General features: G+C 45.7%; 1 pseudogene; it reads right to left on the bottom strand.

Annotated features, from left to right (window-relative positions):
- Positions 1-9,667: 9,667 nt before the first annotated feature.
- Positions 9,668-85,992, bottom strand: LOC120844306 (annotated as a pseudogene).
- Between the last annotated feature and the right edge of the window lie 58,187 nt (positions 85,993-144,179).

Consider the following 144,179-nt stretch of genomic DNA (forward strand, 5'->3'; position numbering starts at 1 on the left):
TGAACTCCACCGCCGGCAATCGCTGTCCGTGTCCCGCCGCTTCGAGGCGGCCAAAAGGTATGTGACGGTGCTCCGCTTGGACGTCTTCGTTATTTGTGACATGGGCGCCGTGGTGCGTATAATTTCGCCCGTCCTGTGTCGTGTGTTATTTCTGCAGCTAAGCAGTGGCACTTGTCACTGGTTATCGGAAAGATCAATCGGCTGAGGCGTTGGTGGGCTTGTCAAGTTCCAGCAGCGTCATTTTGAACGGCGGTGGGGACGGGTGCGGGGGAGGCAGGGTGGCCAGATGCGGCCGAGCGAATAAGCAAATAGTCGTCCCCAACCAAGCCCAAAAAAAGCGTCGTGACCTTCGTGAAGAAACCCAAAACAAGCGGAAGTTCAATAAATGCACATATTCTTGAAAATAGTTTATTAATAATAAAATGAAAAAGCGAACTGCCTCAAATTCGAAGTCAGCGAGCCATGCCACTATCCGCCGTGGCATGGCACGCTGAGTAACGTGCTATTTAGCCTCCCTATAACATGCTAGCTTGAGCTCCAGTTCTGGTTCCGTTCTTGGAGGCGACGACTTGGTGAAGCCCGTGGTAGTCAAACGTGCACTGGAAAGTGGCCGAGAGTTCCTCACGTGTTTTTCTGTTGCCATGTGCTGAACGAGGTCGGCATGATGAGCGCCAATCTCGCACTTGCACGCTGCTTTTTTTATCGTCTCCGGTGACTGGTCGCAGCCAGTTCTTAAAGGGGCGATGCAACAATTTTTGTACTTTGCGCAAATACCACTTAGAACGGATCCCTGACGTTAATGACCTATGGAGCACGCGTTCGTTTTTCACCCCACGCAATAGGAGTCCCAGAAAAAAAAAAAAAAGGAAAACAAGCATCGTTTACCCCCTCAGCTCGCAGCCAGAACAAGCGGCCACGTGATTTGGAGCCGATTATATGCCGCCAGTGTTGATCATAGCCGCGCGCTGGGGTTGGCAAAGCACAGGATAGGCGCTGAGTTCCAGACATCGTTATGGCTCGGTTATTGTCGTCGTTTCAGCGATTGGACACCGGCCACTATCCGAGTGCTTCTCGAGCTAGTAATTATCACGAGCCCAAATTGAGTGCCCACGCAATGCTTGGGTCGAATCTATGAACCGCATTCAAATATCGTCCTTGGGGTGTACTTCAATCCCCACTTTACGTCATCCAATTTTGCAAAGGAGAGATTGAATAAAAATGATCGCTTTTGTCCTTAAAATTACACCGCAACAGAGGAGTTTCTTGGCCAGTGGCGCTGCGTGCGAGTATCCTTGAGTCCCACTTGTGCCAGGAAGCTCGTGTAAAGTGAAAAACATTCCAATTGGATATCGTTGCACCGCCCCCTTTAAGCTGTGTTTCCTTTTCCCACTCTTTACAATATTTTTTTACATACTTCGAACACTTCGAAGCCATTTTGCGCAAAATACAATAGCAAGACCGCGACTGCCGACTCGCAAGATGGGCAAGGCGCCAAAACATTTGTGAATGAATAGTAATTGTTTTGTACTTTGTGACGGATTGTAGCTTGCGCTGCCTAACCGCGGCGCCAAACGGTCATGCTGTTTTTCGCGGTTTTGGCGACAAACGCGCTGTCAATGAGCCCATGACCAGCAATAAAATAGCAATATTTGAGGGGAAAACGCGAATAAGCCCAAAAAATGCGACAAGCGACTGGAAGAATCTACCAGCAACTCGGTGAAACAAGAAGCCCAAATCCGCTTATAATAAGCGGAACTGGCCACCCTGGGGGGAGGTCGCTCCGAAAATGCGAGTTTATCTTCCCCTCGTCAATTCGGAGCGGGTCCCACGGAGTGAAATTTCGCCTCCCTCGCGGATTTTGGAAAGCGCTCCGGATCTACGAGTGGAATTCACCATATGTTAAAGACTGAACTTGTTCGCCATCGTTTTATCATTGTTCACAATTTTTACTTTGAGAATGCGTCAGCATTGGCTTTTGAAGAAAGGTGACGGCCTAGAAAATACTTATAAACGTGGTGCATCAAGCCTTATTCATCGCCCGGCATCTCCAGCCGCGTAGTTTGTTTTATCTTGTTAGCGAAACCACCTATTTGCCAACCAGAGCTATTTGGCCTCATATTTGGAATGCCATAAACCAGAAGTCGTGAACCTTTTGCAGCTGCGCGCGGCGTCGCCACGAATCGACATGGAGGGGCCGGACGGCAATCCGCGAAGTGTGTGTGTGTGTAGGAATATTCGGGAGCAGACGAAGAGAAGGCTTAAAGGAAGTGAAGACGTTCTCTGCCCAATATAGGATGCCGGAAAATTCCAATTGGAAGTGCTCCTTGTTGACGCTTTCCCCAATTTCAGGTCGAAACTGCCGTCTTGTCCTTGGGTCAGTGTGGGGAAGCTGCAGGGGGTAAGAGAAATAAATGTTCTTAATATGCAGACAGACTTTTTTCAACGCGAATAAACTATTGTTTGTGATCGGCAAATGCAATAACGCGAGCAGAGTTGGAATTACTCAGTTGCAAAGACAAAATTTATCCAATCCCGCTGAGCGCAGAAGATTGAGAAAATGCCAATGTAATCTTGAGTATTTCGGGATATCGGCATTTACCGCGAAAATATATTTCGTTGACCCGTTTATTGCAGCAAGAGCTGAGAGCAGGGACACGTTCCAATGCACCTTTCCCTGCGTGTAAATACAGTTTGGTACGCAAATACTGCCTTGATAGAGCTTGTGCCGTCGTTTTGAGCATCGACTGAACACCGGTCCGCAAGGCTCGCAATCCTTAGCGTATGCTCTACTAAAACTTTCTAGTATCTTAAACGAAGTGCATTTGCAGTCGCGCCATCACTCGAGTTAGGCAAGTAAAAGACACTTCAACAGGTGCAAGCCCAGGACTGTATGGTGATATTTTTATTACTGGTCGTTTTGCCAATCCAGCAGCTTGGCTTACTTTGTAGACATTTTATAAACATCGAATACTACCTGCAACTGTGCACACGCGCACTGAGGAATATGCGACGTTTGCTATTTACGGGCCTCGTGTTTTTAACTTAGGTGCCTTGCCAGCGTGTTCCTCATCTGTCCCATTTATTGAAGAGTCACTCTTTGATCCTTACTATGTTTTGATATATTGTTTTGACGTTCTCACGCGCAAGGTACGTCATTGAGTTCACTTGCACAGCCTATAACATTGCAGCACATCCACAAGCCTATCTTACTGCGCAAATTACAAATGAGAACAGAGGAGATCCTTCAGCAAAGCCTTCAAATGACAACAGCGGTGTTTGAATTCTCAATAACTGGTATTTTATTATAATCGCAAAACGAATCACATACAAAGATGAAGAGAAAATAATTATTGCTACAAGGCTATTGTCCGTTTGTGACCATCTCGACTAGTCACCTTTTCAAGAAACACACCATTTCAACTACAAATAAATCCGTAACAAGATGGCTACTGCACGTTTCACACCATATATAGCCACCTAAAAAAAAATCCGAAGCGCAGCAAAAGAACCCGGTTTGTCAAGGATATCGTCATATATCATGCTGTTTTGCTGTGACTGAGCATCCCAAGCAACCTTCCTTTTTAGACTACACAAATATATAAAAATGCGGGACAAAAAACAAAAAAAATAGCCCTGAAATAGAACATTCATTACACACTTGTGACTCTCATCGCAGTGTTCCTGCTATTCGATTTCCTCGACGCGATTCACTTCAGTTCTGCTTCGACATTGTGTTCCTTCAGAAGCATGTGCATCTTTGTTCGTTCAAACAATGCCACAACCTTTTTGTGTACTTCATGGTATGCCGAAAGGCAATGGCAGTAAACAATGAACTCGATATTTCTTGCTTTAATGCTGGGAGGCTTACTTTGTTGCTCAGGAGGTCACAATATTTTTCCTCAAATACATGTCTGCGAGTTCTGCAACTTGCAACACTGCTGCTGAGGGATTGACCAGACCCATTTTCTCCTTGTTGTAGCTTTTAAGCTGCATCGGTCTTGAAGCATCACCTTTGTGAGTCATTGCTGTGTGACTGTATTGGCACGCTAACCCGTTGGTAATGCATCGAACAATATACCCAGCAACGTATATTAATTATTCCTCCTCTAGCACCTCAAGATCAAGCATGTCATCAGCAGCGAGGACAGAATCCACCTGGCAATGTTGGCGCTTGCCATGGGTCATCCCACAAAGCTTGAAGGCATCAGCATCAGAGTAACTGTCATGCTTGCTTGGTCGTAAACGCATTCACAAGGTGGCAGATTTCAAAGTGATGCTGCGATCCAGTTTCCCGGGAATATCATTTTTTGAACTCAAGGTTGGGAATAAGTTCTCGAGAGTATCCGTGCAGAACCGGCTAAAATAAGAGAAGAAAAATTCAACTCCTCCGGAAACACCTTCTGCACTTCATACATTATTTTTGTCGCAGTAACAATCCTCGTCGTCTGAAATGGCTTCCAATTGTACTTTGCATAACTTTAAATAGAAATTTCCTCAAAAAGGTCAATGAAGTGACTGTAGACCATGGCATGCTGACGAACAAGAAGTGCTTCATTCCTGAGCGCAGCGTTTTTATCACAGACATGACGTCACGAGCCGGGCGGCGTTTCTGCGATGACTCACTCGCGATAACTCAATCAGCACGCTACAACATTTCCTAAAGTCCTCGGGTTTAAAACGATCAGGCGGCTTGCATCCGCGAGAAGTTCGTCGAAGGGGTTGCTTCTCCGCTGTCGTAGACGGAACCGGCGTTTCTGCAGTAGGTGTCGCCGGTCCTTCCCGGGTGGGGTCTGCGGGTGGCGCCGGTGCTGTTGCGTCAGGCGTCGGCGTCCTACCAGCCGCGTCTGGAGGTGGCGCCGCTAGCGTCGGTGCCTTCGCACTGGGTGGTGCTGACGGCACCTGGGCTGGAAAGCTCGTGGGTGGCGGTATCGATCGATCGTCATCCACTGTCGTACGGCCCGGTCTCACGATGGGTTCCGCATGTCGCGGACGCAGGTGGTCAGCGTGCGTGAAGCGAAGCTGGTTGAGCACTTTCACAACGTAGGTCGCAGCACTGACAACCTGACACACGATTCCTTCTTCCCAGGAGACACACTCACCGCGCACTATTTTCACAAAAACACGGTCGCCCACGTTGAACACACGTTCAGCACCTCGCGACACATTGCGTTGTTCTTTCACGTGCTCTTGCTTGCGTTGCATGGCGCCGGCAAAGTCGGGTTTAAGCAGGGAAAGTTTTGTGCGTGGCGGGCGCCTTAGGAATAGTTCAGCGGGCGTTTTCCCAGTCACGCTGTTTGGCGTGTTGCGATAACAGATCAGAAAACTGTCAATATTTTCCTGAAGAGAACACTGCCTACCGGTTACTTCGCCTTCGAGCACCTGCTTGAGCAATGCTCGTTTCACAGTTTGAACCGTGCGTTCTGCGGCACCGTTAGGGGGTGCGTGGTAAGGCGGAGTGCGAATGTGTTTCACGCCGTTGGCGTTCATGAAGTCAGCAAACTCGTGCTGACGTGAACTGCGGACCGTTGTCGCTCACTAGTACCTCGGGCAAACCGTAAGCAGAAAAGGCTCCTCGAAGTTTTTCCAGTGTTTTAGTGGTGGATGTAGAAGACATCACCCAAACCTTGATCCATTTCGAAAATGAATCGATGAGCACCAGAAACACATGGGCACCCTTTGAAGCGAAATCCACGTGCACACGGGACCAGCACCGGGCAGGGTAGCTCCAGGGATGCAGTGGTACCGGACGGGCGGCGGGCTGAACTGCTTGGCAGATTTGGCATTTCTGTACGTGATAATCGATAGCCGCGTCAATTCCAGGCCACCATACAAAACTTCGTGCCAGCATCTTCATGCGGCTGGCGCCTGGATGCTCCTCATACGGCAAGTTCAGCACGCGGTCCCTTAGCTGTTCCGGGATCACTACACGGACACCCCGTGCTACACAACCTTGTTCAAGCGAAAGCTCGTCGCGGCGCACGTAATAAGGCCCAAGTTCTTGCGCGTGCGGTCTTGGCCAACCACTCAGGGTAAACTCAGCAACACGGGACAATGTAAGGCTTCGTTTTGAAAACTTTGCAATCTCCTCTACGTTCAATGGGAGGCACTGAAACACTGAGAGGCACTCAACAGGTTCTTCCTCAGCGGGCACCGCCTGAGGCAATCTAGACAGAGCATCAGCAACTTCCATGTTCTTCCCTCGGCGATACTTCAGCCGATATTTATAAGCTGCCAGCACCATGGCCCAACGCTGCATTCGTGCGGCGGCCAGTGTCGGTGCAGGCCTTTCCTGGCCTAAAATGCCTAGTAGCGGCTGATGATCAGTGTAGATTGTGAACTCTCTGCCAAAAAGATAGCGATGAAACTCTTTGAGACCAAAGATTAACGCCAAAGCTTCGCACTCGCACTGAGCATACTTTTTCTCGGCTGGCGTTAACGTTCTCGAGGCAAACGCGATAGGCCTCTCTTCGCAGTCAGCAGTCTCGTGAAAGATAACTGCCCCTACGCCATACGAGCACGCGTCACAGAGCATTCCGATCGGCTTATCGACGTCATAGAATGTCAGCACCTGGCTGCTAGTCAGCAACTTTGTCGTATTAGCAAACGCCTCACTGCATTCCTGTCCATGACCATTTCTGATCCTTCTTCAAAAGCCGATAAAGCGGCTCTGCGACTGTTGAACCATTCTTTAAAAACTTCGAATAGAAGTTCAACATGCCCAGATATGCCTTTAATTCTGTGACGGTGGTGGGCTCAGGTGCTGCCAGGATCGCTCTTTTCTTGGCCTCTGTGGGGTAAATCCCGTCTGCGATCACCGTGTAACCCAGATACGCCACGGATTCTCGGTAGAAACGCCACTTGTCCGCGTTGAGCGTGATGTTGTACTCACGCAACCTTCCCAAGACATGTTCGAGAGTCTTTTGGCAGTCTGCCGTGTCAGATCCTGCCACGATTACATCGTCAATGTAGCATCCGACGTGCGGAATGCCTTTTAGCACCTCATTCATTATAGACTGAGATATTGCGGGTGCACTATCCACGCCGTAGGGAAGGCGTTGGAATTCAAAAAGACCCAAGCTAGTGTTAACTGTTAAAAATGGTTTGGACTCTGTAGTGAGTGGCACCTGCTGATACACCGCAGAGAGGTCAAGTACGCAAAAAACCTTGCCTTCTGCGAGGACAGAATACAGGTCCTCCGGCCTGGGCAGCGGATAGTGATCGGTTTTCAAAACGGGGTTTATCGTTACCTTGTAGTCTCCACAGAGTCTGAGACTACCATCTTTTTTTGGGACAACGACAAGCGGTGTTGCTCAGTCACTGCGCGCTACTTGTCGAAGCATGTCCGTTTCTACCATGCTGCGCAGCTGGGTTTCTACCTGCTCTCGCAAAGCAAAGGGAACGGGTCTAGCACGGCTAAACACAGGGACCGATTCAGACTTCAGCAAGATTGTCGCTTCGAACTTCTGTATGGTGCCCAGTGTTTTTGAGAACACGGAAGGGTATTTTTTTTGCAGTGCTTGAGCCCTACCTTCCGTTATGACTTGGCCAATCTCATGCCAGTCCAGCCTTAAACGCTGGAGCCAGTTCCGTCCAAGCAGCACTGGAAGCCCCCTTTGATTGTCTTTGAAAATTACTACGGGCAACGTCATACTTTGACCCTTGTACACAACAGCGACATCACACTGTCCTTTGAGCTGCAGATGGTCTCCAGTCTACGTGCGAAGTGACATCTTAGCCAGACCACATTTTACATCTGGAAGAACAGAGTCGTGCACGCTCTCAAAAACAATTGTGACTGCCGCCCCTGTGACAATTTGCATGATTAAGGTTTTTCCTTCAACTTGCACACTCACTTCGTAACACGATTGAGTCGTATTTATAAAATGGTACACGTCATGCTCAGTGTCTTCGTCAGAACATTCCAGAGCATTCGTGTTCTTCGGCACCTTTGCGCTTGGACACATTTTTTACAAATGTCCTACTCTCGAGCACTTGCGGCAGACAAAGCTCTTGTACCAACAAACATTCGATGCATGACTCCTACCACATCTTTCACACCTTTCCTTTTTAGGCCCTTGAATATCTTTAGGTTTCGAGCCCTTTGGTCGTCCCTTTGGTCGACTCTTTATAGCGTTTAACGATGCCTCTTTATCTCTCGATTGCATGAGTGCAGTGTCTCGAGCCACCAGTTCTCGATCGAGCGCAATCTTGCAAGCGCCTTCAAACGTTAAGTTTTCCTCGGCAAACAAGGCACGCTGGCTCTCTTCATTACGTATGCCTGCAACTAGTCTGCCCCGAAGGGCGTCTTGCAAGAAGTTGCCAAAGTCGCATTTCATAGCCAAGTGTTTCAGTTCAACTATGAAGTCTTCTACGCTTTCATGTTCGTCCTGAACACGTCTGTTGAACTTACAGCGCTCCGCTATAACGGAACTCTTAGGGCTGTAATGTTCTATTAAGAACCGTTTAACAACTGCATACGACTTCTCGCCAGGGGACGCCGGCACGACCAGACTCTTTAGCACTTCATAAGCCTCAGGGCCTATCACTGTCAGAAATACGGGAAGCACTTTCTCGTCCTTTATGTCGTTTGCCACTACAAAATGTTCAAGTCGTTCCAAATACGATTCTATGTTCTGTGTCTTAGGGTCAAACTCCGATATTCTTCCCAAGAGTGACATTTCGGAACCCCAAAAGAAACACAGTACTCATCCGCTCGACGTTCCCCTGCGTAGCAGGTTGTCCCCGTTGCTGTTCAAGTCGAGTTCCCGAGGCGAAATTAGGGGGTGTTGCTCGTTGCCCTTTGTCGGTACACGAAGGCGGTGGCCGGCGTGCTGCTTGCGATGTCATACTCCGGGAATATGTAGTGTCGCTGGCAGGCTTCAACGCATCAAAAGCTGCGCTTGCTCTTCCCTGACCGTGCGTTCCTTCGCGTCGCTCGCCTCGCTGTCGCTTTCAGTTGCCTACGAGGGCACGTAGACAGCCTCGTCGCCAAATGAAGTGACTGTAGACCATGGCATGCTGACGAACAAGAAGTGCTTTATTCCTGAGCGCAGCGTTTTTATCACAGACATGACGTCACGAGCCGGGCGGCGCTTCCGCGATAACTCACTCGCGATAACTCAATCAGCACGCTACAACAGTCAATGACACTACTGAGAAAGGAGACGGTCTCTTTGTATTGATTCTCATTGAAGTGACTAATGGCAAGTTTTGTTGTGCCAGATGACATTAGCTTAATCAACCTAAAGATGGATTCTACAAACCGTGCCATAGTCAAGACATTGTAGACAACTTTGTTGAGTTCAACAAGCCTCCGCAGCGCAACAGCAGTGTCGGTGTTGGACAAGCCGAAGGCATACCTCACTTTCATCTTCTCATTGTCTCCTGGCAGCGCACATCTTGGCTTTAAGCGGGGTGCCAGTTTGAGCTCCGAATGGGCATCAATCTCTACCAGCTGGTCAATTGGTTAATAGACACGTGCGCTCCAAGAGGTCGAGTTCCATCACAAGATGTGCCGCCAACTTTATCAGCTACACTCGTGTCAGATGGTTATAGAGATATGTGAACAAGTGAGGCGCATCCGGCATAAACAAAATCTTCGGCTCGGTTCACATGGGTGAACACGCCAAGTCTTTGGAGTGCTATGCTTTTTAACAAGAAGTGCAAATTACTTCCAAAGAGCTTTATTACCTCCCTTCATGTCTGTTGCAACAGCATGCACACTGATGACATATGCTTCGCATTCCTTAAGAATGTCTTCAACTATCCGCTTCACTTCCTGCATAAAAAAGTATTCCCGGTCAGGTGACACGCCACAACCTGCATCCAGCGGGTGCGAACCCCGCCAAGCATGAACACAAATGCATGTGTTGCATCGTACCCGACAGGCAGTGTCCCGTCAGCTAGAGAGATTGCCAAGGCTCTAAATACCTACCATTGGATGCATCTCGTAAAACACCAGCTGTGAACTGAACTTCATCGAGCATCAAAATCGCATGTAGTTCTTTTAATTCAATCGCTCCTGCCTACAAAAAAAAAAAAAGAGCACAGCCCAGGCAGCACACCAATGTCGGTCCGACATTGGCCTAACACTGGCGAAGACCGGCCTCAATATTGGAAGCGCTACCCTTTCCAACGTTGACCCAATGATTGGTGCCAATGTTGGGCCACTGTTCAGCCATCGTTCCAACCAATGTCGGCCCCATCATTGGTGCCAATGTTGGGCCATTGCTAAACCATGGTTCCAGCCAAGGTGGTCCCACATTGGCAAAGGCCGGCGTAATATTGGACAACACTGGAAGCGCGACCCGATGCAATGTTAGCCGTCATGCTGATTTTTGGCCATCGTTGCACTCGCCCAGCTCTTTGCAAGTGCATTCGCCAAGTTGTTTGCAAAAAGGAAGGTAAACAGACACAAGGGATTGTTTTAAAATCTCCTAAAAGTTTATTACACACAGCTTATTCTGTAGACAAGCACAAACTCAGCAATTTGTAATAGGTGAAGAGGTACTATTCAACTGTGATAAAACTAAGAATATTGCAAAGCAAACAACAACCGGGGTAATTCTTGGGTAGTGTCCAGTCTCCCGGCAGCTGAAAGAGTTTTTTCCCCAAAATACTACCGCTAGTCGCCCCTCATAAGGGGTGTCCAAACAGGACACTACAAAACGCACGACTCCGACAAATCGTGAAAATCGAAGCGGACGCTCCTAAAGAAGCGCCCGCTTCAATTTTCACGATTTGTCGGAGTCGCGCGTTTTGTAGTGTCCTGTTTGGACACCCCTATAGGCGGTGCAATTAGTTCATCGAACGACATTTCATAGACAGATCGTTTCATCAACACGCGATGTTTTATAAAAAAAACTCAAAATACGTTTTTTCCCCTCTTTTTTTTTTTTGCAATGAACCGCATCAGACTTAGCATGAAGCGGCGTGAAAGGGTGGGCTGGTTCGATGAGCACGCGCCTCAGGAATACACGTGCGTTAAAATGCCCCTACAGCGTGCAATTCGCGTAACGCATGTCGAGGAAACGTTGCGCCTCAGGAATACACGCGCGACGAAATGCCCCTACAGACCGCAATTCGCGTAAAGCATGTCGATGAAACGTAAATGTCGACGAAAAGGTGGCCACGAAACGTGTTTTTGCGAAACGCAGGGAGAATAAAAAATCGGTATTCTACCTGCAGCTGTGACATTATTTCAGACAGATAATGGCAGGCGACTGTCGGTAAGATTGCGGGAAAATTATTCTCCCGGCTGCCAGGAGATAGGCCCTGCCCAATTCTAGAGGTTATCCGGAAGATTACCCATACAACAACGGACAATGATCACCAAGTAGGTTGCAGCGCACTTACTTTGAAAATACCGGACTTGAAAGATGTAATCCGACATATATGTCAACAAGGGCACTGCAGAAAAACCACTCAAACACAAAAACCAGAAGGAAGTGATCCGTGAAGATTCAACTAGATGTAGCACACGCTGCCATTTGCCGAACCAACACTAAACGATTCACAAGAATGTCTTTTGCTTCTTTGAAGAAATCGACACGGGTAGGACTTTTCGAACGAGATACTATTTACCACAGAAGCGAAATCCACAGCGGGCCCGCACTTTGCAGGCCGCATCACACGCGTCCGGTCTTTGCGACGCAGGCATTCAGAGTTTGTCAACGGCTAATGCGTCACCCGTCAAACCACGTGACCACGCTTCTGCCGTTACCCCCGCACAGAGAGCGGATTCAAGCGATAAAACGTGTACGATTCATTGGTCCGGCGAGTACGCAACGGAGGCTATGGCAACGTCTACCGCGCCTTCAGCTTAGGGAGAGAGAGAAAAAAGAGTGAAGGAGTACAAAGCAAGCAGACCAGAACGGGGGTGGGGTGCGCTTACAAAGGCTAATCTTCAGGGGCATCTCAACAATGAACGCAGCGAGAGAATTTGTCACTTCTACCCAAGGTTGATAGTGCAGTAGATGTTATGCGTGACCTTGGGCTTAAGGCAGGTTCCGTGCTCTGCCTTATCACCAGCTTCGAGACTGTGGTCACGTGACCCTAACCGGAGACACGATTGGTCTTCAACACGCGTAACGTCTACCCTGCTGTCAATACAGATTTAACAGAACAGCTCTTTGAAGGTCAGCTTTTGAACCTCTAAAGAAGCTCTCCAGCCCAAAAGTGGTTCTAACGGGGCAGGTTTGAAGACAGCATGTTTTACGTCGTATGACCCACATTATAATTTAGAATAAAGATCTAAGCGCGACCATTTTTTTTCGCACGATGTACACAAATATATCTATAAATGCATAAATATATTTTTATCAATAAATTTAAACCTGTTTGTACACTGTTAGGTTCGCGTTTTTAAACTGAAAATTTTTTTACGAAAGAGTTACACATAAAAGACACCCCGAACAGCACATCGTCAGAATTGCAACGCAGGATGAATTGCCGACGCTCGCCGATAGAAGGTTGCGATGCTGCGCGAACGGTTTCTGAAAGATGCTGGGTAGGGTACTCCGAGCACAACGGCTTCGCGATTGTTCGAAGGGCAAATGATTCCCGACAACAAAGTAGCGTCTAGCAGCTTCAGTAAGCTAACGGGGCTCGAGAGTCCCACGCTCACATTTCCGCAGAGCGAGCGCGGCCGGCCAGATCGAGGCGCAGTGTGCTCTCGCGTCGCGATTGCTACGTCGTTGCTCTGCTACACTGATGACATGTGCACTGGCAGTCGAAGCAACCCTCTCGAGACTTCACTCGAGTTTAATATATGACTTTATAGCGCGATATACTCTCATAAAACTGAGAGTCACTTCGGTTGCGGCGTAAGCGGCGGCTTTATGTTTGTTGACACCTGCGTCGACAATGACTAAATATGCAGAGAAACATTAAATATAAAAAAACAGAGCACGCAGAAAGAAATACAAACATGGCAGGGGCACGGACAAAGAGAAGACGTTAACGCTACGTATACATACAAAATACATTGGGAAAGACAAAAATACTTTAATCTAAAAAAACGGAATTAAGTTGTCAACGCCGAGGTGAGGCAAGGCGAATGGAGAGCAGCCGGCAAAAGACTGCAATAGTCCTATAGGCAGCTAAGGACGTATTTGTGATCGCGGTTATAAAGCGCCGGCGACGTACGCCCCATGAATTGTTGACTAAATAAAATTCTCGCCCGTTCTAGCTCATAAATGACTCTTTTCCAATTTCCTACCTCTGCAATAAAAAAGAGGGTCGCGGGTCTACAGCCTAGGCGACACAAATATCGATAAGCCATTGGCTATGGCAGTACAATATTGACCAGCCTATACCAAGACATCACCAATATTGGAAAACTCTTGGCTTTGACAGTTTAATATTAACCAGCTTAAGCCAACGTATATTCAATATCGGAAAACCATTGGCTCTGACAGTCCAATATTGTACAGGTTATGCCGGCGTATATCCAATATAGGAAAGCTATTGGGTTTGACAGTCCAATATTGGACAGCTTATGCCGGCGTATAGCCAATATCAGAAAGCCAGTGGCTCCGACAGTCCAATATTGGACAACTTATGCCGGCATATATCCAATATTGGAAAGCTATTAGCTTTGACAGTCCAATGTTGAACAGCCTATGCCAACGTATCACCAATATTGGAAAACCATTGGCTTTGATAGTCCATTATTGTCCAGTGTGTTTCCAATATTGGGAAACATATGGCTCAGTTGGGCCATTGTTGGGCCATTCTTTGCCACATCAAATCCAATGTTGGCCCAATACTGTGTGCTGCCTGGGAGGTGTTACGGCTTTTAACCTAAAGCCTACTTTCCCCGTCACGCAAACAAAACCGATGACTGGGTTTTAGTGGTGTCAAATATAATACCTTTAAAGTAAAGGCTACCATCAAATCGTGAAGGATACTCGGGAGGAACTTTTAGCTCTGCAGATTATGCTGCAAAGACCGTCCTGTTGCGAGAAGGTGTTCAATCTCCCTAGTTAGGCTGTTGCATTGGGTTTCACATTCAAACCTCAGACGCAGGCCTTTCTTCAAGGTCTCTTCACTCTATGGCGTGCCTCGCATCGAGCTCTTTTTGAGGTTTTCTATATGGTTCGTGTTCAGAAACATATTCAATCTAGATGTTGAGTTCTCCATTTGAAGGGATGCCTAATTTTTGTTCTCGGTGTGCTTGTGCAAACTATTGTTCTTTGTCCTGAAGTTGCAGCTTAAACTCCAATATTCGCCTCCTGAGTACTGCCCTCACAGGTAATGCAAGTGGCGCTTCTGCCTGCTGAATTGTCTTGGTCCTCTGTCCTGGCTTGTCCAAGGAACCAGCTGTAAGCATTACGTGTGAGATTGCGAAGTCTAAAACCACAAACATGTCTCGTCACAACGACGGAAGCTTACCAAAAGTGCCACGGAACGATTCAGGTTCTCGTGGTGTCCCCGCTGTGTATCCTGGCTTGTCCGAGGTAGCTGCGTCAAGCACATAGAGATTAGGGAGTCCAAAAGAACAAACACGTCTTGCCACAGCGACAAGTAACCAAAAGGGACGCAGAACGATGCAAGTTCTTGTGGTGTCCCCGCTGCACGTCCTGGCATGTCCGATGCATCTGCTGCAAGCACCAACTGTGAGATTACGAAGTCTAGCAGCACAAGCACATCTCGTCACAGCGACAGAAACGAAAAGTGCCGCAGAACAATCCAGGTTCTTGTGGCGTAGCCGCTGCGTGTCGTGCTTGCTCGAGTCAGCCACTGCTAGCACCAAGTCTGATATTCGGGTGTGTAAGTGCAAAAACACGTCTCGTCACAGACGGAGCAATTTACCTAAAGGGTCGCAGAACGAAAGATGTCCCTGTAATGTCCCCGCTGCGTGTTCTGTCTTGTTCGAGTCAGCTGCTGAAAGCACAAAGTATGAGATTAGGAAGTCTAAAAGCACAAGCACGTCTTGTCAAAACAAACGCAACACAACAGCTCATGATAAATCAAAGAAAGATTTGAGAGTTTTTTTTTTTTTTTGTCCTGTATATATATAGAATCATTTACATTTTTTTGTTGAGGAGGAAGGGGGGGGGCGGTGTTTTTGTCCTTCGGAAGATGTCGGTGTGTAAACATTTAAGGAGCTCCAGATGGCTTAATTTTCTCGAGGTCAGTCTTTGCCAGGATCACTGGCTCGAAATGAGCGTTTGTGAAGTCATCCTGAAAAATAAATGCAGCATCGCATATTTTAGTTGATATTTTCGAAGCACCGATCGCGGAAATATGTTGCACAATAGAAGCGCGAGCTGCTCGATCGTTGGTGACTCTCCTTTCACTAGCGCAATGTGCTCGCCGTAACACTGCAACCTTCTATATTTTAGTGTGACCCCAGTCTCTCATGAATCGTTCTCAACTGGGTCAGCTTAATGCAAGTGAACTAAGAGCGAGCGAGTCAGTTTCCATTACCTAATACGCTCGAAAAGATGTATTAAAGTTCTTCATGAAAGTCATTTAGTTCCGTGTTGATCTTGCCTTTCACGGAATTGTGTTTCACAACAAAAGCGCGAGCTGCTCGATTGTTAGTGACTCTCCTTTCACGGATGGAATATGCCGCGGTAACACTACAATGATCTTTATTTTAGTGGCACCCGAATGTCTGACGAATCGTCCTCAGCTAGGCCGACTCAATGCAAGCGAACTAAGAGCGAGCGAGTCCGTTTCAACTATCACATACGCGCAAAAAGACGTGTCAAAGTTCTTCGGGTCGGTAATTTAGTTTTGTGTTTGTCTCGTCTCACGATCGTATTAGGCGATCTTCATCGGCGAGACCGGAAGAGACAGGTAATACGATTCAGTGTTTTACACTGAGTTACCCAGTGTTGGACAAAATACTAGATAAAACTATTTAAGTTAATTTACTAAACACCGGCTTCATAAAGCATTCAAAATACTACTAAAATTACTTTCACTGTAAAGTATCTTGAGTAGAGTACAAATACTTGAAACGTAGTTCAATTACTTTTGAAGATATTTCCGCATTGTGTAATTTGTATCGGCGTCAGTGACAAACATCATTATACAGTTGCGCAAATCTAGCTTCCCAGGATGATTTATTAGCACGCAACAGCTAAAAACGGGAATAGTGCAACCAGCCTCTGCTGCGACGCGCGATGACAGCGCAGCAGAGGCTGGATGCACTATTTCTCCACGGGGCGCAGTGTCGTCGGGGCCGAGATGCGCTCCGATTGCAAACCGAAACTTAAAAACTCGTAGAATATCTGCGGTTTTTCAGAAAGCCGTAAAATGCTGCGCGCGAATTCTATCGTTCTGAAATTTGTTGATTTAGTGTTTTTCAATGATACTGAGCAATTTTCTAGTTGAAACCGTACCCTTAAAAACAATATGAAAAACGTTAAGTACGCAAAAATATTTAAGAACTTAATTATCCCAAACTTTAATACTTTCCCTAAATGTGCACATGTCCCAGTACCAAAACTACACAAACCTTTTTTTGTGGCGACACGTAGTTTTCACATAATCGAATTTGTCCACTTTTTTGTGAAACACCCTGCATATACATACCCTATTGAAGATCCGACTTTCCAGGATTTCTAAATTTTTTTCTGGCGTTCTTTTCGCTGTTTGAAAACGTGTCCACCTAGGTGATGTCAGCATGGAAGGGGCCAAAATGCCTATCAGGGGTGTACCACGAGACTTATCAGCAATAAAGAATTGAAAGAATTTATCCATGTTTGGACGTTCGTGAGACAGGGTTGTCCTATATCGCAATTATTTTTCAACATATATTAAGAGCTTTTTTGTTTATACATCCTGAAGAGCAAGGAATTTCGGCTCGTCCGTTTGGAAAATAAAGAGGCTAAAGGTGTTAGTTTCGCGGGTGACGTTGCAGGATTTTTTACCGAGAAGAAATACGTCAGTGCCACTCTGTGCCTTGCACGTAATTCGGCGTGCCACTCAACTCTTATAGAGAAAACAAAATCAATTCGTCGGGTGTCGCAACTGACCTGGATAGGCGCGCTTTTCTCTGGAAGAGGCGTGACCTGTCTATTTTTGCCAGAGCCACGGTTTGTAATGTTTCCTGTATCGAAGCTTGTGGGAGACGAGATTGAAAGACTGCGGGCGGTGGCACGTGACAGGCGGTCGGCCGAAGTCAGACGAGCTGGCGCCAGAGAGAGCGTGCTGCGCGAGGTTGGGGCCGGGCAGGAAGGATGGAACCATTCTGGCTCGTCTGGACTATGGTGATCCCGGAGCAGTCCACCAGCGAGTCTTTGACCAGAACCGGAGGGAACGGTGAGCCTTGGCCATACGGGCCGGTCCATGAATACCCTGGAGCGGTTCCGCAGCGAGACTCGGGCTATGATACCCCGGTACAGCTAGCCTACGCAGAGCTGGCGGGGGAAGGACGATCCGCAGGCCTGGACACGGACTCCGACGGCGAGCTGTAAACGACGGGCAACAAGCAGGGACGGTGGCCCGGGAGTGCCGCCTCCTTCGAGGACGGGCAACCGGGAAGTACAGAAAAAGAAGTTTCTGTTTTCTCGGCGTGTTGTGCCACTCCCTGGAAAACGAGCGAGGCACATACCGATAGGGTGGCAATTAATAATAAAGCGAGATTACCACAAAATAATACCATAAGCTCTGGTATGTTTTGCACGCGATGCACTGCGCCCGCATGAAAATACATGTCTCACCAAGTTTTTGCCACTTTTATCTGGAGATCAAGTGTTGAGTCGATGAGACGAGGTAATCTTTTTCACCGAGTATGCGGTGGAGTATTGGGGCATTTGTTTGTGCGGCAGCTGGTGTCACGTTTCATGTTTCTGCGCGATCAAGAGCACCCATTCATTCTCGCGTTCCTTAAAAAAAAACTGCCAACCCATTTGCCGTATTTTTTTGTATCGTCTTTGTCTACCCCTTTTCCTTTTGAGCACCTGTAAGCCCGAAGAACCTTGCTTGCGATTTGTTTATAAGTCTTTTCCCAGCGCCGCTCTAACGGATTGTCCTTTGCCAAAATGACGAAGATGTGGTGAATCGCGTTAAACATATGTGTGTTCCACCCTCTGTAAATACATTCGTTTTTTTTTTTTTTTTTTTTTAAATTACATACCGATACTTTGCCCGTGAAAGCGTGGCTTAAAGAAAAAAGACGGAGATGTGCCATGGTCGACTGACTCTCCTTTAAGCAAACAAACAGAGACTATCGAACATGTATTCATTTTTTGCTGGGACGCGGTTTCGTTTTTGGCACGTGCTCCAGCGCACTTTGATAAATCAAATGAACATTTCTCTTTCAGGTATCTGTTTCTTGAACGTGACCAACAATAACCGTGTCCCAACGATAAGTTTTTTTTTTTTTTTTTGTGACTTCGAAGCATATGGCGACCACGCCGGGCAGTCAGGAATGTCGGAGTCAATGCGACAGAAGTGCGTTTTTATTTTTTTTTTCACCATAATTGCGAAAGTGGAAAGCGCGTTTTCTACCCGCGAATCGAAGCCCGAGTGAATCTGTATCTGTAAGGTGCTTCATAAAATGCGCGCTTTTTAATACGCCCAGTAAAAGTCTTGCAGTCCCCTTTTTAATGTTGTGTAACTTTTTCTACTTACCAATGCAATAAAAAAATAATTCTGTGTGGCCTTGTCGGTAGCGTGTCTGGCTCGCGACTGAAAGGTTAAGGGTTCGAACTCGCTCCGCCTATGATGCTTCGAATTTCTTCTTTGACGCAAATGCACTACGTGTGGAACGATCAGAAGCATCCGGTCTCTCCGAAGCTGACGGCAGCATCCTGCGACGAGAGATACTTAAAGCTATCGCTTTAATATTACGGGACACGGAAACAATACACCGCAAAAGGTTTGTTTTTTGGTACAATTTACCAACAGTGAAGAAATATGAGTCAAAATCAAGTACAAGAAAAAGAAGACCTTCAGTTTGCAACTAGTTCTGATAGTGCCGTGTGGTCAGTGCATCCGAAGTTCGCTATATGGGTTCCGCGAGTGTTCGATTTTCAATTATCCTTTGATGTTGAATATTAGGTGATACGAAAATTCTAAACACGTCCATAAGGTGAAATACATCGGCAGGTGAGGTGTGACATTGCAGCCGCTAAGCTGTCATTTCAGAGCAAAAAAACTGAATGGACAGTACAGTTGCGATCGTGCACTTTTGAGTCCGCAAAGTCTTTTCGTACTAAACCGAGTTCCACCGGACGAAAATTATATAGTCTTTTGGAATTAATGAGAGTGTATTACGTAGAGAGCCTTTCAGCCGTCTGCGTAGAGGGGAGAGTGTTTTTGTATTTCACTCCGGTCCAAATAGTCACAGGTGTTCAGTGAAGAGCGCTGAATTAAACGGGACAAGGAAGTGGAAGAGGCGAAGTGCATTCGAATTAAGGTTTATTAAAACAAACACAAACTCTTAATACCATCTCTCTGGTTATTCGCTTAGAAAATAAAACTTTGTATTTGTCAGGTGCATTGACGGGGCACTAACTCACTTGCATTCCCCTTGCTTTTTCACACAGAATGCATCGTTAAGTTATATGTAAAATTATAAAATTATGGATCAGCGTATCTCCCAAGAATTGTTGTTCGTGCTAATTCTGGTTCTCACGGGTGCCTACCCTAGTGCACTGCCAGATTCAACCGCGGGGAGTGTTTTACTGACCATGCATGTTACCTTGCTTGCTTGCTCGCTTGCGGCCCGTTTATGTTTCGGTGGAGTGCCGTAAAGACCCGCGCCAATATGGAGCGCGGTCGATATGGCGAAACTGCTAAATGTCCCACTAACAGCGACCGTTGTAAAACATGACTTGTTTCATCTTAAATAATGTGCGCTTCTAATCAAGACGCATTTAAACGATCTTGGCAGGGATTGCCTCACTTTAATCATTCCCGCTTATTCATCAGTCCATGCGTTGATATTATGAACACTCGCTTCGTCTTCGAAGTCGTCCTTCCTTGTCTTTTTTAATAGAAATGTTGAACACACTTTTATCTACTCAAAGTATAACTCGTGAAAAAGCAACAGAATAAAACGTGTTTGTAAACACAATATATATGCATTATCCTCCCTCTCTGACCAGTCCTATTTTGTCTAATCAAACTTTCACAGGCATAATCCGCCAACTCTTCAAAACCCCTATACACAGATAATTATTTCGTACTCATTATGAGCTGCAAACTTAGTATGCCCCGAGCTTCATTGCGCCGACCGCTCTGGTCGCCATGGCCAGTGATGGGGATCGGTTTTGATGCAGATATAAACGCAGTAACATCAGTTTTTGATCCTGGCACACTCTGAAGATTATATTTATATACGGGTGAAGTTCAGGGAACTCTTCTAGTCTTCCTATTGGCACTCAACCCGCAATCCCCATCAAAGGTGATGTTCAAGTTTCGCGTTTCATAAAGTGCTTCCACGTTGAATTTAATGGTGTAAAAAAAAATGCAACATTTCCGGAAACGAACCAAGGTTTTTTGTGCGTTTTGTTTCTTTTGAAATACTATTATGAAAAGTAGTAGCGTGGTATGGTGCGAGACGCTCGTTCGGTGAACCAACGTAGGCGTTCAATTTGGGTGCGCACTTTTAAGACAAGGAAAAACATCGCTGTCTTGCTTGAGCGACCATTTTCATGTAGTGCGCATTTCAGTTAGATATGTAAATATATTCACACATGAATTTATAATTCTTATGTTCATTTTTGCAAATAATAGAGCAAATGCACTCATGCATTAGGGTTACATAGCAACAAAACGTTCTAAAATTTATAAGGTTGCATAAATAAAGCAAAGGTCACGATACGAATAATTGTTCGGTCTAAGATCTTTCCTCGATATCCTTTTACGCTTAGAGCTAAAAACCAATGGTCCACCGTATGAATTCAGTGAAGACGCACCTACGATCGATGAGAGACAATCTTAATGTTTACGTACATTTAGAACAGGTTCCCGGTTTCCGCCAAATAATGTAAAAGAAGCGACTCGACATAAGGCATCCATTAAGGAGAACGACCCATTTCCCCAACCCCTGCCCGAGAATAGATCAAGTACCAGGTTACGCAAGTTGAATTTTTTTTTTTATTCGAAAAGACAGTTACGGCTTGAAAACGAAGCAGTGCTTAATCGATCGGGTACGGGAATAAAATATAACAATTGAAAAATGGTGGGCTACAAAACAAAGCAGGAGAGCAAGGGAGTTTCTTCTAAGCGTTAGTGGTCACGGTCATTAAGGGTATCGAATAACGCTCTATTGACCCCTGCCTATAATGGTACTCTAATGAATCGCTCGTTTCGTAATATAACCTACATCAAAGACATTGTTAAGAAAAATTCTCGTCTTAATGGATGAGCTGGGGCAGACTCTGCTTGCAGGATCTTATGAACGACACAACGATTGTTCATTACCTTGCTCGAGTTTGTTGCTTTATTGCATGTCCTTACGAGGCATCTTCGACCAAGAATGTATTATTTTATTGAAAACGTACTCCCTCTTTCGAAGGAGATTCCCTACAAATTATACCCTATTTTAACCTGTGCCTGTTTTTCAGCTGGGTTCTGCAGCCTACTGAGCCATTTATTTATGTTTAAGCAATAATAACTTCTATAACTTTTAAATTTTAGTACATGAGCGGCATGATTTTCACTAGATCAGAAATTTTAACCAAGCTACGTCGTACCTATTTCATGAAAGGTACGCTAAATGAAAATTGAAATGATTAAGTTATAATTTTTGCAATCTTCCAACCTGCTGACTGCACATGGATAAAGGTAAGTACTCGTTGGTCCATGAGAAACGGCCAACGGACCAGTTATTTTGAAATCCTAATTCCACGTGATTTTTAACATCAGTAATTTATCTTTCCGTGTTCTCGCTAACTTCATGAAGAAGCGTTCACTCCGTGTAAAAGGAAATGTCCAATATCTCGTGCTCAGTCAGACATATCTCGTAAGCTAATACATCTTGTTTCAAGAACTTTGCGGGGTCATAAAGTCATAGTGCTTGCTTTATTACGTTATATGCAGTGTACGAAATATTTTATAATCTATAAACAGCTTTAAAACACCAAGTGAACGTGAAAGTAGCGAACATTAAAACAACATTATATGAAAAAGGCTCGAGGTACACCTAAGCACTTCTTATGAGTTGTGAATGCGAATGCACGCACACCGCTTTTCGCTCCCTTCGTTAATATGTGGTTTATAAACCTTGGGCGTGGAACGGTGGAGCCGCTGCCTCGCAGACACGCAGCGCCATCGGGTGAGCAATCGTTCAAACTGCCGTGTGCCTTGCGGCGCGAGGAAGGAACAGACAGCAACGTAGTTCCCAGCAGAACGAACCCCATGGTTTATTTCATGCGCCATATATATTGCCACGCGCCGTGCAACCGATGACAGGCGAACGAACGCTGTGATCAATGCTAACATAACGGTGTGATAACACAGTCAGGATGACACCATATAAACTGAAGCGCAGCGGCCACTGGCAGCCTCGTCGATGCGCGCCAGCCAATGGGACCGAAGTTTAAAAGGGGGAGGGTTGGCTAGTTTTGCGCGTGGTTTCATTAATGCGCCGTTTGGTGCGTTTTCAAAGCTGATGACGTCGGCTCGCTCCATGAGAGAGTTAATGCTTTCGCATTAAAATATTTGGTTTGTCTACCCGTTAGCGAATAGTGGAACCCCGATGGAAGGCATTTGGTTCGAACACATGAGGTGAGGGGTTTCATGTCGACATTCCCGCCCGCAGGGCCGAGAAAGCAACGTTCGGTCACACACTTCTGAAGATTCGCGTTTATTTTTCGGCGGACGTGGCTTTCATCATTTGTTCCTGTTTTCTTGTTCTCGAAAGTGCCAGTTCATTGTCGCTCCAAGCGCGCGACGTTCGAACCTTCTTTGCCGAATATTCTCGATAGTGACGCACAGTATATAAGAAGCCGCCCGTCACCTTGTCGAGTCGCTCTCGCTCTCGATCGTTGTTACGCCGAATCGCTACCCGCTTTTCTGCCGCCTCGACGCTCTTTCTTTATTTTTTGTTTGTCACAAGCCCGCCGATTCAACCTATATTTTCATTTAAGTGTGCGTCTTCTCGTCACCTTCATTCGTGGCATTTCTGGACAAGGTGCTGGGTACCGCATCCCATGAAGCGTACAGCTCTGAGGCCTCGCAGCGCAAGCCCAGTCCCCGGTTCAAGAAGACCGTCCGTGCAAACGACCGAGACACGAAGAAATCGCCGTGTCCAAGGTTTGCCTCCGGAATTCGGTCCACAGCCGAAGAAGGAACACCAGTCGACGAAGCCGACGATGAGCAGCCAATCGTCGCAGACTCCCGCCGCTGCCTTCCCCGTCATACACTTGCCTGTAGCCCCTCGATTGCCGACGCCCTTCAATGGCGAACTTTATGAAGACGTCGAGGACTTCATGTCATGCCGGGAATTCCAACGACGCAACAAACCACCGACTAAGCCGGTGGGTCTCCTGCAGCCGATCGCGCCCCCGACTGCACCGTTCACGCAGGTTGGAATCGATCTCCTTGAACCTTTCCCGCCGTCGACGCAGGGAAACCGTTCGATAATCGTGGCAACTGACTATCTCACCAGGTATGCGGAGACAAAACCACTCCCATAATGAACTGGAGTGGAAGTAGCCAAGTTATTCGTTGAGTCTATGGTCCTCCGATACGGCGCTCCCCATGTCTTGATTACGGACCGAGGCTCTTCGTTCATGGCGCAGCTAACACAAGAGATACTCTGCTTAGTCACACCGACCACCATCGAATCAAAACATACCAACCGCAGACCTACGGGCTGACAGAGCGACTAAACAAGTCCATTGCCGACATGATCTCGATGTACTACGTGAACGTGGAACACAAGACGTGGGATGAGGTGTGTCCCTACGTCACGTTTGTGTTCAACACAGCGGTTCAAGAAACCATTAGATTACACCTTTTCAGCCGGTGCACGCAGAAAGGTTACGACGATGCTAGACGCCATGCTGACCCACGATCCAACGAACAACGGCACTGACGACGCCCAGCTATCACCCAACGGGCCGAACGGGTCCGCCAGCTAGTCCGCTTTCGGATGAAGGACCAACAACGTGTCGACGCTAGCCGGTGCAACCTTCGTCGCCGCGACGTGGAGTTACAGCCCGGAGACAGGGTGTGCGTGTGGACGCCCATTCGCCGCCACGGCCTCAGTGAGGGACACTTGAAATGCTAATTTGGACCGTACAAGGTCATTCGCCGCCTTGGGTACTTGTAGGTGCTTCCCGACGGAACCCGACCAGCAGGTCGCCACCAGCCCCCGACCCGAAGTGGTCCACGTAGTTCGACTGAAGCCGTTCTACGCGCGTTGGGATCGTGACACTACATGTTTATTTCGGCTCACTGTATTTTTGTGTGTGTGTTTAGCCATTTTTTGTTTTTCTTTCGCGTTGCATTTGGACGATGCGCTTTTAAAGGGGGGCGGGGGAGGGGGGGATGATGCCGCCCGGAGAACCGAAAAAGCGACGCCCAGTCACGCACTTGTTGGAGATTGGCGTTTATGATTGCGCCGGGCGTGGCATTTATAGTTTATTCCTGCTTTCTTTTTCTAGAAAGTGCGAGTTCATTCTCGCTCCGAGCGTGCGACGCTCGAACCTTTTTTGCCGAATATTCCACATAATGAGCACAGTAGATAAGAAGCCGCCCGCAACCTTGTCTAAATGACTGCTGCTGTTACGCCGAATTCGCTGCCCGCTTGTCTGCTGCCTCGACGCTCATTCTTTATTTTTCGTTTGGTACAATTTCACCGATTAAGAGTTTATTTTCAGTTCGCTGTTCGTCTTCTCGTCACCTTCCTCCGTGACAATATAAATATAGCTTGTAATTTCTTGAGAAATGTGGTCACGAATGACAAATGATGAGGCGAAGAATAACGGAAGAAACTAAACGTTTATTGAGGCGAACATGTGCCGAAAACAAAATATAAGTAAGTTAGCGTCACAGGCATCGATGTCGGTGAAACGGCAGGATCGATGGGCTGGAGCGAGACTGAATCCGGATCGGCACGTGGAGCCCCTTATGTACTATCGCGGAAAAATCAAACGCGAATAGAGGAGCGCGTGGCTCGCGGTACAAGCTGCGCCGCCTGAAAGTGAACCTAGGGGCGAGGGTGCGTGGCCTACTTCGATGTGCTCACGCCCCTCGATTGGCGCTCCCCCAGCTTCGGCAGTGCGCCTCTCAGTGTGCTGAAAGCTGTCACCACTATCTTTGCCTGCTCGGCGAGTGCGGCGAGCTTCTTTGCACCGCACACGTTGAGCCAGCAAAGATAGCGGTGATAGCTTTCAGCGCACTAAGAGGCGCACTGCTGAAGCTTGGGGAGCGCAGAGGGAGGGGCGTGAACACGTCGGAGTAGGCCACGCACCCTCGCTCCTAGGCTCACTTCCAGGCGGCGCAGCCTGTACCGCGAGCCACGCGCTCCTTTGTTCGCATTTCATTTTTCCCCGATAGTACACTCGTGGGCTTCTGGAAGAATCGGTGTAGAAAGTTTGGCGCGTAGAACATTTGGACCTCGAACAAGCAACAGGATTCTCGAATTTACCAGAACACTAAACTGCAAGAACTAAAAAAAGACTCGTTACTCCCAGGAATCGACCCTGGCTCTTCGCGTGAGGGGCAAGCACGATAACCGCTAGGCCACGGCCGCGCTGCCTAGTTGGCCAGCTGCGCGCGCGGCAATATTTTCGCAATGCCAAGGATGTTCTTTGCAAATAAGCCTCTCGTTTATGCTAAAAGGAGAGACGAGGGACATGGCGGATGTCACAATGTCAAAGACTGAACTTTTTCGCCATTGTTGTACCTGGTTTCACAATTTTTATATTGAGAATGAGTCAACTCTGGCTTGTGAACAAAGGTGATGGCCTAGAGAATACTTAAAATTCTGGTGCATCAAAACTTATTTATTTGCATGCATCTGCAGCCGCGGCCGCCTTCCCGAGGTGTACAAGCAGATTTTAAATAACACTTCGAGTTGTCCTCTCTTGTTAGCAAAATCGAAAACTTGCTAACCAGAGCGATTTCGTCTCATATAGGTAATGTCATAAAACAGAGGCCGTGAACCTTTTGCAGTGGCGGGGGTGTCGTCTCAAAGTCGACATAGAGGGGGCCGGACGGCACTTCGCCGTGCGTGTGCGTGTACGTGTATCTGTACGTGTACGTGTACGTGTACGTGTACGTGTGCGTGTGCGTGAGCGCGCTCGCGTGTGTGTGCGTGTGTGTGTGTGTGCGCGTGCGTCTGTGCACGTGTGCGTGCGCGCGCGTGCGCTTGGATGTGCGTGCGTCTGTGTGCGTGCGTGTGTCTCTGCGTGCGTGCGTGCGTGTGCGTGTATGTGTGTGTGTTGTTGTTGGAAAAAGGGGGTAGACAAAGGAAAGTCAAGACGGAAGTGAAGACTTTCTATGACCAAGTTTGGGATGCGGGAAAATTCCAATAGGACGCAATTCCGATTCCGATTCCGGTCGTACCCAATTTAAGGTAAAAAATGCCTTGTTCCTGGGTGTTTGTGAAGAAGCTCCAGGGAGAGGAGGGGGAGGGGAGGGAGGGTTCTTTTTTGGGGTCATGCCGGGTGCCGCTTGAAACTGCCTTGCGGGCCGCAGCTCGCCTACCTATGTAATAACATTTTAGTCTTTCAGATATGCACCATGAAACACCCATCGTGCTTTTGTCCTATACATATATATATACACATATAAAGGGTGTCCTAAATAACTTGCACATAGCTTTAAAAAAAAGAAAAACTAGCTTTAAGCGAGAGTGGAACCCATTGTATTAGATTATGAAGCGTTTTGGGAAAGTTTGCAATATATATATATATATATGTATATTTACTTTGCGCCTAGCAAATAATTAATTCATACTAATTCGCTAACTTATTATAAGTTGTTTAGGGGCCGAGGTGTCAATTAAAAATCTGTAGTCCGCTTTGAGAGACACAAAATTAAGGTGCTTGTCACCTGATACTCTTTGTGCGCTACTTTTAGTTGCCTGAAAAGAAAGCCCGCGAAACATAAAAAAGTACCCCATTACAATGTGTCCGCCCGTCTAAGGTCCGCATATACTTAAAGGTAGTGCAATTACCCCTCTCCCTGCGTTTCGCTCGTTTCCATTGAGGGAAATCTTCTTTGCCCTCCTTCCGCGCCACGCTCCCAGCCATCATGTTTTTGCAAAACCCACAAGGCTCGCGTGGGCGCGCGCCTACATGCAAAGCCGTATTTCTTTGCTATTGCATACCGGGTACTAGAAGGTGTTTTTTTAATAGGAAGCCATTTTAATGGTAATGAACTATTTTCTGTGCACCTCTATTGGGGTTCTAAAGTTCGGGAGCACGTCTCGATGCCCAAAAGCAATAACACGAGCAGAGTTCGAATCGCTCAGGTGCGCAGACAAGCTTTCTTTAATTCAGCTAAAGCGCAGACGATGTAGGAAAAAAAAAAAAAAAACACTAGTAGTTTTGAGTAATTTGGGACACCGGCATGCGCTGCAAAATATATTGCGCTAACCCGTTTATTACAGCAAGGGCTGAGAGCAAGGACACGTTAGAATGCACCACTCCCGGCGTGTATCTAAAATTTCGCCCACGAAGACTGGGTTGCTAGTGGGAGCTCGTGCCGTGACTTAGAGCATGGATATGAGCACACGCCCGCAAGGCTCGCAATGCTTAGCGTATGCTCTACTAAACCTTTCTAGTATCTTGAGCAAAGTGTATTTGCAGACTCGGCATGACTCGAGTTTGGCAAATAAAGGACACCATAACGCGAGCAAAACCAGAACATTGCGGAAATTTGTTTACTTTGCCGGTCGATTTGCCAAACCAGCAGCTTGGTTTACTTCGTACACATTTTATAAGCGTCGTATACTACCCGCAACTGTGCACACACGCACGGAAGCGTATGCGACGTCTGCTGCTTACACGCTTAGTGTTTTAACTTGGTTGCCTTGCCAGTGAGTTCCTCATTTATCCCATTTATAAGCGAGTCCCTCTTTCATACTTACTGTGTTTCGATATATTGTTTTGACGTTCTTTCGCGCAAGGTACGTCCCTGAGTTCATTTGCACAGCCTATAACCCTGCCGCACATCCGCAAGCCTATCTTACTGCGCGAGTTACAAATAAGGAATGAGAGATCACTCAGCAAAGCATTCAAAAGACAAGAGCAATGTTATTTTTGTCAATAAATTATATTTTCGTATTCACTCAGGACAAATCACATTGAAGGACTAAGACAGCAAAATATTTTGCTACGTGGCAAAATATTGCACATGTGACACCATCTAGACTAGTCGCCTTTTCAATAAACACTCCTGTTCAACTACAGAGGTATCCGTAACTAAATAGCTATTGGACATTTCTCACCATATACAACCTCTTACACACACAAAAAAAATACAAATCACAACAAAACAACCCGTTCTGTCCAAGATATTGTCAAACAGCATACTGTTTGTATGTGGCTGAGGATTCGTTGTTGCCAGTGTGGACCGGCACCGCCAGCTGGAGACGCAGCTCCGGCTCACGGGAATGCCGCACGGTGAGTCGCTGTGTGACCGCATCACGCAAGGCTGCGTCCTTTAGTAACAATTCGGCTTGTGCACCCGCCGATCCTGCTTCGTGATTCACGCCCTTGCTTCGGGCTCCTCGCCATCTTTCATCTCGAACCGTAGTTTGGGAGAAATGGCGGAAAAAAGCAAAAACGCCAAGCAGACAAAAAAAAGAAAAAAAAATACGTGTGCGGCAACAAACGGTACCTTGACTCGAGAAAAACAAGTTCCCAAAGAGTCACACGCGTGACTAAGCAATTCTTTGAGGCTTCAATTCAACCTGCAATCGCGCTGTCGTGAATACACGCAACGTCGACACGGTGCACTACTGCGAAAGGAAACACTGTGGTTGAAAAAAGCTGTCCGAGAGAAGGAACCTAGACCCATGGTGCTCCGTCGAAAGGGCAGCAAAAGTACGTTGGGCGCATGAGGTAGCGTTGCCTTGCTGCATGCCCCTCTCGGAGGAACAACACAAAACCGGGATTTCCAAAACAATAAACAGCATTTATTAGTAAAACCGGAGTGGTTTGTAAGTAGTCATTCACAAAGATGCCATGGGGTCGACCTACACGTCTCTGAGATCTCGGTCCGTCTCCCTCGTTCCGTGGGCAAGTCCTTCTTTTATAGACACTCGCCCCTATTCTTCATGCGCTGTTTTGTGCTTCGAGCTTTGTGTCAAGTTTGGGCGGTATGTAGCGGCCCCTGGGCGCAATGGCGAACTCTCGCCCCTTGGAGATTGACAATAAGTTTTCTCCTAATATTCAAGAAGCACGCAAGTAGGAAATTCGGTAAATCTCATCGACAAGCTCCGAAAGAGTACAACTTGGTTTGGATAAGCTGTTTATTGTCGATAAAGCATTTCTTATGATCCCCACCTTAACAAAGTCATTGAATTATAGAACACACTTTTAGTGTGCCTTTAGGTGTAGATGAGCGTGATAGACAGCCGTAAATGTATGGTCAGCACTTAAAGTTCTTGGTTGCCAATTTCCGGAATCTGTTATCCCAGCAAAATGAGCTTAATAATGTTTTTGAAGTATACTGCCCTCGTATCGAAAGCCAACACGACAGGCATTTCCCGTAGCATCGCTAAGCAACACCGTAGTGAAGGAACTGCAAGGTGGTTGTCACCTAAAGAAGGTGAACGTGTTCAGCTACGAAGATGATGTAATGCCCCCTAGACTTTACTAAGCTCCCCAGCTAAAAGAAGATTGCTGCAAGCTACAACTTTTTTTTTAGAGCGCAGCTCTTAGGGGCCCGTTTCCGGCTGGAGCGGCGTCGGCGTCGCCGTCGCCGTCGCCGTCGGCGTAACCGCGAGGTCACGTCCCTCCCCCGAGGTCACGTGACCCACCCAGGTCACGTGACCCACCCAGGTCACGTGACCCACCCAGGTCACGTGACCCTCCGAGGTCACGTGATCCCCCGAGGTGGTCACGTGACCCGCCTCAGATCACGTGACCCCCTGAGGCGACATGACCCCACTGAGGCCATGTGACCCCCTTGGGGACACGTGACCCTCCGAGTTGTGACCCCTTGAAGTCACGCGACCCCCCATGTCACGTGACCCCCCTGACGTCATGCGAGCCCCCTTAGGTCACGTGACCTCAAGGAGTCACCTACCCCTCACTACGCCTCCATCTTCCTCCTCAAGAGCTGCGCTCTAACCGGCATTACAGGGAATTGTAAACGGCTTTCATTTTTTTACACAAAGCAAGGTGACAGAGAGTCCGACAAGTTTTCATAACGAACGTGTGTCAACTGGCCCAGGGCTGCAATTTCATCGTAACCCTCCACCTGGTGACACGAGACCGCACTGTTTGTGGGTTTTGTGACGGTGGGAAATGCAAAGATATGTTGATAAACTAGATATTCAGGTTTGAACAGGACTTCGCCGTGAATTGCGAGAAGAATGCAAAAAGCTGATGACATACGCGAAAGCAGGAAGCCAGCGTGGAAGATGGGTCTCACTTTTTTTCACTCAGGCCGCCACCCGAGAAAGGAGCACCGCCCTGGGACAAGATCGGGGACACCCGAGAACTCCGCCGAAGGCGCGGTAGTGATATGGGCCAGTCCCAAAACCGCATGCACTGCCGCTCTATTTGTTTCATGTATGGAAACCACGAACATATTGCGAGGTCTAATCGGAAGATCAAGAAGGCTCCTTGCCACAGCCCGAAAATCGACGCAATACACGAGGACCAAGCTTCCAGCTCGGGCGACTCAAACATCCAACTTACTTTTTCAACATGCTAGTGAGCCAGCAGTACAGTGAGCTCAATCGAGAGAACCAGAACGTGGAAAAAGTAGCCTCTGACGATGCAAATTTGCACGTCGTTCCCAGTTTGGGTTATACAGTGAGATACACCCAAGCAAAAGACGAAGTGGCTGCGTCTAAAAAAATGTAAGTTTTCAACGACATCCCAAACGGAAGACGCGACATTCGCGTCTCCCTTTTGGGTTGCCAAACTCGCCGTCGAGTTTCCGACGGCTCATGGACATCGTGCTGGGTGATGCGAAATTTAACTTCGCTATGGCCTACATGAACGACGTTGTGGTATTCTTCAAGCCGTTAAAAGAGCACCTAACTCATCTCGAGAAAGTCTTCAGTCGAATGAGTGAGGACGGTCTACCAATTAACCTAAAAAAATGTGCAGCTGGGAGCCTCAAGTGTAAATCTTTTAGGTCTGTCGTGGACAACGTTACCTTGAACCCGAACGATAATAAATTGAGGGCCATTATCGGTTATCCACCACCGCACGATGTAAAGACGCTTCAAAGGTTATTGGGGATGGTTGGCTTTAACTGGCAGTTCATCCCAATATGCGCGGAGCTGGCGCGGCCATTGAATTTGCTGCTCCAGAAAGGCTCGAAATGGGTCTGGGGTCCAGAGAAAGCGATTGCCTTCTCTTCTCTCGCGAGGGCAATAGCAAACACCGCTAGCCTTCGCTTACAAGATTTTAGTCGGCATTTTGTTGTGCAGACGGATGCGAGCGACTACGGTGTCGGAGCAGTATTGCTACAGGAGCATGATGTTCAGTTACGCCCTGTGGCACTCGCTAGTCGAACGCTCACACCGTCGGAACGCAGCTACAGCGTGACGGAAAAGGAGGGGTTGGCCGTCATGTCTGCTCTGAAAAAGTTCGACCTCTATTTAGACGATACGACTTTCGTTATTCAGACTGATGACGCAGCACTTACCTTGATTCAGCGGCTAAAAGAGCCAGCGGGAAGGCTGGCTGGTTGGGTACTAACCTTGCATCGCTACTCGTACACGGTTGAGTACCGAAAGGGATCGACCAACAAGGTCGCGGACGCGCTCACTTGGGTTCCCCAGGATGGCGGTTGGGAGGAGGTGACTCAGCCAGAGAGTAACGAGGAGCGCGGGAAGAACAGGAGAATGGCTCCGGATGCAGGGGTGAGGGCCCTCACGGACGGTTGGGAGGAGGCGAAGCAACCGGCACTCGCAGCAGCCTTAGCGGGCGGCACGAAAAAGCAAAGGATCGTCGCTTGAGGTGAAGTGATCAGCAAGAAAGGGCTTGTCGAGGCCCAGAAAGCAGATTGTTTTTTGTCAGCACGTGTTGGGTAAACTGGAGGAAATTGCGGTTGAAACCGGGAAGGCTGGCGGACGAGTTAATGAACAATTTGAGTTATATTTGCTGGGCGAAGACGGCTTATTGATTTGCTACATTCCAGCGATCGATAGAGCGAGGGTAATGAGTCTCCCTTCAGGGTGCTGATTCCCAGGAAGCTACGGAAGAGATTTATCGGGTACTTCCACGACTCGGCTCTGGCAGGTCATGGCAGTGGCAGCAAGACTTTTTATAAGTTATGCCCCGCCGCGACCTGGCCGGGGATGAGACAAGACACGCTCCGATACACCCACAGCTGTCCAGCCTGCCAGAAAGCGAAGCCCAGAGGGGGGAAGCCTCCGGGGTTGATGCAGTCGGTGGAGGGTCACTACCCGTGGGAGATCGTCACTTGCGACATCATTGGCCCACTGCCAAAACGTCCGCGGGGAAACCAGTACCTCTCGGTCACTACCGATCATTTCTCGAAGTGAACAGAGCTGTACCCACTGAGGAAGCTCAGATCTAGAGGAACCAGCTCAGATCTGGGAAAGGTTACTAGATACTTTCCTGCGCTTCGGCACAGCTAGGTGTATTATTAGTGATAACGCTAGTTATTTTACTAGTAAAGTGGTCGTGGACTCCTGCTTGGTGCTGAACATAAAGCACAAGAGGACAACACCGTACCATCCCCAAGTCAATATCACTGAGCAAGAAAATCGGAATGTCAAGTGCACGCTGATCGCGCAAACGGAGAGACACCGAGGCTGGGATGAGCAATTCGCCGAGATGGGTTTTGCCATTCGGAATACCGTGGAAAGATAGACTGGTTTTACGCCAGCATTTCTGAACCTGGGTCAAGAAATACCGTCTCCGCTGGAGAACGAGTTACGAAGCAACCAAGGAACACCAGGACGCCCAATGTCTAGGTACGCGGAACAGCTAACGAACCGCTTGTTTGGCGGGCTGCACGACGCTAGAAAGAATCTCGATGCCCAAGGATCGAGCAAGCGGCGCAGTATGATAACAGCCATAGGCACTTGTAAATCAATGTTGGTGACTTGGTCCTCAGAAGAGCGCAGCCTCTGAGTAGCGCAACTAGCGGTTTCGCCGCATCGCTTGCTCATAGGTGGGAAGGGCCCTATGAGGTAAAGACGCGAATGTCGCGGCTTACTTTTAAACTCGCTCGGTGTCATACAAATGAGGAGCCCGTGTCCAGGCCTGCGGACAGTCTTTCTCACGCCAGCGCTGCGTAGGCTAGGTGCCCAGGACTATCACAGCCCGAGTCTCGGTGCGGAACCACCCCGGGATCGTCAAAGCCAGGGTAGGTATGACCAGGGCTTGCCGTTTCCAACGGTCCGTCTCTAAACCTCGCTGGTGGACCGCTCCGGAGTACGCCATGGGCCAGACCAGGCAGGCCGGCTCCATCGTTCCTGCCCAGCTCCAGCCTCGCTCAGTACGCATTGTCGGGCGCCAGCTCTTGACTTCTTTGCCGATCGCCTGTTGCGTGCCCACTGCCTCGTCTTTCACCCTCGGCTCCCGCACTGTCCCCCCCTCAAGGCCCGGACTTTGGGAGACCTCCGATACACGGGATTTAAGGGCCTCAGGGAGGAGCTTTTCCATGTTGAGGCACGGGGGAATAGGTGGACACTCTGGTCGGCGCCGTGTGAGGCGTCGAAGAGGCGGCCGCTGTTGTTGTTGCCGGAGTGGCCACGTTACAGCGTCCGAAAGCGGCGTAGGTGGTGATGGGACCCTCGGCGTCGGTCTTTCTTGGTGCTGGCATCAGCTGGCTCATCTATCGAAGTCGGCAGACAATGCCGACCTGTCTGTCGCTCGCTGTCCCACTCACCGCGTTGCAGCTGGGGGCCTGCTGTAAGCTGATCCCCCCGACGCGCACGGACCTGCCAGGTTCCGTTTAGAGGTCTCAGCGGGCTTCAAACTGCCCGCCTGAACCGTTCGTCAGGCCGAACAAGTGTCAGCCACTCTGAGCACTTGGAAAAAATCTCCCGGTGTGCCTCCTGGGTTACGCCGTCCATGGATGTCTTTCCAAGAAGCCATTCTGCGCAGAACAAAGTGTTAAAACAACACACACCAAGAAAATACTCTGCCGCAGATTGTAGCAGTGGCCATAGCCTCCACCGCCAAATTGCTTGCCGACGGATTCGTGTACCATGCGGCTAACTCGGGGAGTCCGCACTCCAGAGCTCGCTCCTGGGTCGCCAGGAATAGGGGATTTCTTATGTCCTACCGCAACCTCATGTTAATCGTCTTCTTCATCGCGACGACGGTAGTATCCTTTCAAGTGAGCGATGTGAACCGGGCAAGACTCCTCGTTTGCATCTCGCCGAGGAAGCGTAGAAGCAAGACATGATGCTCGCTTCTTTACCTCTTAGGGCCCTCTCACCTTGGAGTAAGCGATGCGTCCAAACGACAAGCTCCGTTCCTCAGAGAGTGTGTGTCCCTCAGGACTAAATAACAATGATGTATACCTAGTCCATTTTTTGCGCAAGCGAAAGGATCCAATGCCAGTGGTGGGATGGCCGTATATCATACCGCGTTGCGCAACGCCTACGTATACCATGTGCTGCTTGATGTAAGCGTCAGCGTCCCGTTCCGTCCGCGTGCATACGAGCTCTAGGGACTGATCAATCCTCGGTGGGGGCGGCAGCTCAGCGAGCAAGCCCGTTTGGACCGTTCACGCCGCAAGGAAAGCTGGACAGCTACAAGCCACCTAAATGTCGACCGCCTTATCCCCGGCCAGGTCGTTACGCGACATAACTTATTAAACGTTTTTCTGTCACTGCCACGACCGGCCAGAGTGAAGTCGCAAAAGCATCCTTTAAGTCGGCTCTAAAGTTTTCTATAGGGACGACCTCCCTGAAGGAAGAGCCGTTGCTCTGCCCTTCGTCGTCGATTGTTGTAATGACGCGAAGCAACTAGCCGTCTTGGCCCAGCAGTAACGAATCATGGTGCTCATTAACTCGCCTGCCAGCCCGTTCCCGGTTTCAACTATCCCCTCAATTTATCTCACACCCGCTGACAGCAACCCATCTGCACCCCGGGCTTCGACAGGCGCTTACTTGCCTACCCCATCACCATAAGCCTAAATTCTAAACCTGGAATGAGTCCTGGCTGTTTCCCCTCCTGCCAGTCGTTATCCTGCCTTCCAGCGAACACGCCGTGCCTCTCCTCTGCCTCTGAAGACGATTTTCTTACATCTTAATCGCGCTCCTCGTCTTGCCCCCCGGTTGCATCACCTCCTGGCAATCACTACTCTGGGGTACCCGAAAAAGAGCAATCCGCAACCTCGTTCTTCGAGCCCTTTATTTACTCGATTCGAGGAGACACCTGCTGAGCTCGGCTGTGAGGCAAGTCGCTAAAGTTCCAACATACTTTGTCTCAACGGGCACCCTTAGCGTTAGTAAACAACCATCTCTACGAATCCGTGGGACTCTCTGTGGACGACTAGAAGCAGAGGCATACCGAACGGGCCCCACGTTGGATGCACCATTTTAATGCGTAGTTCTCTAGGGAGGTCGCTCGACTAAAAATCGCCGCCCGATCGGTATGCGTTTCGCTCGTCACCCAGGGAGTGGCATAACACAACGAGAAGACAGCGAATGCGTTTACTGTACATCCCGGTTGCCCTTCGTTCAGAGCTCGCAGTCGGAGTCCGTGTCCAGGCCTGCGGGCCGTCCTTCCTACGCCAGCGCTGCGTAGGCTAGCTGTCTAGGGCAATCACAACCCGAGTCTCACTGCGAAACTACCCCGGGATCGTCATAGGCCAAGTAGGTATGGCCACGGCTTGCCGTTTCCACCGGTCCGTCTCCAAACCTCGCTGGTGGACCGCTCCGAGGTTCGCCATGGGCCAGACCAGGCAGGCCGGCTCCGTCGTTCCTGCCCAGCTCCAGCCTCGCTCAGCATGCCTTGTGTCGCGCCAGCTCGTGACTTCTCCGCCGACCGCCTGTCACGTTCCTTCTGCCTCGTCTTTCACCCTCGGATCCCAGAGACTATACTACTTATGCTTCTCAGAGGAGGAGGAATCGTATTCTATAACCGGGAAATTTTTAACTCTTAAAATTCACAGGACAGCTTGAGCTTTACGTTTTCCAGTGACTACGTCTAGGCGTTTGGTGGGTTTAAATTATCAACATATAATAAAGCTGCACTAGTTCGCATGTTTTGTCGTGGGGCAAATAGTATTTCAAATGGCAAGTGCTCTAACGCCAAATTCAGAAAAAAGATTTTGAATGATTGGTAATATAGCAAAAGTAATCTGTGATAAGCCCCGAGTTTATGGAGAAAAACACAATCTGAGAAAGAGTCTCCGTATTTCTCGAAAAAGAAATTACGAAAACGTACACCCTGGTAATAACCTAATATAGTGGGGTCATCAAGTGGTGTTTTCATAACATTCATTTAGGTGTGTCAGTCATGAATAGATTGGAATACACCGTCTTCTGGTACCCAAGAGTCGGCCAAGTAATATAAGACTACATAACAAGGCGTAAGATATGTGCCCAGTCCTGTCCGATACCTCCGGTTTAGGATCGCGCAATCCGGCTTGACACCAAGCAACGATGAAGACGGCTTTGCCTGGATTATGCCTTACCGCTGAAGGGTTGCATGATACTGATCGTGGTCCACTCAGACACAAAATGGATAGAAGCATCGACGGAGATCATAATGGAATTACAGTCCCATATCTTTGGTCAATTGAGACAGCCAATGACACTTCTGTTCCACAGCAGAACCCAGTTTAGCAGTACTGTGTTCAAGCTGCTTTTACAACAGTCTTGTACAGTGCCCCACAACCACTTTTTATCACCGGCATTCCGACACGTTAGTGGAGCAATCGATATGTAGAGTCAAGGAGGGCATTTGCAAGATTCCGTCTCTCAGCTTTAGAACCAAGCTTGCAGGTACTTCCCCTCTGTTGTTGAAGTTACGCTCCTGCAGAACCTCAGCAAAATATAGGTCATAGGCGCAATTTCTGCCTATGACCCTGGTAGATTCATGGAGTTGTCTTCTGAAGGGATGGTGCACAAATGAAAACAATAGACACCCGAGAGGATAGCAGTAATAGCATGCATGCAGATCGGCTCTGTATGCGGCTTTCCCACAAGGGGAGAGAACTGACACTCGCTACTGAATTGGAGAGCTCAAGTGTTACGTAAAACCGGGAGACCACCACAACGACGGGGCACCCAAGAAAGGCAACAAGATAATGCTTACGTATTGAACGCATATACTGCTATGAGAGAAATGTGGTAGTTTCGTTAGCTAATTATAATAATTATTAAAAAAAGACTCGCCAAAAGACTTGTGCTGTTCCACAAGAAAATCATTTTTAAATAGCTATCATATTCTATAAAACATTCGTTTGCTATCATGCCGCGTTGTCTGTCATATTCTCTAATGACAGGTCAAAAATCCAATAAGATATTGTCATGAACTTCCGAGTGAGCTAGCTGTCATCAATACTGAGCGTTTCACAGAGGCGACTTGCTCAAGCCTTGTACCCGCTCTTGGTCATTCCATCAAAGTTTAACAATTCAAAAAGTTGCATTCAAATTAAGTATATTGAAAGTCTCTGCAGTTACTGATTTGTATAAATTCAGTATATTAGCACAGCCATGGTCGGGCCGTGGGACGGTGACAACAGTGGTGCATAGCAGAAATTTTCCTATCTTTTTTTTCAAGGTCATTAGTAAGATAATTTTATAGTTGTACTACATTAACTGTTTTTCGTTTTGCGCCTAGTTCGAATATCCGTATGTTTAGGCCTAACAAATGCGTTTCAACCCATTAAGGCCCATGAAATATCTAGCCATCCAATTCAATTGAAATTTTGTACACATATGTACGTAAATACAGGAATAACATCTGAAAATTTTCATGAAAATTCATTTAATTTTTACAAACTTATGGCACCGTACTTTATATAGTACAATGGGCCCTTATAGTGTCAATTCCAGTGGGAGTCACTTCCGCGCATGGAACTTCTTGAAGCAACCATGCTTCTGGCACAGAGTAAAATCGCACTTCTGGCAAGCTCACATCGACCTCTGGTGGCGAGACTGACAACGTAATTGCTTTAGGAGCCTATATGGGAAGTGTCCATTTTTTCCAGCACAACATCCAAGGCAACCGACGCCGGAGCCCTTCGCACTCTGAGGTTCTCCAGACCTAGACGCAGATAGTAGCAAGCAATAATCGTGGTTAATGCCAGAAGATCTAGCCTTGAGCCTCCTGTGATATGGTAAATTCTCCATGCATTTACCACCGCTATATTGAGCACTTGTGTGCTCAACACCCAACGCCAGTTTCCTCCCCGGATACCAATCCGGTAGTTCGCAGCTTCTTCTTAAAGGTCTACGCCTTCTATCCCACTCTTGTAGCTGCTGAACAGCTTTTGTTGCAGCACGCTCACTTTTCTCTGCTCTGCAGGAGGCCACTGTTTTATAGAGCATATTGGCTCAATATTGTCGTAGTTCATTGCCATGGTGACTACACTGTTATATTTTCATTTTATAAAAAGTGCTTCAGAATCTAGGTCGAAACATGAACGGAATCGGCCTCTCTGATTACATTCCCTATCAGTTTTGGAGGCGGGGGACAATTCTTTTGGCGATTTTCACGGATTGTTTCACTAGCACGAAATTCCTGTTGCTGCAGCGTAACTAGGAGGTCGTGACTAGTGAAAAATTTCTCGAAGAACGCAAAATCGTCTGTGGGAGTTGCGGCGGCCTCAAGTAGTGAAAGTACAACACGGGTTCCTAGAGGCCTCGTGTCTGTTGTGGGGTACTTTCCGCAGTAAGTGTCAAATGTGTAGCAGTAGCCTTCCGCACTGCACAGAATCCAGTTCTTGTATCCAAAAGGAATTGGCTTCCCCCTAATGAACTGCTTAGAAGGGTGGTGACATAAGCACTTAACCATGGGCTCATCAACAAAGAGTGCCTCATGAAAATGCCATGTTCCCGGCATTTTTTTGCATAGCAAGTTCATGAATTGACGCACCTTATATTAAATCATCCAAGCTAAGAACAAAGCCGTGCTCATTTATTTGCTTGGCGTACGTGCCAGTTTGTATGACGATGTGACTCAAGAATTTTCATCTAGAGTTGTGCTGAATATTTCGTTTGGAGTCATGCCTAAGAAGTCAGACGTCAGAGTCTCTTCTCGCTGCTCAGTCCCGTTCGTTGAAGATGACCATATGTACTCCGGGCTGCTGCTCTCCGATCTTGAGTTTGTGAGCTTTGCCCGCTTCGCACGCCGAGGTTGGTTGTCAGCGTCCTTCCTTCTCATTCGCTTGGCAGTGCACTTTTGGTGTACCTAAAAGAATCATACATGCATTCAGTTTTTATGTCGAATGTCTACAAGACCGGCTCAATATTTATAAATGTCGAGTCTCTTGCCTGAGACATCATTCCCTTGAACAGTTCTGGTGGCGTCATCATCTCCCACTTCTTCGTCTGCGTCAAGTGACGGGTCAGGAGGTGTAATGATGACATCGACGTCTTCTTCGGCATCTGGGACAACTTCTAGAACTGCTTCTAAAGCGTCGCTCAACCGGCAAAATATTTTTTTCCGAGGAAAACGTCGGAATTCATAACCGCTGCAGACTGTAAAAAAACATGGACGAAAGCCCACTGTACTATACGAAGTACACCTATTTTTTATCAGTCATATAAAAATACAACACGAAACATGAAAACCAAAGTATGCAATGTTCTATCGCTCTATACTAAAACAATTTCTTCAAAAACCGAAACGAAATCTGTTCTAATACGGGAAGAATAAAATGTAAACGGTTGGCTTACCGAAGCGCCTTCACGGTCAACGTGTTTACCAACTTTCTATGGTGGACAGAGTGGTAATACTGGAACGCAGGGGCCGACTACTTATTTAGATGTATAGACCCGACACCTGGGGTAAAAAAATGAAACTAACGGAAACAAAATGTTGCATCTCAAATGCTAAAAATATTAAAACGCGCATGTACTTGTTTAAAGTACAATGGGTGCTAATGGGTTAAAGCAAAATGCAACTGGTCAGTTTAGGTAATATATCCAGAAACTATGTGCAGGGCACGACACCGTTAACGCGAACACAGCTTCGGCGCTTTTACGAATTTTACATCGAAAGGGCACTGGCGGGCGTCACAATGTTTCACTTCGGTTAGTTCCTAACTAATGTCTGTCAATCAATACTGGAAAAAAAATTAAAGCCGTTCACAACTCCTTGTAATGCCGAATTAGAGCGCAGCTCTTGAGGAGGGGGAGAAAGGGTACTGAGGGTCACGTGTTCTCGGAGGGGGGTCACGTGACCCCCCAGAGAAATTTTTCTGTTAGATTTAGCGGGGAAATATTTCCATTAGATCTGGCGTGGAAATTTTTCCGCTAGATTTAGCGGGGAAACTGTTCCGCTAGATTTAGCGGGGAAATTTTTCCACTAGATTTAGTGGGGAAATTTTTCCGCTAGATTTAGCGGGGAAGTCTTTCCGGTAGACTAGCGGGGAAATTTTTCCGCTAAATTTAGTGGGGAAATTTACCCATAATGCACCGTGCAGTTACGCCGACGGCGACGCCGCTCAAGCCGGAAACGGGCGCCTAAGAGCTGCGCTCTAAAAATGAAAGCCGTTTACAACTCCCTGTAATGCCGGATTGGAGCGTAGCTCTTGAGGAGGAGGAGGAGGGGAAGGGTACTGAGGGGAAGGTATATCCTTCCTCCCTTTTCCTCACCTCCTCATCCTGTGTGCTACTCCTCTCTCCGAGCGGCGTCGCCGTCGACTCACGAGGGTCACGTGACCTCACGGGTGTCACGTGACCCCTATGAGGTCACGTGACGATGATGATGACGTCATCAGTGACGTCACTGATGACGTCATCAGTGACGATGATGATGCCGATGACGTCATCAATGACGTCATCAGGGACGATGACGATGACAATGCGGATGCCGATGACGTAATCAGTGACGTCACTGATTACGTTATCAGGGACGATGACGATGCGGATGCCGATGACGTCATCATTAACAATGACGATGACGTCACTGATGACGTAACTGATGACGTCATCAGTGACGTCACACGTCCCATAATGCACCGAGCGGTTACGCCGACTGCGACGGCGACGCCGCTCAAGCCGGAAACGGGCGCCTAAAAGCTGCGCTCTAAAACGGCGAGAGCTTCTTTGCGCTAACCGTGTCCCGGTATGTACATAAGCTAAGAGACCTGTGCATGTGTGCATTTATAATGCTTCCAAAATTTCGTCGCGCAGAACAGAGAGTTCTGTAACGCGATGCAGAATGAACATCGATGGAAGAGACATGTATTTTTCATCTTCAGAGAGCCAGCCAGGCCGTTGACGCAGACCACACTCTAAGAAAAAGGGGAGTGCGACTTAGTCCCCGAAGGGAGCAAGTGCGTTGCCACAACCTTTAGTCCCCTTGGGGACTAACGGGAAGGGGAGTAACAGTTGCGCCCCTCCCATTAGTCTTTCGCACTAGCACCGTTAGGACTAACTGTTACACCGTTTCAATTGCACCTCGAGGACCAACTGTTAGGCCCTTGCACTGGGTCACCTGGTACCAACTGTTACACCGTTTCAATTGAACCCCGAGGACGAACTGTTAGGCCCTTGCACTTAGACCCCTAGGACTAACTGTTACACCGTTTCAAATGAACCCCGAGGACCAACTGTTAGGCCCTTGCACTTGAACCCCTGGGTCTAAACGTTGCGCCGTTGGATGTAGACCCCTGGTACTAAAGGTTTATCCTTTGCATTTGGTCCCGAGCCACAAATCTCCAAAACGAAATCGTGCAGTTCAAGTTAAACGTAGCGTTATTGCCTCGTAAATACACATCGCATTCAAGGATGACTGAAGTCAAAGTTTCTGGGCGGTAGACTCCACGATAAGGCCAGATTCCAAAGAGTGCACTTGCATCGACGATGGCTTGAACACTGGGACGGCTGTCCAAACCGGTCGTAGTCCAAGCACCGTTTATTGGGGCGCCTGCAGCTTCTTGCCTATTTGCGAGGAATTTGGATTATTAGCAATACGGGCAGCGTGAAATACCCGATCGCTTCGCAAAACTATGAGATATAACACACACACATTAAAATAACAAATAGGCTACAAAAGTGCTACATGGTTCAATTCTAACATGCGATCTGTTGACAGGAGACCAGCGGAATATTATATTTTTAGTACACCGTTCGCTGCGAATTACAGACCCAGCGTGTGCGTGCTCAAACTATGCTTCAAAGTGACGGAACGAGCTCCCGCCATCAACGCGAAAGTCTGCACAATCGAATGAATGTCTCCATTAGAGCCGGTTCTCACACGCAGCGAAGCGCTGAAGTAGCGCTGCTCACGTGTCGTGAGCTGCTTTTCGTGTGCCATGAGCAACAGTTTTGACGGTGCGATACACATCTGGTGAAAGCTGCCGTCTGCACGCGCTTAGCGCTAAATCAGCGCTATGCTTGTAGCTCTCCGCTGCATGTGTGAACAGGCCTTTATGGTAAAGCGATCCTGCCAGGGTCTGCAAAACACAAAAAATAAGCGATCGGTAGAACTGGCGTTTTGCTCGATACGATTGAATATCAGGTCTCTGTGCTGCGTAACAAAATAAGCAACCATGGTGCCAAAAAAAACAGAGCATGGCGCGTGCTTTGGAAGCTAGAGAACGCGCTCAAAATAAAACACTTTCTGACGCCGCAGTTAATGAATATACCATAAACAGAAGTACTTTGACATACCTTAATCGAGTTCTTTTGTCTTGTGACTTCAGAACAGACCAAGTGCAGTGTTGCAGCACCGCGAATTCAAACCGGATCCCGCAATGATCGGAGACGACAAGGTTCTAAGTCCTGACGAAGGCTATACTAAAAACAGGGTCTTTTCAAACAAAGACCCCTTCCAATTTTCCCGGCGGACCCTCTCTGGCGCATCTGCCCTACCCCCCGCGTGAGTAGGGGGTTGCTGGGAGGGGGAAGGGAAATCTCTTTTCCCCGAAAATCTCTTTTCCCCCTTTCACTACACACGACACACGGGCACACCAATGCCCGAAGGACGGGAGAAGGTCGAAGGTCGCCATCTTCAACACGCAGGTTAAGGGACATACAAGCAAACACGTTTTTTTCTTCTTTTTTTTTTTGTTTTCTCTCTCTCTCTCTCTCTCTCTCCCTTTTCAGTTTTCTCGGGGGTCTTTTTTTTAGTTCGCATTTGCCGTGTATTAGCAGGGTGTTGCCATGAATGACGTCCGGGCGCGGTTCGTTCTCCGTTGTTGATCTGGAATGTTATCTCAAACATCGACGACGATGACATGATAGCGTCTGGATACTGCCCCTGAATGTGCTTTTTGAGTGGAACGTGCCGTTCATCAAGAGTGTCAGTGCGGATTTTGAGTTCGACATTGGACTACCAAGAAAGGTTTGTTACGGGGAGACGCAGAGACGAGGCTCGACCTGTTCTCAGTAACTCAGTTTTAGCGAGTGAAGTGACCATTTATTTTGACTGCAAGACTCCGGTGTTGAAAGCGCGTCTTCTACAAACTCTTAAGTTTCATTTAAGAACAAAAAGTGTTAGTATTTGGAGGTGTTGCGTTTGGATTGATGTTCATTTTCTAAGCGAAGACAAATTACGTGAATGGGACTTGTGAAATGTCAACAGATCATTTTTGAAGAGATAGTTGGGTGAAGTAAAGTCAACACTTCCGTTAACTCGCATTCGAACAACGCGCGAAGCTCTCCCATGTAATGTCTGAACGTTCGTGGCACATTAAACAAATTCGCCAGTTTCGTCCGAGTTTTGTCAACACTTTCAGCCGTGCTGGGCCGAGTCTCACCGATCCCCAACACGAGCGAAATATCATCCGTCCTCCTGGCGAACATTCCGTTTGCCTTCGGGGACTAAATCCTACAGATGTACCCTGTCTGAGGGGGACTAATGGCTGCTTTTGCTCGCGCACGCCTATCGGTTAGTCCCAGTCGAGCGCAGTTAGTCCCCAGCTTTTGCGCGCGGTACCTAGCTTGAACCAGATGGTCCTTACGGGGAGCAACTGAAAGTTCAGAGAACCAAATGCTGCCGTTAGTCCCTTGAGGCCAACTTTTTTCTTAGAGTGCATGTCTGCGATCGACAAGGTGCTCAGGCTACTTGGTTTCAAGTTTGCCTGCAAGCTGGGAGACATTAGGGCCCCGTCCAGCCAGCACCGGCGTCAACCGCAGGAGCCCCGCCACGCGTGTGCTGGACTCGCTGCGTCGCGGGAAATTAGGCCGACTCGTCTGTCAGCCCGGCACGCAGGAACCCACGTCAGGTGCTCAAGACCGGTCTTTTAGAATTCAGCAGCCCATGGCGGCCCCGCAAAAACCACCGTCGCGAAGACGGCCGCTATGCCTAGCGCACTTGTAAATATCCTATCATAATCACCATCAGTTTTATCGTGTGTATTATATCATCACGTAATGCTTATCACAAGACGAGGCACCGCGGGCCGTCTTGGTACGGGTGGCCTGCGATGCCGCGGACCGGCCGTGGCACCGCGGCACCCGCTGCAGCTTTTTACCGCTGCGCGGCCCTCCTAAGCCAATAAAAAAAAAATAATAATATTATTATTTATTCCACTTTCATGTTTGTTTTCGATATTTTCGGGCCCGTCAAAGCCAAAGTAGGCTTGTGGGACATGGCCCGGAGGAGGTAGTAAGCGATTATATACATCTAGTTAACAAACACCGAGAAACAGTCATAGTTGTCCGGGGTGGGGGAGGGGAGGCGGTGGGTAGTCAGTCACTTTGTACATGGCACGGATAGAGATAGTAAATCACAGTAGACCGGTAGAAACATTATAGACATATGTACAGGTACATATAGAGACACACACAAAGCACACATATAGATATATACATGCCACTGACAGAGATAGTCAGTCACAGTGAACCGGTAGAAACAATATAAAAATATATACAGGCAAAATAAAAAGGTTCCGACAAAGTTGTCAAAAAAAAAGAGAAAAAGGTAAGCAAACATTAACGAGTACTTAAGGTAGAATCCAATCAATTAGGAATTTTTTTAGTTGTTTTTTTTGATGTAAGCGTAAATATGCCATCCGGAAGCGAATTAAATATTTTCGGGACATAAATATCACGAGTAGCTTGTCCGTAGCGAGTATAAGAACGAGGTACAACATAGCGAGGACTATCTCTTAGAACTCGGGAGGACATGTAAGTTTTTTTGAAATCATCCATCCAAAAGTGGCGCAAAATTACTGAATCCACAAACAACTTTTGGAAGGAAGGTAAACCAGGATACTCAAAGATGCTTCCGCATTTTGTCAAATCACAGTCATACGCCACGCTCTCCAGTAAGTTCCGCAGAATATTATCGATGCGTATTTGCCATCTTATGGAGCAAATGGAAAGAATGGTGATTCCATATCTTAAAACGCCGTAAGCAAGACTGCTGGCAATAGCTCTGCGCACACCGATTGGAGCAAGATGTCTAACGGTGTACAAAAGCCAGGCAGTACTTCTGAGTTTGCTACAAATATAGGACAGGTGGCTGTTCCTAGCAAGGTCGCTGTCAAAATAAACTCCCAGGTATTTAACTGAATTGACATAAGAAACTGCCGTACAGAAACAAGAAGCACAATCGGAGGAATAAATGAAGAGAGGATGTTTGTCACAGTTTGTTTTAAGGGATTTCTAAAGCATACTAAACTAAGAAAGGGTAAAAGCACAGGCGAGCTGGTGAAGAACTTCCATCGTAAACCGGAGACACGGAAAAATAAAAAAAACGGACAAAACAACAACAAGTCTCAACGTTGTTGTTTTGTCCGTTTTTTTATTTTTCCGTGTCTCCGGTTTACGATGGAAATACTAAACTAGTTTTTGAGGCGTTGACTTTGATGCGGTTGTCACGAAACCAGTTCATAGCAGTGAAAACAGCTTGTTGTAGTATTTGTACGGCTGATGTGTAGTTGGTGCGACACGCGACTAAAACTGTATCATCCGCATATTGAAACATATGGCAATTTAAGATGTTTTCTGCAAGATAATTCACATAAATATTAAACAATAAGGGGGAGATTATGGATCCTTGTGGAACGCCACACGTCAGAGACACCTGTGTGCTCATGTTTAGACCTCCCAGAGCAACAACCTGGGAACGATTAGAGAGATAATTTGTAAGAAGTGTGTGAAAGTTGCCACGAAATCCCAGCTTGTGTAATTTCTGAAGCAATATACTGTGGTCGACGGAGTCAAAAGCTTTAGAAATATCTAAAAATAGACCGCAACTGTATAGATTATTGTCAAAAGCAGAATGAAGGAGGTCGGAAAATTCTTCTAACAGTGAAACAGTTCCAAGACCCTGTACAAAACCAAATTGTCTCGGTGAAATTACTGAGAACTTGTTGAGGAATCCTGACATAGTTATTAGCAAGTGCTTTTCCAGAAGCTGACCTATGACAGGCAATATGGAGATTGGTCGATAGTTTTCAAATTTGTCTTTTTGACCCTTCTTGAAAAAGGGTTTAAAAAGTGCTGTTTTTAAGATTCTTGGAATTACACCGGTCGTTATGAAACCGTTTAGCATGAATAAAAGAACAGTAGTTAAAGCCGCAAAATTTTGTCGTAGAATTCTGATCGATAAGCCATCAATTCCGTTTGGTTTCGTTTCTTTGAAGCCAAACACCAGAGAATGCAGGTCAACATCAGTGATGGTTGGTAAAAGTGCTGATTCCCAAATTGAATTATTTAGGCTGCAAACGCCGAGAGAAGCCTCAGATGATACTCGTGATGTGCTCGCAAAATAATTGTTGAATGAATTTGCTACTAGCTGGGGATCGTCTTTAAAGTGCTGCAATGGAGACTCTGGATGTGTAGCTTTTCGACGCAGTTGGTTGACGATGGACCACGTCTGTTTGGAGTTATTTGCAGCTTTGTCAAACTGTCCTCTAAAGTAGCGCCGTTTTGAAGCGCGTATCAGCGCACATACTTTATTTCTTTCTATCTTAAATGCGAGGAGGAGCGCGCTATTGTTCGGCGCACGCTTGGATCGTCTCCACAACAGGTCTTTGTATTCGATTGCTTTAATAATATCTGGGGTTATCCAATGGCTTTCCTTTTTTCTTTTTCTAAAACTAATTGGACGCTTCGCCTCATTTCTGAAAAACTGGATTTGTTCGCAAAATTTCTTGTACACTTGGCAAGCGTCATTTAAGTCAAGTAACGATGACCAAGTGAAAGATTTTATAGACAAGTCAAGTTTCCGGTGATCTATGATCCAAGCGTCAGTTGTTTTATCTTCGCCTGGAAGCTTTTGCGTATCATGACGGGACAACAAGGGTGTCCACTGACATGCTGTAAAATAATGGTCTGCCAGTTTTTGAACGATCACGCAGGATTGAATATTAAAACTTGGACCACGCACGTTAATGTGATCAAGGCACGATGCAACTAGTGATCCATTTAAAAACTCTTCCCTTGTTGGAGCCTGAATGCTGCATTCAATACCATGAGAATAAAAAAGTGCGAGGTAATCAATTACGACTGGTTTGGATGAGGCTAATATATCTATGTTAAAATCTCCCACCACACACACCTGTTGTTCTAACGTCCATGATGATACGACGTTTTCAAGTTCTAGGATAAAATTGGAAGCACTGTTGGACGGAGGGTGATGGACTGCCATTAGCAAGAACGAGGCATGTTTCGTGATTATCCGTAAAGCGACACATTCAGCGTAAACGAAGGAAATGTCCAATCGAGATGTGGTGTATACGTCTCTAACAAAAACTGCAATTCCGCCACCGCGTCTGTCGGGGCGTGTATAGCAGAAAGAACGATATCCAGGCAAAACAAAGAGCTCCAGCGACTCTGAGTGAGTATTAATTTCTGTTAAAACGAAAGCGTCAATTATGTCGTTTAAGTTTAGAGCAATCGTCAAAAACTCATCCCAGTATTTTCTTATACTACGAATGTTCAAGTTGAGCAGTCCAAATGAATTTGCAGAGGTATGGCTAAAACAAACTTTGAATGCGCCTACATCGGGAAAGGTGAAAAAACTGGAACCCATGAGCTCACTTGATCTTGTCTAAATCGCTCTTTCTCGCAATATGAGTAACTGTTGTTCCCTCAGACTTTTTGACGAGGATTCTACCCTCCTTAGTCCAGACAAATTTAATATTCACTTCTCGTGCCTTCCCCTTCGCTAGCCAGAAAAGTTCCCGCTTCGCTTGTGTTAAGTTTTCATTGAAGAACATTTTTGGCAGTGCGTCGTTCTCAGAAAGGGCGCGCAGTTTTTTTTCTAGCTGCGAACCATCGCTCCCTGATGGCGACATGGTTGAACTTAACCAGGATTTTTGGGATTGTGTTCTGTTTTGCAGGAAGCCGGTGAATTGACTCAATGTCTGAATGTCGAAATCCCTGCAGGTCGAGTTTCGCCGCGATTTCCGGCAGTCGGTTTGTCAGATCCTCGTTCTCAACAACTGGAAGGCCGCAAACCTCCATATTGGTTCTGCGACACTGCTGCTCTGATTCGCTTACTTCAGCGCGTAATATCTCAAGCTGTGATGCTTGGGCAGTGACTGTATCTCGCAGAACAGACACTTCAGATTCGCCCATATTCGCGTGTAGGCTTGCGAGTTGTGATGCTTGGGCAGCAACTGTAGCTTTCAAAGCTGCCACTTCAGATTCACAAGCCTTTAGAGCAGTTTCGCCAGACTTCAAGCCCTCCATCACCGTGTCATACTGTTTGGAGACAAATGACACTGTGTCTTGTAGCTCGCTCATAGTCTTATTTAGGTTTGCTACTTCTGCTGCTAGGGGCAGTAGGTCTTTGGTCTGGTTTATCAGAATAATAATAATAATAATATTATTATTATAACTATTATTGTTATTATCGCGCATGTGCCTCCCACCTAATACTCAAGGTAAGATGATGCCTCGTGTACAACCGTCGCAAACTATATACATTTACCAAAGATGTTCGACAAAATGTGCGTCCCAGACGCGCTGGTAAAAAATAATTGCCGAACGAATCCCGAGATTGTGGAAAGACAGTATGGTAGACACAGTAACTTACCTCTTCGAGTATGTTTACCCCGTAGCACCTTGGTGTCAGTGTTCAATACGATCAATATACTTCTGGTTATTTTCATATTAAAATCTGAACAATATAATACGGCCAAAATAATATCATCTCCTTATTTTGGCAAACACTTACGTAAAACCAAGCGTACATCGATCAGTGTAACCGTCATTTGTTAAGGACCAGGGATGCTGCTCGTACTCTTGCGAAATTATCCTTCCCCAATTTACTCGAATTGCACAAAACACATAATCTTGACATATCCTGAGGAATCACGAAAGCGAAGTAGGAACACACTTTACTGTCTTTTTGGGGGTATCCAAATTACTGATACCATTACGACTGCCCTCACATAAAAATTCGATGCGAAAATGACCCACCTCCCCCTCCCCCGTCATCACCTGCAGAAAAGAGATCATTGCACGGCGACTAGGGGTCGTCACTTTGTCCAAAGGCTGACCACTCGGTTGTTGGGTTAGTCGAAGCCTCCAAAGCGTGATTTTGACTACGCGGGGTAGTCTTTTTTTCTTGGAGTGTAGCCTCAACGCGAAGGCAAAGAGAGAACCTACGTCCGGAGCCTCACACGAACGTCGAACGTCTGATGGCTGGGAAGGGGGGAGGATATATGGGGAGGGCTCTTAAAAGGTTTCGAAACCGCGCTTCGGGAGCCACTGATGTCAATATGTACCCGCCACCCGAGTCGGGAAACATATGCCCTACAAAACTATTTGATCCGACATAAGAACCATCGGAAAAATTGCTGCTGCCTCGACTCGGCGCAATTCCGATGTGTCACTGGTCTCGTTCCTTTCAGCTCCGCCCAGATCCAGGTAATTCTCTAACGGATGGATGTCTGGATACTTATGGCTGAAGTTATAAGGGGCGGGTGTTTGCGCCACCTAGCCTAGATTCTAAAAGTATTATTCGTCCCCTCGCCCTTCTTGTGTTGTCTAATTCAGCTTGATCCTGGGTTTCGAGGCTGCAAAGGCCAAACACACACACACGTACACACACACACACAAACATACACACACACACACACATATATATATATATATATATTATAATATTTTAGCATGTGCTTGTCTTTGAAGATTTTACATGAGGTTAATGTTTTGTTCAGCATGCGGACCTTAGGAGCCATTCTAGAAGATGCGAGAACGCCGAATGAATCACGGAACTAAGCACCTAGCGCATTTCTACGTCTGTCCCGAAGGCCACGTGATACTCGCACGGCATTGGAATGGCTCGTAGCGCCTGACGTTCTCCATTGTAAAGTGAAGAGGAGTATATGCGGGTCTTGGATGGTCTCGATCGGTCCCAGAAGGCCGGCTCGCTATGGAGGCGTGAAATCACCTCCTCAATTTGTGCGCGTGAGAAAACTTCATGGCGTCCATTGCCTTCATGACGACGACCCGCGTGACACACCTCTTACATCCGCTTTCCCTTGCCTGCACCTTCATTCCCGATCGGGCTGATCCTCACTTGACAACATACCGTTCGCGCCATCTCTGCTGCCATTGGCTGCGGCCCTCGGAATGCTGAACTGCCTTGTGGTGAATGTTTGTCAAATTGGTTGCATGCCGGCGCTGAATGGAGCCTCGGTCAGACGCTCCAGTGCGACCAAACCTGTCCCATCCGACCGACGTGCAGACGGTTCGCACGTCGAATCGGACAGTTTTTACGCACAAGTGTCTCGTGCTTAATCTCGTTTCCTGTCAGGTTGGACGACTGCAATGCTGTTTGTTGCAGTGCCGGCTTTACGCCTCTTGGTTCTGCAGAACAGCGAATTGGGGAAGAGATTTCCGGCCTTTATTTTGAGAGCATACGCCACTGTAGACGCAGTATACTTTAATCTCCCGCCTCGCGCGACATCGTGAAGCAGAAAGAAGGTCGGAAGGAGCGCCATGTGTAGGCCTCTAGATGTCAAGAAGAGTGGTTGTTTGGGCGAGTTGGTTTGACATCTTATACAATCGTGTGCGCAACAAAGACGAGGACAAAAGCAGAGAAGGGGACACAACAAGGCGCAACTTTCAACTGAATTTTAATTAATTAATTTCACGTTTTCAATAAAATTCAGTTGAAAGTTGCGCCTTGTTGTGTCCCCTTCTCTGCTTTTGTCCTCGTCTTTGTTGCTCACACGATTGTATAAGATCTCTAGATGTCGCAGTATTTTCGTGCTCTCTCCTCATTACCAGAAAGCTTCGCCCGAGAGGAGGTCACCAGTTTTGTCGAATACTTTGCTACACTCAGTCTCACCGTTACTTGACAAACGGCGGAGGCTACGGTCCCAGTGAGCCCATCAGTGCATCGGTGGGAAACACGTCACTATACTTTCACTAGCCGTGCGATTTACTGTCGAAGTCACGGGCGGTAGAAAGAGGAAAGCCGTTTTCGTACGCAAGGAGCGACAGGATAATCTCCCATGGGGACACAAGTGATGTCTGTGGCGCACAAAAGAGTGTCCGGATCAGAAACGAATTGTCCCTTCCCCACTTCTCCAAATGCTCGGGTTACCCTCTAACCCCTATACCTTTTGTATTTTTCTAAGATCTATCATGCGGTTCGTCTCCGTGGCTCGGATTGGCTCGAAGAAGCCGTACTGTTCTGGCTTTGCCAACTCACGGTGGAACTAAGCATTGTGGAGACTCGGATAACGAAGCGAATCTGTTCGGTGCAAGTGTTTGCTCATGCCGAAAAACTTATTTATATGTCAATATACACAGTATTTAATCAAATACAAATGATACTTTTTGTTTATTTTTGTAGACGGCACCTTGTATAAATAAATAATTCCTTCGTCATAATGTTATCGACCGTGGCGGAAGTGAGGTAGCGAGGGCTAGGTTATAACTAGATAATTAATTATCGTAAAATTTCCTAAAAAACTTCGGCTATTGTAGCCACATTAGGCACATTTTAAGTAGATATGTATTTCCTGACATTAAAATATATAGCTGCTCTTAGAATTGAGACAACCAAACTGCGGATCTTGGCTATTATCTGGCAAATTTAAACCGTCAATAAGCTGCTAAAACTCCTAGAAAGCAAGTGAGTGACGGTAGTCCTTCACGCAGTCGCAGATAGAGTCCTAGTCGATCTCACAGCGTCACGCTATTCGAGGGTCACGCGGTGGTAGAAAAGACACGTCACGCTTTGTTCGCCTCGGGCAGGTAGCTTTTCGCACTTTTTACCATTAGTTTCGCTATGATGGATACCAGAGAACCTAAATCCACCACTTAATTCCGAAAAAATAAACGTTAATTTATTTACTTCAAACACCTGGTAAAGTATTTGGACGAGGGGCAACAAATCCATAATTAAAATATCTGAGATGAGGCTAATGTTTAAAAATAAATTACTTAGTTTAATGTAATAAGACTGCTAATTCTCACATTTCATTTAAATTCCCATGTCCGCTATGGTTTAAAAAGTTATCCCGAAGAATTAATTTCTTCATTTTAAGCGTAATTTTTGAAAATATTCTTGGTAGTTGTTGAAGCACCCTGTACAATTAGCTTATAAGTGGGTTTAAATAGTTCATAGATCGTTTAGCGGTGAAAATCGCAGCAACATCCTAAGCTGCGGAGGTTGAATAGCTTTATTCGCAACAGAGCAAACTCATTCAGGCCTTTTATGCCCCTGAAATCTAATCTCTCGTTCGCCCTTTGCCATGACACGTTGAAACGAAGTATAATAGAATATATTGTGGTACTCCGCTCATCTACAGTTGACGCCTATAGCAAAAAAAAAAAAAATTGGGTTATGGGGATATTTATACATCGTGTAGTTGGTAAGCAGTTGCGACGAGTCACACGCTGTAGATGAGCAATTTGACCAGTGCAGTACAACCGCTAGCCTGGGGTCTTTAACGTGCACCACGCAGTAGGGGTACACGACCGCACGCCGGTAGGATGCTCATCCAGATCGAAATGGGCAGGGGTGGGGCTGGAACCCAGGATCCCTGGGTTCTGCAGCGCGAGCTTTCGCTCCACGCGCGTCGAGCTGGGTGTGCGCTTTAGCCCACTCGGCCACCGATCCCCCCTTCTCCTATAGCTCGTATAGCGTGCCTATACTACCAAATCCTACCCCTACTGGTTGAAACAGCCAGTTTCCGAGAGAACGCACGCGCATTGCGCGTTTCATGATGGCGCGCTTTCGCGCTGCGCCGAGGAAGGGGCCCTGCTGTCGCCGACGCACCGAACTACCGGATACGCCAAGACAGCACAGACGGCTATCTGGACGACAAAGCTAACCAACAGTCGTACCGAATATCTTTGTCTCCGGTTTTAATTGTGGGTAACGGCTGTCTCCGTTGTCTCGAAGGCTGCCCACGAGGGTATAGCGGCAGGTATCCCCCCCCCCACCCCGCCCCCAACCCTACCCCTCAATTTAAGGCGTGCGTCCAGACGTCCCTGTTGCTCAAAATATGTCGGCAACAAGGTTTTTGAATTATCGCCACGGAAGGTGTGTTTGGTAGTAAGGTATTTTTTTTCGTAACCGCCCTTTCTCTTTTTTTAATATTTTACATTGAACTCTGGGCAAATGGTAATACCATTGCAGAAGCAACTATTCTGCGGCGTCAATCAAGATACATAAAATACTTTGTCTCAGGGTGGCTTCGTGAAAGGCTTGCTCTGCCATGTGTATAGCTCGTCGCACGAAAAAGCAAGATGTTCTCTCAGGGCCTTAGCGCGCAACGTATTGAAGGCTTAGCGCGAATCGTGTTGACAACAGCCGTGTGTAATCCCATTGTTTGCTGAACAAAAGGACCGATAGAACGCTGATGAGAGGCTTATTATTAGGCGCGACGTGACAGCTTTTAATGCAGAGGGATCAGAACAGCTGCTTCGAGTTGCGCGGTGGCGCCTTTAGGACTTGTCACAGTCGCCAGCGAGGGTGATGTCAATTCACTCGCGTTCTGCAGGCGCCCACCTGCAGATATTACTTGCACCCTTTACAGGGATGAATTTATTGTCCCTTGCAATTAAGTGGAACGTCAGCTGAACTTCCCATTTCTGTCAACTTCCATGTGCGAAAGATGAAGCTGATAGTTATAAGAAATTCGTATCTGACACATTCCCGCTATAAGCAGGTAATAATCAACGAACACGAAGAAAAGCTAAATTTATAACATCATTTCTCAGTCTTGCTTTGGTGTTTTACCCCCAGATAATAGGCGATTTCCAATAAGTGTAACGCTGGTAACCACGTTAGAATGTAACTAAGACTAAGCTATTTCATCTTTGGGGGACATTTCTTGCAGAGCGAGTTTGCACGGACGACGAAAACCTGTTTCACCTCACCGCCCACTCACTCCACTCACAGTTTAGTGTTAATATAAAAAACGTAGTTAAAAAGGAAACAGATATAGAGACACCTCACGTAAGTGTCAACCTATTTGACGCCTTTCCCAATTACGTTTATTTTACCTAATTAGATTTATGTCGCTTACGAAGATTACAATCAAACTCAGCCTAAATGGAATCATATAACACTCATATTAGTTGGACTACATTTAAAACGAGTTAGCAAAATAACTTTAAAAGCCATATTACTAGACTAATATATATGAGGTGGACACATAGAATGAAAAATATGTACTTGCTGATTGCTATCAAGATTCTGTCTATGTCTCCTGCTTTGTACAACTCGCTAGCCAGCATATAAAAATAATCGATAAAACAAGCGCGAGCTAATTAACTTTTTTGCCGACATTAAGTTCATGATTGTCTTGACGTTAATTCAAACCTTGAAATGGGAAAGGAGTAAACTGAAAAACGCATGCCATTTTGTGCTACGACATGAAATATGAGTTCCAAAATATTACGAGTTGCAACACTTTGTAGATGGTTGAGCGTGTTAGTTTCTAATTTACGATAAGGAACTCTGATATCAATTGTTCGGCACTGGTAAGAGCTTTGATTATTGGAGTAATTTTACTGGCATAAATGAATAACCTCGGGTTCTTGAAAGGTAGTAACCTGCCCACATCTACAAATATAGTCACAAAACAGCAACCGTTACTTCCGGATCGTGCATTAACCATAAGCCCAAGGAAAAGTCAGTCTCAAGCGCCGGTTGTTAAGCACGTTTGTGAGGAGGAGCTTTGCTAAAAGACAAATTTATTTACTTGTTCATTTAATTTTACATACTTCACTCATTTATTTAACAACTTACTAACTTTACTTACTTTTACTTCCTTCACTCACTCGCTCACTCACTCACTTACTCACTCAAACAATCAATCACTTAATCACACACTCACCCTCTCGCTCGGTCCCTCACTCACTGCACTCGCTAACTCGCTGGCTCGCTCGCTGCCTCCCTCCCTTCCTCCCTCCCTCCCTTCCTCCCTTTCTTCCTCACTCACTCACTCACTCACTCACTCAATTCACTCACTCAATCAATCACCCAATCCACTCACTCAATTAAATCACTCAATAAACTCCCTCACTCAATCCACTCACTCACTCAATCCGCCTACTCACTGAATCCACTCACTCACACACTCACTCACTCGCACACTCACTAAATCGAATAACTCCCTCACTCGCTCAATCCACTATCTCACTGAATCAACTCACTCAGTCTATCCACTCAATCAACTCACTCAATCCGCTCACTCACTCAATACACTCACTCACTCAATCCACTCACTCCCTCAATCCACTCACTCAATCAATCCACCCACTCACTCAATTTAATCACTCGCTCACTCGCTCTTTTCCTCACTCAATTCGCTCACTGGCTCAATCCAATCACTCATTCAACCCGCTCACTCATTCAATCCACCTACTCACTAAATCCACCCTCACACACTCTCTCACTGAATCAACTCACTCAATCCGCTCAATCAACTCACTGAATAACTTACTCAATCCCCTTACTCACTTTATCCACTCAATCACTCAATCCACCCGCTCACTCAATCCATTCACTCCCTCACTCGCTCTCTCATTCACTCAATTTACTCACATGCTCAATCCAATCACTCACTCACTCAATGCACTCACTCACTCACTCACTCACTCACTCACTCACTCACTCACTCACTCACTCACTCACTCACTCAATCACTCACTCACTCACTTACTCCACTCACTCCACTCACTCCACCCACTCATTCCACCCACCCACTCACTCCACTCACTCACTCCACTCACTCACTCCCACTCCACCAACTCAATCCACTCACTCCACTCACTCACTCCACTCGCTCACTCACTCACTCACTCACTCACTCACTCACTCACTCACTCACTCACTCACTCAGTCACTCACTCACTCACTCCACCCATTCACTCTACCCATCCACCCACCAACTCACTCCACTCACTCAACTCACTCACTCCACTCACTCACTCACTCACTCAACTCACTCACTCCACTCACTCACTCCACTCACTCCACTCACTCACTCCACTCACTCACTCACTCACTCACTCACTTACTCACTCACTCAATCACTCACTCACTCACTAAATCACTCGCTCACTCACTCGCTCGCTCCCTCAAGCGCGCACTCGCACACTTAATCACTTTACTTAAATTAAGTAGGGTAAGTAAAGTTTCTCCTAAAACCGATTAACACATTTTAGTTATGTAGCTATTTTACTGTTACGATTGTCCTCTCACATAATGTCCACCATGCCCAGTAAATACATGGTGAAGACGGCACCGACCTTCGTATAAAAATCTTTCGAATTAAAAATCTAACACTGTATAGACTCCAATAAAGGCTCCTAGATGAGAAAACATGGTAAGGGTGCAGGCGAGCTGGTGAATATTTTTTAATTATTTATTTATATTCAACCATGTTGAATTACCCTGAGACTGCGGTAGAGAAGCAACATCAAAACGCAGAAGACAGAGATAATACACGGAATGATGTCCCAAACTCATCTAACTCGTTTCTTTGGTCCACCTCCTCATATAGTCTCAGTCTCATGGGCATTCCCATTAAAACAAAAAGACGAATTCTACACAGATCAAGCGCCACAGTCTCCATCACACAATGAAAGAATCTGGGCAACCTCACGGGTCGACGCGATAAGGCAACAACCATCCTCATTCAAATTTGAACAGAAGGATCTCTCTTCTCTTATATTCTAAACAAAGTTCCCCATTCTGATTCAAAACACGCACTCTCCACCTACTACCCCCCAAAAAACAGCGAAACGGCCTTCTCGCCAAGACATGTCAGGAAGCAAAAAAACAGGAAAAATAAAAGTGTGCTTTACGATCATTTGGGCAATCCCCAGTCAGGGGGTTTCCAATTCACACTTCAAAACACGCAAAAAAAGTATTGAATTTACATTTTAAAAAGCTGTTTTGAATTGCTTCCGAACAGTGGCAAAGCCGTCACTTTACAATTTCCAAGAGATTTTACCCGCACAGTCTTGGTTACTACTCTCTCTACATCTTTCCTTTCTGTATATGATTTCAGTCTCCGACCAGAGCGCCAGGCCGTTGTTACATTCATGGATATATTTCGCAATTCGGGAATTTAGTGGTACGCAAAGATCAAAATTATCAAGCCATACTGGAACGGAGCCAGCACGAGGATTCAGGGCATCCGCTGAGCGTGTGACAGACTGAGGATACTTCTCGTGGGAGATAATTTCAAGCATTACAGTCAGTACCACCAACGGGGCAGCACCAAAAGAGCTGAGCTTGACCGGCTATGGGATGTGATGCGCAGGCATGTCCTGGACAGCATCAAAGACTCAAAGTCACATGGTAAAGGGCGTCGGAAATCGTGGCTTGGAACTGATGAATGGTGTGAGCCCCGGCACTCTGTTGCAGGGACTCAAACCGAAAAAATAGAGCGTTTCGGCTACGGCTACGGTTACCGTTTCCTGTTGATAACGGTTTCGTTTTGGTTTTTTACGGATTAAATTTTAAAGTTTTGGTTACCGGTTACACGTTCCTAAAAACCGGTTTATTTCGTTTTTTCTAATAATTTATTTAATTGAAATGCTAGACAGCCGTTTTATAATAACGGCTTAAAATAGTCACATATATCCAACAACGTGAAATTTAAAAAAAAACAACAACAAAAAACAATAGAAACGTCCTAATACTTTTAATTGGTCAAAAGTTGCACGCATTTCTAGCTCCAACGCTTGTTCATTACATCTACTTGCATTATATAGTTTGGTACCCGAGCATACAGGTTACTTCCGCTACTCGGGGATCATCGCATTCTATATAACAATAATTTTAAAAAAAATTTTACCTTGTTGTTTGGCAGCGTTTGTAAACAACCCTAAGAAAGTTCCGAGTTCCTGGCTTAGCAGGTAATCTGTGCACCGCCAAGACGTCTTCTGACTTTAGCTCATCGACACCAAGTTCCGCCGCCATATCGTTTACGGCGCTCAGATCGTCCTCCCTTTCCGTCGCACACACAGTGCATCTCGAGGATCTGCCTTCGGCTGCGCCACTCCAGATCGTTTAGCCGTGATTTGAGCTCCTGTACTTCATGCTCCATACCCGCCCTTTTAATTTGGTCGACTCGCTCGTTTAGGCCATTAATATCGTTCCGTTGGACATTTAGGCACTTCAAGACTTCGTCGTACTGGTCAGAGTGCATCTGAACTGAATGCTCAATGTTTTCCACTACTGTTAGTGTTGGGTAGGATTACAGTTTCATCAAACAACAATTAGAATGGCTTTCCAAAGGCAGGAGAGAAAGAGGAAAGAAATCTAGGAACCGCTTTGCTGTAATCCCATATTTTAATGAGATTTCTTACACAACCTGAGGGCATGTGTAAGGCGGTTTGGAGTGGAGACGATATTTAGTTCAGATTTTAGGTTAAGTTAATTTACGCCATTTCAAACCGGTATGAGTGCAAAAAAAGGCCCAAATATTGGTATAATGCGAGAAGGGTGTTGTGTAAAAAATACCACTGGAGTGTGAATTTAAGTACGTAGGGCATACATCACGCTGCATTAATGACATTATACGAACATAAAAATGTGAAGAACAGTGCACATAACTCGGAAATCGCCAAACATATCCATGAATGTAACAACTGCACGGCGCTCTGCTCGGAGACTGATACCATGCGAAAAGAGAATAACGATGTAAAGAGAGTAGTGTTTGAGACTGTGCAGAGTAAATCTTTCAATAACTATGGAAGTCAGGCTTCGCTACAGATCGGAAGCAATTTAATAAGATTTTTAAAAATATAATCTAATTTTTTTGGGGTGTGTTTTGAAGTGTGAACTGGGAACCCCCTGATTGTGATTGTCGAAAATGAGAGTAAGACACGTTTTTCTGTTTTTTTTTTTTTTTTTAATTCTGACGTCTGTTGGCCCAAAAGTTGTGTTGGTGTTTTTGGGGGTAGTAGGTGGAGAGGGCGTCTTTTGAATCAGAAGTGGAAACTCCGTTTAAAATGGAGAGGGAGAAAGATCTGCTTCTTCAAGTTTCAAGAAGGATGGATGTTGCCTTATCGCGACGAAGTGTTAGGTTGTCCCCATTCTTACATTGTGAGATGGAGACTGTGGCACTTGAACTGTTTAGTCTTCGTCCTTTTGTGTTCGTGGAGAAGATCTTGTAAATTAGACAATATAAAAAGGGGGACTAAATAAAATAGTTAGATGCATTCGAGATGTCGTCCTGTCTATTTTCTGTTTCTTGTACGTTATGATGTTTATTCTCTACTCCAGTATCAAAGTAAGTCAATATGGCTCCATTATACGTGTGTGTGTGTGTGTGCGTGTGTGTGTGTGTGTGTGTGTTTCAGGAAAATACTTTGGCGGAAATATTAAGATGAGGAGAGGTGCCTCAATGTCTGTCCTGTCTCTCTCCTATTGCGCCCCTGCCCATTTCGATCTGAGTCAGTATTGTACCCGCGAACGTCTATGTATCACTACTGCATGTTGCATGAAAAACATGCCAAGTTAGCAGTCGGAAAGTAATGGCTAAAGTTGTACTCTACAGTGTGAAGAAGTCACACAATACCAAAAGGAAGACTGATATTACCCTGTCTACAGACGCTTCTTTCATTTGCTTTTTTTTGTACATTTTTCAGTGTGAAGACTTTGTTCTTTAGAAAGCGCCCGCGCGAACAGAGCGAATATATCGAGTATTTTAGATAATAAAAATTAACTAAAACTATTCAAAGCTACGCCCCTCCTATTAGACATTCGAGGACGTAAGCATTTTAAGAAGTAATGATAGAGCATCAAACATTACTAAATAGTATCACCATGAAAGAGATGTTATAAAGAAGAAAAAAAAAGATGCACAGAGATCAAATAAAAACATCATGTTTTTTTACCCTACTAATTAACGTTGACGTTTGCGGAAGTTCATATTTCATTTATAAAAATTAAAACGAAACAGCGCGAAGACATGAACAACGACAAGAAGGTAGAGACACAAGGAGCTTTTGTTCGTCTACTTTCTCGTTCCTGTCGGTCTCTATGCGCTGTTTTTAAGTTTTAATCAACTTATTAATTTCTTTATTCTTTATTCAAAGATTACCCCGCATTGCCCGAGGCGATATTGCAGGAGGTCTACAGTTTTGAAGAAAAAAAAACACAAAAAAACATATCTCTATTTGTAGACCACAATTGGTCTTCGGTCACCCTAAATCACTCTGCAATGGTTTTAACAAAAAAGAGAATTCGCCTACATGTTTGTCCTGGCGTGGTACTCTCGGATTTTTAACACGGGATCAGTCCCGCTAGAAACATAATGTGGGTGTTTTAAATATATTTCTCTATTAATACAGGTCTCATTCAACCACCCAGGTAAAAAGGAATTCCGTAGTACGTTCGTCTTAGCAGTACGAGGGGCGTTCATAAAGTTCGTATTATTGTCACGAAAGAATAGAGATTCAGCAATCAAACTCGAGTAGGAGCTGAGACTTCCTCTACTTCTTAGCCACCAAAAGTTACCCACTTTTAGAGCGCAGCTCTTAGGGGCCCGTTCCCGGCTTGAGCGGCGCCGGCGTCGCCGTCGGCGTCGGCGTAACCAAGGTCATCCCAAGGTCACGTGACCCCTCCCCCAGGGTCACGTGACCCCCAAGGTCACGTGACACCCAAAGTCACGTGACCCCCCCCCCGAAGTCACGTGACACCCCCAGGTCACGTGACCACTCCCTGGGTCACGTGACCCTCGCCGAGGTCACGTGACCTCCCCGATGACGTCATCGGCACTGATGACGTCACCGGCATCCGCATCGTCATCGTCATCAGCACTGATGACGTCATCAGTGACGTCACTGATGACTTCATCAGTGATGATGACGATGACGATGCGGATGCCGGTGAGGTCATCAGTGACGTCACTGAAGACGTCATCAGTGATGATGACGATGACGATGCGGATGCCGGTGACGTCATCAGTGACGATGACGTCATCGGGGAGGTCACGTGACCTCGGCGGGGGTCACGTGACCCTGGGGGTGTCACGTGACTTCGGGGCGCATCCGCATCGTCATCGTCATCATCACAGATGACGTCATCAGTGACGTCACTGATGACGTCACCGACATCCGCATCGTCATCGTCATCATCGCTGATGACGTCATCGGTGTCCGCATCGTCATCGTCAATGATGACGTCATCAGTGACGTCACTGATGACATCATCGGCATCGTCACGTGACCCCCCCAGGTCACTTCACCCCCCCAGTACCCTTCCCTCCTCCTCAAGAGCTGCGCTCTAATTCGGTGTTACAGGGAGTTGTAAACTGCTTTCACTTTTTCCAGCGATGCACCATATGCCGGAAGCCATTTTTATGGAACTCCTCGTTTTATATGTTCAGGAATCGCTCCACTTCAGCAATCACTTGGTGGCCGTCCTTGAAATGCTTTCCTTTTATTTGGCCACACTTGAAGCGTCTGCGCCATTTAACCAAAGTGTCACAAACTGGGGCGTTGTCCCCGAACAAGGCTTCCAGATTGGAATGAATATCCTTGGGATTGCTTCCCTTCAAATGAAAAAAAAAACAAAAACAAAAAAAAAACGGATTACTGCACGTGCTTGGCACCGACGGGCGGTGCCATGTTTGTTTCGACTCCCTAGCGACGTTCCGAGCTACTATAGCATGCGATGTTTATAATGTGCGGAAACTAGAGGGACGCGCGCACATGTTGATGCCTGTTTTGTTCCCTTTTTTTTCAATTTTTTGTGCCGAAAATTCGAACTTTATGAACGTCTCTCAAAATGTTGAAAATTTTCACATTATTCGGCCTTGAATGAGGCCACTCTTTCAAGTGGCTTTTCACAAAATTCAAACTGAAGGAAGTTAAAATAAGGGGAAAGCAATGCGTTTGAAGTGTCACGTGCAGAGTCAAAATTGCGAACTACTTTGTAACTCCACCAAAATCGTATTTAACAAACTGTTGTTTAGAATAGAAAGCGAAATTGAAGTTAGTGATGAAGCGAATTGACAGTGTTTTGCTTGAATGCTTCGAGTATTGCTTTCAAACCGCCGTCCAGTTGCAAAGTAAAACGTCTAAACGTTAAAAAAAGAAACTGGAGTATTTGGTTGAGTATAAAGTAAAAGTCAGTCAATCCTCGAGAACTTTCGATACATTTTTTTTTCTTTCATTCAGTCTCATTCGTTCAAATGGACACCCTAAATCACATTCGGCTATAACAACCACGCTGTGTTTTTTCTTCGCACGATGCCTTACTTACCACACACACTTCAAAGCACGGCGCTGTCTGTAAGAACAAGTCTGCTGCACTCCGTATGCGTAGTACTTGCCGGTACATTTGCTATATGGGCGCTGAGAAGACGAAGAAACCAGGACCCGCATCGTATACCCAAGTGTGATTAAACGCGTACATTCGTGCTTGGTCATCTGAATAGAACCGTTCACTACGTTCCATTGATACACCGCGTAGTAGAAACGACTGAGCAGGAAGCAATGGGGAAAACTTCCATATAGAGAGCTTCATAGTTTCTTTAGCGCCTGAAAAAATAACTTTTTTTCCCGTAATTAATTTTTCGTCTACGTATTTATTATTTGAAGTAACCGAAATCTTGAAGATCGCCAGTATTTGGAAGGGAGAAAGGGTGGGAGGTTAGATACGTTGACATCTGGCGTATGTTAATTGAATATTTTTTGTGTCCACCAACGCATAGACATTTTAAGTTCATAGGTTCTAGGCACTAGCTAGACACATATATGGACGGTTTCATTTGGACTGAGGCAACGAGGAACAGTCGTGTTTTTTTTTTTTTATTTTGCTTCATATTTTTTTATCTCGTGGCGCAAGTTCCAAGAAGAAGTATCTTTTTCATTTTAATGTCCGGACATGTTTAGTTTCTAGAAAGAAAATCTCAAACACGCGGGAAAGAAGACAAGGTTTTGACGATTGTCGTGTGTGGCGTATTTGAATCACTCTCAATCTCAAAGTATTCAAAATAGAGCGTCTATATTTTTTAGTGTGATATATATGCAAGTAGTTAAGACGACATTCTAACTACTATTTATTCAAAAATATACGAAAAAGTCAGACGAAGAGGACGGACAGGTCAAACATCTTTCGACTTTCAACACATTGAGGTCTTTATTGCCAGGCCGACGAGCAACGAGCTGCCGAAGATTTGGGGAAAGGGTTAAGGCCCGTTCACACTCTTGCAACCGAGTACGACCGAGAGAGACCAGACCGGTTTTTAAGCCTCTTGCGATCTCTTAGGACCAGCTCCGCTGCATCGCATCCGGTCTTAAGAAGTCGCAAAAGGCTTAAAAACCGGTCTGGTCTTTCTCGGTCGTACTCGGTCGCAAGAGTGTGAACGGCGCTTTAGTGGGAATCATTAGACCAGCGAAAGAGGGGGGGGGGGGGGGGGGGGAAGGAGAGAAGAAAGGGGGGAAGAGCAAAGAAAAGAGCGAAGGGGGCTGGAAAAGAAGTAAGGGAGGTTGGGGGGCGTTTGGCGTGGACAGGCATCTCGTGCCGAAAACTCTCCGAGTCAACGCCCGCCAGTCCGGGCCGCCAAGGTCGCCAACTCCGGCCCCAGAAAGGTCATCTCTCTCTCCGAGAGGAGGAGTGACGGCGACGAGATGTTGCGCGGCGCTCTTTTCATGGCAAAGGCCTCCAATATTTCCCGCCCGTACCGGTTCTTGTGCACACCCAGGACGCGGGTGGTGGGGACAGTGGGGGAACACTGGGCGCATGCCCTGGGCGCATGCCTCTTCGTCCGACCCTTTCGTATATTTTTGAATTTATTACCAACGCGCTCAATCCAAGTTTACTATTTATTATTCGTCGCTCCAATCTTTGTAAAAATCCCCCAACATGCCTCCGCGAACAACTGTGACCGATATTGCGATTTTTTTTAGTCGACTATGTTTAGTATTGCTTTTCAAAGAATACCACGTGTAGAATATTTCATTGCCTTCCAAACTTAGCAAAGTGTGTTTTTATCATGTCCGAGTACAGAGAACTAAATATAAAACAGAGAGGGTTTTCACTTTTCGTTCAATTTCGGCACGTTGTATAATGTTTTTTTTTTTCTTTTTCTCGCGTCGCGTTCTCTTTACAGCCTTCTTTTAGCTAGGATACATTCCGCTAGAGGTGTCTGCCTTGGTTTTGAGTTTTAAGCCTCTAAATATGCTAGAAAAGACGAAATGCCGATGGTGGGTTTTGACGATTTTTGTGTGTGGCGTTTTCGAGCCACTCTGAATGTCAAAGTATTCAAAAGAGAGTTTCTACATGTTTTTTTTTTTTTTTGTAATATATATGCAAGTCGGTAAAACGACATTCGAACTACTACTTATTTTTCGTTCATCCAATCTTTGTAAAAATCCCCAAACATGCCTCCGCGGACAACTTTGACCTAAAATGTGGATTTTTTTAGTCGAGTATGTTTGGTTTTGTTTTTAAAATAATGCCACGTGTAGAAGCTTTCATTGCCTTGCACATTATGTAAAGTTTGTGTCCTAATCACGTACGAGTACTGAGAAATAAATTATGAAACAGAAAGGGGCGTAATGGTATGTCGCTGGACCTTAGCTCGCTGACAGGATATGCACTCTCGAGCCCACTGACGAACATCGCGATTCATGCCAGGCCAAACGAAACGAGAAGTGACGAGATGATGTGTTCCTCGTATGCCCGGGTGCGGTAGCGAGTGCAGTTTCTCGAACACCAGTTGACGGAAGTGTGCGGGAAGATAGGGACGAGGCGCTCCCGTCGACATGTCGCACCACAGAGTTGCGTCACGCATGGGCAGTGGCACTTCGCGCAGCTCCATCGAGTGCGTAGCTGTGTGCAGTTGGCCGAGCTCGGTCTCTGTTTTCTGAACAGCAGTAAGGGCGGCGAATTCCAGCACTGGGCGTTCAGCAGCGCCGATGCAGAGCCGTGACAAGGCATCCGCCACCGGGTTGTCGCGGCCGCTCACGCGTCGCACGTCCGTCGTGAACTCCGAGATGTACGACATCTGGTGAAGCTCACAAATTGTGTGGGCTTGGCCATCCGACCTCAGCGATCGTATTCCGAAGGTCAGTGGCTTGTGGTCAGTAAGAATGAAGAAGCTTCTTCCCTCCAAGAGATGGCGAAAGTGGCGAAGCGTCAGATATGCGGCGAGAAGCTCTCGTCCGAAAGTGCTGTATCTGCGCTCGGTTGGTGACAGTGTCTTGGAGAAGAAGAATATGGGCTTCCAGATGTCGTTTTGCCAATGCTGAAGGACCGCTCCAATCGCAGCTTCTGAAGCGTCCGTCGTGACGCACAGGGGAGCGTTGTCCTCGGGTACATCAAAAGGGTTGCGTCGGCGATGCCTGCCCTGATTTTGGTGAACATGCGCTCCACCCTTGCATCCCAGGTAAAAGCGGCTGCCTCGCCGTGGCCCTTTTTGAGGAATTCTTGCAGCGGTTGGAGGGTTTTTGCGCAGTGGGGGAAAAAACGCCGATAAAAATTCACGATTCCTAGGAACTCCCGCAGCTGGCGTCGTGTCGAAGGTCGAGGAAAGTTCCGGATCACCTCAACCTTCGCGGGAAGTGGACAGATGCCCTGGTGGTCAATCTGGTCTCCCAAGAACTCCAGCTCAATTACACCGAACTGACACTTGGAGGTGTTGATGGTGATGCCGTAGCCCTTAAGACGCTCGAACACAGCTTGGAGGTGTTGTTCGTGCTTGGCGGGTGAGGAGCTTGCGATGAGGAGGTCGTCGACATAGGCAAGGCAGGAGGCTGGCCCCTGGAGTACTTCGTCAATGAACCTCTGAAAGGTTTGGGCGGCGTTCCGAAGACCGAACGGCATCCGGACGAATTCGTATAGTCCGAATGGCGTGATGATAGCGGTCTTCAGCACGTCGTCCGGGGCGACAGGGATTTGGTGATAAGCGCGCACCAAGTCAATCTTTGAAAAGATGCATGCTCCGTCGAGGCTGGATGTAACGGCTTGGATGTGGGGGATCGGATAACAGTCGGGAGCAGTGACGCGGTTTAATGCGCGGTAGTCGCCGCATGGTCTCCAGTCTCCGGCTGTTTTCTTTTGTACCATGTGCAGTGGAGAGGTCCATGAGCTTGACGACGGTCGCACGATGCCATATTCAAGCATCTGCTGGAATTCCTGTTGAGCAATTCGCAGCTTGTCAGGGGCGAGACGACGCGGTCGAGCATGGACGGGTGCTCCGGTGCTTTCAATATGGTGAGAAACGCTGTGCTGCACAGGGCGTTCGTCACAGCGAGTGCGCGTCAACTCCGGGAACTCGCGCAAGATGGTTGTGAATTGTATTGGGGCGTTAGGAATGACATGCGCCGGAGCTGGAGAAGGCACTGCGGATGATACGCCCGACACGGAGAGGTTAGTTATCGTGTCGAGGAGATGCCTTCGTCCTATGTCCACCAAAAGTCCAGAGTGTCGGAGGAAGTCCGCACCAGTGATGGCATGTTGCACGCCCGCGAAGACGAACACCCAGAGGAAGGTCCGTCGGAGATCGAGATTCAATCTTAGCGAACGCTCACCGTAGGTGGGAATTGGCGTCCCGTTCACAGCCTGGAGCTGCGAGGTGCTGGACATCCGCTTGTCTTTAGGTGTTGCCGGTAGTATGCTGACCTCGGCACCGGTATCCACGAGGAAGCGGAGCTCGGTGTCGCGGTCGGGGACGTAAAAGAGGCTTTGGCGGCTGTCCGGAGTGGCCGAGGCACTTGCCACCTCTGGTGCTCCGCCATTCGTTTCTCTTGTAGTGGCAGGGTGTGGTGCACTTAGTGGCATTATCGCCGAAGCGGCGGTGGTACCAACAGATGTCGGTTCGTGCTGGTGAAGAAGATAGGCGGCGTCGTTGGGACCGCGACTGGCTACGTCCGCGATGTTGCTGCAGGGTCGCGACGGCGGTCGTCAAGCGGGAGATCTCCGCGCGGAGCTGTTGTATCTCGTCCGTAGGAGTTTGGACGGCCGATACAACCGGAGTCGAAATCTCCATCAGCTTGTCGGCGAGCTCTGCCAGCTGTTCAATCCCGGGGTCTCCAACGGACGCCAAGATCATGCGCACGTTGTGGGGCAGACGAGGACGAACAGGTTTGGCACGAACGAAGCGTCTTTTGTAGATGCCTTCTCACCCATCAGCTGCTGCATGCGGCGCAAGAACTGGGTAGGTCGGCGGTCACCAAGTTCCTCGGTGGTCAGGAGTTGTTGTAACCGTCCTTCCTCAGAAGCTGTTGTGCGGCGGATCAGCTGCCGCTTGAGAGTGGCGTAGGCATCCGTGGCTGGTTGCTGGAGGAGCAGGTCGCGTACCTCGGTGGCGATGTCTGGTGGAAGGCTGGCCACGATGTGATGATACTTGGTGCGATCAGCGGTGATCTTCCGAGTCGCGAACTGCGCTTCCACTTGTAAAAACCACAGCTCGGGATCCGCAGGCCAGTACGGTGGGAGCTTGAGGGCGACGACGGAGACACCTTCCGCAGGGGGCGCCGTGGTTGAGGAGTTGGCAGAAGCATTTTCTTCTTCTTGATTCATCGCAGCGCTTGAGGTCGGGTTTTTCGTTTGTCCGGGTCACCAATGTAGATTCAAATAATGTTCTTCTGAACTCCTTTTATTTTTCTGAGGGACTACACAAGAATGGCGACATTAAAACTACGGGGAATGTTGCTGCGTCCTAACGGGGCGGTGCTCGCAAGGTGTCTGCCCCTCTTCTCCTCTCTCCTCTCTTGCGGTGGGAGCGAGGGGTCGACTTGAGTTGTTTCGTCTACCCTCACGGAGGTCTGGCCGTCTGGCCAACCCCCGGTCACAGTCCCAGTTTCGCGGCGCTGACATTAGTGTCGCCACCATCAGCGGCGCTGTGTATAGCGTCGCCACCGGCAGCAGCGCTTGGGTGGTGGGGGGCTCTCATTAATACAAAAATACAAATATAGAACTTTGTTTGCTAACAGTAATTTCGACAAAACGTCTTCACCACACCTTGAAAATAAAATGCAATTTATTTTATATGTTTCTTTCTGTTTGTTCTGTTTTCAGTCTAAAAACAAAACTCTAAACCGACCCGCTGGCCTCCCCACCCCCCTCTCTTTACCCTCGCCCAAATTTGAAACTTCGTAACGGCGGACGGCGGCGTCGCGTGGTTTTGTTTACCCAAGGGTCGTGCGACCGTGGTTTCGCGCTCCGGCGTTCCGCGCGCCAGTCGAACTCGATGGATATTTGGTGCGAACTTTCAGAGACTGTTGAGAGGTGCATTTTACGTGGCCTTATCCCGATGGAGCACGAACAGCGAAAATGCCAAGACCACAAGTTTTTGTTTGTTCTTATTTTTTTTTTTCTCAAGAAAAGGCAGGTACGTATCTCCCATACTCAGTTTTATTTGCTCAGCGAACTTCCCATTAAACTTTTGCTGCCCATAGCTGTTAGTTTGCAGGCTCGTTCTCGCAGTAAAAACATATGCTTTCCCCTGAACAAGTACGGTTTCAATGAAGTTAATGGTATACACTTAGCCCCACTTCAATTTGTGCACAACTGCTTGTTTAAAGTGTAACAATTGGGTTTAATCTCCAAAATGGTCTTTGGCGGTCCTCGAACAGATGGAGGATAATAAAAAGAAAGAATGAGGCTTCCTATATATTAATTTGAAGTTTCATTTGTTTCTGCATGGTTCCGGGTGCGACAACGGCATTATGTCATTAGTTTGCTCTCTGTAGATAGACATTTGTTTTGTTTAAAATCAGTTTAAAATTTTAAACATCATGACCACATTGTCATTACAGATGCTGGGACATATGGAACGAGCATTTGAACGTTCTCTCAAGGAGGAAGAAAGCTTCGGACACTTCGTGGTTCCCAACCAGTTATACAGCCTGTTGAGTGCAAACATTTTTCGAAGCTTTATTTCACATTTTCATCTTGCTTCCGTGAGAAGCTTTGAATATGTAAAAATGAAGCTAATGATTGCCGGGGGCCACCTAAGTGGCTTATATTTCTTAAATCAGTGAACAACTTTACTTTCAGTGAACAGCTGATCCAACTTGGCATGTTGAATGCGTAATTATGTGGGTCAATGTGTACACTTGTAAAAATATATGTTAGTGACCATTCCCAAGATGTGATAGTGATAAAATTAGTGATAAAGCCCATTCCCAAGAAGGTGTGCGGCGCCGCATGTAATAATGAAGTGATGAGATCGTGCACAGATGACAGAGAGGTGCTGGCGATGTGAAACTGGAGCTTGTGGGCGAGGTTGACGAAATGATTTTGTCAATGTTTTATTTTTGCGCGTATGCAGGTGCAGTGCTGTACTTAATTCCGTTTTAGCATCTGTGCAATAAATGTGCCTCGAAATATTTCGGTCGCAGCTCTGGATTCTTTACTGGACGGCGGGACGCCTCGAAACAGGAGAACAACGAACACACATGACTACGCACCTTATACAGCTGAAAGCGAAATCGCACATCGTATATTACGTTAGGGACTTTTAGCGAACTGTGACCGTGTTCCGCGTACTGCACTATCGGAGCCTTTGAAACATGCTTTATAGGCGCGCACCCGGAGTGACACCGTGACAGCGGGGCGCGCACTTAAAAGCATGCTTCAAAGGCTCCGATAGTGCGGTACGCGGAACACGGTTTGTTAAAAGTCCCTATTATTACACTACCGGGACACCGGGCGTGATGCTCAGGAGCCTGGATCCAGGCTCCAGCACGACCCCGAAGCGATCCATACGAGAACCACCCTACAAAAATAGAGAAGCGCCATGTTGGATTCTTTACGGCTTGGCTTAGAAACGGCTTCAAAGTAGGCTACTACGTCCCAAACGTGTATATAGAAGTCGTTTTGAAAAGTAAGCCAGATATTTTATTAATAGCATGGTTAGCTCTTAATATAATTTTACAATTTACCGAATATAAAATAATAAGTTAATTCGTTCAAGTAATGAGAGCCCCCCACCACGGACGAGGAATTCGGCGCTACTGTACAAAACTCGACTCCATTGGCCCTATGGAAAATGTCCGGGGGTTGGTCTGGCCCGCAACCGGGCCCCCGAGCTGGTGTCGGGTATCCCCGGTGCGTGCCAGCCTCCTCCGCGGCTCGAGGGAGCGTGTTGCGGGGAAGACGATGCTGTCGCTGCAGCCTCTACACTCTTTTTTAGCATATTTAGAGGCTTAAAAATCAAAACTAAGGCAAATACCTTTAACGGAATGTATTCTGGCTAAAAGAAGTGTGTGAAGAGAACGGGACGCGAGAAATAAAAAAAAACTTTTTTTTTTTATATACAGCGTGCTGAAATTGAACGAAAAGTAAAAGCCCTCTCTGTTTCATAATTTATTTTCAGTACTCGTAAATGATAAAAACCCAAATTTTGCTTCATTTGGAAGGCAATGAAAGGTTCTACGTGTGGTATTATTTTAAAATCAATACTAAACATAGTCGACTAAAAAAAATAAAAAATCCGGAGTTTAGGTCACAGTTCTTCGCGGAGGCATGTTTGGGGATTGTTACAAAGATCGGAGCGACGAATAATAAATGTTAGTTATAATGTCGTTTTACCTACTTTCATATATATCTCACTAAAAAAATATAGACGCTCTATTTTTAATACTTTGAGATCGATAGTGATTCAAAGACGCCACACACGACAATCATCAAAACCTCGTCGTTCTTTCCAGCTTCTTTGAGATTTTTTTTCTCAGAAACTAAACATGTAAGGACATTAAAATAAAAAAAAGGACTGTTCTTGGAACATGCGCCACGAAATATAAACAATTTGAAGCAAAATAAAAAATACGACGGCCCCTTGTTGCCTGAATCTAAATGAAACCGCCCATATATAAGTGCGGGTAATATTTGGCAACCTTTTATACCATAACTTACATGAGATTAAACGTAGTTTGCAAAGCTGGATTTATTAACAAATGAATAAAAAAAGTGGAAAAATGATGAGTGCTAAAAAGAGTAGATGCACGTATAGTGTGGGCATTAAGGCAGGAAACTGAAGCCGCAAATTTATGGAATGAACCCGGGACGAGCTTTAATTACCAATGTAGGAGCCCGCAACAATGGCCGCAGCACGGAGCTCGGGTCAAGAGCTCCGTGACGCGGGTCACGCGCACATTAAAAACGTGCGGGCAGTCGGAGCCCGAGCACCAATCGATTCGGTCGTGTTCTTTTCCCCATAACGAAGTTCGCTGCTGGTTTCAAACCTTCTGCCCTTTTTCCGAGTGCCTCACTTTTTTTGATGGGAATATCCTTTCCTTTAGTTTAATCAATTGTTCTGCATTCTATACAAATCGAGCGATTTCTTCAGAATGAGTGCGATTTCAGTGAAAAGAGAATCGGCGTTTTGTGAAAAAGGAGTCTGAATTACTTAATTATAAAAGTATTGGAGTAAATAATTCATATTCAATAAAATGAATGGATATTACAATTACAACAAATCTTTTTTTATTTTATATTAAAGTTGACTTAAACCTTTTTACTATAATTCAAGAATATTTAAAGGCGGGTGATATTTTCGGGATTTAAGTAGATTCAAGCTTTTGTTTTTTCTCCAGATACAATTTTTTTTTTTATTCTTTAAAGATTTGTTTTAAAATTGCCATCGAAGCTACATTTATGCGGTTTGTGCGAGTGAGTCACGCGCCCAGGGGGACATTATGTGGGTGACTAATCTTTGCGATAAGTCGGCTAATAAATTATTTTAATTATAGAATATAGACATATGGTTCTAATCTGTAGCTTGCTGAGCGTTATCTAAAACCACTAAATCAGTCATTTTCAGAAGATCTTTAAGCTTGTGTTAAGCGTAGTAGTGCACTAAGGTTTCCAGTGGTGGAGCAGGTACAAGGTTAGCGGCTTCGGTAAGGCGCCCGCGCAAATTTTTTGTCTCTTACCTAGACCCAGCCTTGTACCTGTTTTACGATTGGTAACTTTAGCTTACTTCTGCGCTTCTCACGCGCTGATAGCCTTTCTAAAGACGACTGATATAGTGGTTTTTGATAACGCTCAGCAGGTTTGAAATTGGAATTATATGTCTATTTCCACTAACTAAAAAGTTAGTTAACGAATTTTAATTAATTAGCCGACTTATTGCAAAGATTAGCCACCCACATTATGTCCCACTGGGCGTATTCCCAGGAACCACATAAGTATAGCTTTCACGGATTTTTTTTAAACAAATCTGTAAAGCTGAAAAAGCACCCTGTATAGAATATTGTAGTGCAAATTAATCAACTCTAGTAGCAAAACATGAACATGAGTAAATCGCTCTTTCAGACAATCGTTTGTGAAGTGGCTGCTTTAACGCATCTGTATTTTATGTTTTCTTTTTCCTCTCTCAAACAGGCGTATGTGTTTTTTGCGTTGAGTGCCTCTATATTCGATGACAGGGTAATTATTCAGTTACGTATGTGCCTAAAATGCAAATCGTTTTGTCAGGCACGCACCTTTTATATACAACTTTAATTTCATAATGACTTTAAAAGTGAACTCTCTTCAACACAGCAGCACCAGCCCAGAAACAAATTGTTTGATGCAGCGATAATTCTAGCGATTTGTTCCTTTTTACCGCGAACCTAACCTATCCGTGTTAATGTCGCGAACTCTTGGAGATATCTTTTTTTGGATTTTGTGCCACATCGTGTAGATCCAGCGCTTGTGTCTACCAAACTGCTTGAAGTAAGCGGTTGCTCAAACGATTAGGCTCCATGAGGCCAGTGGACTTGAATAGGCCGGCTCGATGCTGTTTCCTTCTCTTCCTTTGGGTTCTGCTAGTGCTCTGTCCCATGTTAGGTTGCAAGCTTCTGATGGCATCAGCACTTCTTTGTGTTAATGTTTGAAGAATAACATGAACGTTCAGGTTAACAGCATCAATGTTAAAAATTGCGGTTAACAGCATTCTGGAAGCAGCAGCGGCTGGCGACAGCGCAGTATGTAATCGGTTCATACACGCGTTTGCAGATCTCCCGATTCTGCAAGTAAACATAATATTTAACACAGGATCCGCTTTGTGGTACCTTCGCGTGGCAAAACAAAATCTTCCTGCCTGATTTCGAGGTGAAGTATATAGCCCCGCCTACGACACCAGTGACACAGCGGGATTATGCTACTATACTTCGTTTCAGCTTCGGTCCGAGCGCGGCCGATGTTATGAGCCGAAGGGCCAATCAAACTGCGAAAGAGGCACAACGTCATGACATGCTCTCTACACTTGATAGGACCAGCCGGTATTTGCCGTCTCTCTGTGCGTGCTCCTCAACCGGCTAGTCTTATCAAGTGCAGAGAGCACGCCATGACGCTGCGCTTTTTGCGGTGTTTGATTGGCCCTTCGGCTCATAACATTGGCCGCGCTCGGACCGAAGCTGAAACGAAGTATATGAAGGACGTCGCAAGCGTGGACCACACAATTGAGTCTGCAGCAGCGGCTGGCGACAGTGCAGGATTTAACCGAATACTTTACGCTTTTACAGAATGGTTGACGTTGCTTTTTTACCGAGACCGTATTTGCTCCGTTGCTGCTGCTAGCTATCTGCGTTTTTACTGTTTGGTAATTGTTGACTTCCGCAGATGTCCGACATATTGGGCCTCAACTGCCAAGTGACAAATCTCAATGCAGAGGAATCGACTTTGTACAGTGAACATGGTGATTCCTATTTTTCCGGGGGTTGTGCTGGTGTTTCAGAGGTGATGCTCAATACGAAGTTCGAATCATACCATGCGGTATGGAAGTGCCCCACGTGTCGAGCATCGAAATTGAAAGGTGGCGCAGATAGTAAGCAGAAACAGGAATGTCACATATCGATTAGGATGGTAACCATACACAAATAAACTGAACGAGTTTCTAGACCGTAAGGACACTGTTGGAAGCTTTGATGCGTCCATCACCATGATGCTGTCACGGCATGATGAAATCTTTTTAAAAAATGACAACCAAAAAGAAAAAAACAGGGTGATCACAGACTTAAAGATTTGAGTTGCTGAAATCACAAAAACATAAGACACCAAGAAGATGAGGTTAGAAAGCTCAGGATTGAATTTGAGGACCCTGAGTAGATAATCCGGAAGCTTAATTTACAAGTTCACGGTATCCCCAAAAACGACAGCGAAGATGTAGAGGAACCGGAGGAGTACGGTAAAGCCATTTGCGATCCGCTCGGGGGAAGTTTGCTTTTTTTAGCGTCGTGGATGTCTGGAGCCGAACGGTCTTATCAAGGAAGGTGAGCATGGCTTTGAGGGCTCGCTCCTTGGTCTCTTATGATACGCGTGGTTTCTTCATTGGTTCCGCAGGGAAACCACACCGCGGCGTAAGCCGCCTTCAGCACCGCTCGAGCGTCATCGTGTTTGGCGCGTTGCAGGAGGAGATGGCCTGTGTGGGCCCACTCGCCGCAAGCTCGGCATTCGGGTTCAGCTTGCCACCGCATGTAGTGCCTGAATACTCGGATCGTAGCGCTGTGGGTCCACAGACGGCAGATGACGCCGCTGTCCGGCCTGTTTCTTGCGCTTCTTTCTCAGTTCGGCATAACAAGCATCCAGCGAGCGGAAAAAAATGCCGGCAACGCCACCGCGAAGGAATCAGGGACGACGCCGTGACTGTGCCCATCATTTCTCAGCGGCTGTGTATGTTGGTTGCACGTTCCTGGTTTTTGCTGAACGTGCTTACTGGCAGTGTGCATGTGTCCGTCTGGTGCACCTTCTCGGGTTTATTATTTGAACTACCGTATATCAGGAGTTTACGCAGCGGCATTGTGACTATTTTCAATCATATTTTTTGTGACAAAAAACTCGGCTGTCCTTATTCGATCTGATCGATTTTGTCTACAGCTGCTTGCACCCGGGTTTGAGCAAACTTTGTTTTTTTTTATCGTTTTTTTAGTAACAGCGTGCATGTGAAACTCAATGTCTAATAACGATTTCCAAAAGCGTTACAAACTGCATTTTTTTACTGGGTGATTTCATTTGAATTCGACCAAACTTGTCGGGGGGGGGGGGGGGGTCTTTAGATTTAATCGTAAAAAATATATATGATACCCGAATCCTTGTGATGAAAGAAACTGCCTTTGAAAAAAATTAGAATTGTATAGTTTGAGAGAAAAAAATTCTGAGGCGCTGCAGGGTAGAACACGTCAAATTCCCAATTTGATTTCATCTCGAATTTAGCCGCCATTTACAAAATATCGAATTCTTGCAGAATTATTATATTTATTACGCAATATTTACGCAGACTTGGCTATTTTTAGAGGTAAATTTCTGTCTTCTGTTATTTTAAATTAATTTTCTAAAAAATCTCAAACATGCAACCTAGAGCAAGTGTGACGCAACCTCGGACAGCTATATAAAACGAACGGTAGGGCGCAATGACGTGAGACAGATATCTGTGCGTAGCTATCAATGTAAGCTATCGATTGACATGTATTTTCTGGTTATTGTGGTTACCGTGTTGTTTTTATTCTGCCACAAATATAGACAAAAATGAAAAATATGCAAATTTTGAAGTCAATTTTCTCAAAAAAGCCATTTTTTATTTCGTTCATACTTTTTTAATTTATTGCCCAGATTCTGCTTAATAACCGGGTATAAATATTGCTTGACCTTTTTTTGTTGTAGTTTTAGGACAACCAGTTGAATAAGTCATTTTTATCGCGTAATACCAACCTCCGGCTCCGGTATGCGGGCTTCACCGCAACATTGATAATTGGCTCAGCAATATCAGATTTCACTGACAACCACTTTACCTCGTTGCATTCCTAGAAATATACTTTTTACAAAAAAAGAAATGTCACAAAAAAATGACAGAAGGCAAGTGGCGTAGGCAAATTTTTTTTCTCTTTCAAACTTTTTTAATTGATTTCCCGTGTGTTGCTTACCAGCTGGGTATGCACGTTTTCTGGCGCTTTTCTTTATGTTTGTTTTTACATCAAAAGAAAGAGCCATGTTCGTTACATCAGTTGCAACTGGTCCAGTTGTTAGGTGAAGTATAGGTTCAGTAACCTCTTCGCGAGCGCCAGCAAAAGGCTGCGATTATTATCATGAAGATTACCATGCGACTCTTAGTTGACCTCGGCGTGCGCCGTTGCAAGAGGGTTATACTAATCTTGTTAGAGTGGAACTCGCGTCGTCACAGGCTGTCGCAATGCATCACAGCGAAGTGGAACTGTGTGAAGCAGTCCTTGTCCTTCTCCCAATAAATTTATGGGCGGAAGCTTGAGACTCTTTGGTGCCCGAAGTTTCTGTAGCTCGGTTGGGTCAAGTTTGTCAAAAGGAGAAAACAAATGCAGTAAACACTAGACATTATCACGCCGGTCGATGGAGTCGTAACTGTATACATACAGCTTTTGCGGATACTTATTTGTTTCAAGGGTGGCAAGTTATCACCAGTACAAACATGGCCACAGTGTCGGCAAGAGCATCAGAACAAAAAGGAAGGTTTGGTTGGCTTATCATTTTGTGTCTTCGTTGCAGCGCTTTTCTCCGGAACTAATGTTTGTAGTCCTCATTGAGCCCCTGGTGCTATGGTCTGTCTGTTTCTCTTATCCATTATTTATTTTTACTTGTAAGCGTATAACACGCACCATGACATTTCTGGCGTCGTTAGGTTGATTCGCTAATCAGTGTCTATATTTGACAAACTCATCTAGTATAAGAGAATAAAAAAAATATAAGAAAAGGGCTTGCAGCAATGAATTTGTATAAGAGAACTGCGGAACTGCGTCGAAAGCAGAAAGCCGGAACCTCCTGAGGAATGAACGCGTTATTTTGAACTCAGTCATGGCTGCAGTTTTCAGCTTTAAAAGAAAGGGTTGCGCGCACTACTTCGAGAGACATAAGCGAAGGGTATACCGCAACCGACGTTTTCGTTATGTCACCGATCTCAACGTAGACGCCTTGAAGATGATCCTGCCTCCATCGAAAGCCGCGGCTCTTGCGTTGGATGACGTGCTCTGCCAGAACTGCTTCCAGTACACCGGTGAGAAGCTTTCATCATCTGTCAGTGATCCATGCTCGAGCTCTCCAGCAAGCTGCATCGAAGAGCGCGAAGTAGTGGAAGGTCTTAACGAAGAGATTTCTGCTGCTGGGCTTGAAACAACTCCTTTGCGCATGCCTTCTACAGTAAACCCGAAAAGCCGTCAGGCATATGCTGAAAGAAAACAGCGGGAGATTGAAGGATCACACAGCCGACAGGTACGAAAAAAGTTGGTGACTGCATATACCTTGGAGCCAAGTGGGTCAAGTTCTCGCAGTGATAAACCATGCCTCGGCTGCGAGGGGTGGTGGGCAAACATCAGAGAGGCCTTTGTGAAGGCGGCATCTTACCAGGAGAGATGTCAGCTCCTCACGCTTGTGCCCAAGGGCGTAGCCACTAGGGAGGTAGAACGGCTAATTCCTGAGGCATCGAAGTACCTTCTGAAGAAATCAAAGCAGCTTCGTGAACGGTTTGGCGTATGGGAGCGTCCGGAGCCTTATCACGGTGGAAGCATAAGCGAGGATACCATACGGGCAGCCACGCAATATTACACCGACGACGATCTCGACTGTTCTCGGCAGAGCCCAAACAAAAAAGATGCTGTTAAGCTTCTGAAGGATGGCGAAGAACATGTGGTCGTGAAGCGGTATATGACAAGGTCTGTCCGAGAGAGGTACAGGCTGTTTAAGGAAGCAAACCCGGACTCAAAATTAGGTCTGACTAAATTTTACTCGCTGCGGCCAAAGTGGGTCAAGCTAAACCCTGAACAGACTGTCTGTGCATGTGTGTGCTGTACGAATTTCGATTTGTGCTTTTCCACCCTGAATAGCATGCGAGAAGAAAAAATAACAAAAGAGGAGATTCTCGCTTTGTGCCTCTGCCCTGAACCCTCGTCCGAATGTTTCAGAGGCGAATGCAAAGACTGCCCCTCGACTGACAGACTCTCCTTAGAATCATTGGAAATGGTGCCTGAAGAGGAAATTACATTTTTCACATGGGAGAATGGTAATTTGATAAGCAAGACTGCCGACTCCAGCGCCTTTTTGAAAGAGCTACAGAAATGGGCCACAAGGTTTTCCACGCACGATTTTATTCGTAGGACACAACGGGAAGCCATACGGATTGAGAAGTCTAGTGTGACTTCAAGACACATCGTCATGCACTTCGATTTTGCGGAGAACTGGACGGTAATTTTGCCACACGAGATACAGGAGTACCACTGGCACAAGCGTCAGCTCTCTGTGTTCACGTGTGTGGCATCCACGTCGCAAGGCTCAAAATGCTTCGGCGTTGTCTGTGAGGACTTATGTCATGACACTTCCCATGCGCTGCTGGCTCTGAGACTTATAGAAGACTCGCTGGAGGAGCACATCCCAGTTTCTGCTTCACTAACGTACATATCCGACGGGGCACCTGCTCATTTTAAAAATAGATTTCAGCTGCATGAGTTCGAACGAGGGGGCCATACCCAATTGAAGTGGATATTTTCTGCCTCTGGGCATGGTAAAAACTCTTGTGACGGGGTTGGAGGGCTTCTCAAACACCACGCAACGGTGCACAACCTCCGTTCACCGGAGGAGCAGCTCGTCCGAACATCAGTAGATTTTGTGGACAAGGTTGGAAGGCGTGTCAAAAACGTAACTCTCATGAACTTAACCGAGAAGGAGGTGAGTGACTTCCGCAGAATCAAGAAAACAGAGTGGAGTTGCGTACCGACTCGGAAAGGCATCCGCGCTTCGCACGTGTGGCGACGCGAAAGGGGCGAAGTGCAGCTTGAGCGAACTGTTCTATCTTTGTCTTAATGCATGAACCCCTGTGGTGCACGTGCGGAACTCTCAGATGATCTACGGCTTTGTTTAGTTTTGTTGTTAAAGCCTCTTCTTGTACATTTGCGCTTCTGTGAAAAATTATGTGTTTCTATAGGTGTGCCTTGTTAACCCAAATAAATTACTCAATAAATAGAGTGATTTTGTTAAACTGTTACCTATGAATGTTTTATTGCATACTGCCAACAAAAGAGTATGATTACTGTAAGCTGAAAAGCAACTTCCGATATGCTGTGCGTAGCCCAAAAAATTTAAACGTATGCAACAAGTAGTCCAAAAGCCGAAGGATGGACAAAATGTAGTCAATTTTTTTTTTCACGTACCTCGGAATACTAAGGGCCAACGAAGGATAGGCGAACGAATGCCATGCGGTAAATTTAAAAAAATCGAGCCGATTTTCCGATAATGTTTGTATAAAATAAAGATTGTCCGAAACGCATAAACGGGGATATTGTTTTTCTGGACTGGATAGTGCCGTAGAATGCAACCCGACATGATCGAAAAGGATGAAACGTCTTGGATCTCTCCACTCGCTTAGGCTAGTTAACATTGATGTTAACTAAATTTACTTTTGTTGTTGTTTATCACGGCACAATGTTCAAACAAATAATTTAAATATATAAGTTTCGTGCAACCTCAGTAGTAAAACGTTGTCGTGGCGACGTTCGAAAATGCAAGCTGTGACTTCGCAGACATCACTTCGTCAATTCAGCCATCTCTCATTTCTTTATGACGTTAGTGATTTTTTTAAAAATATATTAGTAAAAATTCAACGGGGTAAAGTAGTTTTCAGTGAAATCTGATATTGCTGAGCCAATTATCAATGTTGCGGTGAAGCCCGCATACCGGAGCCGGAGGTGGGTATTACGCGATAAAAATGACTTATTCAACTGGTTGTCCTAAAACTACAACAAAAAAAAGGTCAAGCAATATTTATACCCGGTTATTAAGCAGAATCTGGGCAATAAATTAAAAAAGTATGAATGAAATAAAAAATGGCTTTTTCGAGAAAATTGACTTCAAAATTTGCATATTTTTCATTTTTGTCTATATTTGTGGCAGAATAAAAACAACACGGTAAACACAATAACCAGAAAATACATGTCAATCGATAGCTTACATTGATAGCTACGCACAGATATCTGTCTCACGTCATTGCGCCCTACCGTTCGTTTTATATAGCTGTCCGAAGTTGCGTCACACTTGCTCTAGGTTGCATGTTTGAGATTTTTTTTGAAATTTAATTTAAAATAACAGAAGACAGAAATTTACCTTTAAAAATAGCCAAGTCTGCGTAAATATTGCGTAATAAATATAATAATTCTGCAAGAATTCGATATTTTGTAAATGGCGGCTAAAGTCGAGATAAAATCAAATTGGGAATTTGACGTTTTCTACCCTGCAGCGCCTCAGAATTTTTTTCTCTCAAACTATACAATTCTAATTTTTTTCAAAGGCAGTTTCTTTCATCACAAGGATTCGGGTATCATATATATTTTTTACGATTAAATCTAAAGACCCCCCCCCCCCGACAAGTTTGGTCGAATTCAAATGAAATCACCCTACTATGGTCAACTATCATTTGGACGTCTAAAGGGATGATGGGCTAAGAGGGTCGGGGCTAAAGGGTCTGACGGGCTGAAGGGATCTGACGGGCTGAAGGGGTTCGATGGGCTGAAGGGGTTGGATGGGCTGAAGGTATTTGAATCAACGACAGGAACCCATGACACATCAGGGCGGAAGTGTGTTTTCAATAGGGCAGCGACTGAACACCGCTGCTGTTGTTGAGCTCCCTAGCCTCGACATCAGTTCCAGCTTCGCGTTTATCCCGGAGATCATCCACGACGTCATCTAAGAGGAGCTGCAGAAATTGCTGCCTGCTGCCGGACGCCCCGCTTCGTTCTCCGTCACCGAAGCAGTCCGAGAGCAGGTTTACCGGGCGCTTCAACCACAAGCCGCCGTCAGCATTGCGGCGCCCAAAGAACCAACCCTGACCTACGTCACCATTGCCTGACGACCACGGCGAGCAACCCGCCAGTACCTGCACCCGGCACCCCTTTGATGGGAAGCACCTACGCCGCATTACGCTCGGCGCACTGAGGAAGAAGCGTCGTACTTCCGAGCCAACCCGCCGGCGCTGTCATTACGGGGAAGCCGCCTACGTCTACAGCCGTTGCCCGTACCGCCAGCTGGGGCTACGCCGCTTTTACCCCGACAGCCTCTATCATGCTATGGTGAGCGACCTCGGGAGATCAATGAATACCTACGACACCCAGTCTTTCCGATGCCTGCGCCTCTACATAGGTTTCGGTCGCCATCACCACAACGTCCAGCTTCACCGACGCATAGGCCAAGCCGTGGAAGACGGTCACACATGGTAGGGGTATATATGAGCGCCAACCCCTGGAGGTGGAGTTACCGAAGAAAACCATCGATAAGATACTACGAGAACGTTGGATGTCCCCCAGTCTGGCTATGACGAGAATCAGAACGATCAGGGATGGGCAGTATTTAATAATATTAATAATAATAATAATAATAATAATAATAATACATTTATCGTATGGAGCACAACACTGTTTGCGTGACGGGCGCATCAAAACCAAAACAAGGCTTGTGTAATGCTACCCTAAAATTAACACTTTAAACATTGCTACCCGGTATACAAAAGGAAATAAGACAGATTGACATACACACGTCCTTAGAATGTCCCAAATCAAAGTCAGCAGTCGGGTACATGCAACACACACAATCACGCCTCCAAATACTGATTCAAGTACATAGATAAGGTTTAAAAGAACTTAATATAAAAAATAACGATAATCACGAAGACCAAAGTGTCGCGCCTGATGTGTAAAAAAAAAAAGAAAAAATAGTCAGGCGAAAAACGAAATTACAGTACACGGCGTCCAACGAGCGATTGTCCAGGACGTCCAGGCTAAACAAGTGAAACCCACACTGGAAAACACTAAACAAAGTAAAACAGAGATCATCAAAAACTCATACTTCTAAGTGATTTCTTAAGTTTACGGAGCGAAGTAAGGCCTAGAAGCTCGGGCGGCAGCTGTGAGAAAAGCTTTGGAACGTAATATGCTCGCGTACTTTCACCGTATCGGGTATGCACAAGAGGTATTTGGAAAGGCTGCACGTGTCGGAGGGCACGAGATGATGAGCTTAAAGTTTTGAATTCAGAGCTCCAGAAATGTCTCAAAATAACTGTGTGAATATAGAGGGTGTGAAAGTCAGGCAGTTGAAGAAGGTCGAAACGAGTGGTGTCCTCGGGTATTTGCATGTTATAGGAGACACTCTTTAGGATTGCTTTAAGGATGCTGTCAATTCTAGCTCTCCAGAAAGCGGAACAATTACCAAAAACTGTTATGCCATACCGAAGGATACTGTACCCTAGAGTATGAGCAATAACCTTACGAACAGAAAGAGGCATGAGACATTTGGATCTATATAAGATGCAGCTGGCGCTCCTTAATGTTTTGCAAATATATGCTAAATGGGCATGCCATTTTAGGCCACTATCGAAAAAAATACCAAGGTACTTAACACTACTAGCGTACTCTAAGGGGACACAGGCGCACTGATTACAAGCAGGTGAGTGTAAAATAAAAGGAATGCTGAGATTGATTGTTTTATGTGGATTGTAGAAACACATTAGTTTTGTTTTCTTTACATTGATAGCGATTAGGTTTTTGTCAAACCAGTCCATGACCGCAGTCGCATGGTGCTGTAACTGGCGAATCAAGTCTACGTAATTAATATGTTGGGACATGATTACAGTGTTATCTGCATACTGATAGATCTTGCATCCTGGTGCATAGCTGGCAATGTCATTGACAAAGGTGTTAAACAAAAGTGGTGACAAAATTGAACCTTGTGGTACACCTGCCTTTAGTTTGGTTCGTGAGCTTTGAAAACCTCCAGCAGATACCAGCTGGGAGCGATTGTCAAGATAGCTCTCAAAAAAAGAAAAAAAAAGTGCCACGGAAGCCTATGCTGTGAAGTTTACTTAAAAGTAACGAGTGACTAACGGTGTCGAACGCTTTAGATACGTCCAAGAATAGTGTTGACGTGACAACGTTGTTATCAAAACCAGAGTAAAGATAATCAGAAAAAACTTCCAGAAGGGGCTGTGTGCCCTTCCCATGCACGAATCCAAACTGAGTAGGTGACAATATATTAAATTTATCTAAAAAAGACGTCATTACCTGAAACACATGCTTTTCGAGTATCTGCACGATTATCGGTAGAATAGAAATCGGTCGATAATTCTCGATGTTATTTTTGGCACCACCTTTGTATAAAGGACGCACTATTGATGTTTTAAGGTCGTCGGGAATCGATTTACCCTCAATAAAGCCGTTTAACATAAAAAAAAGGACCGCTTTGAGACTGACATAATTTCTGCGAAGATCGGAGAGACGAATGTTGTCAATTCCAGGCGACTTGCTTGGCTTAAAGCTAAACAAGATCGAGTGCAGATCCGTCTCTTGGAGTGGGAAAAGCAACGCAGTGGAGCTGACAGTGTTACCAATAGGAGTTAGTGGACCTCTCGCCTTTAAAAAAAAAGTAGCAAAGAAAGCGTTGAAATTTCTACAACATGACATAAATTACCGCCAAAATTTTGCTTCATCGTATCGTCGATAGAGTGGCGCGTGCTAGTTCCACGGAACTCATTAATCAGGGACCAAGTTTTTCGTGCATCTGAACGAAATTCTGCGAATTTTTTCTGGTAGTAGTTTCGTTTGGCAGATCTAATCATTGCGTTGACTTTGTTGCGAAGGAATTTAAAGTCTGACTTCAATTGCACGTTGTTAGGTGAACGACGGCATCTAGCCCATAAAGCATTTTTATCGCTAATTGCTGTCAAAATATTTGTATTTAGCCATAAAAGGTCAGGGTTACGTTTCTTTATGTACACCTCTTTCCGACAGGTATTATAGAATTTATCAAACAAAAGAACGAAGTTTTTATATACGTCACTGTGGTGGACGGACTCCAGAAATCCGATGCAGTCATATGACGTGACTAGCTTATGAAAGGCACGATTGTCTATGCTGGTTATTTTAATACGGCCCGGTAGTTGGCGCGATGCCAAGTTACCAAAAAAACAATGACAGGCCACAAAGTAGTGGTCAGCGAGTTTTTCTGTAATAATGGCCGATTTAACGATCGACGCAGATGTTCTGATGTTGATATGGTCAATGCAGGAGCAAACTAGTCTGTCTAATAGAAACTCTTCACGAGTTGGAGCATTAATAGTGCACTCTATCCCATGCGTTGACAAGATGGTTAAGTATTTTCACACCGTAGATTTGGTCGTGCTTAAAATGTCAATATTAAAATCTCCTACAAGGCATAACTGGTCATGCATGGTGAGACTACTTATGCAAGATTCAAGTTCTTCCAGAAAAGATCCAACGTTCGTGGAAGGCGGTCTGTAGACTGCCAAAAAACTTACCGAGGTTGCCGCGTTTCCTAGAGAAAGGGCGACACACTCTGCGTGATTGAAGTACAAAGAAATATTAGTAATGGACCACTTCTCATTCACGAAAACCGCGATGCCACCTCCATGACCGGAACACCGCGTGTAGAATTTACCTATATATCCTGGTAAAGAAAATTGATCTGTAGCAACAGAGGAAATGCTTATTTCTGTTAAAACAAAGACATCTACCAGCGAACTAATATCCCTTGAAATTATCTCGAATTCATTCCAATGCTTTCGTATGCTCCTTATATTAACATGTAAAACAGAAAAAAGAGTGGTCATGAGAGACGCCAAGAAACTTTCTTAAAGACAAAAAATCTGAAACCTGAGCGAAGTTTGTCATGCAACTAGATAATCTTTTCAAGGTCTAACTTATGGTTGATCCTCACAGGGAGAGAACCCTCCATCTTTCTGGCGTATATCTTAGCCCTTGTCACCCACACGAATTTGTAGCCTCGCTCCTTGCCTCTCTGTCTAGCCTGCCAAAACAGCTCCTTGTTCGCACGAGTCAGGTTGTCGTTTAAGTACAATATGGGGAAAGGACCAACCTGACTGGGTGAGGTAAGCTTTCCCCGCGCTTCCATCCACGATTCCTTCATGCTGACCGAAGCAAATCTGATTAGAATCGGCGGGGCCTTTTCGCCGTTTGGCAGGCAAGCGATGTATAGCGAGTATATCGGTTTTATGGAAGTGAGAGATGTTCAGCTTTTCCGCGAGAGACTCATTAAAGGATAATAGGTCTTCTTTAGGCGAGACAGGAAGTCCGAGCACTTCGAGGTTGGAGAGACGACTGTGCTGCTCGTTGTCGTTGAGCGCGCCCCGGATCTCCTGGATTTCGGCTGCTTGTATCTGCACAGTTGACTTTAGTGGCGACAGTTCGTCCTGGAGACCTTTGCCAGTTTGCTCGTTGGCTGTGGCCAGCTTGAGAAGACGATCATAGTCAGCGGAGAGGTCCATGGACTGTTGAATTTCTTTGACTGTCTCTCTCAGGCTCTCAACCAGTGGCTTTACCAATAAGAGTTCGTTGAGCTGCGCCGACAGAGACAGGAGGGAATCTACACTTCCTTTCAGGGTGAGCAGCCCATCCAGCTTCTCAGTCATGGCAGCCAGCTGAGCAGATAGATTCCCCACACCCTGCGAGGCTTCGATCCCATCAGGTGGTCCCGCTTGACTCTCTTTCCCACGGCACGTCCGGCATCTCCACTTGTCACGCTTAGACTGACCCATAGTGGTGAACGTCTGGTCGGCGATACCGGAACAAGTCTGGCCCAAATGGTAAGCACCTTTGCAGTCTGCGCACGACATGTGCCTTCCATCGGTCTCCACTGACTTGGTACACGCCGCACACTCGATGGTTGGAGTCATATTTGAATCGACGCGAAGGAAGGTGGCGAAATACGTGTACTGCCGTTAGGCTCGAGAAAAGCGCAGCGAAGTAATGACCCAAGCCAACGAGGCAGGTAGCTAGTCAGGATGGCTGCCGGTCTCTGCACACTGACGGGACGACGGGCGTTGAGAGCAGAATAAGGGAAGCTGGATACCCAATACAGTAAACCTACCGGCGAATCTAAAAAGCCGAGTCAGACCGCAGCTGGGAAGGGTGGGAGAAGGCATGAGACGCCACGATACCTGGTCATAGATGGTCGCGCAGGCATTTCCTGGAGCGTCAGAGTGGCTAGGCCTCACGGTGACAGAAAGCCGCAGCCAGCTCCTTTGAAGATATCCCGTCGAAGATGATCATGTCAAGGTCTGCACAACTCCAGGCATCAAGTCTTCGTCCGCAGGAGTATGCCAGATCACGTTTTTCTTGCTTTCGAGGGAAATCCTCGGACGGTGAGAACGATCACCGGGTCATGCAAACATCATCTTCTTCTCTTTTCAAAGTATTTAATAATAATAATAATAATAATAATAATATATTTCTTTCACACAAATTGGAATTCATGTACTAGATACGGGCATATCAAAGCCTGCAGAGGGCTTGTATGATGACGCCCATAAAAAAATTCAAAAGACGATTATCATGATTCCACAATGTAAGACAGAAAGTCGAACTATAAAACACAAAAAAAAGCATGAAGAAGAAGAAAAAAAAGCGAATAGCGTTAAAAGAAAAAAAAAAAGCACGGAAGAAGAAGAAAAAAGCACTTAGAAAAAAAAACGAAAAGTGTTAAGCGAAAACAAAGTAAAAGGGGAAAAAAATAAACAAAAGGCGAAACTAAGTTAAAATTAACTTAGCTAATTATAGTTCAAGCTCGAAGCTTGCAGACACAGCAAAGAGATACTAGATGAAATCAAAGTTGGTGCACCTGAGTTCTTTCTTCAGTTGCTTCAGTGATGTAATGTCAATGAAAGTGTCAGGGAGGGCGTTGAACCAACACGGAACGTAGTAATCCCGAGTGCATTTACCGTACCTGGTCGAACAAACTGGCACTACAAAATGAGGAACGTGACGAAGTATTCGGGGAGACTGAAATGGTGTTTTAAACTCATTTTTCCAAAAGCTACGGAGCACTACCGTTCGTATAAAAAGAGAACGCAAATTAGGCATCTGAAGACTTCGAAAAATATCACTGTTGCTGGAAAAATTAGAATTGTATGCAACGCTTGTCAGGATTCCTTTCAATAAAGAATTAACTTTGGACTGCCAACGACCCGAACAGTTGCCAAACACCGTAACACCGTACCGAAGGATACTGTAAGCAAGAGCATGGACGATTATTATTCTGATACCGACTGGCATAAAGAATTTAGTATTATAAAGCATACAAGACACAATCCGTAATTTGCTACAAATATGTGACATATGTGTGTTCCAAGACATATCAAAATCGAAATGTACACCCAAGTATTTTACGTGATCGACAGACTGGATTGAAACACAATTGCATTGAGCACAACTGGAAGGGTGAAGCAAAAACTTTACTTGAGCCTGGCGTCTTTTAAGAGGGTTGTGAAAACACACCAGCTTTGTTTTAGAGCGGTTTATGTCTAGGAGATTATCGCCGAACAAATCCATTATATGAGAGGCGTTTATTTCGAGTGTGCGGAGTGAGTCAGAGAAATTAATATGACGTGACACAAGGAGAGTGTCATCGGCATATTGGTAAATTTTACACCCGTTGATAACCTTGGCCATGTCGTTCACAAAAATATTGAAAAGTAGAGGAGAAAGAACAGAACCCTGAGGCACTCCCGCCAGTAATGAAAGCGGAGAACTCTTAAAGTTTCCAATTAGGACAAACTGGGACCTTTTAGATAGAAAGTTTTCCAGTAAAGAATAAAACGGGCCACGAAAACCAAGGCGATATAATTTTGCTAGGAGCAACTGATGGCTGACAGTATCGAAAGCATTGGACACATCAAGAAAAAGAGCACATGCAAACATATTACTTTCGAATGTTGAATATATGTAATCAGAAAAATCATCAAGGGCCGGTTACGTGCCTTTCCCAGTAATGAATCCGTACTGAGTAGATGAAAATATTTCGTTCTTATCTAAAAAAAACTGTTCATCGTCAGAAAGAGGTGTTTCTCCAGAATTTGTCCTAAAATAGGTAGAATCGAAATGGGGCGATAATTCGCAACATTGGATCGTTCTCCTCCTTTGAAAAGTGGCCGCACAATAGCAGCCTTGAGCTCATCAGGTATGCTGCCAGACGTAATGAAACCGTTCAGCATAGTGAGCAGAACGTTCTTAATATATGTGAAATTTCTCTGAAGATCATAAGCTCGAATATCATCAATACCGGGAGATTTGCTGGCTTTAAAACTAAATAAAAGGGAGCGCAGATCCTTCTCGTCCAAGCAAGGAAGGAAAGCTGACGCCAAAAATTCATTCTTTAGTGTGCATGAGTTCACAGGAGGCGTTCTTTGCACGCCAGAGTATTTAGCAAAGAAGTCGTTAAAGTCGTCTGCTAATTCTGAGGTAAGTGACCCGAAATTTCGTTCGAGGGTTTGGTCAATAGAATTTCCAGAACCAGTTCTTCGGAATTGATTAATCAGTGACCATGTTTTGGCTGAACTAAATCTGAATTTTTCGAATTGTGATTTAAAAAACTGTCTCTTTGCAGAACGAATGACAGCGTTTACTTTATTTCTTAACTGCTTGAATTCATTTTGTAAATCTTTGTTGTTTGGAGATCGGCGACACCGACTCCAGAGGACTTCTTTCTCTTTAATAATCGTAAGTATATCACTGTCTAGCCATTGATGATGAGGACGCCGCTTTTTCAAAGTAACAGTTTTACTGGCAGCGGCAGTAAGCGAACGAAAAACTTGAACAAAACTTGGGTATAAGTCAGCGTTATTAACTGTACCTAAAAAGGCCTGCCAGTCATGAGAGGTAACTGACTTGTCGAAAACAACATTGTCAATAATTTGGGCTTGTCTCGAGCTTTCGCATTTAGAGTTTGACGCCATTGTGTGTGTTAGTTGACACCCCACGAAGTAGTGATCTGCTAATTTTTCCTGAATTACAGCAGATTCCACAGAGACACCTGGTGCTCGTATTAAAATATGCTCAATGCAGGAAGTGACTAACTTTGTCCCTAAAATTTCTTCTCGGGTTGGAGCATCAACAACGCATTCTAAGCCAAAGTTCGACAAAATGTTAAGATAGTCGCATACGATGGAATTGGCTGCGTTCATTGTGTCTATATTAAAGTCGCCCACCAAACAAAGTTGCTGTATAGAAGATAATGTGGAGAGAGTTGCCTGCAGCTCATTCAGAAACATTCGAACATTTTCTGAAGGAGGCCTGTAGAAACATAACAGAGCAAGTGAGAAGGTGGAGTTGTCAAGTTTGATAGATACATTTTCGACGTGATAAAAATCTGGATTGAGGGGAGAAACTTGCCACATTTGATGTACGAAAACCGCTATACCTCCGCCACTACGGTTTGAACGCGTAAAACAAAAGTTGTTGTAGTCTTTGAGAGTGAATTGATAAAGCATAGAGTTCGAGACATTAATTTCCGTAAGTATAAATGCATCGACATCAAACACAATATTTTGTACCATTATAAGAAAATGATCCCAATATATTCGAAGGCTCCGGATATTAACATGCAAACATGTAAAAGTGGCACCTTTTGGTTTATCTAACAAGGTTTGAAAAGACGAAAAATTATTACATTGGGAAAAGGTGGCTCTCATAGCCTAAACGATTTCTGCAATATCTCCTACGGAGTTGATCCGTAGGAGAGGCGAGCCTTCACTCTTTCTTGCATAGATGTTTGCATGTTTTACCCAGATATACTTGTAATGACTTTCTTTTCCCTTGTTCCTCGCCATCCAGAAAAGCTCACGGTTGGAACGAGTGAGATTGTCATTAAAGAATAGCTTGGGTTGACTGCCAACGTTGCTGAGCTCTCTTAGTCGTCCACGGCATCTCATCCATTGCTCCAATATCAATGGAGCAGTGTTTGGTTTGTCTGCCTTCTTCGGAGGTAAACGGTGGACGGACAGAACATCCGATGGCGTAAACTGTGACAGGCCGATGTTAGAGGCTAAGTCACAGAAAACCATGTTCAGGTTTTCTTTTGGCGTGGAAGGCATGCCCTGAATTTCCATGTTAGGTAGGCGATGTTGTTGCTCGGCGTCATTCAGTTCTGCTTGAAGCAGGTGAATAGCATTTGCCTGCTCCTTTACTGTGTTTTGGAGTGACTGGACTTCCGCCCCAAGGTCTTTGGTTACTTTTTTTTGCTCGGTGATTCCAGTGAGAACCGAGTCGTACTGAGCACTCAGGAAGACAACGGAATCCTGGACCTCTTGGACGGTTGTCCGCAGCAACTCAACGGTGGGTTTTAAGGCCAACAAGGCATCGACCTTCGCTGGAAGCGTGAGAAGCGCATCAACGCTTTGTTTTAACGACAGCAGCACGTCTAGCTTTTCGTTGACGGATGTTAGCTGGGCGGAAAAAGGGTGAGGTTCATCCTGAGATGTAGCCTCCACGTTTCCAGCGCCCGTGCGGTTGTCCCTGCTGCGACAGGTCTTGCAGCGCCACTTTTCTCGTTTGGCTGCTCCCATCGTCGTAAAGGTAGCCTCGGCAATCCCGGCACATTGACCCAAGTGAAGAGAACTATTGCACTCCATGCACTTCATACATCTACCATCCGTCGGCACACACACGCCACACACGCCGCAGGCAGGAGGTGGGGACATAATGAAGAACGGGATACCCAGTTGACAAGAGACAGCGAAGAGGAAGAAGATGCAAAGGTTGGAATATGAACGTACGGGCTCACCGGAAGAAACCTGAAGGCACACAACTACGCATGCAGAGACCACAACACAAACATTGATAAAGGCGCCGATAATGATGCGTAGAAGTCTGGTTGAAGACGAATTCAGCGGAGAGGCGTATGTGCTTTAGTCCGCAAGTGGTCTCGTCAGGATGAGACCAACCATCAGCAGAATAACGGTGGACTTGCAGTGGACTGAGTAGTCGCCCCAGACGATCTCCCCACCTCTGTGAAATATGTCTTTGAAATACATATTTCAAATACTTTGTGTATTTTGCATTTGTATTTAATTACAAATTGGGTAATGTATTTGACGTGTGTATTTAAACACTAAAATGTGGGTATTTCAAATACAATTGTAATTAAATACAATTTTGTGAGCGAAAATACATCTTGTTTTTATGCATGTGGTTGTAAGATATAGTCTCCATCCTTTATTCGGCCATGGAACTTTTTCCTTTTTCTTCTCCGGCTTTATTTTAAAGGCACTGTCCAGAGCAGGAAGAAAACTACGTTCTGCGCCGACTTCAGTGTCTCTCAATCAAGCACAAGCGTTTAGTGACTTTGTGATTACGGTGCTAGTCCAGGGCAAGAATAGTGACGAAATCGACGTTCACAGGCAGACTGGCTAAATAAGTGCCTATGACAACTTGTGATGCTTTCCAGACTGATTCGCATCCATATTTTTGCCTGGAACATTCCAATGCGCGGGTCGTCCATATTTTCATAACTGGTGCGAGTTGCAACAATAAAAAAATTCTCTAGCTAGTGCTGCGCGTCTTGGTTGTCTCGGTTCTTTGTCGGTCTATAGCAAAATGTAATCGACAAAAAAAGCTGCTTGAAGCTCTTTACTTTTTTCACCTATTACGTCCAAGCTAGTAAAGAATTGCCCTTCTCGAGGGTCAGGTTGTTTTGTCCCGGTTCTTCCTAGAAGTCGTAGGCCAGGGCCGGGCGATCGTGGACTGCCGCGCTGGATGGTCGCTTCGGTGCTTGTTGGTGGTGGCGAAGCCTCGAGGAAAGACGCTCAAAGTCGAGAGCAACAATTGATAAAAACAACTATTTTAAAACGTCAACAGTAAACTTGGTTACAGAACTCTACTGTCCGCTCACGGCAGTAGAAATACCAAAAAAAACCGCGCCTCGGCGCAAAGTGTCCACCGCGCACAGTGAGGCTCAAAGAAACTGCACGTCGCTCGCGACAAAGCTACACGGACCGGCGGACCGCGGGAGATAACTTGCTCCGCGCACGGGCTTGTTCAAACTCAACGTTTTCTCGCCAGCGCGGACGAGAAAACTCTCCACTGACACACGGCCTGTTCAATCAGGACCATTATACAATTCTATTGGCCCCAGTGCCATCGGGTCCTCCACCAATCACAGAAAGGCCACCGAACTCGCTATTAACTTTTCTAAGAGAAACAATGCTAAACCCCTGGGCGATCTCTCCAATCGGGGAGATACTTTACTACTTTACGGGGAAAACAGCCCCCACTTCGCTTCGTCAAAACAAATTGGCGCCGTGTCCTTCGAAGTTAGCGAGTAAAGCTTAATAGAGTCCAAGTGGACCCAGACCGGCGCCCCTCATCGCTAAAACCTCATTGTTTATAGTAGTCTCCCGACTGGACAAGCCGTCACTGGGAACGCGCCGTGACGACAAAGCCGGGGAGGGTGCCACTACCTCGCGGCGACAGGCAAGAATGTCTGTCTCCTTCCCGGGCCAAAGATTAAAAAGGGCTCAAACGCTCATCCCCCTATCCTCGGGGCGAGCCGTCGGGGTGCCCCCATCCGAACGCTTGAAGGTCGACTACCTCAGTTTTCAGTAAACGATCAAATCCTCAAGTGATCCCTACACGCCCACCCTGAAAAGTGTGCCAGGACTTCTGGACTGGCCAGCAGTTATTATAACAGAACGATCGCGACACCATTAGAAGAAAGATAAAAAGAAAAACGCTTCAAGTCATGCAAAACTCCGTATGCAAAACGACGGCAACAGAACAACAACAAAACATGTACGCTAAAAAAAAAATCCTGAGCATCAGCCGTACTTTTGTAAAGCCGTCCCACTTGCGCCGAAAACAAACGCGCAAAAAGGATTACAGCAATAAAAAAAGGTTTACAAATGATATGCCACGCAGCACGAAACTCTGCCAAACACTACAGCTAACCAGTCGCAACCAACAACTTCAAAGAAAAAAAAACAAAAAAAAAAAGACATGAAAATTTTTGACACCCGAAAGAAATCAAGCAACCAGCCAAAAATGTGGCACAGTATTGTTCGGCAAAATTTTTGCAAGCAAATATTCACGTTGCCGTGGCAGTGATCGCCTTTCCACATGCACACCCACTGACACCACGTGCAAAGGCGGGAGAAAACGCTCCCCTGCTACCATACAAGCGCCCCATACTCAAGCAGCTGTGTCGGGTGCCACGAGGATCTTGATGCTCGCCAAAGATTCCTCTAGGCCCTCGAAGGCGTGCCCGGCCTGGTCTACCCACGAAACTGTGTTTGGCGCTGATTACATTTTTTTGTGATTATATTTCTATTACATTACTAGAGCCTCACACACTAACTCCCGACTGTGCGATGCAAAATTAAAATGAGATGCCCAGAAACCCTTTGCAGGTGCCCTAAAGTCCCTGACGCAAATTTTGAGGAATGTATTTGGAAAGGTATTTGGAGGAGACCAAATACATTTGGTTGTATTTGTATCTTGTACTTAAATGCTTTTTAGCAAATGTAATTAGATTTCTAATTAAATACATTTTTGACGAAGTATTTTGTATTTGCATTTCGATACATATTTCAATCTATTTTGTCCATTCCTGAGAACGACACCTCTGCAAAGGTGCCCAACAACCTCAAGGTTGTCATCGACAGCCACGACGCGTCGGCACTCGTGGACACCGGAGCAGATTACACCGTCCTGAGTTGGAAGCTCTCTCGTCGCCTTCGAATAGTCACCATGCCCAAAAATGGGCCGCAGATACGCAACGCCGGAAGACACTTTATCACACCTGTTTGGGCGTGCATTGCTCTCCTCAAAATTTACGAGGAGACCTGTCCATTCACGTTAGTCCAGCTTCAAGACTGCGCGAGAGACGTCATCCTTGTCATCGACTTCCTTTGCAAACATCATGCCGTGATGGACCTTGGAGTGAGCTGGTTGATGGTGCGATAGCCCGTCCTAACTCGAGTATCCAAAACGACGCCGGCCGCCGTCCGAGTCATTACCCAGGCAGCACGAAATTTTGGCCAGCCATCGGCCGATGACCGTTATTAGCCTGGTACCTGGCTGGCCAGCCTGGCCACCGGCAGGCAACTGGCAACCGACGACTAAAAGTGCCCAGTAAGAGACTTGCCACTGACTGGTCGTTTCATCCCTGGCCATCGATGAAAAATGTGTCTGGTAAGAGGCCGGTCACCAACTGTTCGGTTCATCGCTGGCCACCCGTGACAAAAAAGTGACCAGAGAGGTGCTGGCCACAGACTGGTCGTTTCATCCCTGGCCACCGATGACAAAATGTGTCTGGTAAGAGGCTAGTTACCAACTGTTCGGTTCAATGCTGGCCTCGCATGACAAAAAGTGGCCAGAAAGGGGCTGGCCACAGTCTGGTCGTTTCATCCCTGGCCACCGATGACAAAAATGCCTCTTGTAAGAAACCCGTCACCAACTGTTCAATTCATCTCTGGCCACCAATGACAAAAACGTGATTGGTACGAGGGGGGCCATTGATGGTTGTTTCATTCCTGGCCACCGATGACAAAAATATGTCCATTAAGATGCCGGTCACCAACTGTTCGTTTCACTGCTGGTCACCAATGACAAAAAAGTGCCCAGAAAGGAACTGGCCACAGACTGGTTCTTTCACCCCTAGCCAGTTATAACAAAAATGTGTTGGGTAAAAGGCCAGTCACCAATTGTTAGGTTCATCACCGCCCCCCAATGACAAAAAGTGCCCAGTAAGAGCATGGCCATTCACTGGTCGTTTCATCCCTGGCCAACTATGACAAAAATGTGTTCGGTGTGAGGCCGGTCACCAACTGTTTGGTCACCCCTGCCCAATGATTACAAAAAGTGCCCTGTAAGAGGCTGGCCTCTGACATGGTCGTCACCGCCGTCAAAAATATGTGTTCGGCAAGAGGTCGGTCTTCAACTGTTCGGTTCATGGCTGGCCACGGATGACGAAAAAACGGCCGATCACCAGCTGCTCATTTCATCACTGGCCATCAATGACGAAAATGTGTCCCGTTAGAGTCCAGTCACGAACTTCTTAATTGTTTCATCACAGGCCACAGAATACAAAAATGTGAGTTCATATGGTCACCAACCTCTTTCCTTTTTGCTGGCCACCAATGAACAAAAAATATTGAAAGCATTTGTGTTATTGATTCTTCCCAGAGCTATAGATGCAGTTGAATATCGATTTAACAAAGTCGGTAAAATTTGCGATTTACCAGGTTACATTGGAGTTTCCTTCCATCGAAACTTGTGCCTAGAACGTAAAAAATGAACGAGATGTGTTACGGGTGTAAACACGCGCCAGAAGCCTTAAGCTTATGCGACATTACTATCCGCGTTACGCGGCGTTTGAACGCCCACAGTGCATGCATCGCGTCTTGTTGCTCACTTGCACTGGTGTACCACCCCAGTATGTCACACGCGTAGCACTTCCCGGCTGCTCGGCACCTAGCAAGGGTCTTCGGCGTCCGCCTCGCTGTCATCGTCTTCCGATTCGCCGAGCACGTTCTTCACGATGGAATCATCGGTAACTTCTTCCGTCACGACTACACACGACTCCCCGTAGAGAAAGTCCTCCAAAGCGACACCATCCGGAACGACCCCGTCACTGTGAACGGACTGTCATGCTCCCGAAAGAGCCTCTTGGTCTTGCTCGTGTTCTTCCAGGAGAGCTTCTTGGGTTTCATCGCGCTCGCTTTCTCTGGGAATGGTAGAGGAGGACGAAGCACCTCCGTTTGTTTCCTTGCTGTCCACTTCCTCGGGGGCCCTGGCTGCGGGTGTTTGGAATCCAGCTTTCCTAAAGCCGCTCTTGATAACCTCCTTCGCTGTGACCTTCCACGAAACAGAGAGCATCTAGAGGTCTTGACAGATGTCCACTTTCGTGTGACCCTTGAAGCGAAGATCGAGCAGAAGCTCGTCAATCAGCCGCCGCCGATACGAGCACTTGACGCTGTTTATGATGCCCTGGTCGAGCGGCTGGATCAGCGACGTGCAGTTGCGTTGAAGGAACTTTAGCTCCACGTTGGTCAGTTCAAGATCCTCAATGTGGTGGGCGGAACAGTTGTCGAGCACCAAGCACACACTGCTTTCCCTCATCCATCATCTTCTCGTCGAACTTCTGCAGCCAACCGCGGAAGATGTCGCGGGTCATCCACGCCTTCGAGTTCGAAATGTACTCGATCTCGAGCGCCTCTGAAGCATCGCGGGTTCTTGCTGTTCCCAATAATAAACGGTAACCGCTTGTCGCTGGCGTCCAAGTTCACACATATCAGAACTGTGAACCATAGCCTGCTTTGTTTTCTTCCTCGGCAGCTGTCTCCTTTGGAAGGCAGCCTCCGGTTCGGCAGCATTCGGTAGAAGAATCCCGTTTCGCCTGCGTTGTAGACGCCTGCCGGCTGATAGCGCATCAGGATTCCTGTCATCTCTTTCTGGAGCCATGCAGCAGCTTCAGGTGCGTCGGCCGACGCCGACTCGTTGCTCACCATCTTTCCGGTGTTATTTTTACTCGTAAAAAAGAAATGTAAGTATCGCCAAATGCCTCAACAAAACAAAATGTTCCAAGAAAAGAAAAAGAAAAAAGAAAAAAAAAAAACCGCGCCCCTTTGCGTGGAAGGTCGACATCTTACCACTACGCTACTCCGACCGCTTTGTAATCCCGTTGTAACCATTGGTTATATGGCCGTCCGGTGGCTTTACTCGTGCTGCAGAAACCAAGCGGAGGAACATCTCGCGCTGAGAGCGCCACTAAAATAGCACGACAGCTTTTATCTTGAAGTTAGTTTGCTATATTTTCAAATTTAAACATTTTTTTCCCATTGGAATAACAGTTTTACAGTTTTTTTATACTCAATGGCCGCATGTTTCTGCCACTGTCGAGCTACTCTGTTGTACTTATGAAACCAAGACGATCCAATACCTTGGCACATCTTTACGTTCCGACACGAACGTAAGTACTCGCGCTTTGACAGTTTGAGCTGTGAATCTAGCGATCCGTGGCGTATTCAATACGCTTCAACTATACCGAGCGGGGTCGCGGTCACCGAGTGCGACTCACGCAGTTCACGAGCGGGCGCCGGCGTCGAAGACGCGATCAACGGCGATGTCGTAGGCGCCGCCATTGGCGGTGGTATTATTTTGGGACGCGTTTAGGAGGAAACCTACCAAAGTTGAGGCTTGGGCGGCTTGGTAAACACTTCGGAATTAAAACCAGCGCGAAAAGACGAGGACCAGACGAAGAAGTAACACGGACGCAGCGCTGCGTCCGTGGTGCTTCCTCGTCTTGTCCTCGTCTTATCGCGCTGTTTTTAATTCCGAAGCAACCTACTTTGGAGCCCGTTCAGGCCGATTCACACGACGGACTGATCCGCAGATAGATTCATCACGTGACGACATGTCCGCGGTTCGTCCGTCTCCCAAGCGCATCCACACTAGGGAGGCGACGAGCAGAGGCCAGAGAGGACGGAGCGAACCTTTTCGCCACCCCATTGTCCCGCGAAACCCCAATATCGCACCATGGCACCGTTGTCCAAGAGAGAAATCGACGTTTGCTACCGTGATAAAGAATCGTACGGCGCTGTTACGTTTAGATCGAGACGAAACATCGTTATAGGCTTCGCGCGAAGCGCCACTAGCTTTACTAACCCAAGGCATGACAGTGACACAGTGACACAGGCATGGTCGTGCGCGAAAAGGGTTCAGCGTAGGAGCGACGAAGTTCTGGGCTCGCGGAGGGGCGTTTGGACATGCCTTCACGTACTCCGCGCTCGTGCACAACACTCAAGCACACCACATCCATAAGAAAGGCCTTGCTTGGTGAAAGCCTGATTCGACGTGCAAGATTCATCGCGGCGTGCTAGGCGGGTTTTGACGGGAGTTTCTTGGCACGTACCAGGGGGAGTAACGGAACCTGAGTCGCGTCAGCCGGACAAAATTTCTGGAGTTCCTTTCACGCGTGGAAGCAAGAATCGCGCGACCAAACGAACCAAAGAACGCAAAAAACACAGCAATGTGCCATCTTTGTTTTAATCCTCCGAAAAGAAAAATCGAGAAAATATTGCACCGTTGCCAGACTAAACGTTTTTCAAGTCAATCTCCCTCCAAAAACCCGCGAGTGAAAAAGGCGCTCGACTTTATCACTCCGTGAGTTCGCAGACGAGGCGTGGATCACGGGAATCGGTGACGTGCCTGTCACGTGGTACACGGTCCGCGGACGAAAATTGCGATTCGGTCAGTCGTGTAAATTGGCTATTCCCGAAGCCCAAGCCTAATGCTAGTTTTGGGTGTGCGCATGCGCAGTGACGGCGATGGTATTTCTTTGGGTTTGCGGACATTATTCCTAACCGCACACGGCGGGCTTCTGCGACCTATAAAGGCTGTTCGGACTGCTGCCCATGCCCCCTCCCACAATATAGGATTATCCCTGGGTGTATTCCATTGTATTTTGAAACGGTAAGTGCGCCGCCTAACTCTCACAGTTGAGCAGCAAATGTCCTTAGCTGTCAGTGGCTCAGAGACACCTAGACACCTGGCTAATATCGTACCAATCTTATTTCTGTGGAGTACATATTTTTTACTGGACGTTTGGCCGATGTGTAGTGAAACAGCCGGTACAATCAAGAGTTCTCTGTGAGGTTTCAGCCATGAGCTGCGCTAGTGCTGCTCTCTCTTTGGGCATTGGAGAGTGGTGACCTGTGTCTCGGGCTGACAGAAAGGTTTTCTTATTCTGTTAGAATATTATGGAAATTGTGTGTGGATAATAGAAGAGCATACAAAATGAAGATAACTGGCTCAGAAATTAAACTTTTATAGAGTTGCTAAGGTAGATTGTACCACTAACGAAGTGCATTGCAATACCTCAAATGTCTTTTTACAGCTACCACCGTGTCCACATACTGGATGATAGAAGTTCATAAATTGGTCCCAGAATGGTGGTTGGTCAGGAAACGGAATGAAATATTTTCATACTGGCCACCACACAAGCAGCAGTATCAAGTAGTAGCTACAATCCGACAGAGGGAACAAATCACGAGGGCTTGGTCTAACCACCCAATCAAGATCATTCACTGATACGGTAAGCATGCATTTCTTTTTTTTAAATTTCAGCTGATATTTGGAATTACTCCTTTTTATACAGCCACCCTACAGCCTGCTATAGATAACATAGATGCAGCTGCAAACACATCGAATCTACACTCCGACGGGCCAGGTCCAACCCCAAGGTGTCTGGAAATCAGGAGACCTGCTGCCTGTGCGGAAACCATTGGATCAGATGGTCTACTGAGACGGTGATTTCCCTACACGCCCCTAGGGGGCGGTGTACACCCTCCTTTGGTTTTCTGAAGGCACCCCCTTAATTCACAACGACTCATCTATACACGATGCACCCCCCCCCCCCCACCCCTTTAAATTTCGACACCCCCCAAATTTCAAATTCTGGGGAGACCGCTGTACAGAGAGGAGGACCTTGTTCAGGTATAAGGCTGCCGAAAGTTTCATCTGCTTGTTAGCTGTGCCACACTTGTCTAAGATACTGACCTAGCATTTTGCCAAAAGAAATTGAGTGGCTCTTAAGTGCCTCTGAAGCCACGAACCGCAGCCGCTGATTCGTCGAAGGTGTGACGCGTCACACGGCAGGATTGGCGGAAGGCGCGGCGAGGTGGGGAGCACGAGTGTTCGCACTCTTGCTCCCCTGCGTTAGCCGAAGTATGATGTGTACAGATCACACGCAATGAGCTAAGGCTGCTAAGCGATGAAAAGCACTATGAAAGTTGGCACGCAAAAACGAAGAAACCGTAAGCCTAACGAAAGCAGCAGCGAGCGCGAAACCATGAACGTTTCACGTGTCGTATGTAAAATGCAGGGACATTTGAAGACCAATATTTTACTTCCAAACCGACTTTTTCCACTTCCGCAATGTCGTATTGCGATCCTATACCTAATTTTCTAGGTTGGCAGTTAACAGTGTAAAAAATATTGGTATCAGTTTTTATTGGGCACTACGAACTTTCCCGAGATATTTTTTAGCGGCAACTAATTTATCGGACTATTTTCCCATTAAAAATGTAATTGAATATTCTGAAGCAGCTTTTTTTTTTTGCGCTGTTTTCAAGAAGGTAGAGGGGGTTTTCAAGAAGGTACAGGGGACCCTGACTGCCACCATGTTGTACACTTCCATGACTACTTCTCCTGCGACTTCAGCTTTTACGCCTGGATTTGAAGGAAGTATTAAACACAGGCATCCTTTATTGATCTCTAATAACAGTACTGACAAAAAAAGATTTCCTCATTTGTTTCAACGCAAAAAAAAGGATTTCACATCATAAAGCTGCAGACACTTTTGCGGTGGCGCCACTGTAAGCCGCCAAACATAGCACGGTTTTACTGCTTTTTAAAGGGACCATACGGGAGCCCCCTCACAAATGGTCATGAATGACCACCCCGCAGGGGATTGTCTCGACACGCGCACAAGGCGTAATGGAATTTTATTTACACGACTACGCCGGCTTTCCCGCTGAATGGGAGCCTTACACTCGCGTAAAAGGCAGAAGCTCAAAAAACTTTTCTTGCGCCCTTTAATGAAGCGGACCAGTGACCTCTGGGGGAAAATACTGTTAATTTCTTTCTTAAAGCTAAAGCAAAAATAAAGTGATCTCTGACGCCAGCAGTATTGAAAAAATAGTTTAAGGTGTCTTTTTATGGCGACCGCAATCAAAACGTTAGCTCAGTTTAGCGTACATGTCTGTTGGTTTGGTATGGTCACATGACAAGTAGTCAAAAGTGTAGTCAAAAGTGGGGAGGGGGATCGTTTCCGGCTCGCGTATGGAATTCTGGTTTAATGCCCTAAAGGCGTTCGCCCCTCAGAAGGGGCGAAATTTGGCTGTTGGTCTTGCGCACTGTAAAGAATGAGGAATGAGGATGGACTGTAGAGGTCCATCCTCATTCCATTTGTTGAAGAACGGCCGTGGAGGGGTAAAATGCCCCTCTGCGTGCCTGCGGCGACATTACGGCTTATAAATCCAGTGCTTCGTTGTCGCTGTCGTGATGACAGTAACCTCTTGCCATCGGCTCGCACAATCCATCACTAAAATGGATGATAAATATACATTCTTGAGCCGGCCGGATAGCATTGGCTGAAAAGAGTCCCGACGATACCGACATAGGTCCCGTTACTGAGCCTGACCGTGGGACAGGAACGCAAATTGATAACTTTAAGGGAAATTCCACCGTTGTGTTTTCACGTCATACAGAAACTACTACAGACAAAACCATATAGTGATATGACTTTCTGATGTAGTCCGGCCCAGTAAAGGCAAAAAAAATTGCTGCAAGAAGTCTGGCATCAGCGGCTGGTGTTAACAAGAGCATATCCTGCCATTCTGAAAACAATTTCGTTTCTGAAGCCATTCCAACCGGTGGAAGAAACTGGTTTGGGGTGATTGAACCCCTTTGAGGTACATTTTCGTGGCATTTGCTGCTGCATTCCTAACCTGTCGCCTAGTATAGTGTGCGATTTCCTAATTTTTAGTGGAAACCACTTTGCAAATGAGAGGGAACGAAAGGTATCGACAGGAATGAATCAAAACTGATTCACACATTTGCGCTGCTTTTGACTAAGTGCAAGTGCAACCGCTTACAACCTCGTATGACAAGACGTTGGCCTCTGCGGTATTACACAAAAGGCAGCGTTGGCAATACAGCACCAAAATGCAGGGGGCGCACTGAGTGAGGATCGGGAATGCCTCCCCATTTATTTTTTTAACAGTCAGTGCGTTGTTGATGCCATTGGCATAATCGCACAGATTCTGTCATGTTGTCGTAAGCAAAAACAGTCACTGCCGCACTCGGTCAAACTCAACTCAAGTGTGTGAACCAGCCTAGAGGAAGTACGAAGTTTGAGGCACTTCTATACTCATGACATTTCTTAATATGTGGGAACCGTGTCAGATTGCAAAAAAAAAAGGTTAATCACAAAAACTGTTGAAAAAAGTTGCATCTTTTACAATGCTGTTTGTAAAGATTTCGTTTTGCTAGCGTCAAAGTTCTTTGTGGCATTGCGTTATTGTGTCTTCCATTTCTTTTACCATGCAGCTGATATGGCTTAACTGCTGGACATGTTGAAAAGTCAAGCACAAATCCATGCAGGTAAAAAAATATATGTTCGGCGGTTGAACCCGATTATTACAAAGCTTACAGCACGTAATAATAATGCAGTATATATCATAAACTTGCAAAATAACTGCTGTTCATTTTTGTAAGTTTTGAGTAGAAAATTGAAGCAACAAAGCTTTTTTTTGCTGATTATCACAGCCAAAAAATGATTCAGTGTTAATAGGCCTAGAGGTAGGCTTGCCCTTTGAGTCCTTGCACTGCGGGAGAGCTGAATAATTGTGAGCGTTAAATATGCAACTGCATTACCCCCGGCTGGTGTGGCGTTTTGAAACTTTCCTTGATTAAAATACGGTCGAAGTTTAATTATCCGCTTTTCACTGAACCGACAAAATAGCGTATCGTAAAATGAAACGCGGCTAGTAACGTCGCTGAGTGAGAGTAGATGAGACAGGAAGCAACTCTAGCACAAGTTGGTTCCATGTGTACCTGAGCGGCCCCAGTGCGCCACACTCGCATAAAATCATTAGAAGTGAAGGTGCAACGAAACCAATGCATGTCGTGCTGGCAAGATTAACGTATACACTGAGATCCATATCACTTCGTGACTTGCATTCGTTTTCGATATTAAGTAGGATTGTATAGTTAGTTTTGTAGGCCTAATGGGAATATGCACCGCTGTTTAGAGACCTTCTGGTAACCTCACTAGCGGGTCATTAATCACGAACAAGCTAACTGCAGGTGCGCTTTGACCTTTGTAGCATGCTTCTGAGTGCAGGGTTGGTCTATCGTGCTGGAAATTGAAATGTATCGGGATTCTGCACGTCATGAGCATAGGGAAAATCATGCAAAGTGGAAATTAAAGTTGTTCTAGGGCAGCTGAATTGAAAATGTGCAAGATTCATGTACCAGTCTTAACATGCGAAAGTCCGCTTGCAGTTGTGGCCGAGTGGTGTGAACCTCCTCTTTTTCTCTTGTAGCACTAGGTTCTAAAACTTGGTACTAACGTTTCCTACATTTTTTGTAGCAATGAATCATTCCACTAATACCATCTCCATGTAAATTTTAGATGATTGGGAATAGCTACTATGAAAGCCAGCAGAAGATACACGAAACGTTAATAACATATTCGTGAAATACGTTTGCAATCAAATTCCATAAAAAAAGTAAAAATGAGGGAATAAAAAAAGGACTTGAACTTGATACCACAAGTGCAGAGAAGGGAAACTCGGACAACTCGGTATCGACTGCAGGCAAATTTTCAAAGTTCAAAAACTTATTAACTGACTGTTAGAGAAATACTGACGGTGCCGAAACCCAAGTGCATGATATATGGTGCGTTAATTTACCCAAGCATCAAGCTGCATGCAGGAATTCTAGGTAGAGGTGCAGCACATGCTGGCGTCTGCAGCAATTATTTTTTTCAAGCAAAAATCTTGTTAAAATAGAATGTTTCACGCGCGCTCGTTGTCGCCTTTTTTGTTATTTACTTGGAATCTTTGCTACATACGAGGTGAGCACGTGAAACGCGTGTAACTACACTTGCTGTATGCTTACGGGAGCTTGGCGAATTCGCAAATGGTCTATTCCAGCTCTGCAGCCAGTGGCATAGCGGCATTAACCATTAAAAATGTCAAAGGACGAAGCAGGCACATAATAAGCCACACCCATCATTTGTTAAGCTGTCAGGAACTTTATATAATATATAATTTGATTTAGCACAAATTTCCTTGAGAATATCTTAATTGTCCACTTGACACAACTTTTTCGATCAGTAATTGAAAATGCCTCTCCTGACATGCACAATTGCGATGATTTACACTCGTAAGTGTGCTAAGAACGTCCAAACATCATCATCTGCTCTGCTATCAACTACTCGCTAGTGAGGATGCCCTAAACTCCCTAACCCTGCTAGAGGTGGAGCAACTTTTCCCCACATTTTGACATTTCAACAGCTGCAACAGGGGCCTTCCACGCACATTAGAGGCAACCGCTGAAACTCGACTTTGCGACGTTTGGTCATCACCATCATCAAAACCGAAATTGTTTCGCTTCATTTATGTGCAAAATTATCCAATAAGAGCATATTTCGAAATAATTAAATAGCATTTGGAGTACTAAATGATTCCCCTGAACCCATTAAAGCATACCTTCATTCAAAAGCCGCAACCTTTGAAACTCGTGCAGGAGCGGGGACTGCTATCACCGGCATGCAAAATGAGCACAAAAAAGCGTAGCGTGAGAGAGAAGTGTGCAAAAAGGAGAGGAAAAAAGGAGCAAAGCGACATTTTGGGCTCTCACCCTCTGTTATGCCGGTTGAGCAAAAATTATATTTTTCTTTTTCTTCTACCGGAACTAGGACGATTACAGTGAGACATTATGACGTCATGGCGGAATTTGCCCAGCATTCCTCCTGTTAGGAACGCCTAAGTGACGTCATAACGTCTCGCAGGATTCGTCCTAGTTCCAGTAAAAAGGAAAAAAAAACTTTTAGGTGTGAGCCGGGCTTTACGAGGAACATGTAATGATCCTCTAGTTCAACTTTCTAGATTTTGTCATCGCTATTATCGAAACTAAAATTCTTCCTCCTTATTCAGTAGGTGCAACCTTACGCAGGAGAAGTTCTTTCAAAGTGTTTAAATAGCACTGGGAGTGCTAACTGATACCTCTGAAAATATTCCTGAGTAAATAATCACCAAAAAGGGTAAGCAGAGCCAAATGTTGCCTTGGGTGACGTGACCAACCACCTGATTCAAACGGATATCTCGAAACTCGGGGGCTGATCTATCTAGAAACAGAACGCACCTGAGTTGCGAACCGCACCTGATCGCTGCAATTAGTGTTGTAGTGTGCCGATATAGAGAACAACTCGTCTGCAACACGGAAATTTAAGGGAAGGTCGCTACGTCTGAAGCAGGCCTAAACGCCACATATCCACATTAGGCCAATGCAAAATCCCAAAATGAATGCTCATTAAAATGGAAAGCAAATATATTTATTTATTTTTCCCATCTTTGCGACAGTTTGCTTTTCTCTTAAGGTATACTTCCCAATCCAGCCTTAAATGAAAATTAGAACAGTTGCCTTTCTCACTGGCTAACATAGTCATAAGGGGACCATAATTATGGCTACATTCGCACATGCACGTAGGTCAGAGCTGTGCAGAGTGGGGGTCACGGGGTGACCTGTGGGGGTCGCGGGGCCTCGGGGAGACGACAGGGTGCCGATGACGGTTTATGACACCACTTCAAAAGCTGTGCCATGAGCTTCGTAGAGCAAGCATTCTTCAAGACGGTGCACGTCAAAACAGTGTCACCACACTTCAAATACAGACCTACCTTCTGCTGTATGAACACCCGCTACAAGTTTGGTTTGACGGTGTTCCGAGTAGTTGACAATGAAAGCAAAAATTAAATGTCCACGAGATTCCTAACCATCCAAAAGGAATTTTTATCGCGTGAGACGTGTATGGAAGGGGGAAATTAATTGAGGAACGGAATATAGTGTTTTTCATAAAAAGTGCTACTGGGCGTTTTCAGATAAGATGCAACAACCTTGTCCAATGACCATTTTTAATTTTGAGGATATTTTTTTTTTGTTGGCTGCATGCCCAGAAGACTAAAACCAATCCTTGCTTTGGAAAAAGAACATTTGTCATAAATTTGTAAGCACCCTCTCAGTAACGTTCGCGTTTTTCTCATTGTAAGTAGTTGCAGTTTCATACTCACTGCAAAAATGTGATTACCCTTTGGAGGTGAAAACTTATAAAGAGTATTAACTGTTAATTGTGATTTAATAATTTTACAAAGAACACCGTAGTTTCCTCTAAAAATTCCCAAGGAAAAAAGCAATATGTTGGCAGTGCTACTACTAAATATCTGGTTTGAAGACATTTTTATTGTATAAAAAAAAATTCTAAAAGGCAACTCTGCATGCCTTCAATTTCGCTGACACTCCTCCCCACCTTGAGTCGAGATGGCATGCACTGCTCTCCAGCCTCCCCATTAATTATCCGGCGTACCATAGCCTGTGAGCATTTCACCTTGTTTCTCTTTACTTTTCTAGGTGGGCTACTTTGCCCGAAAGGGGGGAGGAGAGTACCGGCAGGACATGCGGGGCACACTGGCTTTCATTGTGAAAAATGATGTTGCAGGCCAGTGCAGCTGGAAGGGATCGTCAGGTCAAAAACAAACTTTCTACAACCGGGAAAATAGTTTGGCACTGCTTTTGGGTTCTCTCCTAATTTCTATTTTAGCAATTTGTAGTAAATCTATAAATTTCGTCAAAATGCTTTGATTGCAGGATGTCCTAGCGTGTTTGTTGTTCACGAATCATTGGAATCTGTTGAGGTTAATGGGATGACGTCTCTTAGTGGTTAGAAATAGAGTGGTGTGCTTTTTGCTTGCCTGGCACCTGGGAAGGTGGCAGCTCACTGCTTGACTGCTCAGATGCACTTGAGCTCAAGCCTATCTCAGCCACTGGCAGGTACACCAGCACTGGCAGATGCAGATACCGATTACAATAAACCATTTGCGAAGCAAAAAGTGCCCTAAATTATTATAGGAAAGGCCGGTCAAGCTCTATGCTTTCATAATTTGCTTATGGAGATAACAGTGCGAGCCTTTATGTGTCACATGGGGGACGAATGAGGTGCCATCCTTTACATTCCAACAAATTTTGTATGCCTTGCAATTTTTTTTAGAGTTTCAAAAAATAGTTTTAAGCGGTTTTTAACGGTCTTTTCGTGGAAATCATGGCATTCAGAGCGAATTAAGTGGCTGGGAATCCAAAACTAAATCTTACTTTTGGAATCTAGAAATTCAGTGGTCATACTGAGACCTTTGATATTGTTTGGTATTCACTTTGATGTTTCTTGTAAATGTTTTAGTATATTTGTATTTGCAAAATTTTAAAAAGTAATTAAAATATCAGAATGTATTTTGTGTCAACGGCTTCTAGTACTGGTACCAGTTGGCCTTCCACACATTCTATAGCCATTCAGCAGCATAAAAGTAAACATGGTAATGTACAAAATCAAATAAAAATGTTTAATGACAACCCTAAGATCCCGAGAGATGCCCCACCCCCGAAAGATAGCCTAACGCTATTTTTGCCTGGATTTGCTATGTTTTTTTAAACACTGAAAGCTAGCCCAATCTTAGTAATAGTAGTGTTGGGATCAATGATGGCCTCGGCGTAAATGTGGCTAGTTCACTATTGTGCGGTATAAGCGAACATTGCTGACTTGGAAGTACAATAATCTTTGGTTTGTTGTCCCCCGCCTCCATAGCAAGCTTGGAAGGGCCACGAACTAAAAATCACATTTTTTTTACTTGTTTTTATTGTGCACTGAAAGCTAGCCCACTCCATATTCTCAGCCGATTTGCTCTTGATGTAGGGTGGCTCTCTCTCGGGATTTTACGGTGAGCAAATATTGGGAGATATCTTGAGCTCACAGAGGATTTAATAACATGCGTTCTATATCAAACCCAAGGAGGCAAAAAAAGGTTTTAGAATATGCTCTTCTATCGATATTATAATCTGCGTGTGTGTGTTATAACTGTTGTTTTATTTTTATTTCTGGTTTACGAAAACATACAGCCTCTTCGGGGAGTGTGAAAATTAGGCAGGGGAAGTTTGAAAGGAAAGCACAGAAATTGGGGTGGTTTGGAGGACTATACCTTTTTGTGCCCTTTGCCGTAGAAGAAAAAAATAACACCAAGATTTGTGTTGCTATGCTGGGTTTCTAAATAATCCAAAATTATCAATAGTGTATTAGTTGTGCTCTAAAACCACAATAAACACTGATGGATCTGCTGCGCCAATCGCGTCAAACTCTGCCAGAACGAATAACCTGCAACGTGCTGCTCCAAAGGCTATAATTGTGCACAAATTGCGCCATGTCTGCGCCGAAAGGGAGCTGTTCCCGAAAAGGAAACTGAGTATCTGGCACGTGACATTGTTGGCGATGCCACTGAAATTAAAAAAAAAGTAGTTTTTGCGTTTAAGTATTATGTGCGGAGAGTAGGACTGCGCGAATATCCAAATTTTTTAATAGTAGTTTCAAAAAATACGCTATTTGATATTCGCTTCCAAATGAACTGCGAGATCCATACTTTTCTAAGTGTTGATCGCAGCGGTTCAGCCCCCCTGAGTGCGCTTCTCCTGAAGCACTAGTGCACTGCGGGAAAGCAATACCAGCAGAGCCGACACAGCGATCTCGCGACTCGCTTCGCCGCAGCGCAGCCGCGCGCTTAGACAAGAAGCACACCTTCAAACTAGTATCGTGCATGCGCGCGCCTGGTGCATCAAGAAAAAAAGAGGGAAACTTTGTGATTGTTGCTATTACATTACAGTAAAATATTCCAAATTTAACTATGGCTATTATGCAAGAATAGTAGAGACGTTCTAAAAACCTGTCTTAATTATTTGTACCCTTTTTTTAATTCAGAATTGAAGAAAATATGTTCATATAAGAAGATTTATAAACACCATCAATTAGGTATGGCTTGAATCCTTTATAGGTTTTATTTTTATGTAAAACTGGTCATTTATTTGCCATCCAAATGTAAGTACCGGACGTTCTGAGGCTACAGTCTATAAATATAGCGTGATTAAATTTAACAGAGCTCACGAGTGGGCAATTAGGAGCATCCTTCCTGAGTCCAGCTGAATTTTTGTTTAAGCATGGTGTAACAGTAGTAAAAGCGTGGATAAAGGCGCACAAAGCCTTCAACGTTCAATTAAAACATATTCGGCCAAAAGCACGATTCACCTTGAATTTGCTTCGAACCCAAAATCCATTATTTGCTGATGCCAAACAGAGCTTTTTTTTTTTTTTTTTTTTTTTTTTTTTTTTTTAAATGGTGCAGACATCGATTACAATGAATAGATAGAACTAGTCCCTGTGATCGGTTAGAGTAGCTATATGCTCCATTTAGCTGCTCTATGAGCAGCAGCAGATTGAATGTGAGCGAAGGCAGTGCGAGACTCATTCAGCACAAAAGTGTCCGTTTGATGTCGTACTCGCGGAAGTTACGTTACCGTGATACAAACCCTTTACAAAGTAGCCAAAAACATCTTTTTACGTCAGACACAAACCAAAGACGCCATCGGTACCCGTAAAAGGTTAATTGAGACATCTACAAAATTGATGGCGTATGGTTGTCCAATAAATAAATACGTACCTGTACAGACCAGTTCTTCTGTGGACATAACACTTTAGTCTTCTAACTCTCAAACAACTGCAGTCTACGGGCTAACTTTCGAAGAGGTTGTATAACACTTTCTGGAGATGAAAGCTCAAAATTGTCTGCTCCAAAAGTAGAAATCTCTACTCCGAAACGCGTTTTTTCCTGCTACAAGAGCTGCTCCAAGTCGCCCCTTGTTAGTTCCACTACTGAATAAATCTATGCAAGTTTGAAGAACTTCGCACATGGATGGGATCGACGGAATGCCCGAACTCAGGCGAGCTCGAAAGATTTTTTCAACCATCAGATATGGCTCTGCTACCGAAATTCGCACAAAATGCTTAATTTCAGAATTCACTCTGGTCCTTCCAGTCTCCAAAGCACTTGATTGAAAAGCACTCGGAATGTCAGAATCCGGAGCACACTCCAGACACTCGCGACTCAATCGATATATGAAACTCCCTCCACTCATCCTCGCACCTCTTTCGACTCTCGGTTGCTTCACAAGGCATATGATCGAAGTGCGTCACGTTTCGATTTCGTCACATTTAGCATGCTATAGTGACCTTTTCGATGCTCAAGTAGAGAGGTGGCATTAAACACGCCAGGGTTTTAAGTATGTGAATAAATAAGGTATATTTATAAACTGCATGTTTCTTTTTTCCAGCTGCGTCCGAAGACAAGTTTGAAGAAGCCAATGAGACCACTGTGGAAGATATCGCAAAGAAGTTGCTGTCGTCATTCGTGGACAGCAAGGGTGGGTGCACTAAAAGGTGGCATCCAGATTCCAAACTAGCTTAAGTGCAGGGCGCTGGGCTGAGGAACGACAAAGGTTTGAATGAAAGTGAACTGTGACATTCTGTTTTCTGCTTCCCGTTGTTCTATAACTCACAAAATTCCCACCTATTACTCTGTATATATACTTATTGTGTTACTAATATCTACACTCTGTGCAGTGCCCGATCACAGGTTACCGGCCAGCACCTGGTCACAGATCAGCGGCGAGTGCCCGGTCACAGGTTAACGGCCAGTGCCTGGTCACAGGTTAGTGGCCACTGCCCGGTCACAGGTCAGTGGCCAGTGCCCGGTCACAGAGCGGCCAGTGCCTGGTCAAAGGTCAGCGGCCAGTGCTCGGTCACAGGTCAGCGGCCAGTGCCCGGTCACAGGTAAATGGCCAGTGCCCGGTCAAACGTCAGCGGGCGGTGCCCGGTCACAGGTCAGCGGCCGGTGCCCGGTCACAGGTCAGCGGTTAGTGCCCGGTCACAGGTCAGTGGCCAGTGCTCGTCACAGCTCAGCGGCCAACGACAAGAAACTTCTCAACTGGCCGATGCCGGGCCAAATGTCATTGGCTGGCCCCTGGCAGCCGGTGACTGCTAGTCACTGGTCGAAGACCATAACCAACGACGGGCCGAGCATTTTGGCCAGCCATCGGCCAGCCAGAAACTGACCGGCCACTATACCCTTGGCCATAGTCCGGCCATGAATTTTGTGCTGCCTGGGTAGGGACCACGTGAACCTGACGCCACCGTCGAGTGTTGCTGTACCCGTCCTCATTGATGCAGTCGCCTGCGGGAAAGTTCTTCCAGAAAGCAACGTCGAACTACTTCACGGAAGAGGAATTGGCCTTTCAAAGGGCGTAACAGACCTGCAGCTTGGACGCACTGTAGTCCTCGGCGCAGCACCTCACGAAATGTGTCGCTGTAGGCCACGCCGAGGAATTCCGGAACGCCGTCGAATTCGCTGTGATATCCGATGAGCCCTCTCCATCTCAGCCGTACTGCCCACCACCGCCGGAGCTGGACGTTAACCCGAATCTCGGTGCCACGGAACGACGACAGCTCACAAACATCCTCGCCCAGTTCAGCGACTGCTTTCCGAAAACGAAATATCTAATTGATACCAACGGCCATACGGTCCCTGTGCATCGTCTTCCATACCGGGTCTCCCCCTCGAAAAGAGAGAGCATTAATGAAAAAGTCAAAGGAATCCTATATGACGCCATCCACCCTTCAAGCAACCCGTGTGTCATTCCAGTCGTACTGGTGAAATAGGATGAAACGCTTTAATTTTGGGTAGACTACCAGCGGATCAACGCGGAGACAAAAAAAAGACGTGATCAACTCCCCCCATTGACGACACACTGGACCGGCTGCGCCACTCCTGATACTTCTCATCGATGAACCTGAAGAGTGGCTACAGGTAGATAGAAGTCGACGAACGGGACCGATACAAGACTGCCTTCGTCCCGCCGGCTGAACTTTACGAGTTCAAGGTGATGCCCTTCGGACTGCGCACGCCGCCGGCAACTTTCCAGCGCGTCGTGGATACCCTACTAGAAGGCCTCAAATGGCATAGCTGTCTCGTCTACCTCGACGACGTCATGGTACTCTCGGTCAACTTCCACGAGAAGTTCCGACGCCTTCGGTCCGCTCTTCAAGCAATCAGGATCGCCGGACTCACCTTCAAGCCGACGAAGTGCCAGTTCGCCTATGGCGAATTGACTTTCCTAGGCTACGTTGTGAGCAACCAAGGTGTTCGTCCTGGCCCTGAGAAGACTCGTGCCGTAGCGGCCTTTCCACCGTCCACCGACGAGAAGGCCGTCCAAAAGATTCCTGGGAGTTAGCACGTACTACAGGCTGTTCATTAGGGGTTTCGCCAAGCTTTCTACGAATCTTATGCACCTCACGAAATGCGCCCGGAACTTCGAATGTGTAGAGCAACAACAGGCACTCGACGAGCTGAAGCGTCGACTCCAGTCACTAGCAATTCTTGGCCATCTCGACCAATCAGCCGAAATAGGAGTTAACACGGACGCTAGCAATATAGGAATTGGCGCTTTTCTGGTCCAATGAAAAGAGGGTACAGCGCGCGTGATCGCGTGCGCTAGTCAGACGTTGTCGAACGCAGAATGAAATTATTCGACGACCAAGATGGAATGCCAGGCCGTTATGTGGGCCACCAAAAAATTCCGCGCGTAGTTGTACGGAAGCCATTTTCGAAGGGTAACCCACCACCAGTCGCTATGCTGGTTAGCGATCCTGATGGACCCGTCGGGACACCTCGCTCGATGAAGCCTAGTACTGCATGACTACGACGTGACCGTGGTCTACAAGTCAGACCAAAACCACAGCGACGCCGAATGCCTGTCGAAAGCCCCCGTGAAGTCAGTTATCGGCTGCACTAAAGACGACAACAAGAACGATCGCTTTCTTGGCGCAGTGGGTGTTAGCTTCATGGCAGCGCTCCAACGGGATAATCCTGAACAGCGCGCTGATCGACCACTTGGAGAGACGAGGAGGTACGATTCTAAATTCCACCTTGGGGACTTGAACTACGGGGTGCTTCCTGACGGAAGCGGACCATCAGGATGCCGCCGGCCACGACCCGAACTGTTCCCCGTCGTTCAACTCAAACTGTTCTACGCGCGTGAGGACTTTACGCTGCACGTTTCTTTCATCTCACCGTATTTTTTGTATATATTCTAGTTCTTTTTTTGCGTTGCATCGGGACCATCCGCTTTTAAAAAGGGGGAGGGGGGCGGGGGGGGGGGGGAGGGGGGTCGAGCAAGCAACACTTTATGACTTTTATACTTTCTTCCTACTTTCTTGGCCTCAAAAGTCCGTGTTCATTGCCACCCCTAACGCTCGGCACTCGAACCTTCTGGGCCAAATTTTCGAGATGCCGACTCACATTAGACGGATGGATGGGTGGGTAGATGTAAACGGCTGTACCTTATATAACGGGCGGTAGCTTCCACCACCTAAACTAGAAATTAAGAATCTGAAGTATAATTTCTTTCCTTGGCAAATTCCTTACCCTCTGAAATTTTCTGTCACCCGGAGGCGGTTTCGAAAATTACCAGGATGACCTTTGGGGGATTGTGCTAATAAACGAAAAACATCACCTCCCGCCTTTTCCGTCCGGCGAGTGATTCGACAATTTTCCTCTGGCCAAACCAAGCTGGGTTGCCCCAGTACATTGCCCACTGGGAGTCGGGGTTGAGACTTTGGGCCAGAACCGCGTGGGAAAGAGTCACAATTTTTCTATCTCCCCCCTGTCCTTAGCTGTGTCAGGTAATTGTACGTCATTCTGTTCCCACAAAATAATTTCCACCAATCTTTTAGTACCCTCTTTGTTATTAAAATGCACTCATGATCCATTCTTCTATTGTCGTCTGCGAACCTTAGCGCTCTGGCTAAATCCGTCGTCCCCTCCGGGAGGACGGGAGCAAGCCCTGGGCACCTCAACATGAAATGTTCTATTGTGTCGCCTTGCCGTTGGCATCCGGAACACCGCCTATTCATCTCCTCATACTTTGTCCTATATGTCCTACACCTCAATTACCCCTGTTCTAGCCTCAAAAAACTCCGAGCTCACCCATAAATTGTCACAACAATCTTCCTTTTTTATTTCCCATTTTTTTCCCCAATACATAGTAAAAACTGATTTTCTCTGGATTCATTCCTCCGACATCTTTCTCTCCGCGTCTTTTGCTTCCTCTTTCAGAGTGATAGTCTTATCTGCCCCAGCACCTGACTTTTGGTATTTGAATTTCAGTTTTCGGATTCGGTTAGTCTATTGAGTGTCAGATTTTATATGTATAGATGCTTATATACCCTTCTCACCCATCGTGTATCCTCAGTCGTGTCTAGCCTTTGTTCAAATTTCAAATTACTCATCACCTCTCTAGTCTTAAAAATGTGCCTATCTCATGTCCTCCTGCGCTCCTTCATTTGGTGTTTTCCCATGCTCTCCCAGTGCCAATGTGCCCACACTCCTCTGCCTGGACTCTAGGCTCGACTGTACCTCACAGCCTCAGATTTCATGCATACTACCGCATTTCCAAAAGACAACCCTGGCACCCATGACTCCTTTCCATATTCCAATAACAACGTCATGTCTGTTGACGTAGCCTATAATACATAATTGCTGCATTCTTTTTACTTTCTTTAGCATAATTTATTTATGTTCCAAGTATTGTTTTTTCTCATTCAGCAATACTCAGACGTATTTATACTTCCCTACTTGTTCTATCAAAAATGAATTGAATTTTCAGCGGGTGCTTATATATCTTCTTATCGATATGAGCCATTATTCCCGACATGTTGCTAAAGACTTTTTTGCTCAGAGCGTCTCCTTCCACTCCACATATCTTAAGCAGCTATTTTAAGCTATCCCGGCTATCTGCTAACACTAAAATATCGTCTGCGTAGGAGATTCCTAATATAACTTTGTCTACTTTTACTCCACACTCCATAGATGGTACATCAAAAACCTAAATTGCACATTTCTAATTTCTTTCCCATTCTACAGAGGGATATCGTAAAAAGTAGAGGTATTAGGATACAAACCTGTCTGAGTTATCTTTTTCTGCTTCCCATGTTATAAAAACATTAATACTTGTGTATAACTCTTGCAACATCCTAATTAATTCTGTATCTAAATCATACTCTATCAGCTGTACCCAGAGGTTTTCTTGACTCACATTGCGTACGCTGCTTTTATGTCCAGAAATGCAATCCATAATGTGTTTTACTCATCCGTGCCACCTCCGTAAACTGAGTGATGTCGAATTAGTTATCGGCCTATGATTCTATCCCTTCGTAACCCGTTCTGTAGCTGACCTAAATTCTTTCTCCCCATTCTTCCATTATTCGTATACTACTTGCATCGCTACTGTGTAGAGGACCGAAATTATCTTTATTGGGTGGTATGATGTTATGCTGTCCTTATTCCCCTTGCCTTTATCCAGCAATCTAACTACACCGATCATAGGGTATCTCTGCTACCGTTATTATTTGATCTGTTAACCTGTCTTAACTGTAATTGGCTTTTTGTTCCTAGTGTCTTTATTAGTATCTTTCATATGTCATCTGAGCTTGTCGCCGTTCAGCGGGTACTTTACTTTCTGCACTGGCCCATTTCCTAGAGGACGTCTCAGTTATCTTTTTGTGTTCTCGTCTTTTGCTGTATTCCTGTTTGTGCTCTTTCCAATCTCGTTCGGTTCAAGTTCACCAGATAAAGAGCTGCGCGTAAATTGGTCAAGTGTGCGGCTCTCGCTTGCTGTTATGCGGACAAATCGCCGCCCGCTTTTCTTCCGTCTCGGTGCTCGTTATTTAGTTTGTAGCGCCATTAAACTTCCAATTTAAAACGGGATTTTCACCGCTCTTGGTCCTGACATCGTGACACTATATCGTACGCGTCAACCAAAACACTAAATATAGAATTTATATGCGCATGATTCCAAACTTTTGTATGCTCCTAATAATTTTGAGGAACTTGTGTCAGAAGTTAATTTAGTGTTGGATCATATCTCATTGTGAACTATCGTGAACGCGTTAAAATAAGAACAAGCAAAACTGAGGTCATAATACTTAGTGATATTACTAATATTCTAATATTACTTTAAACTCAGGTAATATTGAATTGGTCCCGAATTGAAGAACACTTGTAGTTGTGCTTTCTCATGACCTGGGACTATAATGTCACATATTTAGATATTTGTCGAAATCGATGGGTATGGTATATCGGCTTTGATATATACTTCCAAAATCGGTTAAAATTATGATATACAAATAGTTATTTACTTCATATTTAAACTAGTTTTCATTCGTTTGAGGTATTACAAAGACGAATAATTTATAAAAAGTGCATCTGATTAAAACGAAGAACGATACGTATACTTCAAAATGCACCCTATTATTCACACACCGAAAACCTTTTCAAAATTTAAAATTCTTATTATTTAGAAGCGCTACAAATATAGGCTATCAACATGACTTAAAATAGAACTTCAATATGACACTTCGCTACGATGAAAAGTCTCCAGCCACAACAGCACGTCGTAACATGGAATTTGAAATCCTGATTACTGGCATATATACCAAAAGGCCGATCAAGCACAGGAAACGAAATGTTAACTTACCGAATCCGAAGACTTCTCATTTTGATATATTATCTGGGCGTCCTTATTGGCAAATCAGTTTTCCAGGAATTCCATTATATTATGTATAACTTACCTGTAGAGATTAGATTGTTTGATTTTGTATTACCTATATTATTCGTTGATTGATGGAAACAACAATTACAATATTGACCTTGCTTCTGTGTGTGCTATACACCAACTCATCTCTGTGACGTCACGGCGTGGTGGTGGCGCGTCGGTCGCACTTCCAGTCTGGGGCTGTGGGCAGAAGTCCCCATGCCAGACGTGTGTTACTGCGTTGTTTTGAAGGGAACCAGACAAAAACTTGTCTTCCCGTCAAAACGCCGGGACTGGGGCCGTACCAAAAGAGTCGAGAGAGGTTTGAAGGTCAGTTTTCACATGCTCGGTTTGTCCGAAAATCTGGATATATGCCGTGAAAAGGGAAAAGCAGGCGCCGTCGGACAACGATTGCTTGGGCAAAAGCACTTTGAGTTGAATTCACGGATACTTGTGGTCATCAGATTTATTTGTTTTATTACAACATGAACGCCAGGAAACCATCAAGCTGTGCGGACCACCTGCGGACTACGTTCATTGCGTCTTCAAGTTCAAACGGCCGCCTGATCGTTCGAACTGTCGTCTGCTTTTTCAAACGTTTCTGCTTGTCGTCTGCTCTCTTAGACGACGCCGGGCCGTAGATTAAACGTTGGCCCGGTACTTGCTATACGAAGTAAGTGCAGGCCTCAAAAGGCTTTTGAAGGTTGGTAAGCAGGCTCGATGTAAACAGTAAATACAAGGAGATGTTGATCATTGTTACGAGTGACCATCACTGACTTGCTATGCCTAATTCACTTGGTTTGATTTTGCTTGCGATTTTCAGTATCGACGTCGACTATCTCAGCTACGGTTCACGCTTTTGCAGCCCGAGTGGCGTCGCGACTGAAAATTGCGAGCGAAATCTCATCATGCGAATCAGGTTTTAGCGTACATACTGTGTCGTCCACGCGGAAAAAATCACCGCATGTCACATTATTCACGCGCAGTTTCGCGGTGTAACGAGCCTCGGTAATTTCGCCGACGCCGCTCAAGTAGTCAGACATCACCAGGAAGAGGTAGAATCAACAATTCGAACGCGAAAAAGAGCAGGGGGACTCACACCGTCGCCGACAACATCGCATTTCAGTGGTTTGTTTATGGGCGACGGCGAGCTTCTTGCCCACACCCCCATCGCGCATGCGCGGTGCCGGTGGCGTCCGTTAGGGGCGCTCCGGTTTGTTTGTAAACATGAGTTGGTGTATATACTTTTTTGTGTATTATTATGATTATTTTTTTTTTATTCCTAGCTGCCGCAGAGTGTACTGGGTTCAGGGCTGTAAAACAGTCTAGCGCGTCCTTTTTGTCAGCCGCATTGTTATATGTAATGGGAGATAAACTATTTTATTATTAGAGAGTTTTAGTAGATGGTTCCGATACCTCCGATAGCCCCGATAACGATACTATGCATGCGCAAGGGAGGCGGTGGCGGAGTATCGGGATATCGTTATCGGAGTCATGGGAACGATCTACTAAAACTCTCTATTAATGTTGTGCGGTGAGTGTGGTTTGCTGCAGAACGGTCCTAGTTTCTTAATCTGGGAAGTTATTAAAAGCACCAGAAAATCAAGGCAGGGAAAAGAAAATCGGCAAGCTTAAACAAAAATAAGCTGACAGATAAGTTGATTAAAAAGAAACTAGCCTAATAAAGGTCAACTGAATTAGACTATTCATCGTTATTTCGGTGCAAACTCGCATTGGTATATGCGTACATGATTTTCTTCACATGACCCTCGCTATTTTGGTTGCACAGAATTCTCCTTTTGTCATCGGCTCAAATGCTTCGTGTATTTCGTTCAACCCCTTTTTATTTGTACCTTGCCGCAGTCATAATATTGCGAAAAGTTTGGCAACATTGAAAAATGCTTCATTAAATCTCAATATGAACAGCTGAATTACCCGTCCGGCCAATATACGCCAGAACTCGGGGCATTTGGGATCCGTAAATGACTCCCGTGGCGCACTCGACGAATCTGTTTCTATCCTTTTATTTTATGCGAGTAACTCGTCGGCTGAGGGCTTCGATCTGAGGCAAGAACCTTTCCATCTTGTGTGGGTCTAAAACACAAGAGGAACATTGAAGCGCTGGGCAACTTAATTTAAATTATCAGAGCCACAGTACTTGTAAGGAGTAATGGCTTGTCTCATTTAGATATTGCATGAACTGGTTTTTTGATTCATTACCAGTTCTAGAAAGAGACTCGCCTCATCAATCGCCGTTCTGCGCTGAAAGTGTCTGTATTCTAAGCGCACCGTTTGTCGCTCTCAGATTGCCTTCGTAATCGTTTTCTATATGAGGTGGCGGTTTGTTCATTTTATCAAACGATTCTACGTCTGTACTCATAAATAATCTCAGCTGTATTACTCCTGATTGGGAAGCGTTATGTATACAAAACAATCATAACATTGTCGTCGTAACGTACCGACTGACGAACCGCTACCTAGAATGTCTTTATTTATTTTTCATGAACTTAAACAAATTGCGTTTGGTAACGAGAAAACGTGCACTTTTGTTTGCGGCAGAGACTCTAAGATTATGATGTTTGTAGATAAAACTCCCAAAAGAACGTTTGACTTCATAATTTGTACAAATGGTTGTCCAAATGTAATCACTAAGCATACGCGCATCGAATAATTATTCACAGACAGTGATCAATTTTATTTAAAATTGCCCGACAGTGTATAAAAGCTGGCGTAATTGAATATAACTTACATTACCCTCTCTTAATATTTATTTTCGCAAAAATTATTGAGAAACAAAAATCAGAAAACCCAGCGAACATCAAAAAATAACTCCCGATCTACTTGATGATTTTTTAATCACCGTTTCAAACGTAAACTGTAAGGGTAGTGCTGCCGACTGGGCTTACAACGCATTTGCGGGGCTATTTCTTGAACGATAAAATATATATTTTCCCTTTAAGCTTCGTGAAAACAACAAAACGCAAAAGAAAACTTGCTTTGAAAAATTAGAACCGAAAATGTTTTGTACGGGCAGTTTGCCAAATCTAGAGACCAGAAATATCTCAAGCAATTTAAATTGTATCTTACTAGTTCAAACACAGAATTAAGGCGTGCCAGAGAACGATATTATTATGACGTGTTCAAGGCCGCACAAGGGTTTATACGGGTGTCATCTTCAAGGAGCCAATTTTTATCTTAAATTGTAAGCGTCCGTCGAAATCAATTGAAAAATTTTATATGGCGGCACTGAAATTACTGGATGTTATTTACAAAATGACTTTAACGAAAATATTATTAATATTGCGGCTACTGTTGCCAGTTTAAATTCTTCCGTTCTTAGTAATAAAATAAACAAGGATTCAATATTTTTAGATCTTGTGGTCGAAACAGAAGTAAGTTTCGTAATTCTACAATTAAAGAATAGCGCAAGCTGTGAAGCGGGCGGTATAGGGATAACACCGGTAAAGCGTGTTGTTCTCTTGATTGCACTATCGATATCCTTTATCTTTAATATTTCTTTACCCACAAGCGTATTTTCGAAACGAATGCAGATAGCTATGGTATTTATTATTCCATAAAAATTGGAAACAAAATGGGAGATTAAAGACCAATTTCAATATCTACAGTTTTTTAAGGCTCTCAAAAAATTGTTTTATAGACGGTTGACTAGGTTTTCAAACCAGCGAAACATGTTTAATACTTCACAGTTTGCATTCGTAAAACACAAGTCCACCGAGGCTGCCTAATTAGCCATAAAAAGTTCCTTTAAAATTTTTAAGAAACGAAAATCTAGTTATTGGTATGTTTATTGAGTTCTCAAAGGGCATTTGATTGCCTCGATCACAAATCATTTTAGCGAAATTAGATACTTACAGGTTTCGAGGGCATGTCTTGCGGCTGATAAAATCGTATCTCGAGCATCGATTACCATAAGTCTCAATTAATGAAAACTCCTCATACAAAAATAATTTTATCCGCTGTACGACAGTGCAGTGCATTGGGTCCTTTTGTTCTTCAATATATACGTAAATGATATTATGAATTTGAATTCAGAAGCAAAATTAATTAATTGTGCCGAGGACAAAGGTATATTTTTCTCTGCAGAAAATACTGATCGGTTATTTGACAAAGGAAACCTGACTTTTTCTGGGTTGGAAATGAGGAGTAGATTTGATTTTCTTCAAATAAACGTTGAGAAATGAAAAGCCATGCTCTTTCGTCCCAAAAATATAGTAGTCACCCTTAAGCACTTGAACTTATGCTGCAGAGATTGAAAGTCCGTGATTTCGTAGGTAAGGTTATGCGTGAGAGTTTGCAAAGGCGAATTTCCTTGAGTGGTGGTATTCGCCCAAAACAGAAATAGCGAGCATGTTCATGCCACACAGCCATTAGGTTACATTTTGAATTAAAAAAATAACTTATGTAAAAAAAGCTGTTTTGATGATGACATAAGTGACAAGTACACAGGTGTGAGTGTGTGTGTCAAAACATTATTGTGAAAAGGTCGCCCGTCCGGTGCTAAGAACCTGTTGGAGTACATCATTTGGGGCTCTTGAGTGTCGACTGGATGTATGCGACCAGGGCCCACTGTTAAGGGAAAATGAGGGGCTCCGGAGGATGAGCCACTCCATCAGTCTGCCGGGGCGCTGATAACGAGGGATGGATGCGAGGGCATTGGAGCATAAAATGCTGAAGGAGGAGAATTCCCAAAGGAGGTAAGATGTATTAGGAAAGCCCCCGCTATAGGGCCAAGTTGAGCAACTGGAGAAGGATCTGGAATCAGATTTGTACATGTAAAAAATAATGTAATGAGTTACATTTACTTTTACCCAAGGATAAATTGTCCCTAATTACTATTACGATCACGCTTCCATAAAAGCAAGTTACAGATACTTCTAAAAGTAATCAGATACTTTTGCGGCGTTAATAAAACTTTACGTCCTAGGGTAAAAACTGGAATGTCAATATGCAGTTCAAACGCTGGTAGAACAGGTCGGGCGCAACACAGCTTAGTGTTCTTTAGTTAGATGGCAGGTGAGGCAATAGCAGCGCAGCGTCCCGCCACTGCGAAGGCCAACGATAATCAAGTCGAATCTTCTGTTTCAAATTGATACTAAAAATTATAAAGAACTTACGTCAGCTATTATATATATTTATTTACTACTTGATTTAAGGGAACTAAAATCAATGCAATAGGTTCTTCGACAAAATACCTTTTCTACCAACAACGTGCCCAAATATTATTGAAATTTAAAAAAAAACACAAAAAATCGTTCCCATTTTTATTTAGGTAACAAAAGCCTGACACGCTAAAAAGGGGACAGAGGCGTGGGCAACCAAACTTTTAGAGTAAAAAAGGAAACGCAGCAAAAATTAAATAAAATTCGATTAAGGAAAATGTAAGAGGTGTTCTAATAACTCTTGAGCAGAATGGCCGGTTACTGTCACATCGTCATCAGTCGATTTCTGTCTCGAGCTCATATCAGCGCAAGCTGCTCCTGTTGCGACATTAAACTAAATGAAATGCTCACTGGAACCAAAGAAGAGGGTGTTGTTAATTATCACGAGCATTTCGAAGGGGCGAAATCGTTTAATGTCTTCCTCTATTCCTCTTCGAAAGCAACGCAAGAGTGATTGGACAACAATAATTGTCCCGCAGATATCCGCTATACCAACCTCCGTGCACCTCAACAGTCTTTTTGTTTTTAGTCAACATTTAGATTTTTGGAAATTTGCCGAATATTGTTTTCAACTAGAGTCCGGTTTTTTATGTAAGAGTGCTACCCCCTTCATTGTGGGCCTGCAAACTGAAGTTTGCGCACAACCCCGCCGCCAAATCAGATGAATTGAGGAGTTAGGCGACGTGACGAAATGCTTTGAGCGTCTCAAGACATAGCCTCCTCTATACGGAGAAAGCCTGGCGCGTCGCGTGAAAAGACGGCCGCCGTAAATGGGAAAGGAGGGGCGGAGAAACGGGAGCGGAGAGAACCTTGTCCGCTAGCGCCACAAAAGAGCGAGCGGCCAAACGCAGAAACAATCTTTTTTTTTCTCTCTCTCTTTTCTTGTCGCTATCGTGGAGAGGAGAAACTCAACGTCCACCCTTTCCCGTTTCTCCCTGCGCCCTTTCGAATCGCCGCGCCCGTTTCTCCCGGAGTACGATGACGACGGTGACGAAAACACAAAAACAAGCGTGGTTCGGGGAGCGGCCGCTCATGACCCAAGCGCTCGCTGTCTAGGTCCGCCCTTTCTGCTCTGCGCTACCATATTTGTCACCGTTCGGCGCGCTCCTCCTCTCCTTTTTCCTGCGGCCGCGCGCTCTATGGCTCCGTCGTCGATGTGCCAGGCTTTCTCCGTATAGAGGAGGCTATGCTCAAGACTACCAGGCCCTGCGTTTTGAAAGCTCAGGTGACAATATGATCAAGCAACCTCATCTTACAAATAAATATTTTTAAAAACGATATTTGTTTGGTTTTGAAATTCCCGCCTTTTCCATCTTGAATGAAAACCAAAATGTAATGTATTAAGTTTATTCCCTTCCCTAAATGAGCAAGAGAATTACTTCAAAACAATTTCGTAAAATATGTAAACATTCCCTTCGAGAATTCATAAAAATATAACGGATAACAAGTAATTTCGCTACTTGGAACGTATTACGTACAAGTCTGTCTATATAAGTGAATCAGGCGGAGAGAGGGGAGAGAAGAGGTTTGAGCTTGACTCCATAAGGTACCTTCTAAACAAAATAAGGATGGGTCTGTGGGGAAACGGTTTCTGCGAGACTCGCGTAAGCAAGTCAAGGCTTACCGTCGCTGAGCCCGTTTTGAATTTAGATTCTCCAAAGGGTCATACCGACTCACTCTGGTACAAGGGGGTCGTGATAACGTGTCGCAGGTCAAGGCGTCGGCCACTTTATACCCCTGAACATCCGAGTGACCCGAAGCCCACTAGAGGGTCACCTCGAGGCTAAGGCTAAGTTAAGGTTAGAAATTTGCCATGAGCAGCAAAAGTTTTAGGGGGTGGATGTCGTGTTGGAGCGCCCAATATGTCGCCTGACTGTCGCTTCGAATTACTACTTGGTTCTTGTTATGCTTAGGCGGTGTAATATTTTCGGCTATGACTAAAGGTTTAGCATATGTACAAGAATTGATATTAATGGTGTAAGGAAGGGAAAGAAAGAGAAGTAATTAGTGTGAATGAGGGCGCAGGCTGTAGGCCCGGGAGTAGGAGTGGGGGGCGTTCACACAATATATGGTGGCAGAGAAGGGGGGGGGGGGGGGGGGTGTTGCGGGAGATACGAACAGTCCTGTAAGCACATCGGCACACTTTCCGTTCGGTTTATATTACGGGGATAGGGAGTACGTGGACGGGTGGAAGGGCAAGCCAAGGAGGATTTGGAGTTGGGAGGGGTGAAAGGAGGAGACGCCGAGGTCAAGGGACTGTCGGAGGAGGCGACCTGGATCTGGTACCCGAACGCGATCCACCTGACTCTAAATTAATGTAGTTGCGTTTTTAGAGTGCATTAAGAGCGATATTGCATCGATTGTATCATTCGGGGCGGCTCTTGGAGTTCCGAGAGTTAGGTCAGTAAAACTGCGTCAGACAATCAAGTTTTTTATGCGCAGTTTTACCGAGATTAATGTAAGGATACTGTCACATTAACCCCAGAGTAGACAAGGGCCGCTGTGATGCGACGAAGTTGCTCCACAACGAAGCCCCGGCTCGTCCGGGCGATGCGTTGTACGACACCCCAGGGCTGCGAGGAGTAGGGAGAGCGAAATGTCTCATTTGCCTTCATCCTGTAGCCAGAATCCGAGGACGCGCAAGGGGCAACGGCGGGTCATCAGTTGTCTGTTCAGGTTTAAGATTTGTTATCGTGCAAGCACAGTGTAACGGAATCGGCCATGAACCGCTGCAACGAATTATGGTTTGTCCTTAGAACAAATGAGCTGAACGTTCTGTATATATTATATTGCGTCGAGTCCTTGCTGCATGCTGTTTTCGTGCTCTCGTAGTGACCCGGATGATCAACACAACGAAATATCATCTCCTTAAGTCGTGATTCAAATCTGAAAGACAATTGAATGAAGGAAAACTATTTTTGAGTGCAGTGTTGCAAAAAAAAAAGGCTTAATGATAGCCTCTTGTGGGATTCCTTTTTGTAGATGTTGGGGTGGTAAAGTGTAGCCATCGATTTGGGTTTGTATAGATCGTCTGATGCTAAATTGGGGAAATAGCTGTAGAGGCGGTGGTCGGACTGAAGTGTAGCATTTTTTTAAGAGTAGTGCGTGGTGGGTACTGTTGTCAAAGGCACCGTTGATGTCAACTTCAAAGAGGGTTCATAAGTTTTTTCATCACGAACTATGAAGAATCGGTGGTATCATCGGGTGTTCTTTCTGCTGATATCAGTGATCATCTTCCCATTTATTTTTTCTTGTACAGTGAGCACTCCCAGAAAAACCTCAGTGACCATGTTCCAGTGGCTAAAGTTCAGTCTATCACCCCTGAACAATTGCGTAGTCTTCGAGAATAAATTGAAAAGGCATCTTGGCAACATATTTGTTTCAACAAAATCAGCAAATTCCTCATATAATTTATTCCTCGATACGCTTAGTGCAATTTATAGTAGACATTTTCCTTTTGTCAACCTCCAAGTATCTAAGAAGTCACGTAGGCCTTCGGTCACGCGTAAGCTACTCTCAATGATACGGGTTAAGACTAATTTATATCAAATTTTTTTAGAAACAAAAGAGATTAGCAAGCTTTAAAAAATACCGCAACGGACTCACAAGTCTACTAAAAATTCTAAGCGTGACTACTACAATAATCTTTTCGATCCGTTAGAAGTTAAGAAACCTTACGTTATGTGGAAGAGGATACGATCAGTACTGAATCATAAGCCATTTCAAAACGTGCCCCATGAAATAAGTATAAACACCGCTAAAGTAACAGAAGTGAACATGGCAAATGCTTTCAATAATTTCTTTGTAAATGTTGGTACTTCTGGCGTGTGATTGTCCTGCCTAAACAAAGTTCTAGAGTTCATGCCAGTATCGTATACGAAATCAATGTTCTTATTCCCCACGGATGAGTCAGAGTCTACTCGACCGTCTTAAATTTAAAAAAAATAGCAAAAGCATCGACGCCCGATAACATGCAACTGAAACCTATAAAATACGTCATTGATATTATAGCACCATATTTAACATACATATATAACCACGCATTAGAAACAGGCTGTTTTCCCCTACGAATGAAGGTATCAAAAATTAGTGTTCTTGATAAAGGTGGTGATAGGCTTGACATAAATAACTATAGGCCCATCTCAATCCTTCCCGTCTTTTCTAAATCACTTTAAAAACTAATACACAATAGACTCATAACACGTCTTGATAAGCATGCTTTAATTTATGATGTGCAATTTGGTTTTCGTAAACTTCAATCTACCGAATTGGCTTTATTAAACCAGAAAGAACAAATTATGAAAGATTTTGACGAAAGAAAAGTGACATTAGGCGTCTTTCTTGATTACTCAAAAGCCTTTGACTCCATTGATCATAATATTTTTGCTTGCCAAATTATCATTTTATGGAATAAGAGGCGTAGCACTCGATCTCATAAAATCATACTTAATAAATAGGAACCAATACGTGTCCTTTCTGAATTGTCATTCGGGTAGGCTTTCTATCAAATAGGGTGTTCCCCAGGGTAGCATTTTAGGCCTATTGCTATTTATATTATACATAAACGACATTGTGCGTGTGGCCAAAAGCGGTGATGTAAAGCTGATAATTTTCGCTGATGATACAAGTATTTTTGCTCTCATAACACTCTTTGTACTTCTATTGCTACAATGCATGAAGTGCTAAAACATATCGCCGCCTGGACGCTTAACAAAAAACTAAAACTAAAATGTAAAAAAAAAAAAGCTATATTGTTTAGGCGCAAAAATAAGAAAATAAATATCCTACCTCATCTTACAATAAACAACGAAGAAATTGAGTTCGTAGATTGTATTAAAACTCTGGGTATGTTGTTTTCTCATGATATGAGTTGGAATGCACACATTGACTATGTGCAAGCAAAACTATCTAAAAATGTAGGCCTACTTACAAAATTTAAAGTTTACTTCCTACTCAAATTAAACTAACTATGTCTAATTATTAACTTGTTCTCGCTTAAATTACTGTAACCTGATATAGGGCACCACAACAAAAGGTAATTTAATGAGTTGCATCTATTACAAATGAAGGCAGTACGAACAATTTCAGGAACTCCATTTCTTCGTCAACTAAATCACTATTTAAATCCCTAAATATGAAAACCGTTCAGCAAATGTATGCTTACAAGCTCCTCAATGTATCACAGGGCTCTTCAGCACAATAATGTTCATTTTATTAAACTAGCCAACCTAAAACATCGCATCATCCTACGCAACCTAAGGCAAAATGAGCCCTGGATGATTCGCCCAACGCGTACAAATGACCTAAATCAGACGCTTCATTTCAGATTGTCCACCATGTTAAAAAGTTTGTAAAAAAAAGTCGACATTTAGAATCACTATCACAGGGGTGGCCAGGCTGACCCGGCCTAAGAGCCGCACAGAACCACAAAACTTCCAAGAGCCGCGGGGGGGAGAGAGACTTTTGTCCAGAGCAATAAATGGAACCCGAACTATTTGCGATCGACCCGAGTCAAAAGCAGTCCAATTGTACGTAAGTTAGCGGTACTCCAATAGTCCCAAACCGCAGCCTGTCTTTCTATTTAAAACACGTTCTATTTCTCTTTTCGTGGAAGTGCTCGTATGACCGGGACAAAGGCTGGGGAGAGGGGGGAGGGGGTTGGGGAGAAAGCCGAGAGCCGCACTTTCACACGCGAAGAGCCGCAGCTTGGCCACCACTGCACTACCGCATAGGGAATTAAAAGAACTAACTTTTCTATGCGATTTTTGAATACTGCTGATATTTTTTGTTATGAATAGGATGTATTATTTCATGTACGATTGTATCATTGCTTTAATTAGTCGAGTTTTTCTTTAACTGGTCTGTGTATTTTTCGTCTATGTTTGCAACAAATCTAGTATTGTATAAATCAGGCTCTTGCATTGGTTTGTACTTGTCTTTGTACACTGTGTAGTTGTAGTCCAAATTTTAGTTGTTAAATTGTGTTTGAAACTGTCGCGAACTGAACGGGGGCTGGGACCATTGTCAAACTGCTCATTAGCAGCTGTTCTTCGAGTCGCTGTTGTCATGTAAAATGTTACAACAAATAAACTTGATTTCATTTGATTTGATTTGGTTTTAACCAACATGCACAGGCACTGCTGTCTGTCTTGAAAGTGGTCATGGGCGACTATGCGATTTGTAGCCGATGTTGCCATGGGTCCGAGTGTCAACCGACGATCATCTGAGGATCCTCTTGGTTCGTGTCTCTGTGCACCATCAGTATCGCTAAAACAGTGCTCTCTATCCTGGAATTGGTTGTGAACGAAAACGGGACTGGTCGCTCACGTCTCCCTGTGTTTCACAGCAAGATGACATATGCTACCTGGTTGCTATTCTATTTAAGATTTCAGTGTTTTAGGGAACCGTTTGTGCGACTATGGTGTAATCGATCAACCTGCAGATAGTCATGTTCTAACGCTGATCTAGACCTTAACTTCGATCGTACTATGGCCAATATTGCTGTTGTCTGCCTGCAATGTCATGCTAGCCGCACTTTGGGTACTCTCGGAAAAGAAGGCTGAACAGCATTGAAATATTGCAGAAAGGAGACGAGTCCTTGTCTTCAAACAATGGCGTTTCTTAGTGTTCGAGACCCCTACGGCATGGTGCGCCGGCCATATCGGGGCTCCCAAGGCAGGGGGAGGCTATCGGCTGTGCGTCGGCTTAAGCAAGCTGAACCAGGTCATCCTCCGAGAGCAGCATATAATGCCGACCGTCGACCAGGCGTTCGGGTTGCCGGGGAGTGCAACCATCTTTTCGAAACTGGGCGCGATGTCTGGGTTTCACCAGGTGCGTCTCTTCGAAAGCTGCCAGGAGTGCATGACGTTCATTACACCCTTCGGGCGATTCTATTATCGCTGCTTGCCCTTCGGAATTAAGTCGGCCCCAGAGGTGTTCCTGAGCCCGATGTCACTGATTCTCGAGATAATTAAAGGATGCGTCGACATGGTAGACGACATCCTGGTGTTTGGCATAGACCGGTCTAAACCCGACGGCCGACTACAAGTTGCCCTCAAGAGACTGCAGCAAGCAGGAGGGAGTTATGCTGAATGCCTCCATGTGCCGCCTCGGGGTGTCGTCCCTCAAGTTCCACGGTCCGGTGCGGTGTTGAGCACCAACGGCATAGCACCAGACCCCGACAAGGTATCCCGCCATCACGGGTATGCGATTTCGGGCAGACGTGCATGGCCAAGAATCTGAGACATTCGGTTTAATTCCATTCCGCGACGACATGTGGCGCCTAAGCCTCGAGCGAAATCACTTTTCCAATTTCCAATGTGCCCTCTGTTTCCGCCCGCACCGCCAATCTTATCTTCCAATCCGGAGAGGAGACATCGTAATGCAGTAAGGGCATAGCACTGATAACACGCTCAAGACAGCTCCGAACCTCAGAACCTCTCAAGGTCACAGCTGGGCGCGCCTAGCGCAGGCGTACAATGCGGAATTGCTTCTCCCGCAGCCAATGTGCATTTTAAAGTGATAAGCTAACGCTCAAGACTATTGCACCATCGCTAAAAAGCCAAATTTAAACCGAGCAAAGTTAAAGCAATACTTCGTCTCACCTTAGCATGGACTGGCCCCGGAGGCTGCTCCAGCGCGAGACGGTAGCCTTCATTGGCGTTCGCGCCACACGAGCCCTCGTGCAGCCGCCGAGGTGTCGTCGAAAGCAAATAGCTCGCGCTTTTAGCACGCGACCAACAATAGCCCATGCTAAGGTTAGACGAAGTATTGAAGCGCGAGCCGAATCCGCTGCGTTTTCCTACTCGCACCGGCGGTAGTGCATCGGACATAAGGCAAAACAATGCTAAAAGTGCTCTGTTTCAGGCTGGGCTTTCTCTTATCACTCGAGCCTGTTAAAGAGGGTCTTCTGGCTTAGGGCGCCTTGGCTCAGGCTAAACTGTGTCTCACCTCAGCATGGACTATTGTTAGCCATGCATGCTAAAGGCGCGAGCCGTTTCCTTTGAACCACTCCTCGGTGGCTGCGCGAGCGCTCGGGCAGAGAGTACTCCAGTCCAGTTTGTCAAGGCTAGCCGCTCGCGCTTGCACAACCTTTTCAGTAGTACTTCGCAGTCTCACGCTAACATGGACTAACCACGGAGGCTGCGCTAGCGTGAGATGGCAGCCCTGAAAGCGTAGATTTGCATCCTCGCAGCACGAGTGCTTGCGCAGCTGCCGAGGCGTCACCCAAAGCGATTACCCCGGGCTTTTATTGCGCGTGGTTGCTAAAAAGATACAATTATAGCTTTGGCCGTGATACGGTGGAATATGCACGTCAGCTATTTATTTGTCTGTTTGTAAACAAGCTCACTATGGTGGGGGACAGCTCAAGAGTGCAGTGGAAGCTCCGCGTTCAGCGCGCGCTCCTTGCTTTCCGCCGCGCTTTGGCTGCGCGTGCACACTTGTGCTATCTAGGCCACAAAGCTCGTGCTGGAAGCGGAGCTTCCACTGCACTCTTGAGCTGTCACAGACTATAGAGTCCACAATTGGCGAACCCCTGCGCGCTTCCGGATTCGAACTTCTTTCCGTTTTGTTCCACGTTATTTTGCTTCCTGTACAGCTCGCAAGTACAAGGGTCGTTTGATAAGTTTGGTGAATTTATACGATGAACAATTCAATGGATGACGCCATGGCTGGCAAGTGTCATTCTTCAAACTAACCCAGGCTAGCTTCCAGACAGGAGCGAAGCGCTGTTCATGTTTCACAGACGGCTGAAGCAAACACTGTAGCGCTTGCCACAACACTGGAAAAAAAAAACCCAGCCCTGTGCAATGATCAAGCACGTTTGTTTTAGAAATGTTAACGTTCACGCATCAAAACCGAGTTGCATTAAGTTCATGGGGACCCTTATTCAACGTTGAAGGCTGTTTAGCTCTGGGTTCATTGGATTAAACGTGGCAGAACGTTCCCTGAAGATAAAGCGCGCTCCGGACGCCAAGTTGAGGTCACCACGACGGATATTGTTGAATAAATTTGTAATATATTAATTGGAGGACAGTCGAGTGAACGTGCACAAGACTGCTGAGACCATAGGCATCTCAAAATAACGTGTGCACAAAACCCTCTACAAAAAGCTATGTGCGCGATGGGTACCAGCACCACCTCCTAGATAACAAGGCCGTAATGCTGATAATTTTTCGCCACAGAAGAAGGCCGATCGCGGGCCGTGATTGGACGCGAGGGCTGCGTCAGCGTCTCGTGTCTAATCAGAGAGACGGACGCAGCGCTCGTATCCAATCACCGCCCGCGATCGGCCTTCTTCTGTGACGAAAAATTATCAGCAACACTACGGCCTTGTGATCTAGGAGGTGTTGATACCAGACTGTTCATTCACCAAGACAACGCGCTCTCCCACGAATTGACCGTGACAATGGCAAAATTGGAAGAATTGGGCTTCGAGTTGATTCTTCATCCACTCCAATCTTGTGATATGGCTTCGTGTGTTTTATCAGTGTTCCCGAACTTGAGAAATCTGACTCTGTCGGAAAAAGTTCTCATCAAATGAGAATGTCATTACACCCGTCAGTTCATATTTTCTAGCCTTTAAGAAAACCTCTTTTTCTAAGAGAAAGAACATTTAGAAACTCGCTGGATCAAGTGGATAGTCCTCAATGGGGACTATGTTGAGAAACGATATCAATTTTTTCTTCTAACAAAGCGTTTAACCAGCTTTTTTCACCAAACTCATCAAACGACCCTTGTATGCACGTTCATATAAAGGTATAACTGGGAACACAAAGCACGCTTTGCATTAGAGATAAACAAATAAGCGCTTAACCAGAAGTCTACTGGGGCACGAACCACCCTGGCGCCCTTGTAATATCAACTAACGCCGAGCGCGTTGTGGTACAGATAGAGACGGTACCTATACGAATGGTTGGACCACACCGAGAAGGTCAGCAGGAGAAGCTCCGTCTCCACCTCGCGCTTGTCATTTTTCGTAAGTTGAAGCGTTACCAAACTTAGAGAGCTCTAGCCGGAGTTGGAGCTTCCCCGGCTGACCATATATTGTAACAAACTGTATAATATGCAAGTTTTTGCAAGTCGTGTTTCCAGGTTCAGCAGAAACTCTGCAAGCAGCCTTGAAATTGTGGTAACCCACATGATTTTAAGCCCGTGTCGAAATTTGACTAAGTTGTCTGATAGTCACAGAAACATCTGTAAGCTCTGCAGTTGGTAATATTGTGCAAGGGAGAGAAAAAGAGATACTATATGGTGCAAATAAATAAATAATTATATGCTAGTTCGCCCATATATTTTATACCTTCAGCGAAGGCGAGGGACCCGCAACATTTCCTGTTTGAGTCCTGGTTTTCTGAGAGTCCCTAACCGAGTGTGCTAGCGCCTGGTAGCTCGGGGAATGTGGAGAGCAGAAAGATCAGGCTACAAAATCCCAGAAATCCTGGGTTCGTCCCCACCAATCAGGATGAGCATCGTACCGGCACGTGTTTGAGTTGCACAGGCTGAATTTCTCAGGTACAGCGTGAGCCAGTATCACCACCTCTCAAACGGCGCACACATAAAATTGTTATACCCTTATTTGTGTAAATGGCCTGTCCTATAGGGAGCACCCTTATTCGTGTAAGAAAACACCCTAGAAAAAGGGTGTAATGTCTCACACCCTCAAATAAGGGTGTTTGGAGAAGTACGCGAGTAGCGAAAGCGGCCGATTAAATGCGCGGTTGCGGGCGTCAGTGACAGCATACGACGCATTAGCGTGTGGGCTTCATGTTCTTATCATACAAAAACGGACTATTGAAAAAAAAAAAACTTCCGTCAGGTGGAGTTGAACTGACAACCCCTCGATAACGGCTCAAGCGTTCAACCCACTACACCACCCTCAAGATGCAAATTTTGTGTTTTACTCCTGCTACTTAAGTCTTCCTAGCACATTTAGACTTCAAGTGTTTTCATTTTATTTTCGTTAATTTCAAATTTTCACGAGCATCCCTAGGACTACTTATACGCCCCTTTTGAAGTATACACGATCGCGGCTCGATCACGTGCACTTTCCAACCTCTACATCCGGCTTTCGCGCGTAGCGGCGCTTTTCTATTTGGCTGTATCGTCCTACACACGAATTGACATTTCCACGTTTGGTCGCATCAACGTACCTAAATTGAATCGGTCGGACCACCCCGTGCAGTTCATTAGGACTTTCAAACTATACCTGATTGTGACGATCAGTCGAGATGCCTTTATCGCCATTGTTTGTCGTAACAATGTTCGATTAACTGATGCCTTGGGTTAATCCGACATTTCACCGACACACCCCTCTCACACCCTGTAGATATGAGTGTAAAGAGAAAGACGAACACTCTTTTAACACAATTGACGAACGATATGTACCTGTAGGGTGTGTGAACGGTGTAGGATGGGTGTGAATCGTCCGTACACCCTTGTTACACCCATCAATAATTGAAAATCGTGTAAAAATGGTGAAAGATGGGTGTGTTTTCTAACTCACACCATTCTCACACCCTGTTTACACAATTATGGGTGTTAAAATTTTTAATGTGCAGATCTAGCTCATGCGGAAACGCTCACGACGAATGTAGTCGCCTGGTTTAATCTTTTGGAAAGCTGCGAGGCCACATATTTGCTAAACAGGGCTCTTTTGAAGTATGTAGTTAAAAGAAACGCAATTGGCGACAGCGGGCGATGTTCTATGATTAAACAATTCTACAGGGTCTCCTGTTTTCCATCCACCTTGATATGGTGGGCTGTCTTGTGTGCACTTCTAGATAGTATTTTGAAGTTTATATTTTACTTAATATTTTTTTTTTTTGTTCAGCACTCTGCTTTCTCAAAGTTAAACAAGCTCGAACGGACTCTTGTGTCTATCAAACGCCATAAACAACGTGCTTTTCCGAGAGATCCTAAAGCACCACGATTCTATGAGAGAGAAACAAACAAATGTTTATCAAGCGTTTAGCGAGCCTGATTTCAGTTTGTTGTTGTGTGGCGATGTTGTGGACGCTGTAAATGAGAAATTTGCCAAGTGGAATATTACCGCTAGCCTGGGGCTTTTAACGTGCACCACGCAGTGGTAATAGACGGACGGGCCCCGGTACAATGTCCATCCAGATCGAAACGGACAAGGGTGGGGATTGAACCCTTGAATCCATAGGCTCTGCGGTGCGACCATTCAATTCTTTATTTATGAAAACAAAGCAGGCAAGATGTTGGGCCGACTTGGTAGAACCAGGAAGACCAGAAAAGGAGGACAACACGGTGACACGGCGGTCCCAGACAGGGTGGTTCCCAAGAACAGCGCCTGCGCGCCTTCAGATCATTTTATGCTTATGTCCACTTGAATCCTAAATAATTTAACATAAAATGTTCTGGACCCGAGCTTTTCTTGCAAACATTCGGTAAGGAAGGTATATACGTCATGCAGGAGTCCGAAAAAATAAAGAGTACTGGAGAAAGCGTAGGCGCTCGGACACTCGGTTTGGATACTGCGTGCCTCCGATTGTGCTTCCGACATTAAAAATACTCAGCTATTTTTGCTTATTGCACTTAGCTAAAATTGCATGCGGGATTGCAAGCTTGAAATCTCGCCTTGTGGCAGCGGGCAGGGGGCACGATCGCGCTCATATCATAATTGAAAGTGTAGGAGGCCAGGACAAGGATTACGCTCACATGCTTCGGAGAAAACCAACAGACGCAATATGCTGGTGTGAAACAACTGTGCTACCGCAAGAGACGCGACGTATGCCTTCCACTTACGCTCACGCGTCACTTTCGGCTGGGTTTTGTTTGCTTTGCTCGAAGGCGCTGTTTCCAACAAGCTAACGAAAAGTGCCCCAAATCATGCAGTCTGTCTTACCACTATCTTTGCAATGGTAGTGCGTGAAACAGCATAATGATAAGAAGTGCGACTCCACCTTAAGGACTCACAAAAGTCGCGTGTCTGGGAGAGTTGAAAGAAGAATTTGCTTTATTCAACATACAGATGCAAGAAGGGATTTAGAGGCTTCACAAATTCATCACGGAAACCGGCGCATGCTCTTCCTGCTCCCCCGCCGAGCCCTAGTAATTGTTGCATGCTGTCTCAGTCCTTAACCCAGTTTATTAACACAAAATATGTTTGTACGCCAGTTTCTATGAAAAAGCGTCAGGTTAAGCCGTTATGTTTTACCAATACATTTGTTACAATGTTATATAAAAAAAGAAAACAGCAGAAGCGATCGGGTGGGATTGAACTTGGGAACTAATGATCCGTAGCCCGATGCTATATACAGACCGAGCTATGGGGCGACCACGTTTCAAAGCATCAAAGTTCATTTTTGTGGGACCCGATGCCTACAACGCGCACTCACGGGGCAAATACGAAGAAGGAGCAAGGAACAAAATATAATACCCGAGACCGAAGGAGTTGTATTGTACACTAGCTGTCTCACCAAAAACCGTGAAGTTTAGCGGGAAGCGACACTAAGCGCTTCCCTCTAAAAAGCCATTCGTTCAATGGAAGCCTTGTGCCGATATTAGAGAGTTTTAGCAGATTGTTTTTATCCCCGATAACGATACCTCCTCTCCCCTCCGGCGGCCTTGGGCATGCATCGTACCGTTACCAGGGCAAAAAAGCGAACTGCTAAATCTCTCCATTAACTCTGTAGCACAACTGCCGCCCAACCCAGTTGCAAAATATTTATTATTCGCTCGAAGGTTGCTCCATATCTACTAACTTCGAGGGGCCGTGCGTTCTGAACGTTGGATCGTACTATACTCCATTCGCCCCTAAGCTGACAGTGCAGTGGAAGCTGCGTTTTGCCAGACCAATCAGTGGCCTGCCTCTTATCGCCTGAACTCGCTCTCGGCACGTGGTATGTGGAGATCAGGGTGGTCACGTGGTGCAAGGCCGACAGTTGACCAGTCCAACAAGCACAAAGGTTCAACCGCACTGCCAACTTAGGGGTGAACACGAATCGAACGCGACTCGACGGGCGGACGACGGCTGAGACATCCCTCCCAACCTAATCTATAAACCTCCCAACCTTTCTATATTTTCCATCGTTTTCTCCCGACCCCTTCCCTATCGACAGTATGCGCACTGAGCGGGCAAGCAACTAAGTCAATTTTCTAAAAAAAAGGGGGGGGGGGGGAAATAAACATCTCTCTCTTTCTTTCTTACTCAGCTAACAGCTGCTGTGCCATCATAACTCGGGATATTAGATCTGCAACAACGAACAAAAGGTCCATAGAAGGAAAGATCCTATCGTCTGCATCTTCATTGTTCCTCGAGCCTGCTACTTGTTTCGTGTTATACACCTTCCAAACGCTCATCTCTGGTGCGAAAAATTCCGAGCGACTGGACTGTAAACGCAGGTGCGGAGTACGATATTTCGCGGAGAAGAGCTACTGCGCATGATCAAAATGCACTCCACAGCCAAATAAAGATGGCAACTAACAGAAGATCGAAGGCCTACACCATGCACATTGGCCCCAATGTATATAGGGCCATCCAAATTAGAGCCTTCTGCGAGATACCATCTTTGTTTGCTGGGCTGTGGAACTCTTTCGTATGAGAAATAACCCTCTGCGAAATATCGTACACCCGTCGTGAATATGAAGGTAGAGGCCGGTCCGTCGACCGCTCCGTACTATCCGCGTCATGACGCGGCGGGCGTGGCGGCTATCGAGCCTCATCGGCGCTTGGCGCCTCAGCGAAATTAAGCGCTTGGATCGAACACTGTCTTCGCTTTTACTGCTCCGCTCTGCAGAGAGCGTGAAAGTTCATTTCTATTTTGCGACTTTTTGTGGGCGCTGTGCACACGTCATTGACGCAAATAGTTTGCATTTTGCCCGTGAAAAAGCGCCGACATTGCTCGGTATAGTTCATCAAAACTCAGATTCTTTCTTTATTATTCAGTGAACGCTAATAGCGATAAATATTTTTACAAAAGAAAATATTTCGAGCGTATCATGACAGAAGCCATTTCGACTTTTCAAAAATGAGCGTGGCCGAATGAGCCGAAAGAAATGCGACCGCATTCAAGAAAAAAAACAAATAGTTACTTTATCAAGTCACCACAGTGCCTCTTGATAACGTCCGAAAGGCTCCTACCCAATTCTCGCACTTTCTTCAAGGAGCAGCAGCAGAGCTGAGCTGATTCACACGCTGAATCTCGGCGTAGCGCGCGATAAGGTGCGCAAGCCGCCACGGGCTGCAGCATCAAGACGCTGATATACTTCGTTTCAGCTTCGGTCCGAGCGCGGCCGATGTTATAAGCCAAAGGGCCGATCAAACAGCGCAAAAAGCGCAACGTCATGGCGTGCTTTCTGCGTTTGATAGGACTAGCCGGCGGAGGAGCACGCACAGAGAGACCGCGAATACCGGCTGGTCCTATCAACAGTAGAGAGCACGCCATGACGTTGTGCCTCTTTCGCTGTTTGATTGGAACTTCGGCTCATAACATCGGCCGCGCTCGGACCGAAGCTGAAACAAAGTATAGTACGGAGCAGTCGGCGGTCCGGCGTTCACATTTATATCGACGACGGGTGTACGTCGCATTCGCGTCCACAGCCCAGTGACTCGGCAGTTTTCGTCTTTGTCAGAACAGTCGGAAAAGTGTACACCCTTCATTATGGATTATCACAGATCGATGGAAACTTGTTTTGTTCCGTACGTTACCAGCAAAAAAGAAAAGGCATATACGAGAAGCGCATAAGCCAGGAGAAAAGCCCACGCGAGTGCACTTCGAAAAAAAAAACACAGCATACTAATGCTTGGACGGTAAAATGACTGAAGTATCATTGGTCTAGGCAAGTTCTTGTAAGAAAACCTGAGACTGGAAGTTATTTCACGCGATAGCGTAAGGCTCCCGTTCAGCGGAAAAGCCGGCGTAGCAGTAGTCGGCGTCCGGCGTGACTTCGTAGGCCACGTGACCCGTGTCGAGTTACCCGGGTCACGGCGCCCGGCGTGACCTCGTGGGCGGGCCCCTCCCCTTCCCTGAACACTCGGGTCACGTGACCCGGGTGTTGAATGGGATCCCCTCCCCTACCCCCACACCTCCCATCCCCTCCTCCACTACTCCTATCTGACCCCCACTCCTTTCCCCTGCCCTCCACCCCTTGCCCTCCCTTAGTAGCAGTCGGCGGCGGCGTGACCCCGTGGGAGGGCCCCCTCCCAGCTCCCCTCCCCTCATCCACCCCCTCCAAGCCCTCCATTCCCCCAACCCCCACCCCCTTCCCTTCCTTCCTCCGCCTCCCCTGCCCTTCCGCCCTCCTCCACCCCTGCGCTGACGACCCTGCCTTGCGCTATCGCGTCATACACTTAAGGCGGAGCCTAAGTGTCCCCCCAATTTTTATTTGTCCTAGTCTCAGCTTTTCTTTCAATGATGTTTCCTAGCCAGCTCGCTCGCGTACTTTCCCTCCTTACAGTTCTTGTAGCTGGATGTACAGTCTCCCGCAATATGAAGGACCCATTCGACCAGGCAGTTGAGGCTGTTTTGGATTTGCCTATGCCTGGACAATATTTCTTGACGTGAAATAATGAAATAAACTTTTATCTTTCTTGTCGCTCAAAATAAAGTGCGCCTGGCCAAAGTGGAATAAGCGCCGCCCCATAAATTGCATCGGCGAATGGGCCCTTCATATTGCGAGTGACTGTACACGCACTTAGCGCGGGTGTACGGCCTAGGGAGCAGCTCGACATGAGAAATGTCGCGCTCCGTCGGTTCTTCGATGGGGTCTGGAATAGCTCGTTTGGCAGCATATGTAGAGTCGTCTGGTGGAGATATCCGTCAATCCTGTGACACAGTCTTTACTTTGTAAAACATGAAACATCATCTCCCCACCCGGGTTCTTCCTCACCTTCTACAGATAATTGATTCGGCATTGTGATACACAACCGCCACCGAAAGCAAAAAAACTCATGTAGATAAAATAAGATATCCATAATAATGTTTGAGTCTTGGTGGAACCTTAGAGAAAAAAAACTGGGTGCGAACTCCCGAGAGTCCTGAAGTATATAATTGCCTGAGGGCCCGGGATTTTTGGTGGTAGTTGAATTTCCCGGGCCTTGTGTAATAAGAGATACTGAGAATTGCACAATTTCGCATGGAACTACTTCAGGTCATGCAGTTAGTTCACGCCAGATTGTCAGATTTATAATGAGCGAAATAATTAAAAGCTCACTAAAACAGCATTAGGTGACATATAAAAATACTCTCCCAGACTAGCGTCAGGTATCCATAGTGGAGACTGGACCTCCTCAGGCAATTTTGTGCTTTCCTGAACCAGGCGCAGCTGCCCCAGGGACATTCGGGCTTAAATCTCCGGAGCAAAAGACGCGGTTTTCGGTGCCAGGGACGGGAATTTAGAAAAATACAGAAAAATAATTAGCATAAATATCAAAATGCTCTCCTCGAATATGATACTAGACATACCCAGCTACATTCTAAACGAAAATTCGATATTCTCAGGCGATGTTTGTGGCTTCCTGAGCCGGGCGGAACTGCCAAGAAAAACGTTGGGACTTAGTCTCCAGAGCGAAAAGACGCGGTTTTCGGTGCCAGGGACGGGAATTTAGAAAAATACTGAAAAATAATTAGTATAAATATCAAAATGCTCTCCTCGAATATGATACTATACATACCCAGCTACATTCTAAACGAAAATTCGATGTTCTCAAGCGATGTTTGTGGCGTCCTGAGCCGGGCGGAACTGCCAAGAAAAACGTTGGGACTTAGTCTCCAGAGCGAAAAGACGCGGTTTTCGGTGCCAGGGACGGGAATTTAGAAACATACAGAAATATAATTAGCATAAATATCAAAATGCTCTCCTCGAATATGATACTAGACATACCCAGCTACATTCTAAACGAAAATTCGATATTCTCAGGCGATGTTTGTGGCTTCCTGAGCCAGGCGGAACTGCCAAGAAAAACGTTGGAACTTAAGACTCCAGAGCGAAAAGACGCGGTTTTCGGTGCCAGGGACGGGAATTTAGAAAAATACAGAAAAACAATTAGTATAAATATCAAAATGCTCTCCTCGAATATGATACTAGACATACCCAGCTACATTCTAAACGATAATTCGATATTCTCAGGCGATGTTTGTGGCTTTCTGAGCCGGGCGGAACTGCAAAAAAAAACGTTGGGACTTAGTCTCCAGAGCAAAAAGACGCGGTTTTTGGTGCCAGGGACGGGAATTCAGAAAAATACAGAAAAATAATTAGTATAAATATCAAAATGCTCTCCTTGAATATGACACTAGACATACCCAGCTACATTCTAAAGGAAAATTCGATATTCTCAGGCGATGTTTGTGGCTTCCTGAGCCGGGCGGAACTGCCAAGAAAAACGTTGGGACTTGGTCTCCAGAGCGAAAAGACGCGGTTTTCGGTGCCAGGGACGGGAATTTAGAAAAATACAGAAAAATATTTAGTATAAATATGAAAATGCTCTCCTCGAATATGATACTAGACATACCCAGCTACATTCTAAAGGAAAATTCGATATTCTCAAGCGATGTTTGTGGCTTCCTGAGCCGTGCGGAACTGCCAAGAAAAACGTTGGGACTTAGTCTCCAGAGCGAAAAGACGCGGTTTTCGGTGCCAGGGACGGGAATTTAGAAACATACAGAAATATAATTAGCATAAATATCAAAATGCTCTCCTCGAATATGATACTAGACATACCCAGCTACATTCTAAACGAAAATTCGATATTCTCAGGCGATGTTTGTGGCTTCCTGAGCCAGGCGGAACTGCCAAGAAAAACGTTGGAACTTAGACTCCAGAGCGAAAAGACGCGGTTTTCGGTGCCAGGGACGGGAATTTAGAAAAATACAGAAAAACAATTAGTATAAATATCAAAATGCTCTCCTCGAATATGATACTAGACATACCCAGCTACATTCTAAACGAAAATTCGATATTCTCAGGCGATGTTTGTGGCTTCCTGAGCCGGGCGGAACTGCAAAAAAAAACGTTGGGACTTAGTCTCCAGAGCAAAAAGACGCGGTTTTTGGTGCCAGGGACGGGAATTCAGAAAAATACAGAAAAATAATTAGTATAAATATCAAAATGCTCTCCTTGAATATGACACTAGACATACCCAGCTACATTCTAAAGGAAAATTCGATATTCTCAGGCGATGTTTGTGGCTTCCTGAGCCGGGCGGAACTGCCAAGAAAAACGTTGGGACTTGGTCTCCAGAGCGAAAAGACGCGGTTTTCGGTGCCAGGGACGGGAATTTAGAAAGATACAGAAAAATATTTAGTATAAATATGAAAATGCTCTCCTCGAATATGATACTAGACATACCCAGCTACATTCTAAAGGAAAATTCGATATTCTCAAGCGATGTTTGTGGCTTCCTGAGCCGCGCGGAACTGCCAAGAAAAACGTTGGGACTTAGTCTCCAGAGCGAAAAGACGCGGTTTTCGGTGCCAGGGACGGGAATTTAGAAAAATACAGAAAAATAATTAGTATAAATATCAAAATGCTCTCCTCGAATATGATACTAGACATACCCAGCTACATTCTAAACGAAAATTCGATATTCTCAGGCGATGTTTGTGGCTTCCTGAGTCGGGCGGAACTGCCAAGAAAAACGTTGGGACTTAGTCTCCAGAGCAAAAAGACGCGGTTTTTGGTGCCAGGGACGGGAATTCAGAAAAATACAGAAAAATAATTAGTATAAATATCAAAATGCTCTCCTTGAATATGACACTAGACATACCCAGCTACATTCTAAAGGAAAATTCGATATTCTCAGGCGATGTTTGTGGCTTCCTGAGCCGGGCGGAACTGCCAAGAAAAACGTTGGGACTTGGTCTCCAGAGCGAAAAGACGCGGTTTTCGGTGCCAGGGACGGGAATTTAGAAAAATACAGAAAAATATTTAGTATAAATATGAAAATGCTCTCCTCGAATATGATACTAGACATACCCAGCTACATTCTAAAGGAAAATTCGATATTCTCAAGCGATGTTTGTGGCTTCCTGAGCCGTGCGGAACTGCCAAGAAAAACGTTGGGACTTAGTCTCCAGAGCGAAAAGACGCGGTTTTCGGTGCCAGGGACGGGAATTTAGAAACATACAGAAATATAATTAGCATAAATATCAAAATGCTCTCCTCGAATATGATACTAGACATACCCAGCTACATTCTAAACGAAAATTCGATATTCTCAGGCGATGTTTGTGGCTTCCTGAGCCAGGCGGAACTGCCAAGAAAAACGTTGGAACTTAGACTCCAGAGCGAAAAGACGCGGTTTTCGGTGCCAGGGACGGGAATTTAGAAAAATACAGAAAAACAATTAGTATAAATATCAAAATGCTCTCCTCGAATATGATACTAGACATACCCAGCTACATTCTAAACGAAAATTCGATATTCTCAGGCGATGTTTGTGGCTTCCTGAGCCGGGCGGAACTGCAAAAAAAAACGTTGGGACTTAGTCTCCAGAGCAAAAAGACGCGGTTTTTGGTGCCAGGGACGGGAATTCAGAAAAATACAGAAAAATAATTAGTATAAATATCAAAATGCTCTCCTTGAATATGACACTAGACATACCCAGCTACATTCTAAAGGAAAATTCGATATTCTCAGGCGATGTTTGTGGCTTCCTGAGCCGGGCGGAACTGCCAAGAAAAACGTTGGGACTTGGTCTCCAGAGCGAAAAGACGCGGTTTTCGGTGCCAGGGACGGGAATTTAGAAAGATACAGAAAAATATTTAGTATAAATATGAAAATGCTCTCCTCGAATATGATACTAGACATACCCAGCTACATTCTAAAGGAAAATTCGATATTCTCAAGCGATGTTTGTGGCTTCCTGAGCCGCGCGGAACTGCCAAGAAAAACGTTGGGACTTAGTCTCCAGAGCGAAAAGACGCGGTTTTCGGTGCCAGGGACGGGAATTTAGAAACATACAGAAAAATAATTAGCATAAATATCAAAATGCTCTCCTCGAATATGATACTAGACATACCCAGCTACATTCTAAACGAAAATTCGATATTCTCAGGCGATGTTTGTGGCTTCCTGAGCCAGGCGGAACTGCAAAGAAAAACGTTGGAACTTAGTCTCCAGAGCGAAAAGACGCGGTTTTCGGTGTCAGGGACGGGAATTTAGAAAAATACAGAAAAATAATCAGTATAAATATCAAAATGCTCTCCTTGAATATGACACTAGACCTACCCAGCTACATTCTAAAGGAAAATTCGATATTCTCAAGCGATGTTTGTGGCTTCCTGAGCCGTGCGGAACTGCCAAGAAAAACGTTGGGACTTTGTCTCCAGAGTGAAAAGACGCGGTTTTCGGTGCCAGGGACGGGAATTTAGAAAAATACAGAAAAATAATTAGTATAATTATCAAAATGCTCTCCTCGAATATGATACTAGACATACCCAGCTACATTGTAAACGAAAATTCGATATTCTCAGGCGATGTTTGTGGCTTGCTGAGGCGGGCGGAACTGCCAAGAAAAACGTTGGGACAGTCTCCAGAGCGAAAAGACGCGGCTTTTGGTGCCTGGGACGAGAATTTAAAAACATACAGAAAACTAAATATTATAAATACTAAAATGCTCTCCTAGATCATGATACTAGGCGTAACCAGCTACATTCTAAACGAAAATTCAATCTTCTCAGGCGTTTTCTGTGCCTTCCTGAGCCAGGCGGAATAGGCAAAAAACGTTCAGACATACTCTCCAGAGCGATGAGACGCGCTTTTTTGTGAATGTGATCAGATAAAAAAAATGAACTAAAAAATAATTATTACTATTATCAAAATACCCTCCTGGAATATAATACTAGACATACCGAGATACGTGAAAGAAGTAAATTAAATCTCTTTATCATTTTTTGTGGCTTCCTCAGCCAGGGGCAACTGGGCGGAAAAATCAACTGGCATAGTTCCCAGAGCGACAGATGCGATTTCTTTGTGGTAGGGGCGAGTTATAAAAAAATGCAGGAAAATAATATTTATGAATATAAACATTTTTTTGCGCGAGAATGATAGTAGACATGCCCAGCTACATGCCACGTGGAAATTTTACCTCCTCATGCAATTTCTTCTAATTTCTTGACCTTATGAAAAAAGCACTGTATAATTTAGTCGGCAAAAAGGTGACAAGTAGCCTAACTCGCACTTTTTGCCTACTGCTTTCACTTTTAACACTTTAGAAGCTTCCTTGAGATTATAAATGCGAACTAGGGTGCCTTCATCTCCGCTTTAATCGGGGTGATGACATCTTTTGTAGTACCCGATGCCGACAGCACGTGCTCACAACGAGAGTACAAAGAAATACCTTGAAAAAAAAATGGTGCCGTAGCACAAGTAAAGCGCGC

This window comes from Ixodes scapularis, unplaced genomic scaffold, assembly GCF_016920785.2.
Source record: "Ixodes scapularis isolate PalLabHiFi unplaced genomic scaffold, ASM1692078v2 PGA_scaffold2__306_contigs__length_199485367, whole genome shotgun sequence".
Classification (NCBI taxonomy): Eukaryota; Metazoa; Arthropoda; class Arachnida; order Ixodida; family Ixodidae; genus Ixodes; species Ixodes scapularis.